The sequence below is a fragment of the Anopheles marshallii genome, chromosome X (assembly GCF_943734725.1).
Source record: "Anopheles marshallii chromosome X, idAnoMarsDA_429_01, whole genome shotgun sequence".
NCBI lineage: Eukaryota > Metazoa > Arthropoda > Insecta > Diptera > Culicidae > Anopheles > Anopheles marshallii.
Window position 1 is genome coordinate 10,370,243 of NC_071325.1, and position 140,393 is coordinate 10,510,635.

General features: G+C 43.3%; 16 protein-coding genes and 1 pseudogene across 18 annotated transcripts in view; 6 read left to right on the forward strand and 11 right to left on the reverse strand.

The window, feature by feature from the left end:
• Nucleotides 1-3,680, reverse strand: part of LOC128709098 (short-chain dehydrogenase/reductase family 16C member 6-like) — an 8,643-nt gene extending 4,963 nt beyond the window's left edge. The window contains exons 1-2 of the mRNA XM_053804085.1: nt 3,622-3,680; nt 1,876-1,956 (exon numbers count right to left, since the gene is read on the reverse strand). Coding sequence (XP_053660060.1) covers nt 1,876-1,956; nt 3,622-3,680 — 140 coding nt within the window. The remainder of the gene's footprint in view (nt 1-1,875; nt 1,957-3,621) is intronic.
• Nucleotides 3,681-9,437: 5,757 nt separating this feature from the next.
• Nucleotides 9,438-14,080, reverse strand: LOC128709667 (calaxin). The gene is made up of 4 exons (XM_053804677.1): nt 13,737-14,080; nt 11,046-11,526; nt 10,845-10,960; nt 9,438-9,456 (listed from the first exon to the last, which is right to left on the reverse strand). The coding sequence occupies exons 1-4, from the start codon at nt 14,078-14,080 to the stop codon at nt 9,438-9,440; spliced, it is 960 nt and encodes a 319-aa protein (XP_053660652.1).
• A 2,563-nt stretch (nt 14,081-16,643) lies between these two features.
• LOC128706827 (general odorant-binding protein 99a-like) lies at nt 16,644-17,140 on the reverse strand. 2 transcript variants are annotated; one of them, XM_053801779.1, is made up of 2 exons: nt 17,099-17,140; nt 16,644-17,021 (listed from the first exon to the last, which is right to left on the reverse strand). In XM_053801779.1, exons 1-2 carry the CDS (start codon nt 17,138-17,140, stop codon nt 16,644-16,646), a joined length of 420 nt encoding a protein of 139 aa, XP_053657754.1. The 2 variants fall into 2 exon arrangements, with proteins under 2 accessions (XP_053657754.1, XP_053657746.1); XM_053801771.1 differs by having other exon boundaries at nt 17,087-17,140.
• Nucleotides 17,141-17,818: 678 nt separating this feature from the next.
• On the reverse strand, nt 17,819-18,422 carry LOC128706816 (uncharacterized; annotated as a pseudogene).
• A 1,975-nt stretch (nt 18,423-20,397) lies between these two features.
• LOC128706805 (head-specific guanylate cyclase) lies at nt 20,398-22,774 on the reverse strand. Its single transcript, XM_053801750.1, has 5 exons — nt 22,607-22,774; nt 22,450-22,523; nt 22,252-22,334; nt 20,860-22,184; nt 20,398-20,775 (listed from the first exon to the last, which is right to left on the reverse strand). The coding sequence occupies exons 1-5, from the start codon at nt 22,772-22,774 to the stop codon at nt 20,398-20,400; spliced, it is 2,028 nt and encodes a 675-aa protein (XP_053657725.1).
• Nucleotides 22,775-25,897: 3,123 nt separating this feature from the next.
• On the reverse strand, nt 25,898-66,024 carry LOC128708592 (TOX high mobility group box family member 3-like). 2 transcript variants are annotated; one of them, XM_053803574.1, is made up of 10 exons: nt 65,941-66,024; nt 44,356-44,600; nt 42,404-42,701; nt 41,847-42,019; nt 41,558-41,693; nt 36,462-36,542; nt 35,976-36,380; nt 30,353-30,607; nt 26,059-26,591; nt 25,898-25,988 (listed from the first exon to the last, which is right to left on the reverse strand). In XM_053803574.1, exons 1-10 carry the CDS (start codon nt 66,022-66,024, stop codon nt 25,898-25,900), a joined length of 2,301 nt encoding a protein of 766 aa, XP_053659549.1. The 2 variants fall into 2 exon arrangements, 1 of the variants encoding a protein (XP_053659549.1); XR_008409892.1 differs by lacking the exons at nt 25,898-25,988; nt 26,059-26,591; nt 35,976-36,380; ... (4 more) ...; nt 44,356-44,600; nt 65,941-66,024 and adding an exon at nt 29,473-29,606 and having other exon boundaries at nt 30,353-30,433.
• A 13,412-nt stretch (nt 66,025-79,436) lies between these two features.
• LOC128712197 (myosin-2) lies at nt 79,437-81,419 on the forward strand. The gene is made up of 7 exons (XM_053807096.1): nt 79,437-79,553; nt 79,634-79,846; nt 80,137-80,256; nt 80,345-80,596; nt 80,658-80,800; nt 80,862-81,282; nt 81,360-81,419. The coding sequence occupies exons 1-7, from the start codon at nt 79,437-79,439 to the stop codon at nt 81,417-81,419; spliced, it is 1,326 nt and encodes a 441-aa protein (XP_053663071.1).
• Nucleotides 81,420-81,907: 488 nt separating this feature from the next.
• LOC128719307 (cytochrome P450 315a1, mitochondrial) lies at nt 81,908-83,900 on the reverse strand. The gene is made up of 8 exons (XM_053812935.1): nt 83,701-83,900; nt 83,397-83,603; nt 83,143-83,327; nt 82,873-83,082; nt 82,675-82,808; nt 82,384-82,599; nt 82,108-82,323; nt 81,908-82,039 (listed from the first exon to the last, which is right to left on the reverse strand). Exons 1-8 carry the CDS (start codon nt 83,898-83,900, stop codon nt 81,908-81,910), a joined length of 1,500 nt encoding a protein of 499 aa, XP_053668910.1.
• Nucleotides 83,901-84,976: 1,076 nt separating this feature from the next.
• On the reverse strand, nt 84,977-87,123 carry LOC128719318 (transmembrane protein 120 homolog). Its single transcript, XM_053812946.1, has 7 exons — nt 87,049-87,123; nt 86,845-86,963; nt 85,936-86,211; nt 85,788-85,863; nt 85,340-85,705; nt 85,119-85,268; nt 84,977-85,036 (listed from the first exon to the last, which is right to left on the reverse strand). The coding sequence occupies exons 1-7, from the start codon at nt 87,121-87,123 to the stop codon at nt 84,977-84,979; spliced, it is 1,122 nt and encodes a 373-aa protein (XP_053668921.1).
• A 688-nt stretch (nt 87,124-87,811) lies between these two features.
• Nucleotides 87,812-89,975, forward strand: LOC128719329 (zinc finger protein 675-like). Its single transcript, XM_053812957.1, has 5 exons — nt 87,812-87,887; nt 88,196-88,347; nt 88,416-89,391; nt 89,461-89,683; nt 89,759-89,975. The coding sequence occupies exons 1-5, from the start codon at nt 87,812-87,814 to the stop codon at nt 89,973-89,975; spliced, it is 1,644 nt and encodes a 547-aa protein (XP_053668932.1).
• Nucleotides 89,976-90,109: 134 nt separating this feature from the next.
• LOC128719341 (prostaglandin reductase 1-like) lies at nt 90,110-91,218 on the reverse strand. Its single transcript, XM_053812968.1, has 2 exons — nt 91,215-91,218; nt 90,110-91,152 (listed from the first exon to the last, which is right to left on the reverse strand). The coding sequence occupies exons 1-2, from the start codon at nt 91,216-91,218 to the stop codon at nt 90,110-90,112; spliced, it is 1,047 nt and encodes a 348-aa protein (XP_053668943.1).
• A 370-nt stretch (nt 91,219-91,588) lies between these two features.
• Nucleotides 91,589-92,649, reverse strand: LOC128707437 (prostaglandin reductase 1-like). The gene is made up of 2 exons (XM_053802426.1): nt 92,544-92,649; nt 91,589-92,472 (listed from the first exon to the last, which is right to left on the reverse strand). Exons 1-2 carry the CDS (start codon nt 92,647-92,649, stop codon nt 91,589-91,591), a joined length of 990 nt encoding a protein of 329 aa, XP_053658401.1.
• An 8,929-nt stretch (nt 92,650-101,578) lies between these two features.
• LOC128706783 (protein Mo25) lies at nt 101,579-108,340 on the forward strand. The gene is made up of 6 exons (XM_053801728.1): nt 101,579-101,707; nt 106,482-106,598; nt 106,662-106,804; nt 106,889-107,222; nt 107,310-107,414; nt 108,158-108,340. Exons 1-6 carry the CDS (start codon nt 101,579-101,581, stop codon nt 108,338-108,340), a joined length of 1,011 nt encoding a protein of 336 aa, XP_053657703.1.
• Nucleotides 108,341-113,553: 5,213 nt separating this feature from the next.
• LOC128719067 (frataxin homolog, mitochondrial) lies at nt 113,554-114,219 on the reverse strand. The gene is made up of 2 exons (XM_053812691.1): nt 113,911-114,219; nt 113,554-113,844 (listed from the first exon to the last, which is right to left on the reverse strand). Exons 1-2 carry the CDS (start codon nt 114,217-114,219, stop codon nt 113,554-113,556), a joined length of 600 nt encoding a protein of 199 aa, XP_053668666.1.
• A 681-nt stretch (nt 114,220-114,900) lies between these two features.
• LOC128719352 (sorting nexin-29) lies at nt 114,901-116,764 on the forward strand. Its single transcript, XM_053812979.1, has 3 exons — nt 114,901-116,147; nt 116,217-116,514; nt 116,603-116,764. The coding sequence occupies exons 1-3, from the start codon at nt 114,901-114,903 to the stop codon at nt 116,762-116,764; spliced, it is 1,707 nt and encodes a 568-aa protein (XP_053668954.1).
• Nucleotides 116,765-125,006: 8,242 nt separating this feature from the next.
• Nucleotides 125,007-133,459, forward strand: LOC128719374 (integrin beta-PS). The gene is made up of 6 exons (XM_053813002.1): nt 125,007-125,475; nt 125,556-125,784; nt 126,274-126,358; nt 131,564-131,998; nt 132,081-133,313; nt 133,394-133,459. The coding sequence occupies exons 1-6, from the start codon at nt 125,007-125,009 to the stop codon at nt 133,457-133,459; spliced, it is 2,517 nt and encodes an 838-aa protein (XP_053668977.1).
• Nucleotides 133,460-139,991: 6,532 nt separating this feature from the next.
• LOC128719385 (myb-related protein A-like) overlaps nt 139,992-140,393 on the forward strand; it is a 1,288-nt gene continuing 886 nt past the window's right edge. The window contains exon 1 of the mRNA XM_053813013.1: nt 139,992-140,393. This exon is cut by the window's right edge and continues 250 nt beyond it. Within this exon, the coding sequence (XP_053668988.1) occupies nt 139,992-140,393 (402 nt within the window).

The window sequence follows — 140,393 nt, forward strand, 5'->3', positions numbered from 1 at the left end:
TTCCGCAACCGGTTAAACCAGTCCAGGGGGCCCGGGCCCCGCCACTAGACGCGCATCCTTTGCGCTAAACTAGGCGAGGGCTAAACTCGGTTCCGAAGGACGCAGCTAGAACTGTGTTGCGCCTGGTGGTGGCCTTTTTTTTATCACCCACTCGAAGACGGTGGCGGACCGCTGTGAACGTTCTGCAGCGTGTGTGCGAAACGGCGAAAGCGTCCTAATCGTTGCATGACCCGAGCATGACCGGCTCCAGCTACACTCGGGTTCTTTACCCTTTGGGAAGGTGTTGCCGAGGCGTACTTGGCAAAACCGGTTTTATCTGTGCTAACGAGCGGGCGTTTAAGAACACACTAACCTCGATCGGAAAATGTTTAGAAAACTGAAATCGAATGGCATATGCCGCTCTCTAACGACTTCTAGGTCATCAGTTTACCCAACCCTATTCACACACCGTCCAATGCTGAATTTAAAGATTCATATAAACACAACCGTTTTCGGCTCTTACTAGCTATGATGTACAGTATTACTCAGGAAAATTTAATCCTCTTCGCATAACCACACAGATCTGATGTCTAATGACATTGTCGGACATCAGATCCTTAAGACATCTCCAATCGATAGAGAACGTGGGATATTCTGCTCCAGTTGCATCGCTTTTGATGGAACTAGTTTGTGAGTGATGTACTGCAAGTGGATGAGATAGAATAGGAGATAATCTGAGACCTCTAGGAACATCTTCTTTCTTTAGGGTCTCCCTTCCGCTTTATATCTCCAAGAGATTATGGGTTTCAGGAATCTTTTGAGAGTCGACTCCTGACTTGAATGACTACTCCCAAAATGCTCATATTAATGACTCTTATCAAAAGATCTCACAAAAGAATTCTTGTGACTTGTGAGAATGACTCTTCTTAAAAGATTCATTAAGCACAAAACTAGGACCTCTATATACATGAGGTTCTTTAGCTCCGGAAGAAGAATAGCCGAAGTCATCGTTGGAATCAACGGAGCTCTTGAGTCTCTTGAGGTGAGTAGAGTCTTGATGACAGAATTGCCGAGTTGGTCGCAATTTCAAGAATTTGTGTTATTGATCTAAGCAGCTCCACTCCCGCATCCGATATGGAGACCTCTCATTATACTCCCAAACCAGGAGAGTATAGGAGGCCTAAAGCAACCAACCAAATAAAAAGAAGAAGAAGAAGATCTGAGCAACTTCTAGCAACAATGTATAAATGTTAACCCAGCAATAACATAACCTGGACATCCGAAACCGACATGCAAAGGTAAGTGTCGAGGAGGTACTGTGCTAGTTGCGCGGAAGCAGACCGGTGCATCTACCCGGTACCGATGCGAGGTGTCACTCGAACCGTCCACCGTGCAACCAGGGGCAATGATCATATAATTGGCACTGGCTCTGCTGTCATTGCGCACAAGCGTACCGCTTGTTGGAGCGTTATGGTCCGCGCGGGGGTGTGGACGATTAATTTATCACATTGATCGCACACTTGTGGACAAGAATCAGGTCCAGGTTGGGGTCACGATACGGTGACCACGCCGGGCTTGTTCCGCACGGTTCTGGAAAGCGCTGTTGTTGCTCCGTGCACCTCCGGCGGAGTGATACCCCGCCCTAAAGCACCGGACAAACTACTGTTGTGTCATGCGCCATTGTTTTTTCTCTCTTTTTTTGCAATGCAAACCTTCTCCATTGCGCTTGTTTGTGCTGCTAGATTCGGATGCTTGTCGGTTTCGTCACCCCAATTAGCACCCTTGTCTAAGCAGGTGGCACGGAAAATGTCAATGCCAATCGCCGGTGCCAAGCTTCCCCGACTGTAACGACGATCGTCGACCGTGTGTTTGCGCGGTGTCTTTGTGTTGACTTACCGGTCGTTGGCGTTGCTGTCTTCGCGTGTGTTTCTTGGCGGGCGCGGTGGAATGCCAGAGCTTGAATTATCGATGAACTGCCTGCCGTTGGTGATGCGGGAAAGGAAACAAAAAGGGGGGGGGAGAAAAATCAATAAATCAAAAAGGGAAAATGCTTGGCAAGATAGCGGCAATACGAAGGTAAGGCAACACACGCTTCGGCACTTTACCGTGCGACGTTCTACATTCTAACAACACGCCGCGACACCTTTGATTCCTCCGGATCTCAACACTGTAACACTTTCGTTCTCTTGTTTTCCCGCGCCTCTTTGTCGTACCGCACGTTTTGCAGCACCGTGTAACGTGGTGTCTTCAAGTGAAGAGGCGAAAGTGCGGTAGGCACAGTGACCCACATGGAGACCTCCAGCCGGGCATTATGAGGCGCGCATAATGGGCAAATAATTATTACTTCCGTCTCTTAAGCGTGTGGGGCCTTGGGGGAGCAGTGTGTCCGACAACCGAAACTGAACGGGACGGAAGTCTTCCGTGCAGCGCCTGCAAACGTTAACACCGGGCACGTGCTCATTAATTGTGTACATGCGTGCCGCAGGTAATTACAGTCCTTGAGGTTCTTAGCTCGCGCTCCTTTTGGGGTTTTGGGTTTTTTTTTTTGCTGAGCACCCTGGCGACGCATTGGCCGATAAGAGTTCCTTTCCACAGGACACTAGCCTAGAATCGCTAAACATCCCCAACATGATCACGCCATGCCGAAGAGTGTGTACGCCGAGTTCCTGTCGATGATCCACAGCTCCCAACCTCCTCATATGTCGCGCGATAGTTGCAGTGGTGATGCTGATCGCGTTACACACCAAAACGGTTAACTGGGGACCGTCTTTTTTTTTTTTACATAATACCAACTCGTGATGCTTATCGCAAGAGTGCATCCGATCGCACCGCAGCCATGCATTCATTCTTGATGCCACCCCTGCGTCCATTCAAGCGTTTCAATTCGTGTTTGGACGTGGAGTTCAAACACGAAACGAGCAACAACAAAAAAAGAAGACTGATTGCAGGTTATGCAAGATCTGCTGACATCTGTTTGGGGGCGGGGGATGAACATTCGGGTTGGCTGAGTTTGGATGTTGTCAGTGTTATTGTTTTAGGTAGAACCGAAGTTCTACATATAGTTTTCACTTATTGCTCAACACGCATAGTATAACTATACTTACTACTAAGAGCTGGTATCTCCAAAAATCAAACTATCACCAGGGCTTACCAGGGACAGTATCTACTACGTAATAGGTAGTGTAGATAGATAGTGTCGGATAGCAACTACTTACAATTGATGTCTCCAAAAACCCACCTATCACTGCTTAACAAGGATAGTATCTACTAAGTACTAGATAGTATAGATAGATAGTGTCGGATAGTAACTACTTAGAGTAGATGTCTCCAAAACCCCACCTATCATTGCTCAACACGGACAGTATCTACTAAGTAATAGATAGTATAGATAGATAGTGTCGGATAGCAACTACTTACAATTGATGTCTCCAAAACTACACCTATCATTGCTCAACACGGACAGTATCTACTAAGTAATAGATAGTATAGATAGATAGTGTCGGATAGCAACTACTTACAGTTGGTGTCTCCAAAACCCCACCTATCATTGCTCAACACGGACAGTATCTACTTAGTACTAGATAGTATCAATGGATAGTGTCGGAAAGTAACTACTTATAGTAGATATCTCCTAAAACTCACCTGTCACTGCGGAACACGGATAGTGCATTGTCGATGTTATCATCCTGCAGCATGTTCATGATGATCCTGTTGCTCTTGTGGCACCTGCCAAACGTGGCGACTAGCAGTAGTTGGTGGTCGTCTTTGTGCCAAGGTTTATAGAGTGTAGTTAATATGTCGGAGCTTTTGATTGATCACTCGCGACAAATACCAGACGTACCGGAATCGGACCGTAGATTATAAGTTCACACTCAAAAGCACATGCACACCAGTTCTTGATAATCACATGCAAAAAACGCAACGTACTGGTGTATATATAGGGAGGTTAGGAGTTGAGAAAAAAAAACCAAAGGCTCGCGAAAATCCGATCCGTCCACACCCGTTGGCGGTTGGAAGGCGACTAACTCGGAAGAGGTTCCGATGGAACCGGCACGCTTCGGAAAGCACTCCGAAAGCGTTCGGAAAGCGCGTCGCGTCACTCTCGTCCTCGGCGTTCCAAACGGATCGCGTCGCCACGCTCCACACCGTCTGCGGTGTTTCTTCCGTTTTTCGGTGGTGCCCTCACCCACTGCAATCACCCGCACTTCCAACGAGAGCAATTTGTCCAAACAAACCGACCCCTTCCTCCTACCGCACAGTCTTACCCGCGCTTGGCGGATGCTTCTCTCTTTCCGACACCCTCGATCGTGCCCAATCGATGCACAGTGGGTCCGGTCTTGGGCAGCTCATACATGCTCTCCCAACCCTTACTTGATGCGTGAATGATTAGATGCTACCGATGGCTTAGATTTGAACAGCGAGATACAATCATTATCTCCCTCGCTCGCTGCCCCAAGACACAGTGCAACTCGCCCAGAGCTGGCCTCGTTTGTTGCACCTAGAACGTGCGAGCTACCGAGATGCCTTTATCTGCCATCCATCAATCAGTCTGCCGAAGTGTAAACGGTCTGGTTTTGCTGGCACGCTCATTTCTGTCCACTTCGCGGCCCGGTGTGCAACCCCGACCGCTGACGCACCGTTTTGATAGTTGTTAGCTTCGTTTACCATTACTAGCTTTACGTAATTTGTCCTCCCACCCATCCGTCCACGGTGTGTGGCGTGGCGCAGCCGTTAATGGTGGAGCAATGAACACATGGTTAGAAAGACAGGTGAGTTCATGATACATTCATGAGCATCGCCGTGTTTGCTATGCGGAGATGCTAGACTGATGGACAGGGTGATAACAACTGCAACTGGTACTTGATGTTATTGACTTGTAGATTGGAGGAAGATGAACTGTTTTACTTTGTATTTAAGGGAGTTTATACTAACTCCTTATGCATACTCTTGAACTCTAATAATATTGAGTAACTGAAGGTACTCCCCATCTCTATTCCCTGCTTGATTTTATTTGCCTCAACGTAGCGCGGGAAGAAGAGTTATGCCATTTTGTATTTGAGGTAGTTCTCGCTATTCTAATCCTTAATGTTCTCTATGCACTACATATGCACCACTTAGTTTTAGCAATATTGAATGTCTAACTAGGGGAACTCTCCACTCTCTTAGCTGAGGTCCAAAAAAATCCTTCTCAGATTGCAAGATCAAGTTTATACGGTTTTTTTTTTTTTTAGATTATGCTACCGGACATGTTGAGCCGCATAGTGGTCAGTGCCACTTGGAATGTAAAAAGCCGGTCCCCGGCCATGAGATATTCCATCCCCACGCTACCCACCGCTCGGAACGATTCGCGCCTGCCAGAAAGAGAGCACAGACTGGCCAGAGGCCTCGATAGCCCAAAAACGTTACACACAGCTAACGCAGCCAACACACATATTAAAATACCCCTCCTCATCCCCCCCCCCCCCCCCCCCACCACCCACCCCTCCTCGGCCTAACCTCTATTGACCTCTAAAACGCGTGTCAACGTTGTGTGGTGGCGGGCACAATTAAGTGAACGCGCGGCACGTAAAATTTCGTCCGTTCCGTGTAGCTGTTGTTCATCGTGTTCTGTTGGTGTTGGGGCATTTTTTGTTTTGTTTTTGTTTGTTTGTTTGGCCCACCTGGCCCATTCAAATGGTGCGGAGCGGTTCAGGGTAAATTGAATCTGTATCTCGGCACCGCATAAATGGCAACGCGCGAAGCAATCGGAACCGCTCACGTGACCGGGCTGATTTGCAATCGGTTTTGACAGTTGTTCACTTTCGGGTGTGATGCCCGCGCGGGCTAGGAAGATGGAAAGGAAACAATTAGCCAAGAAAAACATGGAAATGAAATCGTCTCGCAACTGGCACCCTTCGATTCTTGATGAAACCAACAAAAAAACACGTATGAACTTAAATGCTCATTTAACCGTTGCACGCTTTCAAATTGTACAGGCAGTCCCTGAGATACGCGGTTCCTCGTATAGAAGAGAATTTGGTTTTAGAAAATGGCCTTCTGAGTTAGTTTATAGCACACAACCTAAGCAAAATGGTTAGAAATAGATGGAAAATATCTTACTTTTTAAAACAAAACATTTGTTTTTAATTTATTTCAATGCATTTTAATTTTTTTTTTTCAAAGTCGCCTGATTTGCTGCATAAATTAAGCGCAGAGAAGAAAGTCAGGTATCGAACAATGAAGTATTAACGATTTCGCTCCCGAAATTCGACTTACGATTTTTCCCGGGTTATAGCGGTCCGCTATAATAGCGTGTCTCGGGGACTGCCTGTACACGATTTCCATTTTCCCCAAACATCCCTCAAAAAGTTTTTTTTACAGTTATTCAAACACACACATTGAAATTATGTGTGTTTTCGGTGTCAGTTAAACTGTGTAGCACTATAAAGGCATATCGCTTTGCTTTATTTTGTGTTCCGGGTACTGCCGTTACGAGCGTTACGGTGGATGGTCTAGACCAGGGGTGTCCAAGCCCTTCAGCCCGCTGTTCGCATTAGTTGAAACTACGATAACGCGGGTGTCACTAACACATTATCTTGCGGGTACTGTACACAGATGTCATGTTCGACATGTTTTTTTTTTAATTTCTAGTATTTAATATTACTACATATAATATTACAGTCATTAATATTTGAACAGTTTAAAAATATTACAACTTTTCTTAACATAACATGGGCAATTTCTTAAAATGGTTACAATAGCGAAAGCGTCGTGGTCCGCACTGGAGGCTCTCGAGGGCCGCATACAACCCACGGGCCGTAGTTTGGAGAACCCTGGTCTCTAGGCTGTAGACCAGCGATGTCAAACTCGTTTGACCACGCATGTCAAATTTCTTTCCCAAGTTTGGTTTGGTTCCCAAAGTTGGTTTTTGATAACGTTATTTGAACTTAAACAGTTAATACATAATTTTAAAATAGCATCAACATTACTCTCACATGTGTAATTACTTGTTTGTAAGCCAGAAATGGCAGGCATGACCTTAAAAGTTCGTAACGCCAAAAGAGAGAGGGAGAGTCCTGAGAACTACACAGTTTCAATCATTCAAATGATCATTCGTTAATCGTGATCATAGTCTATTAGAATGTATTAGAATTGAATGTTAGGATTCTAACGAAGGAACATCTAATTTTTCTTTACACATGGTACAATTCAACACTGTTGTGCATTATGGCAGAAAATTTTGTAACTATTTTATTACGACCTTGTAGTGACATGTTCAGCACATTCAAGTCATGGGTAATATCTGCCAAAAACACAAGTTCTGCCATCCAAATTTTATTTTGCAGTTCTTTAAAGTTCCATGAATGACTTTATTTCGTCACGCAACTCCTTTCTTTATGCGACGCCTTCTGATGAAGGAAACAATTGAAAATCTTGTTTTCTCTTCCATCAACTTGACAAGTTCTTAAAACTTTATTAGATAATTGTTTGTCAATATTTTTGGCTAAATCAGAAATACATTGGGCACTGTATTTCTGGATAAATCAACAGCTTGCTTCAATATTTGCTTCTTATCTGGACAAACGTCTTCGGTAGCAATTAGAATATTAATTTGCACAAATTCTGTCAACTGGAACCATCATGCCATCGGTCAACTGGAACGAACCACTGTATTTTTTCACTAGACACAATTTTCTTAGTGTTGTCTGAAACGTCGTCGCGTACCGCAATGTTTGACATCTCTGCGCCAGACCATGAAACGGCCTCTAGGGGATACATCATCATCAAAACCTGTAGTGTGTGGCCATGCATACAATTAGGGCACGTGCCCTAAAACATGTGTTTGCCTTCTTGCGCAGTGTTCAATTTGCCGTTAATAAGTACGATAGGTCAGGAAGATGGCAAAGCTAAGTAGAATAGGTAACGAAAGGTGGGTAGGATGACGTCATGTAGTCAATTACCTTGATGTTTGCCTGAAACACGAACACACGAACATAACCCTGCGGGTGTTGAGGAACGAATGTCTTCTTTTTTTTCTAAGGCGACCTTAAGTCATTTTCTGTCATATTCGTAGAATTCTGAAAGAAATCCATAGTAACTTCGCAGAATACCATACTTATCTATATTTCCAACTTTTTCCTCTATTCTCCAAAGAAAACAGGACCTTCTAGAATTATGCTAAGGGCTCTCAGTATAATCTTTTTATTAAAACTTCTCATTTGAACAGTGTTTTCTGGGTGGTATATGACTACCAAAATTGTTGTAAGTTGAGCTTCACTTTCAATTTTCCAAACTAGAATGTAGGTGTTTTTGTGCTTTAGACATCCTCTGTACTAATATTTTGATGTATTGCAGATGTTGGCATAGCTCATGGAGGGGATTTCGATAGATGGTTTGGTCTAATAAAGATCTCAACCCAGAACCGGACATGATGCTAGCGGAGTACCTCATCGACTATGCTATTTGGGAGATACGTCACCATCTACTAGAGAAGCACAACGCTTGTAAAACAATCTCATCAGAGTTATACTACGCATCAACTACTCAATATACTGAACTAGTAACACATTCTGCTAAATGGCTGCTAAAAGCTACTTACAAACTAGATAAATAGGTTGTTCTATGTTTAACACTCTGCAAAACAATTGCGGCTCACTTATAATCCAGGTCTCTGGCGAATGCTAGTGCTAGGAAGGATATACCCGTCGGACTTGCATAGGTATCTGTATTTTGGCGTTCCACTCATTACGTACGCTTAGTGTAGCATCTTTTGCGTCAAACAAACCAACGCAGATGTCAATCGGTTCGCGCTCGTTGATATATTTACATCGACGGTTATCGAAGATATCCACAAATTACCTGTCGTCTAAACTAGGTCTGACCAATCTCGATTGGACCAATCTGTCATAAAAGCCTGCTTACTTTGGTTGTTTTGGGAAGTGCATTAGCGTTACATTTTTTTTTTCTGGTGACAAAAGACGGTGAGTGCGAATTGGGTCGCATCTGCCGGATGCGGAACTGACCCTACCTACGTGACCTTCGATTCCGAACGCTTCGGCGATGCGGATTTTGTAGACGTGCTGAGCAGTGGTGCCAAGGTCGGTCGGACGCTTGGAGAAACCGCTCAAACCACAACGCTGTACGGCTTCCGGGACCGTTTTGACCTGTTGCTATTCGGGCCAAGGCAGGCATCCCACGGAATGGTGCGGGCAAAAGCAGGTTTCCTGGTATCTAAAATCGAGAGCTGGCATCTGTCACCCTGGAAAGTGGCAAAACATGACACGGTAATGATAGTGCCGGTGGGGAGCGATTGCACACGCAGAACCCCGCGGGAGTACCGGTGCAGCTAGGGTGCTTTACCTTCGTTTTGCTGTTGGTTGTTTTCCATTCGACACGCGACTTGTAGGTCGGCGACATCATCCGGTTTCGATGGACGAGGACTTCCTGCTTACAGCACATCGTACAGGCCGGTCGGTGACTTAGTTTGAATCTTCTTGTCTGCGGTTGTTTTGCGTCGATAAAACGAAGAATAGCACATCACAAAATGAGAACCGGAGTGTTGATGGACGCAATTCTAAGGAGTTTTGTTTGTGAGCAGGTGCGTGTCTAGAGAAGGATGTAATAGTGCTGACAGAAAACACTGACAGCTATGAAAGAAGGCAGCGGACAGTGGCAACATATAGAGTGTGACATTGCGCACACTAGCAGCTGGTGGTGCTGTAGTAGTCAGCGGTAGTATAACTTCACTAACTCTTCAAACAGCTTCATATTTACACGCAGATGGTGTGTAAAGGTTAATAATAAAAAGGTGTGATATGTGCGCGTAGGTAGGTTTCGCATCCCATTCTTCTAGGTGTGATCCTGACGGTCGCTGGACATTGACCAGGATCAAATTCTAGTGCGTTGTACAGGTATGACTGACTGAAAAGATGTGACAGATGACTATGTACACAGAGATATGATAAATCGCGTATTTGTAAGCAGAAAGAGAATGATATAGACTAAAACTGTTCTTCCGACTGACTCAAGCTATATTTACAGCAGGCACTCTGGGAGACCAATCATCATGCAAGAACAGGGACTTCTCTCGGTCGTATTCATGCCATTACCATGCCAAAAGTGATCAGATGCCTTGCTATATTCTAACCTAAATAAAAACCTGAGAACCTTCGCAACTTCTTGTATATACACCGAATAAGCAACAAGTCGTACGTTGCAGGTACGTACCCGACATCAAAGACTATAACCAATTCAAATAAAAAAAACACAAAACAAAAATTCCAACAGCAACCCGTTGTGCTGCTCGTTTTCCACGGCCAACTATCGGGCGTAAGAACTGTCTTTTCACGCGTTTTATAGCCTCAATATAGCGTCGTGAAGACGGTTAATGACAACGCCCCAACCGTGAAGGTGGTGGAGAAATGAGCAAAGGTAAAGCTAACGACTAGCGAAGCAAGACGAAACAAACATTCACATGCGAAGGAGAGGAGTTTTGGACAAAAAAAAAAAAAAATTAAACCAACAACAACCAAAAGCTGGTCGATACGTTGCACACATGGCGAGAGCGCGGGCGAGGCAAAACAAAGGGTAGCGGGCGGGGCTAAAGGCAAAGATTGTTATGGTTTGTTTGCTCGTGGAGCTTTGCTTTTACCTCGATCCCAGTGGACGGGTTACCCTTGTGTATGTTTGTTTGTGTGTGTGTGTGCTTTTTTTTCTGAACCGAATAAAAATTCGCTTTATGTGTTTGTGGGTAAAGGATTTGCCGCTGCTGTATGAATGCCTGAGTTTTCCCTTGTGGAGTAACACGGGCACAGGGAAATGGTTGGAGCTAATGGTTGAAGAAGAAAAAATGTATCATGAAATAGAGAAATGTGGGTAACATTTACGCTTGCAGTGTTGACAGGAAGGACATCGTGGCACGGTCGGACGGGAGGCATTGCCCGAACGCTTCCAGCAGCAGCGGTTCCTCGGCGATCGCTTCCTGGTAATCCTGGAACGAGATCTACCCCACAGACATCGAATTACTCCTCACGCATTGCGCATCGCACATCTCCCATCTCGAATGACCGCACCGACAACGTCCTTACCTTGCCATCCTTATCCATGTCCAGCTTGCGTAACGCAATCTCGACCAGATCCTTAACGCCCTCGTCCGGATCTTCGTCCTGCGGCTGCTTGATGAGACAGTTGCGCAACAGTGCGAACATTTCGTCCTTCGTGATGAACCCGTCACTGTTCAGGTCGTACACGCGAAAGCAGAAGGCGGTTTTTTCCGCCTGCGAACCCTTCAGAAAGGTGGACAACCCCATCAGCCAGCCCTCGAGTCGTATCGGCAAACCCTCGTAGCCCTTCTCCCACGCGCAAAAGATGCGCTCCATCAGCGTCTCCTCCGTCACGATGTCGAAGGTGCTGTGGAGCAGCTCGCGAAACACCGACCGGTCAATGCCGTCCATCGAGGAGCCAGCCTTCGCTATCACGCCCGGATTGCTGGCGGCGAGTGCCTTCGAGTTCATGCTAGCGTTCGCTACCAGCTTGCGGTAGATTTTACACAGCGCCTCTACCTCCACCCTGCAGAGGAACGGAAGATGTTTGGTGATGTGTTTGGTTCATGTTTAGATAGGCAATCTAATAACTCCTCCTCAATATAGATGAAGATGCAGTGAACGTTTACGTATATATAGACCACAGCAACACACCCAGATAGTGAGTTTATATACCTATATCCCGGACTTAGACACTTCGCTTCCAATAAACATTCCAATAATTACGTGAAGGCAAACTATAGAAAGACTAGTCGAAAGTAAGTTCAGAGAAGGCCCTCAAGGAGTCTAAAACCTACTGAGCCATCTTAAAATATCGTGATCCTGCGAGAAGTTCCTGACTTCTTTATCTTATATGCAATCACATCACTATGAAAAGACTTCCGAGGTTCTAATTTTGTCTAGAATTGGTCGAGAGACTTAGACTCTTCGCTTCCAATAGGCTTTTCAATAATTACGTGAAGGCAAACTATAGAAAGACTAGTCGAAAATAAGTTCAGAGATTGGCCCTCAAGGAGTCCAAAACATACGGAGCCATCTTAAAATATCGTGGTTCTGTGAGAAATTCCTGACTTCTTTATCTCATATGCAATCACATCACTATGAAAAGACTTCCGAGGTTCTAATTTTGTCTAGAATTTTTCGAGATACTTAGACACTTCGCTTTCAATAAACATTCCAATAATTACGTGAAGGCAAACTATAGAAAGACTAGTCAAAAGTAAGTTCAGAGATTGGTTAAGGCCCTCAAGGAGTCTTAAACATAATGAGCCATCTTAAAGTATCATGGTCCTGGAAGAAGTTCCTATAGCTTACTCCTATAGCTTATATGCATCACATCACTATGGAAGGACTTCCGAGGTTCTAATTTTGTCTAGAATTTTTCGAGAGATTTAGACACTTCGCTTCCAATAAACTTTCCAATAATTACGCGGAGGCAGACTGTAGTACTAGTCTAGTCAAAAGTAAGTTCAGAGATTGCTTAAGGCCCTCAAAGGTCTTAAACATAATGAGCCATCTTAAAATACCATGGTTTTGGAAGAAGTTCCTATAGCTTACTCCTATAGCTTATATGCATCACATCACTATGGAAGGACTTCAGAGGTTCTAATTTTGTCTAGAATTTTTCGAGATACAGATGGACTATTCAAAGAAAATTAATGTGGTTCTCATAGAGTTCAAACACAATGAGTCATCTTGCTGTATCCTGCATCCAACGAGGAGTTCCTGGTCCGATATTCAAGATAGAGTTCCCTCGGATCAAGATGAACTCTACTCTCGAGAAAGTCCAGCGTCTTAATGCAGATCAGATCGCGAAGATCGTCAATAGACATTAAAGTCACACAGGGCGCCAAAACCAGGTGCACATCTTAGACCTCCATAAACCACCCTCGGTGTTCTAGCTAGCGTGCACTAATGGAGCAAATTAACTCCCAACGACATCCACCACTGTACCATCATCGGACGTGATTGTTCTCCATTGGTTATAGACGCTGCTATATGGAGCAGACAGGATTGCAAAACCCAATCTCCGAAAAAAAAAACACACGGGCAAACTGTCCCCAAAACGGCCAGGTGTATTGCATGTCGGAGAGTACCGAATCACGTACCACGATAAACAGGATATCGATGTTGTATCGAATCATAAATGATAAACAAATCAATAACGAGAAAATTTATGCATTCGTTGCCCGAACCGTGCCCCAAACCCATCGCCCACTGGGGCGATCTATACAGGGGACGTACCACTCGAAATGGGAACCGTGTACTAACATACGTTTTGACGACCCGGCGATGAAAACAGCAACCCTGGTTCATGCTAAACATACGTTCGGACTTGGCTAGTAAATCATGCCATGCCATTTTAATGTTCGCTACGTTGGAGTTGGGTAGATAATGGAATTTGTTCGACATGACGACTCTACGCGGGAGGTGTGGAACCTCGAGTGGAACAGTTGTTTTTATTTTTGCTGAACCAATTAAAGATTCAGCCGAATCCAATCAATACCTGGAGTGACGATTCCATGACTAAGTCATAAGTGAAAGCACACAGAGGAAGACGAGGCTTTCCCACATCTTCTCTTCTAGACACTAGAAGTCTCAAAAGTCTTCTGGCGTTATTCTGTGATAATTCACACTTGGCCCTTGCCTAACACACCTTACCAAAGCCAATGAATACAGACGATTGGGTTGCGATTGGGTACACCAACGTGAAGTAACTAGTAAAAACTCACTTACTTGGAAAAGTGCGTCCGGCGCTTGTACATCTCCAGCATCTTGGGGTTTAGCTTGCCATTCAGCTCGTCCATCCTCGCCAGGATCCGTCGATTATCGCGCGAGATCGCTGTACGTGCCGTGCCCGTGCTGCTCTGGTCCTTCGAGTGCGAATCGGCCCGCGGCTGATGTGCACTGTTGGGACCGTTCCCGGCCGGATCTCTCGACTGGGCCGAGGCTCGCCTACCACTGGCCAGAAAGATGGAAACGCTTTTCATTATCATTGCCCCTCCCTTGGTGTTGTTGTTGAACGTGGCCGCCAACGTTCTCCCGGCACCGCCACCGTCCTTCGGCTGCTTTCTGCTCATCGTTTCCAGGCGTCCTTTCTTCGGGTCGTCGTTATTATTTTCCAGCCGGTTTCGTTCGTTCGGCACTTACTCGGGTCGTGGACTGCGTTAGCAACGTCCCGCCGATGGTTTACGCTGCGGATGTGTGTGTGTTTAGTTTTTGTTTATGGCCGACGGTCGGAGTTCAAGTCTTGGGTTTTGAAGCTGATTGTCCTTTTCAGTATCACACGGCCAATGGTGGTACGGCGTGGAAGTTTTGTACCATAAAATTGAAGCAGCTGACCGACAAGTCACTCTCCCACAGCTGGAAAAATGTGTTTAAATTAATTTAACTTCCTTTTGAATGGTTTACATAAAACAACATCGATTCTTAATTTAACGTCGATTCTACATCCTTAAATTACCCATAAATTCCGCTTGAATGACTTCAATTCCTCTTCATTCTTCATCGGCACAACTACCACAAGAGGTGTAAAAAGGCCTGCCTTTCTGGCTTTCTGAGACTTTATTTACCCGTAGCTGGGTACGGAGAGGATTGATCCGGATGGGATTTTGGTCCGATCCGTTCATGTGCCACTCCAAATGGAATGACCGAGCAGGTCCGGGCCACTCCAAATGAATGACTTCAATTAGCCATAAATAATTAACTCTGATTATGGCAAATACACGGATCAGTCACAGGTAGATTTGAACCCAGACCGGACGTTGTTATTATCACGTACTCTTCCGATTGTGCTATTTAGCTGTCCGGTAGAACCTCAGCTACATCGTATACCTATCAATTCGCAAACCTGATTATCCGACCCGAGACAGACAGCAATCAATATAACCATAAAGAAATAATATTTTAAGCAAATTGAAGCATTTCTCAAAGCCACCATGACAATTCTTTGCTGTTAGGAATAAATTTCCAAAAGCCCTGCATTATTAATGATTAATTTCCCACCGAACAGATTGCATGTTTGCGAAATGTTTCTCAGGTTCGCTGTTCTTTCGTTCTCGCTTAAAAAAAATGAAACAAAAACACACACAACATTTTGGTCATTGCAGACGAGGAAGGTCGGGCGGAAGAAACTCACGCGGATGGTTATAATTGCCAACGAACACAGTGAAACGAACTCGTATAGGAATGATTTTTTTGTTTTGTTTTTGAGGGCCACCGACAAAAAAAATGGTGTCAATCAATACCAAACGTCAAACGGTGTTGAAAGCATCCTCGTACCTCACCAAGCCACCGTTGTTATAGATCCGGGGCTCTATTGATAAGACCCCGAACGGCCTCACCTGCTCCGACAGCTGGAGGTGGTACATAGCAGCCCCTCCCCCTCCCCCCTCGTGTGCACGTCAAACTTTTTAACAACTTTAAACGTTTGCCTCCCTCTGCTCTCTCTCCGATCATTTTCGCTTATCAACGGGCAGGTGATCGACATTGCCCCCAAAACAAACGATTCCTTCCGCTTCCAAACTCCCCAAAAAAAAACTGGCACATCGCAAAGATACAGTTAAACAATCGGCCAAGAAACACACAGGCAAATGTTTGCAATCCTTGAACGAACTTTCGGAAGCCTAATTTGCATATCCTCCGAAGGGGGCAGGAGGCCAGAACCGACATTATCACCGAGACGGAGCGGCAGAGACCCAAGCGGCACCAACGTACACCAGCCGTGCCCGAACCAACCAGATCCGGTCGCGCTGTATAATTGTCGCTACACCCGCCCAGTTGTCATCAGCATGCCGCGAGACGGTCGCGTTGGCTTTTCAAAACACGGCCCAAAACCAAAAGGGCAGCAAGTCATCGTTGGCGTTACGGGGCAAAGGACGTACGGACACGGTGTTCGTAAGGCCACGAATTACGCGAACTGGAAACACCGAAAACTCACAGCGGGGCAGGGCCAATTTTTGAAGAAGTCGCCACGCGAAAGGGGGCTCCGGCGGACGGGCAGGGTTTTTTTTGGGGGGGGGGGGTGCCCCCACAGCACGGCAAGTTTTACACACTAGCCCGCGGTCGACGGGCGCACGGACGGACTTATGGCACCGAAACTTTGCAACGAATTCGTGTTGGCCATTGCCTGCTACTGGCAAACTCACCGTGACCATCCGACAGGGGTCGATTGATTTTTTTTTGTATTGTTTTGTTGATTATTTGGGGGGGTTGCTTTGAGGGGTTTGCTGTTGTGCTAGAGGACATACTGTTTATTGGTGTTGCCATGGCGACACACCGCTATAGGGCGCTGCTTGACAGGCGAACCCATGACGCAGCAGATACCGCAGCTGATGGCAGGGGTTTTCAGCTGCATCAGTCGCGAGGAGTCAACGGCAACACGCTGAAGATAGCCTGCTGTACCGCACCCGCAAATCAAACTCTGCCCAACGAATGTGGCAGAGTCGCGACGCGTTATTTGGTTTGAAGGTGTTGGGAAGAGGCCGGAAAGAGCCTCTTGCCAGCGGGTTGATAGTAGAAGAGCGGCACCGGCGTATTGCTACATTGCTTGAAAAGATCACTTTATTCCATTCCGAATCACCATTTCCACCGAACAAAAAAACAACAACAGCCGGTGCGTGCGTTAGGGCAGCGTTACAGGCCCTAGTCCTTCTTCACGCTCGCCTTGATCAGCGACAGGTTGTTCTTCTGGAAGCACTGGAAGCCACGGTACGCCCAGTGGCACACGTTGCCGTCGGTGTTGGTGCCGGCACACTTGACGATCTCGGCACGCACCTCGTCCACGTCGCGACCGTGCGCGAGCTGCACGACCAGGTTGTCCACGACCGGGCCGTTCGTGTCGTCGAACAGCTGCATCTTGTTGAAGATGCACTTGATGTAGCACTGCGTGGTGTCATCCTCCGGGAAGTTCCACGATTTGTACTTCTCCACCAGCTCGTCCGAGACGCCGAGCGACTTCACGCACTCGGCACGGTACTTCAGCAGATCGTCACGCGTCTGCACCACGAACTCAGCACTCACCTGCGGGTGGGCACGCTTCCTGGTTATCAAACTGGGAAAGTAACGAAGATCCACCGGCGGACCACCACGCTACTTACCATGGCACCGAGCGCCAGCACTGCAACCACAAACTTCAGCATCCTTGCTTTTGCTGGTAGGGCGAAGAAACGGTAACGCTACGTAGTGATGCCTGCACAACCTAACCTTCCGGGCAAGAACGCGGACTGATGGTTACGCTCGGTCAGCCCGGCGGCTTTTATAATGCCGGCACGCCTGCCCCGAAACGCTGCAAAGATCATCCGGACAATCAGCTGCGCGCGCGGGGATTGATTTGCTCCACTTATTTACTTGATAGCCCAACGACGCTTTGACGACGCTGCTCTGCCGGGGCTGTACATTGACCCTCATTGGTGGTCGCTTTATCCACCGGGCGCGCACAGCTCTGATTGCCTGCCGAGGGGAAACATTTCATTTGATTATGTCCCGCAGTCCCGTGGTTCGTTTCAATTGATGATCCCAACCAGTGCCCCCCGGGGTCGTCACTGCGTCCGGCGTACAGGAAGCCAAGCCAGAACCGGGCACGGCTGATCAGCTGATCTGCCCCGATCCATGCCAGTGCGCAACGCGTCTGATAACGAACCTGTTGACACCCGCCGGCAACCGAAGCCACCGCCTGTTTGGCGGTGGCGATAACAAGCATCGGGAAGGCGAATGGAAGTGTACTGTCAACATGACCCCGGACCCCGGAGGGCAGATTATTTATTAACGCTGCAATTAATACACCGGACCGGTGATACAAGCGACGCGATCGGAACGTGTCAGAATAAGTCGTACTCCGTGCTCTGGATGCAGGCGAAGAACGCGTACGCCCGCAGACACCCGTCGTCGGTGGCGTTTGGCTCCCGCAGGCATCGGTTCGTCTCGCTACGAATGTCTTCCGGGTCCTCCACGATCGCATTGCTGTACTGCATCTGGGCGTGGACGTTCTCCTCGTGCAGTGTGTCGCGCTGCGCTATTTCCAGCAGCTCCGACTTGTGCAGGATGCATCGCACGATGCACCACCGGCTGTCGTCATCGTCCGTATGCAGCGATACCTGCCGCATGTAGTCGATCAGTGAGCTACCCCGCACTGCGTACTGCTTCACACACTCCTCCTTATACCTGGACGCGTCCGCGAATGTTCGCACAATGTACGCACCTTGCGTCTGAAATGATTGAAAGCGGGTTAGACGAAACGAAGTCATTCCCCCAAAAAAAAAACCCAGCACGGGTGAAAGACATACCATCGCAAACAACGACACGGATATCAATAGCGTTTTCATCGTCCGCACTTGCGCTGCTTCGGTACGGTAAAGGCGTTAAAGTACGCTCGTGGTAAGTCACTTCAGCCCACTGTCGGTGACTTATCAGGATTGACTCCATTTTATATCCGCGTGTGAATATCGGTTAAATGTCGAACTGGCCGGTCAGGCCCATCCTGCGCTGGAGAAACTGAAATGAGCTCAAGGTCTTCCAATGCTGTACGGCGGAGAAGTTACTACCGGGCCCGACATAATCGACACAATCGTTTCCGGCTTGTTGGTAGAATTATCGTTACGGAGCGCTGTACGGTGCGCGTCTTTGCGTTCGATTGCGTGTACAGTAATGTCCAGCAGGCAATCAAATTGCTGCTCTGGTTAAGTTGACTGGAACTGGAAGTGATGCTGGAGTATGTCTTGCACCAATCGGGGTAGTTGAAGTTGAACTTCAAATGTTCCTGGAACTTCAGATGTCAGATGTCCAGGGCTACATATGTCTTGAGGTAATATCCAGCAGGCAATGGTTAATTACTCTGGTAAAGTTGACTGCATTCGGATGCTGGAATGAGTATGTCTAGTACCAATCGAGGCAGTTGAAGTTGAGCAATCCTGGAACTTCATGACTCATCTCAGCTCATAGAGATGTTCCAGTCCAGCTCCACATGTATTGATGTCTTGATGTCTACATGTCTAACGATCAGGACGTTCATTACCGAAAAAGTCATTTCAACTACCTGTATCAGTAAGGTTGTCTCCTCTATGTCTCAAAGTCCTGACTTCACCTTTAGTCCCAGCTTACTTGTTCCAGAATCCTACAGCCCACATTTGTGTACAGCAAGCTGAAAGACGTTCTTCCGTGCTAGCGACCATCAAGCAACGATCGTGACGCTTATCAACTTAACGCAATCCTCACAATTGACCGTTCGTCGTTTAGCAAGCCATCTGGCGAATAAATTCAATTAAACTTTGGCAACAGCATGCAAAACATCAGCCGTACGCGGGTCGCAATTTCGCTTTATCGGCACGGTGGCGCTCACATTACGCGGACTTCGGATCGTTCACGCGAAGGAACGCTGGTGGCGTACGATAAGTGGCAGCCCTCTATCGCATCGTCCGACGCCACGCTGAAGGTCAGGTCAAGCGAGATCCCGCGCGGAAAGCAATCAGAATCCGGAGCCATTACCATATTTTCCAGGAACACGAACCTCCCGCGGTAATGCCATGAGGGGGCGGGGAGGGAAGAAAAACAGAGCTTATCAACTGCGGATGAAGGGGCTTGATAGTTTGAAGTGTATGACTTGCGGGTAACGACCCCGATGGAGTTACAGTAAACTGGAACTCTTGCAGTTGGATTCAGATATCAACGTAGCCTACCTGCACTACACAATCTAACCGCTAAAGATAAGCTGGAATTCTTGGATATCACCTAAACTAACTGAGCACTAAGCAGCTGGTCTTCAAATAGTGTTTCTTTGTTCGGAACTTGCACCGATTATTGAAATGGCGTGCTACTCATTACCCACTGTTAGTTTATTACAGACCATAGTAAGCGACAATAAGGGAAAAAACAAACAGGTATTAGTGAGATTGAGGCTCACAACAGACTGCAATCACATCTACTTGAACGCATCGGTTTCAGATAGGTAACGAACACGGCACGAAAACACAAAACGTACACCAGCTTACATCAAATACTGCTAGCTTTTGAAACCCACCGAATATCTTTATTTGGCATATCTGAGTAAGGCGCTCTAAAGAGGTCGTGGCTCTTAGTGTGTTAACACCTTAAAGGAGGTGATAGATGTGTGAGTGTGGATGCGTTCGCTAGTCGTGGGAAAGGGGTATTCGCTTTATTTGATTCGTTATTGGTTGAGTGATGTCTAAGAGTAGTGGTTAGAGGGAAATGGTTACAACAGTGTTGCAATACTGGACTGCTGGTAGTATCGCTACCGGGTTTTAACATCTACTAAACATTAATACATTCTGCGCAATGCGTAGGCGTTACTCTATCATCAAAGGGTGTGTGTTTTTCTCTCTCTCGCTCTCTCTTTCTCTCTCTTGCGTCATCTTCCATTCCACGCTGTCAACACCTCACCTTCCTACTGGGCAACTTCGAGTGTGATGGTTTCAGCCGTCTCCTGCGTCTGTCGCATCGCCTCCTCGATGTGTTCCTGCAGCGGACGGTCGTTGCTGAGCGTCGGATGCTTATAGCCCTCGAGGAAGTAGCACGTCAAACCCTTCGAGTCGGTGAACTCCTTCGGCATGCAGGACGCATCGCGCGCATTTAGCTGAAAGCCAAAGTCCGGATGCTTGACCAACCATTCGCGCGTCGTCGGGCTGATGTTGATCCGGCACGCCTCGCTGCCGGACTCGAACTTGTTCGCAATCGTGACGTTGTGCCCGAACAGACAGTACCGTGGCATCTTGCGGCCTACCACACCGGCCAGCACCGTGCCGGTGTGGATGCCGATGCGCATCTGCAAAACGATATGAATATTTTAACCTCGGGGGGCAAGACCTTCTTCTTTTTTTCTTGACGACGATGGAGACCGGACACTCACCTTGATGTGTTGACCGTCGTGCGTGTTGTAGAGCGTGCAGGTTTCGATCATTCGCAGCGCCATCCAGGCGACCTTGTGGGCGTCGTAGATGCTGGCCCGGTGGAGTCCGCTCGCCACACAGTACGCATCGCCGATCGTTTCCACCTTGTACACGTCGAAGAACCCGCACAGCTCGTCGAAGTGTTTGTACAGATTCTCCAGCATGTTGATGACCATGAACGGTGTCGCCCGGGAGCAGATGCTCGTAAAGCCGACGATGTCGCTGAACAGCATCGTTACCTCCGGGTACGTCTTGGCGTCGATCTGCGCCCCGAGCCACAGCCGCTCGGCAATCTCCGCCGGGAAGATCAGCTGCAGCAGGCTGACGTTCTTCTTCCGCTCCTTGATGACGGCCGCGTTCGCCTCCTCGATCGAGCTCTTCAGCTTGTCCATACGGCGCCGCAACCCGTCCTGGGCGCGGGCCTGCTCCCCCACCAGTATAACCTCGCGCGTCGCATCGTGCAGCGGAATGTCCGAGATGAACAACCCGTTGCAGGTGAGTCCCTCGAGCCCATCGAGAAACGGTGAACCGACGAAGAGCAGCGCATTGGACTCCGGGCAGAACACCATCTGGCCCTTGATCTCGAGCCCCTTGGCGAAGAAGTCGGGTCGGCCGGGCGGTGCCCGGAGCGAGATCATGAACGGGGTGTTGGTGCGGCGAACGATTTCGCGAAAGTGCAGCTGCAGGCCGCGCGGCCGCTTGAAGCGGAACACGGTGCTGGCGCACAGCCCGGCGGTACTCGCCCCGACATGTCCCTTGAACAGCCGGCTGAAGGCCGACCCCATCTGCACCAACCGCAGCTGCTCGTCCATGATGAAGTGCCACGGGAACGCATCGCAGAAGAACTGGTTGCTCACCTTCAGATCGCGCGCATCACCCGACACGACGTCCGCCGGACCGCGCCGGTCCACCGCCTCCACCACCGGCTCGTCGACGCGCAGCAGATAGCGATAGCGCGGTGTGTCGCCCGGCAGCGGTTCCAGCTCAATCTCCGGCTCGCAGCTGAACAGGAGCCGGCTGAGGGCGCGCAGACACCCGAGCAACAGCCACGCCAGCACCGGCCGCTCGGAGGTGAAGATGAGCTCGCCCTCGCCGGCGCACACAAACCCCGTGTCGGAGATGTCCTCCTCCTGCAGCTTCAGCACATCGTACACGCCGTCCAGCGAGCCGAGAAACTCCTGCAGGTCCGACCCGAGACACTTGAACGCTCGCTCGATCACGCCCACGCACGCCGTCTGGATGAGCTCCTCGCCCAGGTGCACCAGTATCTCCGACACGGCCGACTCTGGGGAGGAGAGGTGTTGGTATAAGGCATTGGGAAGACACGCGAACCCGCCCGGCTACACACTCACCATCGATCTGCGTCAAGTTGTCCTGAATGTCCGCGAGGTAGTCGTAGTGCGGGTAGATCGACAGCTCGGAACGTTCGCTTTTCCTTGTGCGTGGCGAGCGGCGTAGAGATAAGAGATGAAGAGGGCCATCAGCACCCACAGCAAAAAGAAAGCAAGAGGAAAAAAAAGAAAAACACCCCACACAAAACGCACACTTACAGCTTTGACAGACCAGGCCACCTGTTGCTGTACTTGCCGATCAGGGACATCAGCGCCTCGTGGACATTGTCAATCTGTAATAAAGCAGGGTTTGCAGAAAGCGTTACTGTCAGCGTTCCAAGCGGAGGCTGCTGCCGTGTGCAGGGGGTAACCTTACCGAAGGAGCCGTCAGCAGCTGTATGGCGGCGTTCAGGTGCGTGAGCGTAAGCGCATCGCCCGGTATCTCGCTGAGGTCCTCGTCCAGGTTCCAGTTGTGCGACTCCGCGATGGAGGGTTGGCGCTGGAACTGTTCGCCCGAAATGTGCTTCGCAAATGGGCACGCCATGGTGACGCTGACGTAAGACCAGCGGTGGGGCGATAGAGAGGGGGGGGGGGAGATACTTTGTAAGAATTGGGCAAACCTTGGTGATGGGGTCTCTATCCACACTCGCCAAACTGCAGTAAGGGTTTCGTGTGTGTGTGGGAGCGAGTGTATATAGGTGTGTACTGTAGTGGTGTGCATCACACAGTAATTCTGTGAGGGAAAATATTGATTTTCTGAGATATCCCTGACAGCTTCACACAGTGACACAGTGACTGTATTCGATGCCTTTCTATTTGTTTTCATTTCTGTATGATGTTGCGAGGATGTTCGGGCTTGGACTTCCCTTGAGTGAGTTGTCTTAAAGCAAGCTCTTAAGGAGGGATAGTAAATTGTGCGATAAATTGCATACAGAGCAGTATCGAGCACGTAGACGAAATCCTTGGGTGTCTTTTCTTCCTGTCTGCCTTTTAACTTTGGAGCAATACGCGTGCGCTTGTACGAGAATTTATCGTTCATCCGCTGGAACCTCCGCAAAACTAACCATGATTTGATGGGTTTTAAAGCCTGCTCCCTACCGTGCGAGGGCAGAAGGACTTTGGGGGTTCGTTATCTACAACGCACGACCCACTCGACACTCCGTTCGGACAGATGCGGACGCTCTTACTTTTCTTCCCGTTTTGTATGTATGATTGATGTCATTGTTGCATGTTGATTGGGCAGCAAATGTTCACCACTGCAGTCAGCACACACTCACCAGCTTACCTGCTTTATCAGCTTCGCGCGCTTCACCGAACACCAGCTTGTACCAAGCACTTGGTCACATCTGGACCGACTCGCTCGCACCGTACACTGTTTATGTTTCGCGCGTCCACGGCCAACGCTTCGGGTGTACGCGACGGTGTTATGCAACGTTTCTAGCGCGCCTGCCCAACCGCTAGACGAACCGTTTCCGAAGCGCCAGCTCGCGTTTATCGGCAGGCACACAGAGGCAAGGACATTCTGGACATGCTGTTTCTCTCTCTCTCTCACACACACTATTCCAGGTGCGCGCCTCTTTTTTGTTTGGCAAACGGCACTCTCGCCCACACTCAGCTCGTTCGCTGGCCTTCCTGCTGGTGGCGATTAATAATTCAATTACGTTCCAATGTGACGAGTGCACGACTGTTGGAACGATTAGACAACCAATGGAAGAATGGAGTTGGCCCATTAGGTGTGTCAATTTTGGAATTAGTTTCTTGTTATTACCCAAAAGTCAAGCACCTCTTTCGATCCGAACCGTCGAAAAACGCCCCCAGACATTGGCAAATCGAGAAATAAAGATGGAAAAAAGATAAGTTTTGTTACAGAATTAAAGCTGAAAGACGTGCGAGGTTTTCAAACAATTTTTGTTTTATGGGGATTTTTGTAGAAATAAACGATTTCGAAAAATATACCAGCGACTAGGCGTCTCCATTGTCGAAGCAATATTTTATTATGATTATTATATTATGTTTTGCAAATAATGTTTAACAAACACTCTGTATGCAATTCGTTTACATTCAATCATTATTAGTAAACGTTCCAATTTCTCAATATTTTTTTCCAATAAACCATAAGAATGTAAAATTTATCAGCAAAGAACAATAAAATGCAATACTACTACTGTACGATACTTTAATTTCTTTCCAAAAAAACACACACACAGGTGTAGCAATCAGTATTAGAAATTGAATGTTCTTGTTTTATAATAATACAATATAATCATATTATTCACAAATAAAAAGTAATAGTAAACAACAAACTGACAGCAGAAATGTGAATGTGTAGGTTTTTGTTTATTGTTGTGCTCTCTTTCCCTCTGTATGTATGCCAATGAGCGTACATGCTGTTCTAATCAATGGAAATTACAAAATCGCGTTTATCATTCACATTATTAGATAATTTACAAGTGTGTCACTTCGTGAACAAACGATACACATTCCGCTGATGTACTTTCTACGGCGTCGTTGGGTTTTTAATTTTCAATTTGGCTCTTAAAATGTTCATCCCACCGCGTGAGTTCGCTAAATTGCATCATCCATATTACACGCGCATCGCTCGGGCTAAGCACATATTGTTCCTGCCACAAATACAGGTTCTGGCGATAGATACTAGCAATGTATGTCAACTCTTGAATCCGCGTGTGCGTATTCCTGGCCGAATCGGCATGAACTAAATTGTGTACGCGATTCCATATCCTGTTCTTGCGATACCGTAAAGTTGTTTGTTAACGTTGCTAATGTGTTTTGTATTTCACTATCAATCTAACCGTTTTTTTTCTTATTCGCTTGCGCGATTCAATAAGTTGGGCACGCCATTTATTATTTATCGCCAGACCCTGTAAGGCTAGCACTTGGCAAAATTCGACAAGAGGAAGTGTTACAACGAAACATCTCAATACATCTGCCCTTGCTATGCAATAAAACCGTACCAGAAATGTAGATTAAATAATCAAACATTCACCACGATTGGTGCCGTACTATAATTCATAATTCAATTTGAAAGGTGTTAAACCGTTTTAGTACTATTTCGTATTTTACTCCATAAGGGGCCTTTTTCACAATTATTATGACGCATAATGACTAAACATAATTTTGCTTATTTTTTACGGTTTTCCAAACATTTTTCAACATGTTTGTGGAGGATTTTGTAAAACAAAAAGTATTGAATGCGTGTCTCGAGAGTTTTTTTTTCTTTTTTATTTGATTTTTTTTCTGTTTTTCTATTCTTCTTCATCTGGTGCAATTTGTTTTCAGTATATGGCACCACTCCTTCAACAATGAAGTGGGATCGTCCGGAAGATTTTAGCATAAGGTAGCACAAGATTAGCTTAGTCCCGTGATGGAGACAGGGTGATGTATGGGACAGTGTGCCGCCCGGTCATTTACACAATAGACCACAATAATTATGTTTCTTCGTCTTCGCCACTATTATTATCTAGTTAACACACCGTCCGGGTTTGCGTTAGGATTAATCTCAGTGAAGACCTGTTGATCAACTCTGGCGGTCCCAAATTAACGAAGATTAATCCCAACTTGACCCGAGAAACGGTGTAAAAGTTTAATGGTATGTGCTAGCATGCACAGGGGGGAAGAGGGGGTCTGCTCTCTTTAGGTCTGCAGGCGTCTACTTGACGGTCGGCAGTGACTGCTGCTGCTGCTGTTGCGAAGGGCCATTTCCTTGAAGGCAATCCTTTTGAAAGGTTGCAAAAACAGCACTGCAATGTAAAAATAAACGGTCTAGTGGTTAGAAGGCATCGCTATGCGTAAGCACTACAGTTTACTAACCGACAGTGGGCCACGACACACTCCTGACTGCAGTACTCATCCTCCCAGTCCGGGTTTTCGATCGCCAGATTGTTGCAACCCTGTCTAATGCACCGCTGTTCGGTAGTCTCCTGTTTCAATGGCTCTTGTTTGGACGAACAGGACCGCTGCGCCACCACTGGTAATGTCGACTGTAGCTGTTCATGATGCTGCTGCTGCTGTGTCCCCATGAGATCGTCCACAACCGAGGTCTGTGTGGACATGGTACCGCCCTGCATCTGCATGTGTTGTATCTGTTGCTGGTGCATCAACGACTCCTGCTGCTGCTGATGGTGCATTTGCTGCTCGTGATGCGGCTGATGCATCTGTTGCTGTTGTTGCTGATGGTGCAGCTGTTGCTCTTGATGCGACGGATGATCCTGCTTGATGTGCTGCTGTAGCTGATGTTCCTGCTTTATCTGCTGCTTAAACTGTTGCTCCTGTAGCAGTTGTTGCTGCTGGAACTGTTGCTGTTGCTGATGCTGCTGCATCTGCTGTAACTGCTGGTGTGGCATCTGAAACGAAACCGGGACAAAACGAAGCCATCAAGCAACGAGGCATTTTATACGTAAATGTCGATGCCAAAATAGCGCTGCACGGGTGCGGTTATATGAGGGTGTACAAGTGTTGTGGAGTTTGGGTAACGAGTGAGTGATTAAAAGGAATAGTAACGCACGTTACGTTACGTTACACAAGCTAAATGAAGGCAGACTGCTGGAGAAACAATGTTTTACACCATGTAACACTTAGAAGTTTTGTTCACACTAAAAACAAAACCAAAACATAACGCACCAAAACACTGCCCTGTGGAAAGAAATTCGTTATACTTGCAATTCTACAGCGTTGAAACTTTAACCGCTTTGCAATACACATTGCAAAATCAACGTGTAACAGAGTATGGTGGAAAGACAGGGAAAAAAACAATCGAATTAAATAACCAAACAGGAACAGTTGTACACTATCCCATGAAACGCTATTAAACAAACGCATGTATGTATTGTACACTATGTATTTCTTCAACATTAATCATGAAACAGATATAAAATTTTGCACTGAATCCGCACTAGAAAACAAATAGGATCGTACCGTTCACTAAATAAAAAAAGTAAATAGATTCGTTTCGCTCTAGGGATGAATCCGTCGCCTAGCTGGGGGATGGGAACGAGGTTTGCACCCCCTTCCGATCACTCCCCGCTTTCCTCCTCCCCCTCCCTACACATTCATTCTCCGGGTGGCTCTAGCTATTCATTATTCTGTTCTGTGTCCCGGGTATTTCTTTTTTTAGTTCTGGTGCCTAATTCGTTTCTACATTTCCTTTCGTTTGTGAAATTGTTTAGCTGACATTTCAAATTAACACACCTCCTTTCATGGGAAATCACACGTCTTTTGTTTGATTTTTCTTTTTTTCCACTTCTTGTTTTGTTGTTATTTTAACGCTTGTTTCTTTTTTTTTGTTTGCAGAGGGTCAAGAAGTAAGGAAATCAATAAAATGAATTTAGAAGGAGGGGGAGTCGTCTTGAGTTTTCTGCGCTTTTTTTATTCCTCTGTTATTGTTTGTTTAAAGGAAGAATTGTTTTGCACAGTACTGTGAAGTTAATAATTCTTTTTTTTTGTCTTACTTATCTGGAGTATACCATTTAAAATGTGTATATTTTAGTATTCACTTGTGTGTGTTTGTGTTGGTGTGTATCCGTGTGTGTTTGTTTGGTTCAATGAAATAAACTGTACGGCGTGCTATGCAGTTATAATAGCTATTAAAACAAAACCCACTAGGAGAACCAATTTCGTACGAATTAGAGAATGATGCAACGTTTTATAAATCGCATGATCGTATGTGAGTAATTTTGTGTAATTTGGGGTTTGTTTGTTGTTTTTGTTACACCGAAAATATTAACCGTTTCATGTGTATATGAGTGTGTGCGTGCGTGTGTATGTGTGTGTAGTTATTATTATATACATGGACAATTCTGGTTTCAGCTTAACCAAAGGAACATCATATGGAGGAGGGTGGACGGTAGAAAATGGGATTAAAGTTTCCATCGCTTCATACCACACACTTCCTTGTCCGTGTAAACCCTTTGCCGTCCTCCCCCACAAGCTGGTTCCTATTTCCATCATTTTCAATCGAACCTAGTATCTATTCGTACTGTTTACAATGCCTTTTACAAAGTCTTAACTATTTCATCGATTGGTTACAATGTAGTCATTGTTTTATATATATATATATAATAATTTGTGTATGTGTGTGAACATTTGCTCAGTATGATTACACCAAAATATGCTTTCTTGTCTTTCTGGTTTAGTCCTCACTCTTCCTCGTCCAGCTCGTGGTTATTTTTTAGCTAGAGATACTTAACTATGTTACCAGCGCACTTCTTCTATCAACTCTATCTCTCTCTCTCCCTCTCTCTCTCTCTCCTTCGCTCCGTTTCTAAAGCACGAAATGCAAACACACACACATACACATGCAATGCATACACGCGCATCGCCAAAAGTGCGCTGCCCTTATAGCGACTCTGTGCAACACAGTGTCGTTACTTTTGAAGCGAAACAGCGTAACATAGAGTTCGGAGCACACTTCGTTATCTTCATCCAACTGATTTGCTCAAGATGGTTATTTTTTTGTCTAACTTCTTACCTAACACTACACGCACTCTGCTTAGGACAACGGTTGAAGCTGGTCGTAAGTCACTAAGTTTTTTTTCTCTATTGACACGCTACAGCCAATAGCAAAGATTACTAGGATTGGCTTCGTAGCGAAGCTTTTGCCGAATGTTCACATCCCCGATCGAGATCTGACTTCGTCGGCATGTCAATCGAGAGATGCATCCTTTTTACGATATACCTAATGTGGCTCTGTCTAAGTATATTTACATTTTGTTTGTTTGTCAAATTAACAAGCAGCGCAAAAGTCTGCCTACTATCTAATTCTTGTTTATTATTATCATTATTTATATATATGTATATGTATATAGATATATATATACATACATATATATATATATGCTTATGCTCGGTGTCAAATTAAAGTACACTTAATGTTATGTATATTTTTTTTGCCTATTCATTTCTTCTCTCCTACCACAAACTCGATCAAATATGCCCAACTTAGAAAAGGTTTATCATTTATAGAAAAAAACATTAAACTAAACAAACTACAAAAGAACATATGTGTACGACAATAGTTCCAATGTACATTCATTATACATTTTGTGAATTTGTATGTGCTTTGCTGTATAGTTAATTTTAGTTTGGCTGTAATGCAATATTATCATTTATGTTATATTAGCGTGTATAAATGTATAACTCTTCCTAACCGTCGTTAGTTAAACTTCCGTTTCGCTTGTTTGTTTCCTTCCTGCCCTGCCTCCCTGTCATACATTTTTATTTCCTAGCAGGTTCCTCATTTGGATGCGATTTTAACGGGAATATGTCGCAACTCTATGGGACGCTGTTCGGCTCCGAATATCAACGTGGGCAGCATCTGTGCCATATGTGCCCTAAAATATGTTGAAGCTTAATGGAAAGTGCTGCAATGGTAAGCAAAAGAATACTGGTTGCGTTATTTATCACCACACACAGAGAAAGAACGGCTATTGACAGGAGTTTATTTTTGTTGCTAGCCGAGGCAATGGTAAGTAAAGAAGGAATTGATGGGTTTGAGAAGTAAAACAAAGCTTTAAATTGGCAAATAATTGGCAAGCTAAATCGACAAAGCAGAATAATCAAATTGAAAATAAAACCAGACGATCAAACGAAGCGGAAACTGAGAAGAAAGAATACAAACAGATAGAAAAATGGTAGTCTGCAATGAAATCTTAGTAGCTTGTTTATTTTGGAAGCATTGCTTTGCGTTCCCAGGAAAACTCTGGTGACATTCGAAACGAGAATTAATGGGTGAGGCTACATGGATGGCAGTGAAAAGATAGGGCAAGTGTTGGTGTATGTCGATAGATGATTTGAATGTCACAGCAAATGCATTATTGCATCATAGATAACAATCAAATAGACAAACAAAAAGATTCTAATTAAAAAGGGGGACCAACGCGACTCCATTGTTTAAAACGCGATATCCTCGTGTGCTTTATACACTATTTTCGAAACGTTGGTATAATAATGTTTACTAAAAATTAGACAAAAACAAACGGAAACATTAAAACAACCAAAACACCAAAATGAAGTAGATGATAAGCGAAAAATACCAAACCAAGGCCAGTATTTTGCTGGATGGAATGATGATGTAACACTAGACGCTACAGCCAGACCAGAAACTAACCTGCTGGTTCATGTAGTGTTGCTGGCCGGCCATCGGCAGGTTCATCATCGATGGATGCTGCTGTTGGGCCATGCTCATGTGCGGCTGTTGCTGCTGTTGATGCGATAGCATCTGCTGCTGCTGCTGCTGTTGTTGCTGTTGCGAATTCATCTGTATCATGGGTCCGTGAATGTGCGATGCGGTGTTTTGGTGTTGCTGCTGCTGCTGCTGTCCGGGATGTAGATTCTGATGCGTATGCGACATTTGCATCATAGCCTGGTCGGGTAACGTAACGAAAGAAGATGATTACTACACTGATAAAACTCAAAACTTCTTATCGATGACACGATCTCGTCAGTGACGCAGGGTTTATCGTTGTTTGCGTGGTTTCAGTTGATTGGTAAATCGATTGAATACATTTTCAAATGCTGTTTTGTGTGCAAAATGCAAATAAAACGCCGTCAAACATAGTTTGAATATAAACTATATTTAATATTGCTGAGTCAAGGCGGGGATGTTCACATTCACTGCGATTTCAACTTCACGACACGGGGATACTAGGGTCGAATTCCGATGAGCACGGATAATCGGCATTTCACTGTACAGCAGCAGCCTGACATGTATGGTGCCGGACGCTTTGTGGTTCTACTATCAGCCGTGTTGAGGCTATTGCTTGTAATGAAGTACTATTTTTTCACACTTTACGAAAATGTACAATATTCAAGACAGCCATTATACATAAAGAGTATAAAGAGTAAGAGTATTATATCTGGGTTCTAGAAATCCCACCCAATGCTACCAAATGTGGTGTTGGCTAATTTTGAGAAGACGGAGAGGGATTGAAAATCAAAAAATCTCTTAAATTCTTACAAAAATTCGCAAAAGATTAAGAAATTCGAAATACGCGTATTTATCCCGGGTTATAGTGATCCGCTATAATAGCGTATCTCGGGGACTGCCTGTACTCGGATTTATATTTTGAATTTGTTGTTCATGTAACCAAACAATATTTTTTAACCTTTTTCATTAAATAATTTTTCTATACCAAGGGCTGCCCGGTGACATTATGGTAGCGGTGCCGGTCTTCACACGAACGGACCGGAACAATCCCCCGTACGCAGAGCCCCGGACTATCCAGCTCCGGGCAAATAAAGTCATAAAAAGCCAGAAATGGCAGGCATAGACCTCTTGAGGTTGTTGTGCCGATAAAGAAGAAGAAGGTGCCAAGGACCCCGGCGTTTTTATTCATTTATAACTTCGCATCTATGAATCGCAGCTATAAAAAATTTCTTACGTGCAATTCACGTTTCTTTTTCTATAAAAAAAAACATACGTGGAAGTTTTTAAAGATGGTTTTATCTGTAAATTCGATTTATATTTTCTGGGATCATTTGATCCGTCCCAATCCCGGTATCGTGGAGATTAACACGATTTGATGCTTTTGAATGATTTTTTGATGCTATGGATGAAATTTGGGATCATTTCTCATCACTAGTGTAAGCGTCACTGATGATTCAGCGATCACACTACCACTGAAAAGAGACCGGTTTGAAATGGTTGCTTGTTGGATTTGCTCTCTCATGCACGCATATGTGGCTAGAAAAGAGAAGGCTAAACAGATGGGAAGAGGGATTCCTAATAACGAAAATTCGAGTATGGGCACATGTCGTCAAACTTCGTAATCCAATAAGTATGTAACCTTATTAATATTTCGACACAAAGCTCCATAACATTACATTTCGGCTGTTTTGTTTGCTACAGAGAGACACCTAAACTAATGCATATTAACATGTATTCTGTCAATGTTAACACACATTGGTGGCTAGTTGGAACCGCTTCGGGAAAGTATTTTGCCGAATGCACACTCACCCGTAACGGCAAAATAGTGAAAGAAAATTGCACTACCCGTCCCGATTTTTCACAACATTCGCACGAAACTTTACCGGCTTCACGGACGCTAAACGATACGCGTATAGAGGGAAGCAAAAAAAACTCTAAAAAACGCGGACACGCGAAGAACGGCGATACAGGAAAACGCGCAACGCGTTCTTAGCGAGACGGCCACGACATTTCTGACGGGGTACGGTTTACGGCTCGTATTCGACAGAGCGCACCAACACCACTCTCGGCTGTATTTGGTATGTGTAGGAAGGGAATACTATTATCTCACGTACACTACCGAACGCAGCCCATTTCACAATACTGTTACACGACCGAGCAATGTGTGCATGAACGCACACACTACGATACGTCGTTATATATTTCATCCGTAGCACACTTGCTTTCCCCCTCTCATTCTATCACTCTATCTCTGTTTCGCTTTTCTCACACTCCCTCTCTTTCTGAACCACGCGCCCATCGAAGGTCTTTTCTATATGGGATGGTAATTTTATATCATGTGCTCGAAAATTAAATGGAAACTCCATTTAAAGACAAACATACACACAAACAAGCATTATATAGGCACGCGACGCAAGGCAAGTGCGAAGAAGGGTAGCAGGCGGGAGGGAGGGGAAGGGGAATGTAGTTGTATTGGGAAGGTGAAGGCATCCACAAACAACATTTTCAATTTTACTTCCATTTTCAACCTTCAAGCATGCCTCTTCCTTCTACCCATACATTCATCGTCCGCTAGCTCTTCACACGCTCTCTCTATCCTCTCTATCTCGCTTGCGCGCTTGTAGCCATCAAGTGTTTGGCATTGCATTCGAGCTTATATCCATCAACCGCTTCGCCCCTTGCGCTGTTTGCGATATAATGCCATTCCGGGATCTCTTCCATGCCATCAAAGAATGTATTTTGATTTATTTAATCTGCTGTTTTATTACTATTTGAATTCATTCGGTAATTCTAAAATATTACGTTTTTGATGCCATGTGGCAACATGAGTGCTGACTGGCAAAGTGGTGAGTACCAAGGCGTGGAGGTAACACTGTTGTACTTTCGAAAGACATCCATTGTGTTCACATTGGAGATGTTTTGTTTGTTCGGTACGGTAATGCGCTGTTCCCCAATCGCACTGGATGTAAAGAGGTTATTTTTTTTCCTGCCAAACATAAGTATCTCTTAATACCAAAGGCGGGAATAGGGAAACAAAAAAAACAAGTATAGCAATGAACAGATTCTTATCTGCTGTTTGAATTTTAGACAACTTTCCCCACCGTTAAGCCGCAACGGCAGCAGTAAAATGAGATAACAGAAATGGAAATGTGTTCCGGTTAAATACGAGAGTTGAACCATGAACACCACATTTAGCCGATCGTTGTTGACAAAATAGTAAAGCAAGCAGATGGAACTGCTTCATAATGAATAGTCCCAAATGTAAGAGTTAGCATTTTAAAGGCATTTTTAGTGGACGAATGAAGATGGAAATGTATTCATCCGGTTCATCAATTGTTGGCTGCCAGCGTTTGACGCTAAAAAAACGAACAAAATCAAACAGCTGAGTGAAAGATAACAAATCCTGCTATCCAGTGCCAACCACGAAGAGCTTTGTCGTCGATATCTGTCCCAAAAGGATGGGGCATTTAATTTCCACTCTGTTGTTGTGCTATACATACTATTTAAGACAATTATTCTGCGAAATATCAGCAAACAAAACTACATCGCGATCACTAAACGGCCCATTAATGCAAAGTTACTGAACCGTTAAGTGAGCAGGAAAGGAAATATCGTAATCCCATTTCGGGTGGATATTATTTATTCCTTCGATTGCGAAAAAACAACTATATTCTGCATGTTTGCATAAGGAATCCTCCAAACCAAAATGGTAGAAAAATATAAATAGATATGGTCCCGTCATCATCATCATCGGCATCATTACGTTCATATCTGTTATTCAAATATTGACATACAGTGATGCGCAATAGTATGGCAGCGGTAGCGAGAGCAATATGCGGGTGGGGTAGGAGTGTGGGTACTGACATTACACACAAACGCAAAAAGGAACACGCGCGAAGGATGTCCTACGACTGCCAAATGTATAGGGACGAAGGATCAGGACAAAGAAGCTGGAAGAAGGTTGCCGTATTACAGGTGTGGACGATGGTACAGCATCCTACCCCCACCCGCTAAACTTCTCCTCTCACGAGCAGCCATGCATATATGAATGCATAAAATAATGTTTCATCTTCTATTCTCTTTAATGACGAGGTTCATTAAATTATTTACGATAAAAATGAGCGATTTTGCAAATGGATTCACTTTCGTATCAACTATTCTAGCACACTAGCAAGGGCATGGAAGAGCAATAGAGCGAGGGATAGATATAAAATAACAAACAGCTACAGTGTGGGCTAGAGTAAAGAGGATGAACTACAGTTCTATTTTGATCGTGAATTCATACGTCATTCTCGCGTGACATTTGTTCTGTTCGGGGCGTTGGGTTTCTTAGCACAATTAAAAAAACAAAATAGCAACGCAAGCTAACCGAATAACACATGATCGTATTAGCCGAAAAGCCATATACCCAAAAAGTTTCATCATTTTCCTAAATTAATCATAAATTGAAGATTATTTTTGTTCAGCAGTAAAAGGACCAAACATTCTGGATGGCAAATGAACTTAAAGGATAAGGTCGCATTATATATCGCATCGCCAAATTAGATTTGCATGCAGAACGATAAAACACTAAACAACTTTATGGGGCGTGTAGGAAATATGAAAGTTTGGCTAACAGCGATGTCGCCATCATTAATTCATTTACATCTTTCTAATCCATTTCTTTACCATTTGAATTTTAATGCAGCCATTAAACTTTATCGTTCACCAAACAAAACATCGCGCGGTCGCGGATACATGCTGCAGGGGAAAACTATTTCGTTTTTTTTCCCCTGCTTTAATGGTCACTCTGCCATAACGAACGGTTCCGTACAGTTTCTGCATTCGATCATTAATCATCTGCCAGTGGTGCCGTGACTCGGGGATACCTTCGGTCATTGTGTAACAACAAAAGTATGCGCAAATCTAACCAAACAGATACGCAATACATTGCCAACAGAAGCAGCCTTGATGCTTCTTTCGGCGTCAACTGACGTTTGCGGGCATACTCACTTACTTCAATCAGAGATAAGTTAGAAAACAAATTGAATATGGTAGTGCGTTGAGACAATTTGTAACAGTTTTGCTAAATCACATACGAAAGCTGAGTGGCAAAGTCTATTTTTGATCATGCTCGTACGTAGTACACGATTCATACATTAGATGGCGCTAGCTTCCATTCAGAATACTAGTATCGCTTTGGAATACTAATCGAAACTGGTCGGAAACCCCCGAAACAACTCGGTAAAGTTCGTTCGGGAGTTTTAAAATGAATTCTACAGTTTTAAGGCACTGTTTACAAGTGTTTAAAAATAGCCAACATAAAAAAGAACTCGGTTCCAACACACAGCTAACAATACCGAATATACCCGGAAGGATGAGCGTGGATGACTCCAGTAAGTGGAAAATCAATACACTCTACATACTTAATACATCGAATAAAAAAAAAGAAGCGCACTAGCGCCAGAGAAAACAAACTAGAGCAAAGGTTCTGGCAATAGTTTCTACCAGCGCATTCGCAGATGTTGAAAACACATGTTAACGCATGTACCGGCGTAATCGTAAGCCGCCGAAGGAAGTTTTACAGCAGAAGAGATGAGCGTACCTGCTGGGATGGCTTATACGACGATGCGTACGACGGTGCATAGTTTGAGTGTTGTTGCTGCTGCTGCTGTTGCTGTTGTTGTTGCTGCTGTTGCGCCTGTTGCAGTCCCTGCATGTGCTGAAGGTGACCGGGAGCTTGCGCAACGGCGGGTCCATTTTGAGGCGAGTGCTTCGAGTGGTTCACCAGATGATTGTTCTGTTGCTGCTGCTGCTGCTGATGCGGATGCTGCTGATGGGGATGCTGCTGCGTGTGCTGTTGCGGCTGTAGTTGATGCTGTTGCTGGGGTGGCGGCTGCGGCTGCTGATGGTGATGCTGCTGCGGTTGCTGATTCTGTTGCAGCGTTGCTTGTGGCGGTGGGGAATAGATTGATTGTTGTGGTGATTGTTGCTGTTCCCCTTCAGTACCCTGTACGGTAGCAGACGAAATCGGTAGGTGAGTGAGTGCTGTCACGTGCAAGAAGGCGGCGGAGAATGAGAGATACTTTACCTTTGACACTAAACTCGCTCGATACGCGGCGAGTGCTTTCAAGTAGTCCTTCTTAGCAGCTTCCGTTTTCTTCTTATACACCTGAGAACGAATGGCAAAACATAGGAACGTGTGAACGAATAAAACCACATTACAGTACAGCAATCGTTCGTAAAACAACGTACAATAACATTTTTCCAAAATATAATTGAGATCTTTACATGTCGCATTGTGGAAATGTGTAGCACCAGCAAATCGCGGTAAAAATGCGCCCCGAAAGGACACATCATGAAAGAAAATTCAAAACAACGCAAGAAAGACACACTCAGATGGCAAAATATGACCCAAAACGGAGAGAGCGGGGAATGGAAATGGAAGGAATGGCAACGACATGAAACTGAAACTTGCGCACACAAAATGATGAGGAAGTAAAAGAGTGATTCTCATCTTGAAAATTAAATTGAAAAACTTTGCAAATGTTTCCACTCCTCTGCAGCCATCCCAGCGAAACCAAACCCAATATACCCTGCTGCTCGATGATAGCATTCCTTCCCGCTTCCCCGCTTTCGTTCGTTCTTACTCTCTCCTTTTATCTCTTTCTCTCTCTCTCTCTCGGATTATATATATATGCCTTTCTCTCTGTCAATGTCTCTTGTTCTTGTTGGCTTAGTTTTGAGCTGCATACATAATGCTCCTATAAAGCTCCAGTATGCTCCACCGACCAAGTTGGATGAGCGAGATGCAGCTGAAAGGATGAAATGAAATACCTGGCAAAAGCGGGAGGGAACGCAGCATGGGAATGTACACTGTGACACTGTGTGTACACAGTACGCGCGGCAAAAGAGGGCCAATAGCCCTCGGTTTCTCGGTGCAAACAGAGCGAAGTAGAATGATGCTACTACTACGATTTGTGTGTCTGTATGTATGTCTCGGTGGCCTCTGTGCTTTGGCTGTGCTTCCCCTGTCCCGGTTACCCTTCCCCCCCCCCCCTCCCCTCTCCACGTCTTTTCCGGCAAGGATAAGAACAGATATCTGCTACTACTAACCACCCACAGGTCCACCCGATAACATCCATCCCACCGTTGACAGGGTAACTTGGGGGTAAGGGTGGGTTAAAAAAGGAAGGGAAAGGCAGAGAGAGAGAGAGAGAGCGAGAGACATGTGTAATGGGTAGCCCGTGCCGCGCGCATGTCCCCATTCTACTGCCGGAGTTGGAGAAACAGAAGAAGCAAACCCAGCACGCACCACACACCACCCCTACACGCCCTCCCCCCCCTTCCCTACACCGACTGTCGAGGTGTTTCGTTTCGTTTTCGCTTGCGAACATGATGTAAGACTTTTTCCGACCAGCACACGAGGAGCCGGTTGTTTAAACGAAAATTTCACAATATAAAGCTCATCATAAAGAACCAACATACACACACACCCACAAACACACAACTACGCAAGGACATTGGGAGTTGGGAGTTGGGTTTTGGGGGGGGGGAAGGATGAACGAACGGAGGAGGAGGGAGAAATTCGTTATGTTATATAGAGCGATACGACATACGAGAAGAGCAAATAAAATTGCATACACCCTGCTATTACTGTGCAAGACAACATCGGGGGTGACCAGAAAATGGAACGGCAAGGAGTGCATTTTCGGGATATTTGTTATCTTTTTGTGTGCCGCGCTGTACGTGTGTGCGTTTTAAACGTTACTTTTCTATTTGGTTTGTTGTTGTTGCTTTGTTTTTTTTTGCACCAACACCAACAAAAAAAAAACCCATTCGTTCTCCTTGCAATGGGGTTCCATTATTCATCTCGATTCAACAAGAGAACAAGCCCAGAACAAGGCCAATTTAACTAAAGCCAAACGGATGTTTGCTAGCTTCGGTCTGATATAATTGAAGTTCGAGCAATGAAGCATCAGTTTTATATCCTTTTGAGCTGGTGCGAGGCTATTCAGTTTGGGTTATATTTGTTATTGTTGCTATTGTTGATGTTATTGTTTAATTCCGAAACAAACAATCGCGGGGGGGAGGGGGGTGGTGAGGCAAAGTACATCCCCGCGCTGGGTAATCGGATTCCAATTGTAGCGCTGGCAATTCAAGACATTCTGGCATCTTGCGGGCGAAAGCGAGACAGAACGATCACTTTTCGGGGCCAAAGGATGTTTTACGGCGGGAGGTGATTAGAAGAAGGGGATTCTGCTTGGTATGCTTCCTTCCTGCTCGTATCGCCTAATGAGACGCTCTTGTGAAGCAGATTATTGCAAAATTCAATTGAATTTCATTTCTTTGGAAAAAGGATTCGCTCACTGGGAGTGTGAAGATGGCGATGTATCTTCAATCTTTCTCCCACCCATCCTCCCCTCCCCCTCCCTCCCTCCATTATCTTCCAATTTAGGAAGATATTCTTGAACGACTGGCGAACGCCGGCATAGATCAATATTGGTTTGAAGACATCTACTCACTAGCAGAAGTATGTGTGTGAGAGAAAGAAAGACAGAGATAGAGGAGACAGATTGACTGATGTAAAACGAGATAGAGTATGTTAGTGTTCGGGTCCGCTATTGCAAACTATTATTGCCCAAACAATGAGCAAGTTCGATGCGCCTCCATTTGGGGACCTTACGTTTGGTACACGGTTGCGTAAACATTGTTGCAGTAATATACCTTCGCCGGAGCTGGAACTTCGCTTTTGCGTACTTCACGAGACCCCCCCCCTACGAATGGAGTAAAATATAAAGCATGAAAGTATGCTCCCGGAACAGGAAAAAAACAAAAGGAATTTATTATAAAAATGGAGCACGACTACTTGACTAAAGGAGCGAACGAATAGCGCGTAGAGAATAGAATGAAACTGATGAACATTATACTTCTCTTTTTCACTCTTGTTGTACCCGTAACAAACAAATCTGCAACAACTCAAATCGAATTTTTAAGTGCAAACATGTGAACAAACAAATACAAACAGAACTACATGGAAAGCACAATGTAGCTCGTTGCTATAATCGTATAAGTATTCATCTCGGTCCGATGCAGCAAAGAGTCGCGTAGTAGACGTTTATCCAATATCTCAAACACTTTAAATTATTCATAAAGTAACCGAGGTACGCTATTATAGCAGACCGCTATAATCCGGTGAGAGATCCGCATTTGTCGAATCTTGGTACAATATCGTATATGCTTGACTGCTATTAGATAGCCAAGCTAAACGCACAGTTGCGTTTGTTTTATATTCGCTCTACATTGTAACTCAAAATTGGTCAAAGTTTGGTGCAATTTACTCTTTAAACTTTGATAAATCATCATTCATAAGTTTGTTTTGATCTGAGCCTGACGCTGTTCAAACTACACGTACCAAATCGCGTCAGATCGCATCAGACCAGCAATCGCAGACTGTGCCATAGTTTGCCGACTATTTAAAACTGTGTGTTGTTCGGCTGTGAATGTTTTTTTGGCAATGTCACGACTCATTGAATTTATAGCAACAAACACATTCCAATGAATAAAGTCCTTTAAGTAACCCAAGCAGCATGTTTCGAAGCTGGATTGTTTATAGGAAGCAATTTATCGGAAAATTAATCGCAGACTGTGCCATAATCTGCCGACTTTTTAAAACTGCGTGTGTAGTTCGGCTGTGAATGTTTTTTTGGCAATGTCATGACTCATTGAATTTATAGCAACACTCACATTCCAACGAATAAAGTCCTCTAAGTAACCCCAAGCAGCATGTTTCGAAGCCGGATTGTTTATAGGAAGCAATTAATCGGAAAATCAAAGAAACGATACATAAAACCATGTTTTATAAACGCTTGTTTGGCGCTGGCGGTAACTAACAGAAGACGGATGGCGCACATAAGGAAATGCAAACAACAGTCAGTCGCATAACAATAGAACCAAACAACAAGATAAGGTGGTAAGCATTCTGCGCGCGTAAACAATATTCTCGTAGAATGCGCTATAAAGCTCTTATCGCAATTATTATTATGGCAAAGGTTAAGGAGACTGAGTGAAATGAACGGAAATGAATAATACAGTGTATTTACAGCGTTTGAATACAGTCCCCGGCCTATGGAGATTCTCGGACACCCAGATTTTGCAAATTTGACTGCTGAGTTAGTGTATAGCAGCATGGGATTTGACAGCTCAGTAGTTTATAGCAGCGGATATCATATTTGCACGAACAGACGAGCCTCTGCTATAATAGTGTCTTCGGGACTTTCTGGGCAATATTTCATCATTTCTAGAGCTCTATTCGTCGATGATGCTATAAATAATGAATATATCTATATTTTTATCACCATTGCCCGTGTTTACTTTCACTGCATACGAATAATCTACACCAAGCTGATATCCTAACATTAAAAACCGTTTGTTACACAAAAATAAACAATTTAAACTATTCAAAAACTGCAGCACGAACTTCAAAGCAGAAAGATGCTATGCACAGACCGAGCAGGATAAAGCAACAGCTCAAATTGGAAACTTCGCTTCATCGTAAAACACACGCTGCCATAAAACCCTCATCACAAACGCCACATGGAGATTACAGGAGTGGATAATTTGGTGCGGTGAGTTGTTTTCTTGCTTTATTGCTTTCCGTTTTGCTTCTTTTCTTCATAGATAATTTTGATGGTTTTCAAAGAAAAGCAACAACAACAAAAAAAAACCGGGAAATGAGCAATAAGACGCACGAAACAGTGCCGGAGTAAAAAGAAAGTATACGTAAATTCGAACGGTTGATTGAGAGACCGGTACGGTACACACGGAAGCTGCAGAGAGCTGGCAGCGAACGGGCCGGGGCGAGTCGATGGACAGGCAAACAACAAACAAAACAACAATAGGACACATAAACGTAATAGGCTGCGATGTATGGCGGAGCGAGGGAAGGGGAGGGGAAATGTAGGGGAGGTTGATTAGAAATTTAAAAGCATATTTTTGTAGAGAGGTTCGCGTCTTGGTGGTGTACGGAAGGAAGGCGGTTTCGGCGAGGGATGGAAGTTGCGGCACACTTTCACCGCACGCGAGGTTAACTGTTGCTTACACCACTAACGCTACACATATTGCTGGTTGCGATTGAATTTGGAGCTGCAGTTTTGCCGGCTGTGCAAGCACGCGGGGCTTACTTACATTTTTATGCTCCGTCGCTAGCACGTCCCACATGGAGGCAACGATTTTGGAAACTTCCCCGAACGAGGCGTTCGGATTTTGGCCTTTTATAGCTGCCTGCGTGTCGCGGAAAAACAGTGCATAGGCAGAGACGGGTCTGAAAACAAAAACAACGGGAACAGATGTACCGGTTAGTGGCTGTGCAAAGTGGAGCAGAAGATGCAAAACAACACACAAAATGTTGCCCCACAGCTAGAAATGGGGGAGAAAAAAAAACGAAACAAATTGCACTAAACCAAATAAAACTTACTTCTGTGGCTCGTTCGGATCCCTTTTTTTCTTCTTCTTCGTGACCTTGGGCTTCTTGGCGGCGGCTGCGGCGGCGGCGGCGGCTGCTGCCGCCGATGCCTTTATCCCGGCCGCACCGGCCAGCGCATCCTCACCGTACGACGGTTCGGACGAGGGACGCTTCAGGGAGTTTGCCTGGACCGAGGGAAAGGGACACAGATGAGAATATAAGCGAAAAAAAAAAAAATACACACACATAAAAAGCCGACCCGAGTCCGGGAAAGGTCGGAAAATTCGCAAACACCGGAGCGTTGAAACCGATAAAGGTAGAGAAGGATGTAAAAAAAAAAGAACACAATGCGCGCAAGAAAGAACAGAAAAAAAGAGCGATCAAAAATCGGTGCCCAAAAAGGGGGCAGAAAGGGGGTGTGAATCCTTTTTTCCACCCCCTCCCTCCCTGCTTCTCTCATTCTCCGCCCCACTACCCCCGGGGGTGTCCCAGACGCGCACACACACACACACCCTCGGGTGGGCAATTATTTATCAAGCGGTCCCTAGCCCCACTCCCTCTCTCCCCACCTGCCACCTTCCATCCGCTCTTACCGGAATCGTGTCGTCGCTGTCGTCGCTGGTGGTGCCGTTTTCCGTCCCCTGCCCAACACCGTTCTGGGGTGGCGAGCGCCCAATGAAGCTGAGCGCATTTCCGCCAACGAGCTGCTGCTGCTGCTGGGGTGATAGCTGTTGCTGCTGCTGCGCGGGTGGTACCATCGAGGGGGACTGCTGGGGCGGCTGCATCACGTGCAGCGTGGGATTGTTGTTCGGACTAGCGTTCAGCTGATGGTAGGTTGGCTGGTTCGGTGACTGTAGCGTGTACGGGCTGTGTTTTTTTGTTGGAGAAAGTGAAACGAAACGTGTGAAAAGGTGAACCGTTCGGGGTGGGACGAAATGAAACAACAACAAACGAGCCACAACAACAACAAAAAAATGCCGCCCGCAGGGCGCATCGGCGATCAGCTGGGCGTTCGCGCGTACTACTATAACCTCCATACGCTAACGTAACAGGTATAGGAGCTTCTTCTCCGCGCGCGACACACGACGCGCGCTGGTGGTAAAAAAAATGCCGCTGTTCTGCCCCGTGCTTTTTTTTCCGGCCCGGTTTCATTTGTTCGGGTCGGTTATTTCTTTTTTTTTTTTTTGAGGGTTCAAACCGGCACGTTTTGTGTGTTTTGTTTTGCTTTGGAACAACACACCACAGGCACCACCACGGGGGATGATGATGCCTTCATGTAGGCGCGTTCTTTGACGGCTCGATAGCTGTAAAATGTATGTACATCGGGAGTCAAGGTCAAATGCGGAGTGATTTTTTTTTTGCACCAACGTCAGGTGAAAGTGTGTTTTTGTTTGTTTGTTTTGTTTTACGAAGGGACCAAAACAACTGAATCACTGTACGATTGGTTTGCTGTATATGGTGTCAAGAATTTCTGAATACAAATTGTGATTTTACTGTGATAACAATGAAACTGCTGGAGGTGGAAATTTCTCTCAGCCAAATTGAGCTACAGCAGAACGCTTGACAGATAACATCTAGCTCGTCTAAAATAAATCGGAGTCTAGAATAGTATCAACTGCGATTTGACAGATAGACGACAAAATTGGGGCATTTCTGGGTTTAAGAAGACAGAATTCTCCAACTCTTTCCGCGATTTACGTAATGTTGCATCTGCATTCGGCAGAAGCGAAAATTCGTGGTGCACGTAATTCTTTACTCTCCTCGCGAACCTTGCGTTTTCGAAATTTTGCCTAAATGTTTAACATGACGGGTATGAAACGAATTACAAGAAGTTGTTACAACCTTTTCATCCTCCTAGCTATTATATCTAGCAGAGTTCTCACAGAGCACAGATCTTTTGGAGTCGTCAGAGATCTCAGAAATCTCAAATATCTCAGAATTCTCAGAAATCTCAAAGACCTAAAAGATTTCAGAATACTCAGAGATCTTAGAACACCTAAACAATCTCAGAATCCTCAGAGATTTGAGAATCCTCTCAGAATCCTGAATCTCTGAAGATCTCAGAATCCTCATTTCTGAGAGATGTCAGAAACCTCAGAATTCTCAGAATCATGAGAAATCGCAAAGCCCTCAAAGATCCTAAAATCCTCAAAGATCTAAGATTCCTCAGAGATCTCAAAATCGTCAGAGACCTCAGAGTTCTCAGACGTCTCAGTGCCCTCAGACATCTCAGACTGCTCAGAGCCCTCAAAGATGTGAGATTCACGTCACTACGCGGCATCTTTTTAGCCCTAAAACCTTGGAAGTCTTGGGGTAACTTTTGTAACAAACCTTGACTTCTTGTCCGTAGCTCGAGAGCCAGGCCTGTTCAAAGCAGAACATGTCTTATAGGTCGTCAAGCCTAGAGATACACTTCATCTAAATCTTACAAAAACTCTTTCAAAGTTGAATAACTATGCACAAGTTCCTCGCATTCTATTGTTCTAAAGAAAATGTGGATGATGCATCTCCTCTGGCTTACCTGTGATGGTTCATATCCTGGTGCCATTGGCCGTAGCCTGACTGCTGCTGATCTTGCATCATTCCCACCATATGGCCGGACTGTTGTTGCGAACTGCTATGCATCTGATACTGTTGCTGTTGTTGGTGCGGTTGCGGATGATGCTGCTGTTGTTGCTGGGGTTGCTGCTGTTGCGACTGCTGCAGGTGACTGTTCATCGACTGTATATCGAACTCGTCATCGCCGAACGAAGGTGTATGAAACGTCTGAAACGAAGCATTAGGCGACAAAGACAAAAGGTTAATGAGGTGTGCATTAGATGTTTATGCAAATCGGTATTAGTCCGCTGGGTGTTGCATGAGCGGAACCGGAGGTAAACAGCCATGCAGTAAACATGTCATCCCCGGGACGGACATTCCATTACGCCCTTTTTTTTTTGTTTTACCGAAGGTAACAACGCACATAAACAACAGATTTGGCGTACGGCAAAAAAAAAATACAGAAGACTTTTCCGTCCGGTGCATTCCTATCTCCTGGTGTTGCATGTTCTACCACCGCTCGCTCACCGTGAGTGCCACCTGTTGACGCAGGAAGCGTGTATCGGCGCCTGGCACGGTTCCAGCCGCGGTGTAACTGGCGTGGCGATAAATTACTTATTTATTTGTGTGTCTGCGTCCACGCGGCGTTGAGTGGACCTTCTGGCGGTGAACGCACATCATAACTCATCCTTACCAACTAGATTGGAGCGCGAGGCTTATGCAAATGTCATACGCTAAGCACGCACTTTTATTGCAACGCTCAATTGAAGGTTTCCAGCAAATTCTTGGATAGACCGTAGTCTGCAAAATTGCAAATCTTAATACCTCTCCCAGCGGCAATCGAATTTTAATCTCGTGCTAATTTTAATTGAATATAGCTATCAAACGGGTCAGCTACTCCAATGCCCTTTTACAGTCTTCCACACAACTTCCAGCGGCAGGTACCGCAGGAGCACACAGTGCTTAGTTGTTTACCGCGAAAGGATACCGTGGGAATGGAAGGTACAAAATCCCGCTTCAGCACTGACGCATGCACTTTTCCTTGAGACGATGTCCTCCATTAAGAGTTGAACAGAATAAAATGCGACTGTAGTTTTTAATGATACACTTTGCGTCCACAGTCCCCCCCCCCCCCCATCCCCCTCCTCCCCTTCACCGATTGCACACCGGGCGCTCCTTTTCTCACCCGTCAATCGTTGTTTCGATTTTACGAGCAAAACTATACGAGCGACAAAACTTTTTACGACCACAATCGACTTAGCCGGTCGGTTTCCTTTTTGCCACCTTCACCATCGCCCAGCGCGACTGACCTTCTGTACGTACACCGTGCGCGCACCCTCCATGACATGTCTTGAATTCACCGTGCAGGAATTATGCTCGGGATGGGATGGAAGAAAGGCAGAGAAGGTCACCCATTTTTCCGGCGCTGGGCTAACCCGTTCGCCTCACAACCTGTGCACCTCGCAGGAAAGCGAGACGATGATAGAGCGCTGTTAAAGTAGCGTTTTAACTACGCAAATAAATACACCGGCACCTTCCTGTCTGTCATTACCCAGCCAGTGTAGGAGTCACCACGGAGCTAGAATGCGACGGATATCACCAGTTGTACACTCCGGTTTCCAGCGTTTTGTTATTACAGGAACGTACTTTAGCTGGTTTTACGACCCAAACAGAGGAGATGCAGTTTTGTTCGTGCAGCAAAATCTGGATGCACTCGCCGATCAATTCTGGACGAGCGACACTGTCCGGGGCGGAAGTGTTGGAAGTCTTCTTCCAAATTACCGGAGGATAACACGTCTTTCCCACAGGGGAAGGTTCTCGAAATTTAATTGAGATCTAAGATCATTGTTTCAGAGTTCGTACCGTGTAAATCAAACAGCAAAGCGATTGGAACTGCCATTCGCAGCAAATGTTTGTCAAAGTGTGCGACAGTAATCTCAGGATAGTAGCAGTTTTATCGGCACATTTGTATGCAGTTCTTGGTCACGAATTCGATTCAGAACGCGAAAACGTAACGAATCAGCGTCCCGGTCTCGCTAATGGGTGAAATAATGCAGGGTTTTTCAGAATACAGAACAGAGGATGCGTCTTCGACAGTTCGACGGTATCAGCCAAGTACGATCCGACCAGTATAAACGCGCACTGAGTACGATTTTGATAACCAAATGGTGTTAGTTTTGATCCGAAGAAATGTTAGCTGCATTTATTGAATTAATTATGCTTTACTTATTGAAAACTACAGTACATGTAACATACTAACAACCATCGTCTGGCTGTGAAAATGCATCCTAGGACACGTTTATACTCCTCGGATCGTACTTCACTTGTGTCGTCGTAGTGGTGTTGTGGTAAAGTGTGGTGCCATTGTGATATCATGTGCTTGCATTGAAGTCTGTCTGCTGAGGTTGTGGTGTTTCCTAAGGTCGTTGAAATGTCATGTGTTCGCGTTGTTCTGTCATCTAAAAAAACCCTGTAACGACGGAACAGATCAGTACATCCGATGTGCAAGTGTTGTCCAAAGACACCGAACGTAACGCACAAACCCACGACCCAAGCAGCACAACCGAGTTGCGTGGGTTTTTCGGTGGCTATTTAAAGTGTGTTGCGGGTGTCGCATACCATCGCAACGGGGCCGAAGTGGGTCATATCGCCCGCAAACCGCGTGTGTCGCGCCTTCCCGTGTCCCGAGGAGTGTTCGTTTCGGACCAGCCAGCCTCAGAACGTGGCACTGCTGGCACTTGTTTAAATGTTCGGAAAAGAAGCGCCCCATTTGCTGGTTGCTTTGCCATCGCACGCCGAAGATAAATGCGCTTCATTTGCTTCGCCCCAAACAGGACAGAACACAACAAAATCTAAGCACTATTGCTATCGGTAGGAGAAAACAATATAAACAAATAGATTAAAATTCGATCCGTAACGCAAGGGTAACACGCGCGCATTAGTTGCGTTTGTTCTATTCTCAACGACACTAACAGCGTTCCGCCTGGGCAGTGATAAGCTCGCCGCTTTTTCCCAGCTTTCTAATTGCACACAGATGATGGTATTTATTCCTCGCCTCCGTCCCGATCCCGAAAGATAAATAATTCAGCATCGTATTAGCAAAACAATCCGCTGCAGATAGTAAGAAACTAAACATACGTCCCACTTTTGCACCAAACGGCGTTTCGCGCATACTGCGTTCGACCCTGCTCAGTTTCCGTGTTTTACCGCGGAATGCGCGTGTTATAAGGAAACATGATTGCAAAATGCAAAATGGCGTTGATAAGCCATGCGGTGGCGAGGGATGATAAAGTACGGGGCGGCCTTACCGCGGCCCGGGCGTAATAATGTTACGTCTATAGTAAGGTTAAAACAATAAACAGTTGCGTTTCACGATGCTCGTAGCAAACAAAAGCCCAATACGCGGTAAGCAAAACATATGCATAGCTTAACATTCTTGGAATAGTATAATTTTATAGTGAACCTTTAAGAGCTGATGCGTATAGTTGTAGTTATTATTCACAAGTATCGTCAGTATACTTCTACGTTATACTTATACGACGAGAAATTCATCGTTTAGTAGTACTACATAATACTAGATAGTACTAACAACTAACGTACAGTAACGTTTAGTACAATATAGTACTAAAAACGAAAAGTTCATCAGCCGCACAGCCCAGTCAGACTGCGCACTGTTAATTTACCCATTCGAGCAGTTTTCTTCGTCAATCTGTATCATTTGCTCATGTGTTGGAAAGACGGTGTGGTGGCATCCCAAAATGCATCAAATAAAACAGTGTTTCTTTGATGTTAAACATGCTTTTAAAATGTTTAAAACGTTTAACAACATTTACTCTACCAGTGGGACATTCTCGGTGAAAGATTGTCCCTTGGTTTACCGTATAATTAAAAGGGAAATGAAGGTAAAAGCAGCATTCCTAAAAGATCCAATGTAAACATGTCAAAACTGCTCGTAAGGGTAAATTACTAGGTTCAGTAAGGGTTATTTAAGGGTAATGTAACAAAATTTGGCTGGCTGGGAGGTTCATCGTTTGACAAATGTTGTGAGAGGCCACAATCACTAAGATTTGGTGTTATGTCAAACGAGCTTTGAAGAGTTTCCATGAAAATGACATTCAAAAATAAATTAATCTATAACGGAATTCGTTTAGACCAGACCGGAAAAGATTGTTTATATTTCTAGAATGTAGAAAACATATGCTAACGTTGTCAAACAATCAAAATACTCTGAACAATGCTTATTTTGAGATTTACCGAGCTGACATACCCGAAGTACTCGGGCATGAATTGACTGACTTTAGGAACTAAGAGAATTTAAGGCGAAACCGTGTTGGTGAGTGCTATGATTTGCTACGGTTTTATGTTTCTCACCACAAGACCTATCAACAGGAACTCGTTTAACAGAGTTTCTCTTTTTCAACAGTAATTTATCTTTTGTTAGGTCCACTATGTGGGCTTGTAGAATCAATTTCTATATAGTTAGTTGAATCATACTTTAATTGGAATCTGTTTGTCTTTGTTCTGAAATATCATCTCGAAGGATTTACAGTTTTATTTTGCGCGAAGCTTTTAAGCTCCTGTCACTCTTTGCTCGGACGAGAGATATATGACAGCGCGCTGTGTGTTTTAGTACAAGATAGCTCTGGACCTTTGTTTAAACAAAGAGTTATATCTCACACGACCTTATCGGAACTTTTTCGTCTGTTAATCGGAGCAAACCTTGTTTAAGAATTTGATTTGAATGAAAACAATAACATGTACTAAAACATAAAATGCTTGAAGCATTTCATTCACTAATCAGTAAGTTTTGTACTAAACTCGGAAGAGGTCTTATGTCATGGAAAGAGAGATTTTTCAAGATGTTGTACGTTACAGCAAATCATTAAACTGTCATCATCATTCCCATTTCTCATTGTTCACTCGCTAGTTAATTAAATGTACTAAAATGCAAACACCGAGTGAACACCAAAGATTTTAAAACAGCATAATGAACTCTCCCGTACAGCAGCGGTGCTAATCACAACTCCTTTCTACTGCATTGTAATTATAATGCAACCCATTTTAACAGTGGGTCAGCTTGTTAAAACTGCTAGCTATCACCACTTGCACAACCCGGTACAGACAAAACGGTTAATCAAGCAAACGTACAGACGAAGAAAACTCGTCGGAACAAATAACTACCTCACCGTGTTATGCACAAACAAGTAAACGAACTCATTCGGGGTTTCTCCCCTCCCGTCTGCCCCTCTGCCACCCACAGGGAAAAAGCTGGTAATGTGAAAACATTTTTATGATTTCCCGGCCAGTATATTATGATTGTATCTTTATTTCTCCTCACTTTACCAAATTCTGTGTGCTTCATTTTACACTCTTTCCCTGTTTTGTGTGTGTGCGTGTGGGGTTTTTTTTTCATGTCGAACGTGAATTCAAATAAATATTTATGCAACCCCTTTGCTAACCTAGCCTTGGACCAGGTTTGGTGGTGGCAGAACCACCGAACAGGGAAGGGTACGCGATACGTATGTGTTTGTTACACGAATTGCCAGAAAACAATAGTAGCCCATTGTGTCACGTCATTAGTTGCAACAAGCAAACAAACAATCCCGGTTCCAAAGTCCAACCATTTTCTACCAGTTTCCGCAAAGTTTTCTCTTCACATGAGAGAGAGAGAGACCGTGGCAGATATGTGCAAACAGCAATGTTAATGAAGGGACTTTAAGAGAAAAAGACACGTGTGTGTGTGTGTGGGAGGGAGTGGGAGAGGGAAATAGTCGGAAACAAAGTGGGTAGTATGCGCACAAATATGCTGCATGTGCAGCATGAATAAATGCAATTCCTCCCACTCTACATCCCCCCTCCACCCACCCATCCACACACATACATACAGACAAACCTGAAGAAAAAGGGTGATACGGCGAAACTGGTGGAAAACTTACTAGTACAGTGAAGAAGGCGGAACGAGGAGTGGGGTTGAGGGGGAGAGGGGGGTGGTGGAGAGGGTGAGAATATCATTTTCCACTCGGTTCCCTTTCCACCGCCAAGCGTATGGTTTGGCCTTCTCTATCAGCCGCCACAGCAGCAGCACTACAACAACAAGCCCCGCAAAGCTCTCCGAATGAGGTCAATCATGTTTCGAGGAACCGATATGTATGTGAATAACAAGAAACACAACCTAATGCCGTAACGGCGAAGAAGCTGGTGAATGTACGTTTTGCGTTGCGTGGCCCAGTGCCGAGACATTCGCTGGTTTTCGAACCGCACGGTGTACTTTGGACAACATTTAGTACAGCAAAACTCGAACGATAAGTTCATCGACGAAACGCGTTTGACACTGTACTAAAAATGCTAATAGTGTACTAATGGGGCGATTTGACAGATAGTCATCAATTCAAACATCGGAATCGAGCATGCACGAGTTCGGTATGCTTTTGGGCAGTCAGTTATCTGTCACAGAGGCGATTTGTTTACTTTTTGTTTTGTTTTTAATATACAATCGGTTGTATCGTTTTATAAAAAAAAACTTTACTTTTTGTAAAATAAAATATGTTTTTCGTTCGACGATCGAAGCTTTCAAGAAATAAAACGATGTTTATTGATGCGTTTCGTAGCGTTATTGCACTAGCGAACGGCATCTATCCATCAATCACCCTACCAGAGTTCGGTTTGACAGATAGCTGAAAGAATCATTTGGTAGAATCGGTCAGGTCTAATAACCCCATAATGGAGCTGCTTTCAGCTGCAACAAGACAATAAGGGTGCGAGCAAGCGGTATCACCGTGGATCGAATCGCATCTGGATCGGCTCCGTCTCGACGCACGAATTGATTATCCGTGGTAAAAATAAGTCTAGCAAGCCATCCTACAACGGGCGGGCATGACCCAGCAGGTCGTTAAACCAAGAAGAAAAGGCACACACAGGTTTTATAGCTCCATCCTATACGGGCCAAATGGGTCAGAGCCAAAGGTTTACGTTACACGATGTTCCATCCCCAGTGCACACCGCACCAATGGGAAGGAAAAAAAAATCCTTATCGCAAATGATATTCTTTCAACTTTGCAGCCGTAATGTGAATAAGCAACGCATGTATAATAAGTGGAACCGTACCAAACAAACAAACAAACAAACAAACGAAAAAAAAAACACAACAAACAAACATGCTTGTTGACCGTTGTAGAATGCCGGTGTATTATTCTAAAATGTTACCGGTTTTGATAGCATGCTTAATGGCGACCAACGACTGTGAGTAACGGACTAAGCATGCGAAGGGAACAAGTAATAGAACGGATAACCGATGATAAGACGGTGGATTCGTTCGATAAGACGGAAAGGAAAAACATACGACCGAAGTGTTATGAAGGAAATTCTACATGGAAAGTGCTTATCTTTGTTTGGGAGAAGCAAATAAACACTGGCAAGATAAGGGCATCGCACATGCTTAGACGTAAATGCAGGCGTGCGAGGCTAGTGCTGCTGGGCAGGAAGCCTATTTAGGTATCAGCATAAACGGAACACAGCACTTGATTCGGCGCGTTTTTTTTCGATTTCTTCGCCGGTTCAAGCAAGGAAATTTTCATATCAGTAAAGAAATATTTTAAAACAATTTGCTAGCCGTTCTAATCAATTGATTCCGCTAACACAAAACGCGCGAAAGAAACCATCAATAGAAAGCGACCAAGCCTTAGTTGCCCAGATGTAATAACAGCAGCAAAGGGAGGGGGGGCGAGAATTGGTTCGCGTCCCATCTTCATCGGGTTCTTGCGTATCGGTTCACATCTTTTGGTGCTGACTCGTTACTAATGCAGCTATTTTCGATTGGGCGTTGGGTGGCCCATGAAACAAAATCATACAGTTACAGTGGTTTTTATTAGATGACGCCTATCATAACAAGGCGCAGCACATAACATTGTGTTCACACGAGAGACAGAGTTGACACTTGATTAACTTCCGAAATTATTAGAACGAAACGAGGAAACGAGAATCAGCCGCCCTATAAATAGAGAACAGAAATAGATACCGCTCCCTTCTCCCCAATTTAAACATATCACCAGTTAAACATATAACAAAAATAATAATTTTCCATTCAAATTCCTCCTTCAACGGCTCAGCTGTCAAACTACGCAGCGAAGGATGACAGCTACGTTGGCCCAACCCTATTTTGTACTAAAAACTTTAGCTTAGTGTCATTTTGCTCCCATATGAGCACAGTGTAACTAAAATCATACCACAACACCAGTACGATGGTAGAAGTGACATTTAGATCAATAAATGCAGTAAATATTTCTTGGGATAAAAACAAACATCGACCGGAAACATACACTAAGCCAGTTTTTTTTTTATTTGACGTTTCCAAGCTTATTCGCTTACAGCTCCCCTTACAAATGGCACGCAAATAAAGCCTAAGAAAAAAGGATTAGATTGTTTTCCTAATGAAAGTAGCTGACCGTAGCTCGACAAATGTAAAAACATACCTTTTTGATGGCTGATCTGAACCAGATTAGGACAAGTTTCCCGTGTGTCCCGTGTTTTAACACGGGAATTTCGTTATGTCAAATTGCTATGTCTTTTACAAATATGTACAGAATGATAGAACCCGGTACCTGATGTATTTGACTGATACAGGCTAAAAGATTAGGCTTTCTAACTTAAGGTATGATCTACTCCATTGTTTGGTTGTCGAAATCCTTCTCAGAGCGCGTTTATACTGGTAGGATCGTACTTGGCTGATACCGTAGCAGGGGTTTTGTGGTAAAGTGTGGTGCCATTGTGATATCATGTGCTTGCATTGAAGTATCCGTGCTGCGGTTGTGGTGTCTTCTAACACCATTGTATTGTCATGTGCTGCGCTTGTTGTGATAGGCGCTTGCGTCGTTCTGTCATCTAAAAAAACCCTGTAATGATTTCAGCGGAGAACGCTTACACACGAACATTCGCTGATGAAAGGAACTGATACAAGCGAATTGATGAGATTCTGTTGCTGTTTTTTTCCATTATTGGCCATTGGTTTTTTTTCCATTATTCCATTATCCGACTATCGAAAAGAAGCTACGTAAATTTCCACAACTGAAGATTCTGGGAAATTGGACCAAGTCTGTTAAAGGTTGGATAATTGACATCAACACGTGTACGCGTTTTGTTTTTCTTACATCCATTTGTATTATGTTGGGCATGTTTTTTTTGGTGTTGATTGTTTAGATGTGCTTGTTATTTTTGGAATATTAATTTGCTTAGCTTTTATCTCCATCACAAGCATACCGATGGATAGGATTTTGGAAGTGTTTCCGTTTGATAAGATATCCTCACACCAAAGCTGCGCGAGATTAGATTGCTGTAATTTAAATTTTTAATGACGCTTTCGTCACTGTGTCGAGACGATCGATCTGAGCTGGCGAAGAAGGAATCAGGTGCACAACGAGGAGAAGATGTGTTGTAGTGTGGGTGCGAGAAAGAGAGATGTGCTGGATGCGTTATCACATTACGGTGTACAGTGTGAAGATCCCAACAGATGTAGTGGAGGTCTGCTGATAATGTGTGCTTACAACACCAATTCGCTGCTTCATAATTGAAACTACAAACACTACTACAAACGCAGTTTGAAAAGACCCGTGCGCAAACGGTAAAGTCGGGGTGTCTCTGGGACGGGATTTGATCGCAGGTACAGATTTTGTTCGTGCCCTGCATTATCCGGTTTAAACTATTCGTCCCGCCCAAGAAGACGATAGTTCGGCGGTACTACCCTCCACCAGAAGCACCTACGTTAGACATATCCACTATCGCTATTTACAGACTGTTCAGCGAACCTTGCACCAGGTGTTCGCGCCCGTTCCACGTTGGGTAAAGTTCTTTGAAGCGTGCAAATAAACAAATAAATGAGCTATCGCACAGGAAGCTGGAGGCGATAAAAAGGTATTGCATTATGTCGTCGACCCCGCTTCCTGTTAATCCGTAGCAAAGATCTTACCCATTTCGTTTACCTTGCGGAAAAATAAGAACGAAAAACCCACCAACGTACTCGCAAGAAGTCGTCCCGTCTGCATCGTTGCATGCCTATTTCTCAAATGAACTGGCCATATGCCACATCAAATATGTTCGGCAAAAGCTTCGTTTTTAGGACACTGTTGCATTGAATTTTGGACAGCACAAAAACTCATGGTAGAGGATCATCAGTAAGGCAAGATGGGTCTCAGACTTACCAGCCTGGATGTAAGAAACAACAACATTGATTAAAGCGTTGACTCAATGTTCTACTGTGGGTTTAAGGTACTCTCTCAGACAGACCTGATGCCTGATAGCCACGTCACGCCATGAGCAAGAGGTGTTAGAATTAGCATTTAGAATAGATTTTACTCAATTGCTAGTAAGCTTAACTACCGTATCTACCCCAATGGAGTGATGTCAGTCTCTTCGCAGTTCCCATCAATTCGCCTGATCTGATTTGTGTTCTTCTGCAACTCTCTGATCACACTTGCCCTCTCTTCTTCGCCTCTCCCAATGTCTACATCTCACACAGGTCTGATTGTTTGCACTACTGATAAACTAATCTAGCTTAACATGGTTTCGTTTAGTACGGAAATAAAATCTTCGCCTGCTTTAGCTCCAATTCTCCAACAAAACTCGGTCTCTTCGTACCCCACATCGACTTCGACTCCCAATCGCAGTAAGCTGGACGCGATAGGTTTTCCGCGCGATAAGAACTACCATCGCTACAAGGTGGAAGAAATCGTTGCACTTTCATTCGTGCAGGCGAATAGAAATGCATTGTCAGATGTACGCTGCCGTCCCTATCTCGCACTGACCCACATAGGGATGCTGTGTGGCGTGTGCAAGCGAACGCATAATAGAAAGCGACTAGACCTACGATAAGTGGGACAGCTTACAAATGGACACATGAACGGATGACCCGGAATGAGGAGTTGCCTATTTTGCCACACTGCGCGCGATAAAGCGCGATCGTCCAAATAAGAAGCAAACAAACGACGGTGCGTACCTGCTGACAGTTCGCCTATGTACACCTCCAGAGTTAGACGAGTTCCAATTTTTAATATTTCCGTGGAAGGAAATGTTGGGTGGTAATAAAATAAATCATTACCAGGCAATCAATTGGATTATTGGAAACCTCGTTGTCAGCCGATCATCTTACAGCTTAAAAGCTTTTCGCACCTTGGACAAAAGCACGTTGCGCGTGTGTATAATTCGCAACCCGCTACAGGAAAAGTGTCTAACGCTGTGTACGCTGGGTCGTTTTCCCCCCACCCGGCTATTAACTTCGTGAAACATGTCCTGTCAAAAAATGGACGGTTTTATACGACTAGTTTTGCACAAGTTGATCGTTTACGATCGTTTCTCCAGCGCAACTTCGCGCCTCACATTAGCAGCTCAGACTCGTAAAACGTAAAATAGCGCGCAAATCAATGTGATTGGTTGGTGTTGTGCGGTCGATACTGTCAACGATTGAGTAAGCAGCAATTGATATTTATCGTGATTTAATTATTTTAACATTTCATGACAACGTCCAGGGGTCGGGCTTAGTGTGACCTCACAACGTGACTTCAGCAAAACTGGCGTGTAAATTTTAAACAAACATCACAGCAGTGATTACGACTCACTGGCTGTGGATTTTACGGTGTTTTACCATAAAGGTATCTGCCAAGTTCAATCCCAATGCGACAATGCGTTCATCGAAGGATGAATGTTTTCGTGTTCCCCTTTCCAAATCTGCATGCAAGTTTGCTCACCCACCCGAATGTGAGAGTGTGTGCGTCATGACAACATAGTGTTGTCTGTGTTTGTGAAAAAATTAAAAAAATGTTTATGTTTATGGTCATTTATTGTATCGTTGGCAAATGTCATCCAACGGTAAATTGGAAATGAACGTTTTTGTTAAATGGGATAAAAGAGGCGGAATGAACCTCACGGAATGAGTTCATCTTCCTTAGTACTATGAGTTCATTACATGACAAAGAGTTCATCTTCCTTAGTACTACGAGTTCATTATTCTACTAAGGTCAATATTTAACAGAGTTTATTGTTCTTAGTACTACTAGTTCATTATTTAATTGAAATTATTCATGAAACTAATCCTTAACAATTTTTGGTACTTTAACATTTATGTACTAAACTTTCTCGCTGCTAGTAGACATGACACAGTTAATAATAATATTACAGAATAATTCATTATTGAATGCAAAGTTCAAGTAATGAAGGCAATCACAATTTATCATCACCTTCGATTGTTCTTGAGTCTATTCTTTAGACAAAAAATAGTATTTAAAACACTGCATGTAACCCTGCTACTTACAAACCCATGTTTGCCAGGCTTACGTACGGTTACACTCTGATTTTTTTTGTGTTGTTTCGCACTCCGGAAGCAGGAATAGTGCGTGCATTGTGCGTGCACATCGTAACCCACAAACCGAATCACCTTCCACAAAGCACAACCGCCCAACCCCATGCAACCCACTGTAATGGTCGCATGGTTAAAACAATCGTACAACGCCTAACCTCAAAACCGTAACGTGCATAAAGCCGCTGTTAGGCAATCAGGAATCACACACAAACGCACAACAGTAGACAATAACGCACAACACAAAACAAGGTAGTGGAGGGAAAAAAAAGATTACCTATTTTTCGCGGGAGAATTATGCACCGCGAGTGTTGTTCAACGCGCTTGCTGTACGTAACAGCGCAACCGTTGATATAATTTCCTTTTAACCCTTTTTGCATCCCTTTGCTGTGGAAGGAAAGGATACCATTATGCAACCTGTTGCCAGGCTTAAAATCATACCCAGATTTTAATATCATTATTCGTCTATTTTTTGCTGCAACTTGTCATATCTGTTTAGAAAGATGTTGGAATTTACCGGTCTAAACTTTCTTTAAAATTTAATGAATTTGTTTAAAATATTTAAAATGAACATTACTCACTAAACCTTAAGCGTATCGTGTATCATGGGCTTAATCGCGATCAAGCGTTCATTAGCTGTCAACGGATGAATGGGTACTATATTCTACCATTTGATAACATTACCTGGACTAGATAGGATTAAATGTCTAAGCAGATGTGTGAGAAGTCAGCATGACTTCCACTGCACTATCGATCTTGCCTGTGATATTGGGCAAGATCGATAGTCCAGTCGCTTAACATCGCTTAATATCGACGCTCAACAGTCATAACGAACTGAATTCACTAGATATTTACATTGTTGTATTTTCATTGCGCAGTTGCACAACAACGTTTTTTTGTTTTGTTATAAAACGACAAACAGAAACCTTGTTAATTCAACCCTTTATCTCCCTTTCAGCCTCTGCCTTCACTTAAACGCGCTATGAGTGAACTATTCTATGCACGAAGATTACGTTCTTTGGCATTTGCATGAACGTTGTTTTCTTTGGCATTCTAATCATCCCACACCTAATCTCGTCGCCCCCTCCCGCCAACGCAAAACCCACCCACCCACGGTACCTTCCCGGTCTACGGTGGGAGGGAGAAAGCAAACAGCTTGCACAACACACAGCGGGCGAGCAGCCAACCAGCAGCGAACGAAGCGTGAGCGAAAAGGGCAACAAATTGCACTAAACAACGCGGAAGCGAAGAAAATCCAAACCAAAGCGGAAACGCGAACGGTTTTTGGAAGGAAATGCTTCGCAGCAAGCAAATTAAACTGCTCCGCTTCCGAGTTGCAATTTTTAAATAGAAATTAATGCACCAGCAGCAGCGGAAACACCGGTGACGGTGGAAGAACGCGACTGTGAGTGCATGTGTGCAAGCCACTACATGTTATAGCATTGCAAATACATTGACAATAATGTAATAATACATTTCAAAAACTTGTTAATAACGAGCACTTCAATCACAAACGGACACAAAACGAAGCAAACACACGCGGCACAGTTCGCCTGACGTCGCTGACATGCCAAATGGGGACAGATTGCAATGTTTGTGTGTACGCGCTTGTTTTGGGTTCACGCACTCACATGTCGGGTGAGTTTTTCAAACAAACAAACAAAACACGCATTTAATTGTTGATAAACTCGTTGTTTCGCTGTTGATTTGTACATTGTTTTCGTTCTGTGGTCTTTTAAATTTGGTTTCGGTTGCACATTAAAAAGGTGCATAACAATATATTCACTTTAAATAGATTGGGTTGTGATGGGGCGTGGGAGTAGAGTGTGTGCGGGGTGGAGGGGGAGGGGGAAATGTGTTGTAATGTGTTGGAAAAGGAAATACAGCTATAAACTATTCGCCGTTCGGTAAGGCAAAAGTCAAAGAGAGAGAGAGAGAGAGAGAGAGAGAGAGAAAGAGCAATAGTGAGGAAGGGGTAACATTACTTCTCCACTAACTAAAAAAAAACACGGTAAGAAATGGAGTAGCATGATTGTTGCGTCAGTCAACAACAGTTTCGGGGATTGAATAGGGGTTGATGGGTTACATGAAGCGGTGGAAAGGGGAGGGGAGAGATATGGGGTTGAAGTCGGAAACTATAACTGGGTCCAAAAACGGTCCACCTCACTCCCAATACCCGCTCCACGGTTTGCGTTCCACCCCTTGCATCAACAACCTCTGTCGTCATATTCATCACAAACTCTTTCCAGCGCTCAATTGAAGCTCATAAAGTTTTGCTCATGCTAATCACATTGACCTTCAGCTTCTTTTGAGATCATTCTAGCATCGTCGCATAGGACTTCCTTCCCCTGCATCTCCATTACCCCACCTTCTCTCCTTCCTCCTCTCTAGCTCTCCCTCTCTCTCTCTCTTCCTTCGCCTCTCCCTCTCTTTCTCCATCTAATTTTTCGACCATTCCAAACTGAAATATCATTCCAACGCTTTTTGATGCAATCATGTTATTTTAACACTACAAATCAAGCGTTACAAGCGCATTTTTTTCATTAAAGGATATTTCATAAATAATTTCACATTTTACGTTAATTTGTTAACAATTTTTGGGGTTAGCTTCGAAATTAAACAACGATGTGTTAAAAACTAAGGTTCACACAGTGGAACAGTGGAATTATTTTACTCCGAAAAAATTTATGCAAATAACATTCTAGTGCTAAAACCCAATTAACAAATCGACGAACGTTGCATGAACAATCATTACCATAAAGATGAATTTTAAGTTTTATAGCATTGCGCACTCTTTTATAGCACTAGTCACTTATAGCATAAAGGGAAGGAACTGTAGAAGGAGGAATAATAAAACAAATTTACACAGTGGATGGGAGGGAGTTGGTGGATGAACAGTATTCATCATGAATGGTAACGAAATTAATTCTTGGTACATTTCTATTCCCATTTCCCAATTGCTCCGAACGCTGGTATACGCCAGCCCAAAAATCGTTATCTGATGTTTTTGTTGGTTTTTTTTTCCTGTATTCCTCTCTCCATTCCTCCACCACTATATCAACCTATCCCCCCCTCCCCACCAGTGACTTAACATTCCCTTCTCCTAGTTTGTGTTGCTGTTGTTGTTCGACCTTTTTTTTTGGCTCTCCTCTTACACTTTTCCACCACCAGCTCTTCCGGCATCTTCTTCTCTTACACATTTCTTGCTTTATTTCTTCGCGAGATTTCAAACGCTTCTTCCATCTACACATTTCTTTAATTGAGTTTCTATTTCGAAACTCTGTTTTTATTTCTCTTGCTCTCGCTCTCTTTCCTATCTCCTGCGTTTCCCCGTAACGTTCCTTAGCGTACCCTTTGATTCCATTGCTCACATACACACATATACATACTCCAGCATAAACTCCTTTTCATATCCAGCAACCTTGCTAGCATCCCTTCCTTCCTGGCATTGCACTTCTTCCCATCGCACTCGCACCATCTTGTGTGTGGCTCTCTTTCACTCTGCATCGTTCATTTCTGATACAATTCATTTCGCATCTCTCATGTCGTTTTTTCCCACCGCCCGGTGGGGGTGGGTGGGCTTTTTGGCAAGAGTGTAATGAAGGGAATTTATTATCGTATGTGTGTGTGTGTGTTCGTTGTTGTTGAAAACATTACATTATGTATTTATGCGACTTTACAAAACAAGGGACAAAGGAATGCTAAATTCAAATCAAACACAGCGAATGACGAAAACCATCGACATGTGGTGTTGTGATCATTTGACCATCTTATTTTTTGTAAAGTAAATGTGAAGCAAACGTTACAATTTATAGAACGGGAAGAAAAAAAGAATGAACGAAGCTGCGGCAGGCTAGCAAGCGAATGCATAAACTCCGTGAAGGTGGATAGGGGTCGCGGATAATATGATCAGCAAAGTGCGGACTAGTGGGTGGCAAAAAGGGACGAAAGTCGCAAGAAAAAGCAATAAAAATATAGCGATCGTGGTGAATGCAATAAAAAAAAAATCGATAAAAAAAAACCGAACAACGAGTGTAAAGGAATAGAGACAAGCGAACCCTGCAAAGTTGACAACAGTAAAGGAAGGAGGAAGCGAAATAAACGATACGGCATGTAATGTACGCGTGAGAGATGGGATGCGCCGGGGTGTTACAGATGCAATTCCAAACAGACGTTGATTGTGAACCCTGCGCCATCTCCATCCGATCGTGCCGTGCTCTCTCTGTCACTCTCTCTCTCTATCTCTCTCTTGCTCTTTCGAACCATTTGCCATCCATCTTTCAGTCTGTTCGTTGCACGACAGTCTGTCCCAGGTTGTTTGCTATTCCCGGCCTTTCCTTCCCTCCACCACCAACGCCAATTTTCCCATTCCCCTCATTTCACGACACACATATACATAACCTGTTTAACAACATTTTCTACCACCTTTCTCTCCGGTGCACTACACACGCACCGCATCCACACAGCCGTGTTTGTATAGGCTGCCAGCATTACATTCTCCTGCTCCAGCCACACTGAATTCATTCTAATTTTATTTCCTTCCCTCGCTGTTCACTCGCCCTAGCGGCTGGCGCAAACGCCGCAAAACACTGAGCAGAAGGCATCGAGCGAAAGATAAAACACAAGGAAAACATTAAACAGAAACAAAAACAACAAATTGAGAGAAAAAAAACGCAACATACATTTATTCGGGAGCAAACATCGATAGAACGAGATAACGGAGAGGAGAAAAAGGAGATTGTGGTGAAGCAAACAACAACAAACACAACCACCCGAAAGAATAGTGAAGAGAAGAGGGAAAACATTTAAAATCTTAAAACATTGGAAAGACAGCGTCGAGTGTGTGTGTGTGTGTGTGTGTGTGAGGCGATGAAACGCAAAAAAAACAACGGAATAACAGCCGCGTCTGATTTGGAGCGAATAAAAGCATGTTGCAGGGAAGGAAAACACCAGCCAAATGAGAACACGCGCGAGAAGAAAAACCCAAGGGAGGGGGAAAGATAAACCAACAAAACAAATAAGAAGAAGAAGCAGAAGAAGAAGAAGAAGGAGGAAAAAAGTGCACTAATATAAACGAAACAATAAAAACGGCAAAACAAAGGCACAAAAAAAAACCGCACGGACACAATGAAGAAAACAAAGCGAGAAAAGCAAAGATCTTGGCGATTTTTTTCTTCTTCTGGTTTGCTAGTGTGCATAACAATTTGTTTTGCGATTTTTTTTTTCTTCGGTGCTGGCCACTGGGTTATGTTCCGTGTAACGCTATGCGTGCCCTTGGTTGTGTGCGTAAGGGTTTATGTGATGGTAAGGACGAGTAGAGGGAGGGGCAGGACCCATATCTCGCCAGGAGTGCAGTTTTTGTTTTGGCGCATTTCCTTGCCGCGACAGCGTGGGAAGCGGAATGCGGGATCAATCAGTTCAATTTCATGGAAATGTTGTGCAAAATCTTCTCTTTAAGTGCGTCCAGATGCATAAATGCGCACAAGGCTAACAATGTATACCTTGGAAAGTTTACAAACGTTGGACAAAGATTGTTTTACAAGTTGTGCAACAAAATTCTTCAATGTTTGGACAGTGATAAACACACGCGAGCAAACTTGGTTTCATACAGGGTTTTACAGATGTCGGAACAATGCAAGCGCCTATCACAACAAGCGCAGCACATGACAATACAATGGTGTTAGAAGACACCACAACCGCAGCACACACACTTCAATGCAAGCACATGATATCACAATGGCACCACACTTTACCACAAAACCCCTGCTACGGTATCAGCCAAGTAGGATCCGACCAGTATAAACGCGCTCTGAGAAGGATTTCGACAACCAAACAATGGAGAAGATCATACCTTAAGTTCGAAAGTTTAAGCTTTCAGCCTGTATCAGTCAAATAATTCAGGTACCTGGCTGTACATATTCGTAAAGGACATAGCATTTTGACATAAAGAATAACATAAGGGATCAGTTTTACGGAACCACATTTTGAGAAAAATCGATGAAAGTTAAGAAATTTAACATCAAATTCAATTCATTTCAAAAACTATATAAATCTGGTTGAAATAATTATTTTTATGTTTTTTTCATTACAAATGTTTATTTACATTTTAAGTTTAAGTTTACATTCACACGGGAAACGTTCAGTTCTATTATTCTATTGAGATGAATAGTGAATCTGAGACATCTCGGGAATCTGAATAAATCTCTTAGTGAAATGGATGATTCTGAAGATTCACAATTCCTACATGAATCCTCAAACAAGTATATCTAAGTATTCATGAAACTCCAAGGCATTATTGTGTTTATACAGACGAAATAACTAGTTTTGCGTTCAATGAATCTGCTAAGAACAGTCAGCCATATTAATCTATAAAGAGGAGTCATTTAAATCAGGAATCGACACTCAAAAGATTCATGAATCCTCAGACAACTCATGCTCCTTGGAGGTCTAAAGCGGAATGGTACTTGGTCCCATTTGTACGGAACGGACAAACACATAGGTGGGGACCAAAGATCTGCAAAGATAAGTTGATTTTATAATCTGAGCGCTTCTTTTTAATGAGTAAGTGAATTGACTGGTTTTGTCAAGTGTAAAACAAGTTGTTTGTGGATCGGATTTTCCCCAAGCGCCCCTGCTGACGATAATACTTTCAAAATCATTTAATAATTTACTGCTGAATAAAATGCAAATATTCCCTAAGAGCATGTTAATAGAGTAACACGCTTAAATCCCGTAAAGAGTTGCTAAGGAGTAGTTAAATTTAGTTAAATTTCTGCAAAGAATAGAAAAGAAATAGAGAGGAACAATTCTAGAATAAAATTCGAAATAGAAGAATTAAATAATTATAAAAGTTAAGAGAAGTTAGAAAATAAGCATGGTGGAGCGCGAGAGAAAAAAACAATAAAATGGTATCATTCCCCAAAGGAGTCATGAGCACATTAGAAAGGAAAAAGAAAACATCACAAGATATAAGGAGCACAGTATCGGACAAAAAATACCATGGCTCTTGTTGTTGTTTGTAAGTAAAGAGAACTTAAGTCATATTGAAATAATTGTTAGTAAATTTAATCTATTTTTCTAACCTTCTGTTTTCATCCATCATTCACACGTGTGGAAAATTTTTGGAATGATTTTTGAAGATCAATTTTTTTTTAGAATAAACAACATTAATTTTTTTTTAACAAATGTTGTCTGTCACTGTAGAAGTAACAATTACTCAAGAAGAGGAATCACATGCTGTATTGCTCTTCATTGCATCGTTTCTTTGGTTCACTGTGGACAAATTCAAACTGTTTTCTTGCTTTGAAAGATTGGATTTGTTAGCTTAGTAATTGTTACGCGACGAGAAAGTCAACCGATACGATGAACATGAAAGAAGGGAAAGAATTGATTAGTGATTCACTCTTTCAAAAGAGTGACTAGTTGTGATTCACTCTTCAAAAAATAAAATAGTGAAGCACATCTCTAGTGAAGACATCTTGTGAAATTCATGACTCTGTGACATACAGCTACAGATTCATTCAGATTGATGAATCTGATTCAAATTCACCTCACAAGCTCACGGTAGAAATAACTCAAATACAGCTAGCATTTGATTACGAAGATCTGATGATAGTGAATCTATGCGGAATCAAGAATCTTTTAGGGATTTGTCAATCTTTTAGTACTCCTGAATATTTGAATATTAAATAATTCATTGACTCATGACTTCATTTCAAAACTGCAAGCCGTTGGGAACTAGATTTGCCATAATGAACGCTGTCATACATAATGAACCAATGTTATTATGGTGTCAGAACTAGGTATTCATCTTGGTGTAATGATCGGCGAATCGTAACGAATAGCATAAGAACAACTTCTACTGCGAAAATAGTGGCTCCTCGACACTTTCAACAAGCGTGATTAGCGTGCGATTGGAAATTCACAGCCTGGCAAGGCAAATTAGTCAATCAATTGAAGATAATGGATGATATTTTCAGTCATCTTCTTCTAAATATACTAGTAGAATAAACAGTACATTCATATTCGTTTTAATATTAAAGGTTTCTAGTTTAGAATTCTGAAGTCCTGAACCAGAGCCCAGAGATCCAGAAAATATCTTCTTGAGAACTGTGAGTTACGCACCATAAACATCGTTATAGTAAACTATGCACTGTGCAGATTCGTTCTTGCAAAGCATGCGTATGTTAGTTAACTTCTACCCATCGAACCACCCAGCAGGTAAAGGTTCTTTCACCTTCGACATATCGCGTTACCTACTGATGCAGTAGGCAAATCGTTCGAGTACAACGAACGTCAAACATGAAACATGTACAGAATTGATGCCCTGTTGCGTTCCAATCCACATCTAATAGTTAAAGAACTTTTGAAATCCCCCCCCCCCCCCCCCCCCCCTCCACACTCACCCCTTTCCCTCCCCTCACCATCCTTAATGTGTCGTATTCTTCGACCGGTTTTGTGCTATAAGGCTAAGAAGTTTGGTCCGCAATCGAACGTCCGCAGCGAGCCAGACCAAATTCAACGATAAGTGCGCGATGGCCTCGCTCATCGCTTTATGGCCTGGTTTTTTTTGCTTTACCTTGGTACAGTCCACTTGTTTTTACTGCAACTTTTCGTTACATTCTACACCCTTGGCATAAACGATTCTTGTTCTCGGTGGCAAGTCGTCTTATGCAGGTAAGCAAAAGGTAGTATGATAATCATCTTTCGCGACTTTCAAACGTGCCTCCGATGCATTCTTCATTTAAACCAGATATTCTTATCTTGGAAGTATGTTCTTTTTTTTATTGAGAGTATAGTTAATACGGTGAGATTAAGATTAAATATTGTTCATGCATATCTATGCGCACTGAAGGGTATCTCAGACATTCGCCAACATTTTATATCTGTACTTTAGAGATTTAAAAATGGAGATCTAAAGCCATTAAGATCTTATTTTTCTTATTAGAAGAATAGTCGACAATTGCGAGGGTCTGAGGCTGTATCTGAGGTACTTTGGAGTTTCCGAGATATTCTCTGAGGATGCTGTGATGTCTCCTCAGGATTCTGCAGTAAATCCACCAAGATAACTGGGTACTTAAATTCAGATCCAGGTTCCAGAGGAATCAGAGCCCAATATCGCTCGGTGGTGTGGTGCCCAATATTCGAAAGCACTCAAGGATATTACTGTCCAAAAGGGGGGGAAAAACAAGAGGGATAACAAGTCCGCTTACAAACGGGCATACTAACCTTGTACACATACTGGTCGAACATGTTGATATCGAACTCGCTGGTGCCAGCACCGATCGGTGCCGTGTTGTAGCTAGTTTCCATTGCTTTCCACGCCACTTTTCACCACCCGTTTATCGCTGCCTGTTTTCCAATTCCTTCCTCCTGTTCGCCACTCTTTCTCTCTTCTGCCCTTTCCTTATCAGCACCACACTGCACAAACACACCCGCTCACATGCGAATGACTCAATGGAAACTGGGCCCCAAAGGAAACAATGCGCAACAACACACAACAGCACACTAAGTCACACAGAGAGACACACGCACGCGCTCCCAACACACAATGGATGCAATTCGCGCGCACTGTTGTAGAGTTTTCGGTATGTTCGATACCGTTCCGTTTGACGTTTATGAGTTTTCCGCTCTGGGTGTGATCCTGTCGCTGCTTTTACGCACGGACGTGTCGCAGATGCGAAGCGACGTTTTTTTATGGTGTTGCACCCGTGTGTTTTTGCGTGATACACTTGCTGTAATTAACAATTGACAGGTATGATTATTGTCGTAATACGTTTTATTTGTCAAACTGTTTACCCTAACGAGATAAAAAAAAAAGATCCTCCCTACAGCAATCCTACACATTTCGAATCATGGATTCGCGGTTAAAAACATTTTTTCTTATCCCTTAAAAATCATCTCAACCGGTTTTATTTGTGTATTTTCTTTTTAAATCCTCCTCTACATCTTCTCAGCTTACCATCCACTTCCTTTTGCTCTTTACTTCTTTAGCTTTTATTGTACCGTCTTTGCTGTTAGCTTTTTGGACTGTAACCAATTTTTCTATTGCTCTCCGGCATTAATGTTTACTATTTATTCCTTTCCTATCCCTTGCCTTTTTTTCCTTGTTGTTTTCTCCCTTTCCTTTTCCTTGCTTTCTATTATTTTTTTTTCTCTCTCTCTCTCTCTCTCATACGGCACACACTCGATCGCATTACCCCATTTCGCTCCGACACATAAACAAACTCAATCTCACAGCTCATTATTTCCTCCCCGTTTCTTCCCAGTTTTCCCCATCTCCAAACCCCAACCCCCGCCCTTTTCCCCCACGAACGAAAGGAATTCTATGCTTCATCATTCTTCTTTTCCTCCTTTCTCCAATCCCCTCGCATCTCTTTCTAACCCCTCCCCAGCCCCACCTAGCGCTCTGGCCCCTTCCCCCTCTTTCACATCATCACAATTTTTCCATTATTCATTTTCATCTGTTTCATCGCGCGTTTGGCTCGTTTTTTCATCTTCCTTTCTCGCTCGCTTCCGCACACGACACATTGTTGCTTGGTGGAGAGTGTGTGGTTTTTTTTTTGTTTCAGCGATTGTTACAACGGGCCAAAAAAACGGGGTGCTGATGGTTGGTGTTGTTATTGTTGCTGGCGATGTTCTTTTTTTCTTGTTTCATTCAACTAGTGTTTTTCATTTTTCCTTTTTCGTTGTGCATCTTTTTAGGCTGGTTGCATGTTTTGATTGTGGTTGATTGTGTTTTGCCTTGTTGCTGTCCCGCTCGCACACGCTGCTTTGTGAACCTCCGTTTTTTACCTATTTTGGCACTCTCATTCACTCTCTCGCTCTCTCTCGCACATTGTCGATTAGTACTTGATAGTTGGAAATTAAAAAAAAAACTTGTGCCCGACTGATAAGCAATAGAAAATACGTTGCAACACCAAATCAGAACTTCTAAACGAAGGAATTCAACTCAAACCGATTCTAAGAAACGTTTCAAATCGAGAAGAAGGACACCGAAAACACATGTGCTGTTGCAATGTTTGTTTGATCAGAGTGTTTTCTTACATTGCTCCCACACAAATAGGGGCGAAAGAACAAAAAAAATACACGCAATTTGCTAGACTAACGTCGTTAGGAAGGGAAAACAATGCTAGCGAAACATTTGCGAACCGAGCTAGAACGATCTGAACACGATCGGAAGATGTGGAGGCTATGGATCGATTTTGAAGCACAAAGAACCAATCAAACAAGTCAACGACTCGGCAGATGAACGATGTTAATTGGGTACGAATGCCAGCAGTGTGCCATAAATCTAACGGACCATCACTAGCTTAGTGTGTTCTATCAGACACACGAGACAAACATTTTGTCACGCTAGTGGCGCGATCAGTTGCACGAAACAGTACCTGCAATACGCAATCGGACGGATGATTGAGAGCGAGAGGGCGAAGATGCAAAACGTACCGTCTAGGTGTGCGTGTTGCATCTGTCCTAACGTGAGGTTTTTTTTTTCTTTTTGATGTTTGATTGTAGCATTGGCAAAATCCTGCTGCATGGACCTTCACGGTGATAACGCGGATGCGTTATATTGGATACCGGTAAAACGCACTGGATGTTTGATGTTGTTTGCTATTTTTATAGAGACTTTAAGCCAAGGGCGCAGGATAATCACGATTGTGTCGTGCACTAAGCGTCGCCATACAAGTGAGTGTGTTTGTTGACCGTATCAGGGACGCACCAATGACTACATCAGCACTAAACACCACTACATCACACTAAGTAGTAACTTCCCGCGGGTAGCGATATTCTAATCGATTAAAATTATTCTGTCCGATCAACCGATCATCGTCTAATAGCGGTAGCGTTGTTTCACACAATCGTACTTTGATGTGAATGCTGCGATGAGATTTAACATCTGTCATGCTTTTAAGGATGTTGTTTTTAAATCAGTTTCAAGAAAAAAGGATCTTTTCCTCACATGCATAATCATATTCTTGTACGCATTTTTTGTTTCTTCTATCTCTACTTCTAATCCTCTGTTATGTCATCTGTTTCGCTCGAAAACAAAGCTTCTTTGGCATGAATACTGTCGCAGATGAGCGTTAACATCGAAAGCAATTAAAACACTATTCAAATTTTTCGATGTTTTGATCCATCGCACAACATTCTCCATTAACTTTACATACAAAAACAGCGATATTACTTCTCTCACATCTAAGTGCAGCTATTTTCTAAAGCATTTACCACACGCAATAAGGGTTTGAAAACATGTAAACTGTCATTATGTTTCGCTGTTCGCAAACAAACAAATTGCCTTTACGCACCATTAAATGTAACGCTTCTCTTTCATGTTTGTGTTGCTTTAGAAAGTGAAATTTTAGTTTCCAGCGTAAAAAAAAGTTACAAAATTAAAACTCACAGCAATGAAATACCAAATAATTAAATTAAAACACAAAACGAAAGCTGTTTCTGACCGATCGCCACCTTGTAAATTGTTCGACCGCACTCTGGTCCGCGCCACCGTCTTGCTCTAAGGCGAACAGCGCTCAAGTTTTCGTTCGCCTGCTCACGTACCACTTGCTTAGTATACACACGCACCAGTTTTGTAGTAGACAGCCGAATGCTCCTATGGATGCTGACCGAATGAAGGAAGGAAGCAAAAAGTTTCGATTTCTTCGTACAACCCCGAGTCAAAGTCGAACTGGGCGAACGCATCTGGGCCCCCTCGAGTTGTGTGCGTGTAGGTATGTGTGTGTGTGTGTGTATGTTTGCGAGGAGAATTTGATTGTAAAAGGTAGTTGTCGGTGTGCGGAAGGGGTAGCGCAAGCGAACGGGAGCGGTACACACATACAAACACCGTACCGTAGTGTGTTTGGGAAGCAGCTACTACTAAGCAAAGTCGGGTTCCTTCGCATGCTTGCGATGAACGTATAGTGCATCTTGCTCGCGCATTCACATCGCTGCGCGAAACCGTCGTGAAGTAATCGGTTTCGATCCGATTTCGTCTCTTTCGCGCATTAAAAACACGAGAGCTCACTCACACTCGCTCACGCACACCCGGAACGGTGTCGCCCGTCTCGCTCGCGCGTCCAGCCGCTAGGGGCCATACCCTTTGATTTGTTATCGTCGCAACTGTTTCAACGGTTTTCTCAACCAACACAACCGCAACGAACGATACACGCGATTTTCCACATACACTTGACGCGCTCGGTTGTCGAAGTGCTTGTGTATGGGTACGTCTTGTACCTTTCTTATGAGCTTCGCGAATGCGGGAAAAGCAACAAACTCAAGATGTGTGTTTTACTAATTAGTTTAACAATTACAGCTTTTGGTAAAACAAAATTACATTAATTGTCGTAGAAATATTAAACATTTTTTGAAAAATACTATTTCATTGTAATAATTTACTTTTAAATAAAAAAATCCTAAATTTCAATCATTTGCAATGAAAATTGAAGAGCAAAATAATTATAGAATAACAAACCGAGTTATAAGGAAAAATAGTAATTATTCAAGACAATTAAAAGAATATTTACTCAGTTGGTCTGTTACTACTGTTCAACAAAACATATCTAAACAAGTACAAACCGTAAAGGCAACAATGCCACAAGCATAAGAAAAAGGAAGGTAAGAAAGAGAAAGAAGGCAAACATATTGATCGAACAAAATCGGTCAAACCGGTATTCGTTCGGAGCACTCAGTTAGGGAGAAGAGAAAAAAACAAACAAACAAACACACGATCATACGGTTTTGCTTCAGCATAGTGAGTTTTTGAAGGATTTCTGTCAGCCTCAAAGCACCAGAGAAACGTAGTTGACGGTAGTTCAAAGTCTCCTATATACGTTACTCGCGCGTGTACAGATGCGAAGTACAAACATGCCCACACACACTCACACACTTGCATTCATTTACTATGTTGTGTGCAAGCTGGTGCGTAATGCTACACTTTCAGGCCTTAGTGTGAAGTAGAAATAGAAAGCACACGTGATTATGCAAACAAAAGTACAATTATCAAACGCACGGTTCCCAAATGCATGCACAAGTAACACACGCACACACCTGTACTGCTGGCGCGTGTGTGTGTGTGTTTTGGGAAATGAGTGTGTGTGTTTGAAGTGTGGTGGTATTTGGATGCCAGTACATAAGAAATTTCAACAAATTGTTGTTTATTCAATGGATTGGTAGCACACTTCTTGGTATTGCACCAACCATAAACCCACACACTTGCATCGACGTGAAACGTACTGGCGAGAGGGAGAGCAATAGAAATACAATGAGAGAAAAAGTTCGTTTTTGATACGAGGCCAAGACAACTCACAGCATTAAGGAAATGTAGAAAAATCGTAACATAACCTAGAAATCAGCTATAACATGACACGAAATTTGCTCCCGCTATATTTCACATTCATAATGAACCGCTTGTTGTTATTATTCGGGTTTTCTGGCTTTGCATTGTAAGCTGAAGCTATTTTCTTGTACTTTTATGGCCCTATTGGGGTTTTTTTACACCACTGTGTTCTATCAGCGTTTGAAGTGTTCTCCCAGGAGTAGAGGAAGGGAAAATGTAATTTTGATAATTAACAGCAAAATTCAAATATTTCGGTTGCTATTTTACAACAGTTTGAAAGGATATTAAAGGTAAGAGAAAGGAAAAGGAAGGGAATGGAAAGGAAGGCAATAATCTGGACCGTAGGTATGATCGGTATTTGTTCGTTTTGTTGCTATATTAAGATAACTTCCAAAGTTGTATTTCTTTAAGCAGGGATTTTCAACTGCTTGCGATACTTTAAAATTAAAAAAAAAAACACCCCAGAACCTCCATGTGCAAAACCCTTGTTTATTCGTTAACCCAGCAATCGAACGGGCTGGTTGCCCTTTTATTTTATTGCAATACAAGCAAAAACCTGAATTGAATTACTCTGGTTTTTTATGATTTTTTGTCTCTTTTGTATTTGTTTTTTTTCTGTCTTTTTCCCCGTATTTTTGTTTGCTTCTCTCAATTACTATGGAATGTTTATGTGAACGATGCCTTAGGTTAGTGGTTGTTTAAGGAAACGAACAACGTACCATCTATTACAGGGGTGCGCAACCATTTGAGATATGGAGTAATTTCTATACCATGGGTACTAATGTTATAAAACGATCACGGGCGTAATAATCCACAAAAAAGTATGTGTCCTTAAGGGACCGAGCGCTGTGGGAAATACAAATTAGCAGAAGAACTTTATAAGTACTGTCTGTTTCGAAGTTCAGAGGGTTTACCATGGCACCTCTGTCCATGTGGGTGACATAAGAGGACTTTACCCGGTTGTACGGTGTTATTCTCAGAGGCGTACAATTAAGTCTCTCTAACCCGCACACTGACGGGACTGCTTTCGTAGAGAAACACGCAGCTTTGGGAAGTAAAAACACTCGGGTTGGTACAAACATGGCATATTCTTTACGTATGGCAAAAGTCGTCAACCATGCTCTGTAAACGCAGTCATCGCAAGCTGTCGTTGACAAACACCGAAACAGCGCTACCTTTGAGAGGCATTAGTGTGCAATTGGTGTTGCGACTTTGAGAACCAAAAAAAGGGTTGGAAAATGAAGGGACTATCAAAAATGTTCAACTTAGAGAAGCTTGCTATCTTTGCGAGGTATTGCATTAGGGAGATATCGCTGTTTATAAGTTCTATGACTACCAAAAACACTATTCCTCGATTGCGTTGACATTTCTTAGTTTACTCCAACCGTTTACACTGCATGCTCGAAGAGCTTAAACTAAGTTTACATCACATTTTTCGGCGTTCATTCATATTTTTAACAGTTATTATTAACCAATTTTGTGTAACAATGGTACTAACGAACTAAATAAATAAAATAAATTTTAATCTCCAAATCCGTGCCATTATGCGCTGGGATGAACAATCCCTGACCTAAACTAAACCTTTCAAGCTCTGTACTTACTCCCTCCACAGTGCCTTGTTTTCAAATATCCTCTTCCTTCATATCGTGCTATTTCGCTCGTTCCTTCGCATTTAGCGCTTCTCTTTCGATCGTTCGAGCTGTCACATTATGTAGCATACACATCTGTCTATTTTCATCTATGATACACCGATACGAACAATATACACAACACTCATATGTGCCTGTGTTTGTGTTCGTGGGCATGTGCGTTTGTGTGGATTTGTCAGCGAAGCATGTGTGGGAGGGGAAAGGGAGGGTTACAAGATAGATTCACACACAGCCACAAGGCAAGCAGCCCAGCATTCCGCCGCCTACTGTCCGCGACCCTAGTCAGTCGTTACCCGTGTGCGCTTCCTGATTGTACTGCTTTTAAATGCACACAAATGCCGTATTACTTCGCATTTCAAGCTTTCTTTACTATAAAAAAAACCATATTCGTTAACTGTTACACGACAACCCGCCCATCTCCTCCCCTTCCCCTCCTACCCTTACGTTTCTTTTGATAATGTTTTGTTGTTTTATTCCATCCCGCTCGTGCTACTCCCGTTCATGCATCTCGCCTACTAAATCCAGGTCTATCTTGACTGGAGAGCTGTGCTTTAATGTTGCTCAGCTAGTCATGACAGGCTCGAACGAGGAGTATTTTTCAGCTTGCTTGACTGTCAGTCGGTCTCCGCTGAGAACAGCGATGCTTATCGCCGCTCAAAGCCATCGGCCGGGATCAGTTCGTTCATATTTCTTATTAAAAGTTTAATGAAACAAATTGAACTCCTCCCACGTGTAATCAAACTTTGTGTTTTGTGTGTGCGTATGTGTGTATGTGTATATACATCGTCACCAGCAACACACACAAGCTGTTTAGAAAGTGGATTAAATGCTCGTTTTATGCAGGAATATTGTGCTGTCTCGCTCTCATTTCTGTGGATGGGCCGGGGAGGGTTGGGAGAGTTCAAGTGAGAAGGTATGGGAAAATTGAATGAGTGGGTATCATAGGGTGAGGGGGAGGGTACGGAAGGGAAGAAGGTGGGAGAAGCAAGAAGCATATACATGCGTACTGCTTGTTCGAACATGCTGCCATACACAGGCATACATGCTTCAAACACGCGTCCTCCTGCCCCCCCCCCCCCCCCCCCCCGGCACCCCTTCTTCTTCAACGTTCTCAAGCTTCAATGCGATATGTATGCGTGTGTGAGCGAAACTCTTCACTTAGTAACGAAATAAATTAATTCATGTACGAAACGCGCAACACAAACAATTGTTCCATCTCGCTTGCCCCAGCACACAGCACCATACACATCCCTTCCTTATCATTCGTTATCGTCTCATCGTAGAGCCTTCCCAACGAACTTCGGGAGCTCCACCAGCTTCAGGCACTCCGCGAGCTCCACAAGCCCCATTCGATATCGACACTCACGAGTGGGAGTGAGAGAGAGAGAAGGAGCAGAGGAGAGGAAGAAAACCATGCGTAAGAACGTGATGGTGGACGGTGGTACGGGTGGCAGAGCTCTCGACCTAACAACTTGAAGGGAACTAACTCAAACCGAAAGTGAAATATCAAATAATCAACTTGAAAAACGGGAAAAGATAACACAATACGTAATGAACGGATTATTTCTACACATGTACAAGGGGGCGAACTGCGTTATAGGGTGAGCGGGAGGGGGGAAGGGGCAGGGAAGGGGCTTTTCTGTTTTATTTGGGATAGCAGGCACGGGGCAAGGGAGAATGGGGATGGGGCAATGGGGGCCGGGAGGAGGGAATATGTTTGCCTAACGCCAGATGAACACGATGAACACCGGCTATTAGCGCGCGAACAGTTCTTCCCAGTGCGTGTGCATTCATCTAAAATAACGAAAAGTAATCTTAACGCAATAAAACGGAGGCGCTATTGTGGTTGGAGATGTTGATTATATATATATATATATATATATATATATATATATATGTATATGCTATTTAGCCTAGGTTAAAGTCACGCACCACCAAGGGTTAAAGTCGAACCTTTTGTTTACCAGATAGTTTGAAATTCAATAGGAGATGTCTAAGAATCCTTCCAATCAAAGACTTCTGGGCTGTATTTCTTGGAAGCGGTGAGTTACTGCGTAGTATCACTATTCGGAACATACTTGCTTAAATAACAGAAACAGTTGTTTCCATAAACTCGATAAATATATCAAGATATTCAAATAGAAAACTTCAACCTTGCAAAGTTTTAGTAGAAGTTTTAGACGAATAACTTATCTAGCAAGACATCAACATTAATTGTGATATTTTTCACTCTTAACAGAATTACTATTAAAAATACGTTATTGCAACTTTAATCATAACATAATTCATTGCGTTTTTAAGCTTAAAACACTATAATATTAAACAAAAGGTATTTTAAATGAGATATTCGAAGCAACGGAAGTATGAATTATATAAAACGCTTAACATTATGCAAAAGGCGTTAAAAGAACTTAGTTAATTGTTTGTATAATTTGATGGATGGTGTTATTTTTTATTTTCCACTAATAGGAAGGTACATAAGTACAAACTATGTTAAGGCGATTTGTAAAGAATATCCATGCCTTATTCGGAAAGTAAACCCTGCGCAAAGCTTTCCTCCATCGAGCCACCACCGTGCAGGCAAAACGTTCGGCTTTAATATTTATGCTTTTATTCAAACAATACAAGGTAAAACAGAGAACGAGAGAGCGAGAGAGACAGCGAAAGAGAGGGAAAAAGCACGATAAAAAAAAACATTCACTCCGTAATGTGAATGATAAACTCGTTTCCTATCAATTCTTGTGAAATTCAACGTATCAAATCATTTCAACGACAGTTTTCCCCTCCTGCAATCGTGCTTCGGGTCCCCTACCCCCTGGTCCTGGACCCGGTACCACCCCTTTCCAATACCTGCACTTACCGCCGCTGGTCCCGCATTTCCCCGTCTCCTCCAGGACACTCTTGAGATTTATGTTATTTTTAATGCTCTGTTTTCCTGTTTTATGTATCTTTGTTTTCAAGAATTTATGTCAGCTCTTCCTCCCCGTCCCCGTCCGTACCCTACACACGCGCCCATGCCACGCGCGCCTAACCTGCCCTGCACAATCCAATTCCATCCCATTCATTCCACGCGCGCTAGCGTAGTGCTGTCGTTTCATTCGCTCCACTTTCGATTGAGCGTACGATTCTCCCGCTCTCGCGCTCGCTCTCGTTCACCGCTTTGGCCTTCTCGCTCATCCGTACTTTAGATCGTCGATAGCAACATCTACCCACACACGCAAACACACAGTGCCCTACAATATAGCACACATCTATCCTAGTCGGGCGAACAAGGTATATATAGTGCGCTTCGAGGCCATCGTGTTGTTGGTGTTGGTATGTGATATACACACGGACACATTCAACTACACCTATTCGCATGCAGTGCGGTGGTGTTAGAAAGGAAAGAGAGAGCGCGCGCGTGAGAGAGAGAGCGAGCAAGAGTGAGTGAGTGAGCGAGTGTGCGCGCGCGTTTGGTCCGCTCGTGCTCTGCTACTAAGCGACTTCGATTTCAACAGACCCTCAACACACACTGTTGATCATCGGTGTGTTGCACCCAAAACCCACTCGCCCCGCCAAAAAAAAACCCCTTTTGTAACATAATATTCTCACACCGGCACAACGCTCTATGTACGGACGGCGTGTAGTTACACACCAATACATAATTTAATAACAAACCCCCAAAAAACGAACAAGAAGAAATAAAAGATCGTGAAGTAATCATAAATTCCTGAAAAATTGAATTATTTGTTATGTGTGCGAAATAATTCAATCTGCTTTCTCTAATGAAAAGGGACTTCAGCATTAAAGGGAAAAATCGTTCCAAACTACAACGCTCGGATGTTGGGGAGGGGTTTTTTTTCGGCAGGAGACTTGCAGGAGTTCCAGCTGAACTTGCTGCGGCGTGATTTACATCCAATGCAGCTCAAGGAATAAAAACAGCGGGTCCGAGGCGTTTTGAAGGCAAGCGTAAATATTGCAATGCGAATGGAAATTGTGAAGCCGCCCTGATGTCCCATTGGTGTCCCTCGTGCGTGGCGTAGTTCCGGTTCCGGTATCCGAGGTAATATCTGGTGAAGTCGTAGTACTGCTAGAACAGGTCTGCAGGGTGGGAACGAGACGCAGCATCCAGCAATATGCAATGACGTAGTAAATGTATCTTTCGATGTCAGTTACTTTAAACCCTCGCAGTACGTTTGACATTTGCAGCAACACTTTAATGCGTAGGCACGCTCTGTACGCTGTGCGTTAATTAGATTATTGAAGCATTCTTCATCACACAGCGCCCATGAACAACGGCGCCTGCCGTACAAAACCTTGCAGAAATGGTAACGGACGGACGAGTCTGCAAAGTTTAGTACGCTTAAGTCAAGGCAATTAATGCTCTGAAGTGTCGGTGGAAATTTGGACTAACTTCTGCCTGTCAGTAATCTAACTTTTTGCGGAGTGGCTCGGTTCGCGCTGGGACATCTTAAACGTATTGGGCGCGAAACTTCAAGAAGAAGAAGAAGAAGAAGAAAACAACTACAAATACATAACCTCAAACAGAACGATACTCCCAGTTGTCACGGTATTATGCACTTGATAAGCATTTTAAGAAATCATTTCCAATTAAATGACTGTGCGGGTTGTTGGCAACTTCTGCAAGCGTGCGGCAAAGGTTTTGCTGGAAGTAGTTCGCCGAGATCTACTAACCTCAACCGTGCCGTTGGGCGGTAACTTTGGTGGGTTTCGGGGCGACTTTGATGGTGAAATTTATCCATTCTAGTTGCTTTTTATTACCCACTTAAGATGATGGCGCATGCAGTTCGGCTATGGTACGATCTGCTTCAAGGCGCAACAGCTACGAAATGTGTATGTTTTATTGTTTCGGTTATAAACAAATATAACAGTCATGACCTATATTACAAATAGAGGTTCAAACAGTTGTATGCTGTGCTGTATCGATCGACAGGCCCGAGTAAAAGCTTATTCCAAACGTTCTAATACGCCTCGTTACGCTGGTTGGGAACGGTTTTATAGTGATTAAATTAGCACCAACCGGATTCATTTCCGCCTAACGACTGCAGCTGGCAGTGTCTTCTCGTCACAGTCGCAGCCGTGCATTTTATTTATGTCACAGCGAACCCATTTTACTAAACAATCTCAACGATTCAATCTCAATTTCCGCCCTGACTGCAATCCAGTTAGCGGCGCAAGGAAACAATTTCCATTAGTTAGATTTGTTTGGTTTTTTTTATGGCATTCGGTGTGAGCAGCCCGCTTTGATTTAAGTGCATAACCTATATCATTGTCCTGCGGTTACACACGTTTTGCCTAATAGCTGCATTCGAACAATGTTTGCAAAAGGATTCCAGTTGTTATAGCACCCGCTATTCTCAACTGCACTCTCACATTTGCCATAAAATTACGCATTTTACACTGGTGTAGGTGAGGCGATGCCCGAAATACACTATATTATAGCGGAGCGCTATAATGCGAGAAAAGGTTCTCATATCTCGAATTTCAATCTGATTCCGATTCCGAATGAATCTTGGAATTGAATGAATGAATCATAATCGCTCTATTTCAAAGATGAATCCTCACAGATTCCGTCCCAGCTCGGAGGATTCATGCATCTTTTGAGAGTTGAATCCTGATTTCAATGATGCCTCACTAAAAATTAATATGACTTTTCTCAACTGATTAATTAAGCACAAAACTAGTAACCTGATTCCTATTCATGATTCTGGCTGAATCGTAATCTCTCTATTACAAAATGGCATGAATCCTCAAAGATTCCGTCACTGCTGGGAGGATTCATGCATCTTACGAGAGTCAAATCCTGAGTTGAATGGTTCCTCGCTAACGACTCTTCTGAACTGAATCATTAAGCATAAAACTATTAACCTGATTCCGATTCATGGTTCTGAATGAATCTTTGTATTGGATGAATGAATCAGAATCCCTCATTACAAAGACCTCAAAACCTTCAAAACTGCCGCCACTGCTCGGAGGACTCATGCATCTTATGAGCGTCGAATTCTGATTTAAAAAAAACTCCTCCCTAAAGACTCATGAATGACTTCAACTGTCAACTGATTATTTAAGCACAACACTAGTAACATAGCCTTTATCTGCAAACAAACAAATGTTTGATATGACATTTAAAAAAATAATAATTTACACGTTTTTGCCTAGATTTTGTACTATAAACTACGTTCGTTGTCAAATTTTCCGAACACAGCGTACAGGAACCGGCATCAACTTGCATACGATCGGATTTTACCTGGCCCAAACTGTGTATTGGACGACACTATCTTCGGAATTTGATCATTAATCTGAATATACTCAGTAGAATTTTACTTCATAGCGAAGTTTCCGCTGCTTTGTGTATTGTTCACATATTACCAAACAGAATAGAATACCTGTTTGTTTACAATCAGATTTGAATGTTGAATGAGTGGATGATTGCATGTTATACCAATAAATAATGAGATTTTTTTACTGCCTTACTTTTAAGGCATATCATTGCAATTTGTTAAACGATTCGGAACCGCGTATTTTATTGCAGCAAAACAACGTTTTCAAATGATGTATCCCGATTTGTACTAGAAGCACGTGTAGCCTGCGAACGAAACGTGCAGCAGGTTCTTTTATAGCAAGCATGACACTTGCGCAGTGATAGCCCCTCGCTGTGCTGTCTAGTTTGCGAATCGATAATACCGAATCAGTTAACCCGCGTATTAACGAACGGCGTATGGTATACGGACGCCAAAACAAAAAGAATGGCAGATGCCTCCCACGACACGAGCGTGGAGTCGCCAACAATGTGCGACTGTTTGCAGCAACCGCTAGCGGAATGCCGTGCCCAGCTGGCCACACTCGAACAGTGCAACGAAATGGTAAGTTGTGACAGGTTCTTTATCATCTGCCCCTCTGGAAGCGGTAGCCGAGTTCTGACCCTTGTGGAGGTACCTTACAGCTCCAGAAAAAGCTCGACGGGTATGTGAAGGACAATGAGAATCTAGTCATCAAGTATGCGTTCGTCGAAAAGAAGGTACTGGATCTGAAGGTGCTGGTGGAGGAGAAGGATACGAAACTAAGACGACACGACCAGGAAGTGGGTGGCCTCCAGAAACAGATTGCTTCCTTGAAAGCGGACAAGGCCAAGCTCCAGAAGAACATCGAATCGAAGGTAATGCTACTCTCGCGAGTTGGTAGTGTGTCAATACAAATTTTGAACGGTTAGCATTGTTACTTCCACAGTGCTTTTGCGTGTAAGGCTATGTGTTTGGCTAGGGTTTTGTGCTAGTTGCTCGAAATCGAACATCTTCGATGTATTCTCTTCCTCTACGATTAGGATACGCTTGTGCGCGTAGTTGCTTCCCGAGGTTTTATGTATTGTTTACGTGTCCAGGAGTTACACTTTGTGTTTGACTTTTTGTTTCTTTTACGCGTGTCACACTGTGCGGTCCGATTGGCAAGCTGCGGGACATTGAGTGTCTCGGCAAAGAACTCGAAGGTAGTCGCCATTACGCGTCCCAGACCGAGATGCGCTACAAGTACAGCAGCTGTCGCTTACGGCGAGAGGCCGACGATCGAATGGTATTTTGCTTTGGGCGATGTCACCATTCGGATGTTTGCTTTTGAATACTACAACCACCTACTGTTGTACCGTTGTTTTGTTTCCAAGAGACTTGAGGCGGAAGTGCTAAATTTGCGTCAACAGTTATTGCAGCATGTCATCGCGGAGGAAACGCACCAGGCGAGCGAGCAGGTGGCGGAAATGGAGCGGAAGGTGATGGAGCTGCAGGCGCGGGAAATTATGCTGAAGCATGCGAGCGATGAGCAGGCGGCCAGGATTATCGCGCTACAACGCACGAACACCGAACTGCAGGATGCGCTGGAACGGCAGGATAAAAAATATAACCTGTCCGTGGTGGCGGTGAGTTTATACTTGAACATTAAAAACGCAAACTAAATGGCGTACTTTACTCCATTCGCAGCTGAAGGAAGGCGACACGGAACGGGAACACCTGAGACAGCAACTGGATCAGCTGGAGAAACATTTGAACCAACAGGCATCTGTGATAGAAGAATTGCAATCCAAAGTGAATGCTGCTGATGCAGCCGCAGAGGAATCTACACGGTGTGATATTGTTACACTAACGCATGAACCACAGATCTCAACATTTCCTAACTCCCTACAGCATCGAGCGGCTCGTCAACGATCAGCGCACCGAACTCGAGCAGCTAACCGGCACACTCGACGAGTATCGGAAAGATTTGGAGGAATTGCAGGTGCGGGAACTGGAGCTGCTAGCGCTGAACAAAGATCTCAGCGAGGTGAACTGTTTGCTGCAGCAGGAAATTGCAACGCAGGAGTCGAAAACAATCGCCATCACGCTCGAGTACGGCAAATTCGTGACCATGTGCCAGGAGTACGATGCACAGATTATCAGTCTCGCGAACTCGCTCGCAGTCGAACGGCAACACCGGACGGAGGAACGGTTGCTAATGGCAAAGCACATAGCCGACCGGACCCGAAAGCTCGAACATGCTGAACGATCACTCCAGCAAACGCTGAACGAACTCGAAGCGAACCGAAAAAAATACTTCGCCCTTATGAAGGTAAGTTGCTTTTGGTTGAACTTTCAACCCTTTTGTTGGATAGTTTATAAACCATAAAATCTCTTTCTACCCCGAAGGACTTTAAACGTGAGATGAAAAATGCCCACCATAGCACAGAGCCTGGTAGCGGACAGTAGCCAACGGTAATTATCAACAGTTTGCTACCAAGGTGAACCGTTGCTCTTGTACCTTCCGCTTTGTGAGATGTTATTTACTTTGCGATAAAGCGCTTCCGACGTGTCGCAATTCAGTGTACGAAGCAGTTAAATGCTGTAACAGCAACAGCGAAAGCATACATACAAAAGCGGATAATACAGTTGAGGTAAACTTCATGTTATGGTTTGGAAGACTTTAAACTGTATCTTACATTATTGAATTAATAATAAAAGATAAAAAATAAACAACTTTGTGAACAGCAGCGTTCATCAAATAGGATCCTGTGAGGTATATCTGTTGAGGGGGTATTGGTCGAAAGCTACGCGATATCTTAGTTACTTCTTCGGCTGGTTAACGCCTTGTCCATTTACCTAATAATTGCTTGTTGCCCGACAAATATAAAGCTAAATTAAAAGCAGATCTTCGTTCTAAAAATCGTAATAGAATGGCGTAGAATGACACGCACTAGCTAGGCGTTAGTTTGAATGGCTTTAAAAGACACTTTCACGGGCATGTTTGGTACCGTAATCATCTTGAGAATCGGTTTAATCGATTCCTGTTGATCCTTCTCTGCCAGGCCAACTTCAAAATTCGTTAACATCTACATGGTAAAAATGGTTACATTAAGTAGATAGATAAGGTGGTCATATCGGGCGCAGCAGTACTTACCATGGATATTAAATAATGCATTTGTAGCTGGGCGATCTTTTGCCCGATGCACGACCGCGCTCCGATTGCAAACGGCAACGAAGCGGATGCCGTATTGCCTACTTTGTTACTAGGTGTGGCTGTGTTTCGTTGCCATCGGTACGGATTGAACTGGTTCGGTTGAATAAAGAATCGTTCGTCCCTGCCAGCACTGTACAGTGATAATAACACAAGCGTCTATAAAAGTAAAAACAATTAATATATGTAATCGCGAAATTTCCGTGTCTTACAACTCACATCTTTGGGTAGTAGATACTCTCCAAAACTACATTCATCCTCCAGGAATCGGCCAATAAATGGAGCGACCGGATAAAGACGCAACGTTTCCCGTACGACACCCTTTACCGCCGTACATTCCAGTGTGTTCGACTCGCGTATATTTTCTCGCACCGATTCCTGAACGGTGGGATTGTTTGCCAGCAAATAAAGCGCCCAAACGGTAGCAAATGAAGTCTACGAAAGCCCAGAGAAAAAAGTTAGTTTATGATTAGAAAATATAAAATTTAAGAATAGTTCAGAATTGCGTACCGTATCTCCGGCGGCAATTATGAAGTCTATAAAGATCCGCATCATCAATGGTTTATCAAGCTTTTGTACCATCAGATCTAGCAATCCGTCGTTTGATTGGGAGTTGGCTATACCGAATTCTATTATATCAGTTGCTGAAAGGTCGAAAGCATATTTTAAAAGTAGTTCGCATTGCGATACATTGTTTGACAGACTTACCGAGGCGTATCGTTTCAGGTACCACCTTCTCAAACTGTTGCCATGGTTGTACGTTCAAACGGTCTGCGATTGCCGGTGGAATGTTCATCAGTTCGGAGCTAAACCGGAAGATGTCATACACTACGGATGAGAACTGTGCTACCAGTTGCCGAAACTCCGGCGACTGTTGACATTTCGGAAAGGATGCTCCAAGCATCACGCTTAGCACCACTGTGGGATGCAATAGATAGCCATTAATCTAAAATCAGTTCATAGCTAATATTAAATTACCTTCGACAGACCACTGGTACAGGAATGCCTCTATACCATCAAAGACGAATGTATCATCACAGTTCTGCTTGATGTGTTCGACCGTAGCAGCACAAGTCCCGCGGATCGGTAGCTCCATCCAATTGAAATCTTTCAACATGGGTTTGTTGAAAATCTGTCTCGCCTGCAACCATTCCCTACCGTCCCTAATGGGAAGCGAAGCAAATGGGAATGTTATTGGTTATCAGCAAATGCTAAATGCGCCTCTAACTAACATGAAAAACAACCCACGTTGGTAGTCGTGCTTCTTATTGAAATACGTCCACGATTCCGGCAACGGATGGCGTGGGTATGGTCCCTCGAGCTGGAATGTTTTGCGCATTAGTTGTGGATCGCGCACAAATACTGCATTTTGGGTGCCAATCTGCAATCGCACCAGGTCACCGTACAGCTCGTGATACTTGGAAATGCGTAGATGCAACCTGTAACAGTGGATAACAAGATAATTAAGACGGATTAAGCGATAATCATGAAACAATGTTTGAATATACTTTCGAACCGTGTTCTTAAGTAACTTACTCAGCTGGTTTTCCGAGGTGCATGATATCGTTTAGCATACCGAGCAGCGGCAATCGCCGAGGGCCCGGTATTTTTATAAACGGCAACGCATTTCCGCTAGCAAACCCAACTCGATTGCTTCTGGCCATCAATTGCTTCTTGCTGGACAATTCCAACAGCGATAAGTGTCGGATGTTGTGACTGCGGAGACGACACAACATTGAAACTGTACAAGAAGCGAACCACAAAAAAAACAACAACCACTCTCACGTACACACGCACCGAAGGTTTAATTAACACACAATGGCCAGGGCAAGGTTTGGGTCCAAATTGCAGCAGTTTGGTTCCCCGTTGTACCGGGGGCTTTTGATTTGACGTTTGTGTGCGTCGAAATTGTCAAACTACAGTTGCCCCTTTGTAAGACGTGTGCGCATAGCCACTTGAGCTGGATTTGAATTAACACTGTCACTGGCAACAGAAAAAAACGCTGTTCCTGGCCATCCGGCTATCTGATAGTCCGTAACTTTGAATACGGTGGTTTGGTTTCCCTGATCGAACCTCCATTTTTGTCCTCCGTTTTGGCATCGTGAGCCAGAACATCGCATCTGCGTTTCTAACATGTTGAATGCTACCAATCTGACGATGAACATACGAATCTTCACCTTGTTGGCAATCCCGAATTCGCAATACAGGCGAACTTATTCCATCGTCTAACGGCAAACTATTTGATTAGGTTTCGATTCTACCGGAGATCTCCTATATTTTGCCATGATCAATTTTCCAACTGCTCGTACTCAATGGAATGTGCCACGACGTTACACGAAGCAGTCGTTGAAGCATTTGTATGTTGCTCAAGTTGTTGCATCTTGTTAAACTATTTTAATAACACTTTTACGCTAACGTATCGTGATAGTAGGGCTCCTAGTTTGGCTGCTCAATGAAAAATAAAATATAGGGAATACGGTTAAAGAATTCTGGTTGGAGTAATTGTTTCTGAAGTGAATTATGTGGCTTTTCACCTAACGATTTACCCAACATATTCTACAAGACGTTCGGGAGTCTAAAATTCAATGCAATTCACATTCGGTTCAGTTTTCTGTCCAAATTTCTTGAAATTATCATAAATTGATTCCATATTGAGCCATCTTTTTACAAAAAGACAACATATGAGACAGTGCGTGTTTCACAAGCGCTGACGCGATTTATTTCATATTCTCTGATAAATAAACGTAAAGGAAATGTACAACATAGTTGTTCTCTTTGATTGATGACAAATAGTTCATAACAGAAATGCGGTTTACTTCGATTTTGGTGAATCTACATTAGTGCCATCACCCGCATCGCTGTTTGATGGTTGCTGGAATGTATAGAATGCATAATATAACACAATTAACATGCAGCTTTATGTGAGAACGCATCGACTTGCAAGCAACACTTACCCGTACCGTTTTTTGTCTTTTAGAAGCGATCAGACTCATCAATCGATATCGATTCTCGGTGTGTTCGGTTTGCTTTTGCAGTATAACAAGCAGCGTCGTTAGACTGTTACCGACAAACAGAATGAGGAACAAAATGCTCAAAACAGGTATCTGTAACGAGAAACATAGGAAACCGATTAAGGTAAATGCGGAATGCTTGACAGATCAACCCTATAACACACCTGCCAGGTCGCGTCCGGATGCTCGGTAAGCTGGTACAGCGTAAAGGCATTGTAGAACTGAAACAGATAGCCTACAAACAGGAATGGAAAGAGAAATTTGAGCCCGCGCCACATCCACGAATGGAAACCCTCGATGGTGATGTCCATGTTGTGCCGTTCACCGAGCGCTTTGAGTCGATACAGCACACCCTTTTGGTAGCGGAACTGCATATACTGGACCAGACTGATGTACACGTTAAAGTACATAAACTGGTTCCGGAAGAGTTGCCATGGTTCGCCTTGGGGCCACACGAGCAGCACACCGGCACAGACGGTAGAAATGAAATGGTGCAGGCGCCACCAGCCCTTTATACGCGAGCCATTTACCTAAAGTAAAATAGAACAAAAAGGGATAACGTAAATACACCAAATTAGCTTGCTTTTAACATGTATCAATGATAAAATTTACCTTCAAGATCGATTCTCGTATGGTAAGGGTACAATAATACCAGACCAACAGAAACAGAAACACAAGTTCCAAAGCACTGTTAAATACGAAGAAATATATGTTATATGTGCAATTTTATCGTGTGCTCTATACACGCATCTCTACTCACCGATAATTGTACAGGATATTTAAAAACGAGAGCAGCAATCCAATGACGTTCAAGATCAGCTTGAACTTTTCATACTCATCCTTATAACGAATTTTATCGTTCCGGTTCAGTATCGATACGTTCACGTCACCTAGAATAATCTTTAAGTATCGACTATTCTGTTGCGGCAAGCCTTGTTCGATCTCGTGTATCTGTGCTTTTCGCTTCATGATACTTTTATCGAGCTGCGTCAACTTTTCCTTATTCGTATGCGTTAGCCTCTCCTTGGTCAAGTACCTGTATGTATGTATAAAGAAGAGTGGAAACGAATTAAAAACTGCTTTATTATTAGGCTACTGTTGTAAGCCCCAAATTTCAAACCTAATAGACTTTCGATCATTATACAGCTCAGTTTTTTTTTTCCTCATTAGCTAATAACTACGCACAAAGCAAACCGGTTCCGGCGTTAAGGACTGTCCTTGTACAGGGACGTATGTAAAAAATAATAACGTGCATCTCGATTGCCTTTGCATGCCATTGCACGTAATTAGCGTTCGAACTCCACACACACATACACAAAAACATTGTTAACGCGGGAAAGGTTTTAAAGGTTACCCAATCTTCGGCCAAGGGTGCTTTGTGGTATAGCCCATTATTGATACCGAAAATCTTTACGATATCATACAGTGCATTGCTACCCTTTGACGCCGGTACGAAACCAAAGCCAAAATTCCGCGATGATAAGCAAAATTCCATTTTTAATCGATACCATAGTCGGTTAGAGTCCAAAGTTTATCTTATCGCCCACCTGTTGTTTTGTGCATACTTATTAGACGTCTTGCTAAAGATGTACTCGATTGGTTTATAGATCGAGGCACGTAAAAAAGGCTTCCTCGAGCGAGCAACCGCTATGAAACAACAGCAGCTTACGTTTTAAGATGTTTGGATATTTGCCGCATCCGGTAGCGCTGGTGTTGAATTTGTTTTGTGCATTTTTCCTGCATTTCTTCCAGCCGTTCGTGCAGCTCCTGGTATGATTGATTAGCTGCCTGTAAGCCAGAATAAAGGAATGCAAGCATTAAATAACAACCCACACACTGTCAAACAAAGCATGGGCCATCGGTGCTGTCTTACCTCCAGGCTCCGAAATTCGTCCGAAAGTTCGGACCAATCTCGCTCCAGCTCTTCGACGTCCACCAACCCCGACATTTTCACTCGCTGATGCGGTACACCTGGTACGCCTAATGGTGTTGGATTGGTTTTCGCACGCGGTGATTGCAGAACGAACGAAAAAACCACTTGTTATCCGCCTAATAAAACAAAAAACACCAACCTCTGCCGAGTGGATACGGCAGACTAAACTCGCAAGTGCTATGCAATCTCACAGAACGATTATGGCTACGCACGCTCTACGTACAGAAATGACTGTGTGCGAAGGTTGCATTTTACAAACAGTGACGAGTACTGGCATCTTTTTGGCTGCTTGGATGTTGATGTTCGATGTACGTAAAATGTCAAGTGGAGAGTGGCGGATCGAGCTTGTACCTTTCATTCGCTTTATGATGCGTATAGTGAGTTTTGAGGGAATATTTGAATAGACTGAGATCTTCTGTAGTGAGCAAAGTTTATCAAAATAAAGTTAAATAATATTTTTCGCCAATTTTCATTCGTTTTTTATCGCGAGAATAGCTCAACATAAAGCGAAGAATGTAACAGTGTAGTATAAACAAATTTAATTCCTCAAAACTGTGAAGAAACGGAGAGATCATGTCATAAACAAATAGTTGACAGTTCGACACTCAAAGTGATGCGCTGTTTGGTAATAGCAGTTGCGTGAAAAATAATTTAAATCGTGAATATCGGCATTTTTTCGGAAATATTAACAATAAAACGCACTATGTCGCTAGGATTATATCTTACCAAGTTATGGAGCTTAAACTACAGCCACGAAATGTTCAAGGAACGGTTGAACGGTGCTTTTTTCCAACATAATGTGATCAAAGGGTTATACTCCTTTGAAAACAGCTGATACTTCGGTGTTAAGCATGCAAAAGATATTGTAAATTGCATTAATATAACCATTACAAAGGATTAACGCTTAATTTATATCGATTTTCCGTTTCAGATCAACCGCACGGCAGTTATCGTTTTGAACGAAGGACATGCGCACACTTATTTTTGATGAAAATATGAGAGGGAGCATGGAAAACAAAAGTATGATGGTACTGTCTCATGCCGTGGTGCTGGTGCAATTGTTAGGACACTTTATTCCACACACCAGGTGTCGGTAACATGGACAGCAGGAATGCCATTAACGACCCTAATCAATGTAGACTTTGTATGCGGGTATGTGACGACAGTTTTCTAGAATATATCTTTACCGATAAGGAATATAGCATTGCTCACCAAATATTTGAATGCACCTCGATACGCGTGAGTATGATAGTTTCAATTGGAGTTGAAAACATTTTCTACTAACCACTCGTATGTCTGGTTTACAGGTAACCAAACAAGATAATCTTACCAAAATATGTAAGAACTGTGCCTCGCTTCTATTCCTGACAACAGAGTTTCGCAACGCATGCTTCAAAACCAATCGCTTACTGATGGAAGACTTCGTTATTCTAGAGCTGGGTGACTGGGCCGCCGACAGAAATCAACTCCTCCTTCGGGAGTGTGAAAATTTCATAGTAAGGCACAAGCAGCAAGTTGACTATCTGTACGCCAGCATTGTAACCAACAGTGAACAATATCTGGAAGGATCGCTAGCAATTGAAACGGAACTGTTCGGAGAGAATGGACAGCAAGAGCGGATGGATAAGAAAATTGGAACGGAAAAAGCAACGCTTCAGGACGCAAAGCCCGTCCCAGCTCGATTAGAACAGTGCGAACCGGATCCGGAGATACTGATGGAGATTACAAAGTTCCTTGAAGAGCAAACACCCACCCATCAAGAAAATCGACACGATCGTACACAGCACGTGCAAGATCATGCAAAACAAGCGATGGAACTCCATCGGTGCAGCCTTTGTTGCATCGTAAGTGATACTGTTGTTGGGCTAACGAACCAGCAGCAAAATATAGTTAGAGTGCTAAATGTCGAACATTCCAAGCATAGTAAGCTTCGATCGTGTAACGAATGTTGTCTGCTGCTGGATGTGATAGATAGCTTTCAAAAAATTATATATAACGCTCAAGAATTATCCCTGCACGAGCGGAGTTCTTGCGAAGCATTGCAATTTGAAAGTATGGTGGAGTTGGAAAAATGTTTAGTGGAAAAACTAAAACATAAGCAGGAGGTATTCATAAGATGGCAAAACAAAGTGCCTACGTTACAAGCTAGCGGATTAATAGTAAATGAAACTGAACCAATCGTTCCCATAAAAAAATCCTCCAAACGCACGAAGGTCACTTGCCATATTTGCGGTAAGCAGTACGACAACTGGAAACTAAAACCGCATCTCAACGAACATGCAAGTATGTAATGAGTAACTTAAAAGTCGTTGAATATAGCTGCAATACCTAATTTTCTATCCATTGGTCTAGATATTCGTCCCTATGCTTGTGATCAGGAGGGTTGTAGCAGCACTTTTACCGGGTTGGTTTTGCTAAACCGTCATAAAAAGTTGTGGCACACCGATTATTTCTACGCTGTGTGTAGTATTTGTGGCAAAAAGTGTAAAACTCAGGGCATTTACAAAACTCACTTATCGTACCACGAAGAACCGAAACTGCCCTGTACAGTTTGCGGAAAGCTGATGCGTAACAAGTAAGCATACATAAGGCGTTGCAGGAATATCAATGAAGAATTTTTCAACTTATTTTTGTATTTTTTCCTTTACAGACGTGCGATATGGAAGCACATGAAAACGCATAGTAACGAACGGAAACATGTATGCGGTGTGTGCAATAAGAAGTTCACAATTGCGTATACGCTACGAGTGCATATGCGAATTCATACGAACGACAAACCGTATCCTTGTGCGAAGTGTGAGAAACGGTTCCAATATAAATGTTTGCTGAAAAACCACTACCAGAGATACCATAGCGAAGGCGACTAAGAGTACCGTATGGCAGAACTTCTTCCTGTCAATATTTCATCTTTATGACCTATCCTTTTTCGATAGAGCTCTATAACTTCTTACACAATAAGAACTGTGCCTCGCTTCTATTCCTGACTGTATTACTAAAGGGATTACACTTTCACCACGGCCTTGCCTGTGTTACCGCCACGCAACATATCGATAAAAGCATCTGGCATCTTATCAAAACCCTCTGTGACGGTTTCTTGATACGTAAGACGACCCTCCCGTATCCAACGCAGGTTCGCTTCGATGCCTTCCAGCCAACGGTCGTTCCAGCGCCAAACAAGGAACCCTTCCATACGTAGCTGTTTAAAGACAAACTGTCGCTGCGGATCGGTAACTTTAGCAACGGCGTTGTTATAATTCGAGATAGCACCACACACTGCAATTCGCCCGTACACGTTCATCTGCTTCAGGACCGTCTCTGTTATGTCCCCGCCGACATTGTCGAAATAACAGTCAATTCCCTTCGGAGCAGCGGCCTTCAGCTCGGCGTATACGTTTGCCCGCTTGTAATTGATTACTCCATCGAAACCTAGATCTTTTTGCAGCCATTCGCATTTTGCGTCCGATCCGGCAATCCCGATGACGCGACAGCCGATAATCTTCGCGATCTGTCCCACCACACTTCCCACTGCTCCGGCCGCACCGCTTACCACAACCGTTTCTCCCGCTTTCGGTTGGCAAAGTTCCTGCAATCCAAAGTATGCGGTATTTCCGGGCATACCGAGTATACCTAGGCCAAGGCTGGTGGGATACTGACCAAAATCTGGCAATACATATGGTTTATCCTTTTCCACCCGCGCTGGATCACAGACGGTATGTGTTCGCCAACCGAACTGTCCGAAGACGCTAGCCCCAACGGGAAACTGTTCATTGGCACTCTTCGTCACCCGTGCTATCTGGCCACCGATCATTAGTGAACCTTCCGGGTAGGCGAGCATGTACGGGCGCATATACGGATCAACCGAAAGATATTCGGCCTGGGCCAGAAACTCGCCTTTTTGCAACGTTGCTGGAATAGGTTCTGTCTCCAGACGGAAATTACAGTGTGACGGTTCACCTTTGAACGTTTTCGCGTAAATCCATTTTCTGGCAAATGCTGTATCACCACCGGAATACCAACGACGGGCAATATGTTTCCAAAGCACTGCTGTAAAAGCAAAAACGCAAGTTTGGAATATATTCTTTTAAATTTCATTACACATTTCTTACTCATTTCGATGAGGTTCCTACAAATGCGAGATTTCGCCGATAAACAAGACAAACACAATCGTATTAGAATGACAATTCTAATCTGTCAAGGGAGGCAGAAAAATAGCGAGAATTTGAAGATGATAACGAGCACCATTTCTGTTCATTTTCTTAAACGAAAACGACCTCCGAAGACTTCTCCGGCCATTATCTTATCGTTACTGATAAGGATGTTACCTAATTAACCTATTCTTGGTTCAAAACCCACACCCGATTTAAGCAATTTATTGCATAATATTTGAACGAAGTATATTTCAACCAATCATTGTGATTTAATATGGATAACTTAATGGAGCTTTGCGAATGTTTATTGAAAGGTACCACACATACGGAAATCAAACTTTAACAACTGCTTTACCAATATTTTTACCCTGCATCATGTCAATAAACGCGCTGGGCATATTATCAAACCCTTCAGTGAATGTTTCTCGCACTTTGATCTTTCCCTCTCGAATCCACTGCATGTTTTGCTTGACGCCCTCGAACCACCGATCCGTCCATCGGTGAACGCTAAACCCTTCCTGCATCAGCTGTTTCCACACAAAATCCCGCTGTGAATCGATCACCTTAGCCGGTTTCTGATTGTACATCGATATTGTTCCGCATACAGAAATTCGCCCGAAAGTTTTCATTTGTCCCTTTACTACTTCGGACGTGTGACCACCAACATTGTCGAAGTAACAGTCAACTCCATCTGGAGCGAGCTGCTTTAAAGCTTCCCCGATGTTCTCCGCCTTGTAGTTAATCGTTCCATCAAAACCGAGTTCCAACAGCCACTCGCACTTTTCACGCGAACCGGCAATTCCAATCACCCGACAGCCTTTAATCTTCGCTATCTGGCCAACCATACTACCGACCGCACCTGCCGCACCGCTAACCACAACCGTTTCGCCTGGCTGTGGCTTGCAGATCTCCAGAAAGCCAAAGTAGGCAGTATTACCAACGGTCCCCAGTGCTCCCATACCGAGTGAGATGGGAAGATCGCCTAAATCCGGCAACACGTACGGTTTGCGCGTTTCGAACATGGCCGGATTACAGACGGAGATCGTGCGCCAACCAACTTGCGCAAACGCATACGATCCAACCGGGAATTCTGCATTCTTGCTCTCAATCACCTGTCCAACTTGGCCCCCAATCATTGTGCTTCCGACGGGGCAGTTCAGCGTGTAAATTCGCATATAGGGATCCACGCTAAGGTACATGGCCCGTATCATGAATTCTAAAATATGTAAAAAAAAAAAAACAGTTACGGTCATGAGCATTTAAAGCCGTCAAATTACTGTACCAAACCTCCATCCTGCAGCTCCGGTACTGGTTCTTCTACCAATTGGAAGTTCTCTAGCGTTGGATCATTGGCGAACGGCTTCGCATAGATCCATTTCTTCGCTGTGTGCATGATGCCGGCACCTGGTTTTGTTTATAATCACAGTTTATTCACGACTTGCGTCTATACAGCAACAATGTCTTTTGCTCTATTGGTTTCAATCTCCCGAACCTTTCACGGATAGTGTAGCGGTTTACTCCAGCCCATCGAAACTCAAATTGTGTGCCAATTTGACAACTTTGATTACCGGCAGCTGTTGCACTGCACTGTGCAGTGCAGTCGTCGTTCGCTGAACATTCCACCAAAATTAGTTAATTGCACATGTAAAATCACACAATTAATTGTTTGTTGGTTATTAATAATGATAAGCGCTTATTCTGTAACCACCGGAATGTTACTGCGATCGTAAAATCGTAAATTTGTGAAATAGTTCATGAAATGCAGCGAAACATTTCCGTTTCGATCGGACAAGGAGAAGTAAGGGAATAATAATATAAATAATAAGCTATATAAACCAAATTGTTTTTACGCCCACTTGTTTGCAAATGTAACCAAATTTCACAATGCTATCGCAGTTGTCATAGGAGTATAATATATTTTTCTTTTTGATTATAATCTCTGATGCCTATCGAAAACGATATACGTTCGGGATAGCGTTTTGAAACATTTCATCGCTCCGAAACTTTCACGATTATACGATCGTACCCACATGACAAACACCGAAAAAACCGAAGCGGAAAGGACAAAAAATCAGCAAGGTAATTGTGTACTTTTGCATGTTTTATACAACATTTTACGATTTATTTATTAATTAAAATTTTGCTTTATTTCCAGGCCTACGCATAACACCGTATGTGTAAACATATTAAGTGCAAGTTGAAAATATTTTAATTATTGAAACATCATTTTTTGTCCTCTGGTATACCTCTGGCTACCGCGTTTCACACCAACACATGCACAAAAAAGCTCTTCGTTAAGCGGGCTTCACAGGGGCTTCAAAAGGTCCCTGTGAAGCCGCTGTGAAGCCCGCTTAACGAATATTCTGACCGCTGGGTAGATTGCGGTAACGCAACTTTAGATTTAAATTTCCTTTGGCGCTGCAGTGCAGAACCTCCACTGTTTGATGTAGTTGATTTGTTGTAAAAATAACGTTTGCACGGCCATTACTAAAAGGAGCATTGATTGAATTTAACAAAACGAATGTTTTAACGAAAGGTTGGAAAGTCACACAAAGGGTACATGATATTTTTAATTCAAAACTTTGCTGTTATTCCTATACCTGTTAACCGGCTACCCCGGAAGATGGGGCGTTTTTGTTCACCAGCAACACCAATGTCACATTTTTTTTCGTTAGTGCCAAGCTCCCACTGTGTTCAAACGAGAAAGATTTGCAGTTGCCAACAGACATTTTTTCAGCGTCAGGACAGATACCAAGAAGAAAAAGAGCTTCCAACATTATTTTGTTCAAGAATCTATATAAATAGTTCTAAAAGTCAACAAAAATAATAATTTTCCATTCAAATTCCTCCTCCAACAGCACAACTATCAAACTACGCAGCGGAGGATGACAGCTACGTTAGCCAAGACCTTTTTTTATTTAACGGTACCTATCGACCGTACTCAGGACAGACTATCCAGCTGCGGGTCGGGGACTGTCTGTATAAACGATTTTACTCCCGGATTCGACTTACGTGGAAATTCGAGATACGCGGATTGTTCCGGGTTATAGCGGTCCGCTATAATAGCGTATCCCGGGGAATGTCTGTACTTCAACGTTAGATAGTTGACTTCCTTCTCTGCACTTAATGTATTCAGCAAATCAGGCAACTTATGAATAAAATAAATTAAAATAAACTAAAAACAAATGTTTCATATGGCAAAGGAAGCTACTTTAGACCAATTTTACACCTTTTTGCTTAGATGTTGTGCTATAAACTAACTCAGCTGTCAAATTTACAAAACCCGCGTATCTCGGGGACTGCCTGCATATTATCATTTTGCTCCAAGAAGAATAAAAGAGCACAGTATGACACTCACAACTGCCTGTTTTACAAACGCACTGCGAGGCACTCGGCTGTCACACCAAATGTGACATTGGTGTTGCAGGTGTTGTTCGTTGTTCTGAGCTGACGTACTTTGGCACGAAAGGTACTGGTGGTGTGTGCGTGTGTGTGTGTTTCGATCTAGTCGTCCTTTAAACATTATTTTCGACGGTCGTGTGCGGATGCAAGAAGCAATAGCCAGTGCAGTGTTGTGAATGTGTAGCCCTGGTCCGGTCCGGCGGTGTGTTATGTGTTATGTCGTGCTGCATATTCTAAATGGTGAATAATATACGCAACTAAGTGAAACATTGTAATTTTACTGTACACCGTTGTGTCGTATGTGTGTGTGTGTGTGTGTGGTAACTATAATTTAACGTGTGCTTTGTGAAAAAATGTGTCTTGTAGTGACACAATCATAAAATGATTGAAAAAGTAGAGCATACGGCGAATGAGTGAGCACCAGAGAATCAGAGCTTTTAAAAAGAGATGATAGGGAGAAACCCCTCCCCCCGGAATAGAATTTCCATTTACGTTTGTGTGTTGTGTGCGTTTTTGCTGTGTGCAGCCGCGTAATATAGTGTGTACATGCACGTATGTGTGCAGTTGGATGTCCACGACGTTGGCTAATATGTGGCGAAAGTGTGTCTTTTGCGGTTGTGTACGCTACAATATGATTAACAACTTTGAGCATAGCGTAAACACAGCTTTTGGGACCGGGTATTGGATTTAGGTTAACATTTTTTGTCCGGTGTTAATAGGGGATACCACCACTACGTCACAGCAGGCATCCAAAAACAGTTGTCGGCCTGGTTAAACCATGAACAACGCGAAGACGAAATCATGACTGAAATTAAGCATATCCGACAAGTTCAATGTAGCACGTACTTAGTATTTGGTACCATTGCAACGTTAAGACAAGTGTTTTGAGTTATCGAAAAGTTTTTCTTTCAATAATCAACCACTTTGGGGCCCAAGTTTTGTATGGTGTCTAAGAAGCGAGAGAGAGAGAGAGAGAGCGAGATGGTATGAGTGAGAGAGCGAAAGCGAATTTGTGAGCAAAGATGGCCATAATAAATAAACGAAGAAGAAGAAGCAAAACCAACACATGTCAACTCAAACAAAAAAAAAGCATCACAATCAAATCGCATTCGCACTGACCAAAACGGGGTTCCTTTTCGCTCGGATGCGATACTTCAATTGTCTCCATCTCTGCATCTCGCTCTGTTTGGCAACCGCTGGCCCTCCGGTCACACCTGCCACTCGTGTCATCTAGTGCACTGCTCCAACAATCAACTACATTGGACCCATCCTTGAACAAGGCCATGAATGAAGCCGTTATTGGGAAGATTGGCCAGCGAAGACGGACGCTCCCGTATCTCTCAATCCCTTTCACGCTCCCACCCTCCCTCCTGACCCTTCCGGCATTCCCATGTACTAAAGTGTACCCGTGATTGCACCCATACCAACACTTTCGATGACAATTTCTCCCGATCCTGCCGGTTGTGCTTCCCTGTCACGCCTTTCCACCCCGCAAAAGCATCTGTCCCGTTCCCCGTTCCGTCGCACGATCGAGCGAGTCGAATTGCGTCAATCGTTCTACATGGAACAGCTGATTTGCATAAGCCACAAACAACAGGTCATATGATCAAAATGTTGCTCTGTTGCTTTGCTCGCGACAGTAGTGGTTTATAACTATAGTAATAATATAAGTTACATGGGGAATAACAACAGTCGTTAGACATCAATGGTACAGATTATCTGCAAACTATAATTGGAATAGTTATGTGATCTTTTGCACACAACAAAGGACCAAACATGCCTAGCGACAAAAACGCCACAGGTTTCAGCTTTGCGAGTTATGGGTATATTGTTTAAAATAGTTTTTACGCGGTATTGCACCAAAAAGATGCTATTTGAAATAAGGCGTAGTAACGGAATAAAGAGTAGAGAGAGAGAGAGAGAGAGAGAGAAGATAGAGAAATTAATATATATATATGTATATATAGATAGATAGGTAGAGATAATGAGAGTAATCCTGTGGTGATCCCTTCACCGTGTTGATGCTGGGCGTTACACCACAAGACAGGGTTTCCATAAACGTTTTTTAGTGAAATATCCCTATACTGATATTTCAGACAAATTTGGTGAATTTTAATCAGATTCAGAAATTTCAATGAGCAATACAGCCTGGCCGTTCTTCTTGCATAAAGAAAATCAATTAAATCAATAATTCTGAATCTTTGTTGTGAAGATTCGTGAAGTAATCCTCATAAAATCATGAATCTTCAAAAATTGTGAATCCTCTTTCTACGTTAATCTACAAATTAAATACATGAATAGTTTGTAATAAAAGATTCCTAAGTGCGCACTGGTGGTGTATTTAGGAGCACACGACAAGCGCCCAAAAAAAATCCCATCACGATTCGACAAAAAGTCAAACAAAGGCAGAAACGGCTGTTTAAGATTGTTGTGAGTGTTGGTCGAACCTGACTGTAATTCATGAATCTGAATTAATATTTTAATCATTCATTCTATGATTCTGAATCTTTTTTGCAAAGATTCATGAATCATAACTGCCCCCCCCCCCCCCTCCCTTCGCCATGAAATTATTAATCTTTTGATCCTGATTTGAATGACTCCTCAGTAAAGATTCATACGAATGATTCTTCTCAACTGATTCATTAGGCACAACACTAGAAAACAGTCCTGATTTGCTGCAGCGGAGGCCAACACCAATCCAACCAACGGTGGCCAACGGAGATTGGGAGGTGGAGGGAAGATGTTACTGCAAAGAAGGTGCCTTTATCCATTACCATCATTAAGGCACAATTACCAGCAGCGTTGTAATAGCTATGGCACACATTTTCTAAATACTTTCCCTGGCGTCATCGATGTGTCGATGTGCATTGTGACGCAGCGCCAAGTAATGTACTGTCTGTAAGTGTTGGCACATCACATTCGTGGTGCGATGGTCCCGAAAGGGAGGTGGTGGGAGAGATCTATTGGGGGAATTCGGGAAGCGCCGCTGCGCAGAATGATCAGTTCGCTTGCGCTCCGTTCTTTTAACCTTCAACCAGTGCAACCGCAAACTGCTACCCCAATGGAACGATTCAATCAAGGGTAAGAAGCACTGGTCGGATGGTGTAGTGAGGTTTCGATCAGACGCCGACCACTGCCAGGGCTATGCCCACCCAAAATAAAAGGAAAACAAAAGCAAAAGTACAAGATACGCGAAGAAAACGATCGGTCTCGCGGGTAAGAGAAATCGGGCAGCAGATGCGGCTGACTTCCGGCTGGGCATGGGCGGTGATGCGAATCGTAACGTTGCGGCCCAATCACCACCAAGAGTAGCCCCAATTTTTGCTATCTCTTCGTAGCGATTGTTCACTTCCTTTCGTATGGGTGCAGGATCGATTGATGCAACCGAAACAGGGGCGTCAAACTCGTTGGCGCTGGTGTGGCTTCAAACGAGAGATAAATTATTTGGTTAGTATGGTAATGTGCCGCATGTTTTAACCGAAAATTCTAAAAGAAAGCCCTTATTTTTACAGTTGCTGCCTGCACGTATGACTTATTCCGTAAGCTGCATGAAATTCAACTGACGGTTCATTATTAGTCGCCACACTCTATCAAGCGATAAGTGTGCTGACCGCCTCCCCTTTTGCTTGTTTGTGGTGGATGCAATCGGGAAAAGCGGGTCGCTTTTGGGGGCACACAGCTAACGCTTATCGGTATCACCGCACCTACACGTAAGCCGTTGGAAAATTTGTTTGCCGATCGAGGGGGGGCTATGGAGTGGGGCGCACCGGATGTCGATTATTATCAGCAAAAATAGAAATAAAAGCAACAATTGTACAGAATCAGTGAGTAACGAGGGCAATGAGGTGAAACGCATACGTAAAGATCACGAGCTACTTGCGGACAAAAGTCATCACTTCTCACTACACGCGAGCTGATAAGCTGGTGGCAAAGCGTTCCACCAGTAAGGTGTATTTCTGAACGGTTCGCACCGCTCACGATCAAAACGATCGCTTTATCTTCAAATGAAGTCATGATGCCCGTGTGCGTTTGGCATGTATGCCCGATATCGGGCACTTACCAAATTTCCGGATTGTCAGTGCTTTGGCAGATAAGATAAGATCTCATGACTTTAGGGGTGGTCTGCACGCCCCCGAACGGAAGAAGATGTGTATGAAAATCATCGATGATAGTGTAGCAAATTTCAACCAATTGCCTTTATTCATGCGACGAGGTTCATTTGGAAGCTTTAGCTTCGCGCAACGCTAAGATTCATCCATATAATCTTACACAAGAGTAATAACATTCATATTGCGGAGCAAGAAATAGTACATGAATAGCAGAATAGAGTCTAGTTTTAGGTGAATCTGATTCAGATTCATGAAGCTGAATCTCTGAAATACCTGATTGGGTATCCGTCGCTGCTCTGACAATTCAGATTTTTTTTTGAGTCGTATCCTGATTGAAATGACTCCTCACAAAAGATTCATATGAATGACTCTTCTCAAAGCATTCATTAAGCAGCTCACTGACAGAGTCCCCAACAATTTAGTAAAATCACAATAGTACATTTTGTTGACGATTAGGCCCAAGACACGTATGTTTTAATATTATTGCGAAACGATTCTTTGATAAATAAACCTTACACACTACCACGTCAATAGATTGCAAGAAAAAGGTTGAAGAATCTGTTTCCGTTCAAAGATAACGATTCTTTTTATATGTAATTTATCAACGATTTAATCATTTTTATACGCAATCCAATGTTGACTCATAGAATCCACGGGTCTCTATTCTCAATTGGGCCTTTTTCCAAAAATCCTAAAAGACCCTATTGTCCAAAAATGAACTGTTGTGATGCGAATGAATGCATTGAGGACTTTTTCCGTTTTACTCCCAGTCCATATTAAACCAACCCTTAGTGGACGCAGACCGGGATAAAAATGATTTATTTTTTAATTTTTAAACATCCGCATTATTGATGCATTAAACTGTATTCTTACACATTAAGAAAGCCAAAAAAAAGGGGTGTTAAATCTTCGTAATTTCGGAGAAAAAAAATCATCAAAATGAAAAAAAACAATTTTTTGAAGCCTGTGAATGTGCGAGTTTGGACGATAATATTGCCTAAAGTACAGCTATGATTTAAACAATTAGTACGGTTTTAGAATGGTATTAAATACCGTTTAAAAAAAACAGTTCATGAATTGTAAATTGGTAAAATTGGAGAGAGATGTGACGAAAATTATAAATGTTGTATGAAAAAATGCTACACTTTTTTGACTTGCGGTAAATAATAATAATAAATTAGTACAGTTGTGCGGTTACTTGTAATACAAGTTGTAGAATAGTAAATTGTAAAGCTTGCATCCAAAAATCAAGTTGCTTTATTTGCAACTTACAAAGTTACAGCATTTTTGTTTGTAGATAATGTTTGTGTTAAGAAAAACAAAACGTGCTATCCAAAAGAAAAAGTTAATTCCTTCAAACCAACCAGAGTTGTAGACTTCAATCAGATTCAGAAAAGGAATAAAAACCGTTTTAAATTTATTAAAGTGAAAACATCACATTACAGTTTTATCTCGAGTTACGCGAATAATGCGTGCCAGAGAAATTCGCGTAACTCGAATTCCCTTCATAATATCGTTTATATTTAGTATTCAGTGATCGATTTCACGTTACGCGTTTCATTTTTCACGTTACGAAGCATATTAATAATTGATATTTTTACGGTTCTTTCGACAATACGAGTAAATTTTTACCAAAATTATTGTTTATAATAATGCCCGGGATAAGGCAATAGGCAAGGATGAAATGCCTTGAGAAATTTATGCTCTCCGCAGTCAATATAGTACTATAGGATAATACGGTAAAGAGCCGTTATAATTATATTAAATAAATAAATAAATAAATAATATTGTTTATATTATTAAAATGTAACGTGTTTTAGGGAAAGTTTGAAGTTCGACAAAAAAAAATTAATTCCACGTACAAAATTACACGAATTGTCCAAATTTTGAGATCGAGTATCTCGAATTCGCGTAACACGATCATCGCGTAACTCGGGAAATGACTGTACAGTAAAAAAAAGACATTGTTAAGGGAAAACGCAATTCAAACTAAAATTTCATGATTGGTCGTCTTCATTGTGAAATATCGAAAACAAAAGAAAAAACCATTTTGTTAACGACGCTGTAAAAATTTCATGACATCCAATTTTGTCCCACCATTTCTGTAGGCTGCGCCCACTGTGCCGGCCATCACAAAATGAACTCACGCGTGTTGAGCGAACGAATGGGAACTCCTAGTCTTAAGCGCATAATTAACCACAAGCATAAACAACTAGGGAACGAAAAAAAAAGTCCTTTTTAGCACAAAGTGCAGCTCTCTGGATGGTCACCCGCGGGGGCCATGTTGTGCAACAAGCCGGGCCTGACTGACTTGTTGCGCGGCATCGGTCGCACTGCGGTGCGGTGTCACAGCTTTTGTTAGCAACCGCAACCAGCTGTTGATCGAACCGCTGGAAACCCATCATTCGAAAGCGTGCGTTCGGCTCGGGCAGTGCAACAGACTGGCGGTGCATTCTTGCATTGTGCATCGTGGCGAACGCTTCGGTGCGCGCACCTTCGTTTTACGTGTTCCTGTTGAGGTGTTTTTTTTTTGTTGTTTCTGTTCTCACTACCACACACATACACGCGCTTCCGAAAGCTCGAGTGTGATTTCGACCGAAAATCCTGTTCATCAATAAACCACAACCTTTTTTTTTATATATATCTCTCCGTCCGTTTATCTCCCGTTTCAGCATTCAATTCGTTTCGTTCTCACTATCAAACCATAATAGATCTGGCGTTTAGTGTTGTGTTCGGTTTGGTGTTTCTGTGCCCAGTGTGATTGTGTTTGGACGATTAACGGTTTTACAAGTTAAGCGCACACAGCAAACGATGCCACTGTTCGGCAAGTCGCAGAAAAGCCCGCAGGAGCTGGTGAAGGCCCTCAAGGAGGCGGTCAACTCGCTGGAGCGCGGCGATAAAAAGGCGGAAAAGGCACAGGAGGATGTTAGTAAAAATTTGGTAAGTTTGTTTTTGTGTGTGTGTGTTTTTTTTTCATGTGTTTACTGTGTTGCACATTGTCCAATACTTTCAATATCCACTATTCGAAGGTATTATATATTATATTTGCGCTTAAAGTCTGTAAAACTTAAAGTTATGAACTTATTGTAACTGTTTGCAATGTTTGCTACATTCACTTTGCTGCTGTTTTGTTTTGCTTTCTAAGTTACTAATAATAGTCGAGGGTGTTTAGTTCAATTAATATCTTCGAATGTCTTCGACACTCGGCACATTTCTCCCGGTTTCGGGGCTTTTTTTTTCTGCGTTGAAGCCCGCGCGCGATACATTTGCTTTTCCTTCGCGTTTGCTTTGTTTTTGTCTATGATTCTTCGGTTCCGGACTAGATACTTACTTTTACTCCGTAGACCAGCCCCTGCACGTGCCGGTACGCGCTTACCTTGCGAAGATTTCACCGGTTTCTCTCACCACATCTGGTGGTGAGTCTTTTTCCTCCCAGTTTTTTTCCTCTGTTGTCTTTGGTGTGCCCATTGACAAGATCATCTTTTATCTTGTTTGAATGCAGTTTAGTTTGGAGCCACTCTGGTGATGGAGTTTTCAAACCTTGGTTGCACTTCATCAGGCATCATTTTCATCCTCGACTTCATGATCGTCATGAAACATAATAAAAGATGACTTCACGTGAATAACATGCAAGGTCTGGCAAGCAGAGAATCCCTTTGTACGCAGAAAACCCGTCACACGCTAGTTCTGGAGCCGTATCGAACCACCATCGAACGTCCGAATGAGTCATCGTTACGGCGTCGTACCATCGCCACCGGGCTTTTCTGCATTGCTTTTGCTGATGAACAAAAAAAAAAAGCAGCATTCTTTGGTGCAGAAGAGAAGAGGCAAAAACGCCGTCGCGAACGGGTTTGCATGCTGTATGCGCCATAATATGCGTAACGCATGTGTCTGGCGACGCGTCTAAAGCTGCCACTGCGGAGCTTCATGGCAATGGGACTTAGACATTGCCAAAAAGAAGGGGTTAAAGGGAGGGGTGGGGAACCGTTGAGGGAACAGTAAGAAGGTTGGTTATTTTTACCACACTTACTGCGTGGCTGGTAGATTTAAACCCAACCACGTCTGCGCGATCCCGGCCGCCAGTGCGTGAGTCATAGGCCCGCTGCGTTCCGGAACACTTTCGCGGTGACACCGCTGAATGGAAGTGAAGGATTTCGACCTCGGCTGTCGTCGTAAAGAATGGGCCCCACTGCGAGCCGTTAGACGAGACTGGGGAGTTTATGGGGAGGGGGTAAGTTTTATGAGGCTTTCTTAACGTTCCCTGGCAGCGTTATGCATGCGTGTGCATCACCCTATCCCACTGTTGAACGACCGTTGGAGACTTATGCCCGGAAAGGCATAATTCATGCATGCAATAAAATCGAACACTCCGTGCCGGAAGTGATCGTTTCGGTTGAGAATAGCTCGAGAAAGTCACGTTTTGGCATGATGTCATGCTGCGGTGGGAAGATTTTTACTGAATTCGTAGCTTCTTAAAGAAAACAAGCGTGCGGGTGTTCTGCTGTTCGAGTGGCGCCCCAGCAATCAAAGACGAGGGGTGCTGTAGTACAAAGAAATTCTCCAGAAATACTAGAGATCCAGATATTTAGCGGAATTTATTGATTTCACTGCGAAGTGTATGACGAATGGTGAAATATACAGGAACTAAGCTATTAAGTACTTGATGTGCATTTCGGGGCTTTCAAGGACTGGTTAGTCTAATGGGAGACCATCTCCGGTAAAGATGTGGAAGGCCAAGAATAAACAGTAACACCCAAGCCCCTGTCAGTCGAGAATAGGAAAGTATCCTAGGAATAGAAATATCGTTTCAAATCAGTTCAAATTAGAGTTGCGTGTCACATGAGCTAACCCTGTACAGTTCGCTCAGTTCGATTGAATTGGACGAACGAACTTCGAATTTTGTGAAATTTACGTTACTGTAGCTCGCAAATAGTCCTCGGGTTGAACTATCTATTTATACAGGTCGTATGAATTGTGTCTTAAATGTAAAAGGTATTAAACGAGTTGAATGGCGCCCATTGAACGGCTTGTAACGCTGGTTGAACTGCTTGGTAACGCAAATATAACGGAATGTAACGCAGGTGGAGCGACCTGTAACGGCATGTAGAGTGAGCGACCTATATGAAGGAGATAAGGAATGAGAGATACCTTATTATCTATCAGTTCTTTACACAAAGAACGAAACAGTTCGCTTCAAGTTCGTATAGAACTAATGATTTACCCAACCCTAGTAGAATACTACTTGATTAACTGAGCCTAATGTCCAGAGAATGTGCTGCGTACTGGGCGGCAGATAAACCGACAGACAGAAAGAACGAAAGATCTGTACCGAAGATTCCTTCGTTCGATCATTCAGTTCTTCACGGAAAGAACGACCCAGTTCGCTTCAAGTTTATACTGAACTAACGATTAACCCAACTCTAGTACAAATCTGTTTTTTTATTTGAGCCTGATGTCCAAACAATGTCCTGTGTACTGGGCGACAGATAAACCGGACAGAAAGAACGATCGATCTGTAACATTCGTTCAGTTCTTCAAAGAAAGAACGAATCAGTGCGCTTGAGGTTCCTACAGCACTAATCATTTAGCCTACTCTAATACTAATATGCTTGATTATCTGAGCCTTATGTCCGGTGAATGCCCTGTGTACTGGGCGACAAGTAAACCGGACAGAAAGAACAAAAGATCTGTACCGTTCGTGTAGTTCTTCACAGAAAGAACGACCCAGTTCGCTTCAAGTTTATACTGAACTAACGATTTACCCAACCGAATCACCTTATTTATCTGAGCCTGAGGTCCTGCAAATGTTCTGTGTACTGGGCGACAGATCAACCTGCTTCATTCCATTCCACAACATGATTAATTGCAGTGAACCGATCATTCTGAGCGGCTCTACTCGATTTACGAATAGCTGCAAAATTCGGCAAGCGAGCAATATATCCAATAACAGATCCACAACCACAATTGGGCTACTGTGCAGGCGCTTGTTAGTCATATGTGCATACACTGTTCTGTTGACGTATTGAAGACCAGGGTGTATACAAGTGTTAAGCTGGTGCATGGCCGTACCAGCTTCCGTGTGCGAAACGTAAACACTAGCGGTAATAATACGGGCTAGTTACCACCTCATACAGCACCGCGTATGAATCATGGTGTTGTTGTAGTGCCCGCGCAAGAGATGTAAACAGTGTGTATGCAGCTTCTATTTGCATACCATGCAATATTGTAGTTATCAGCGCTCTGCAGTCGCCGTTGCAGTGCATTATCTGGAAGCGTTTCGCCTATAGTGTCGGATTATTGTACTCATTGTTCTCCCTTTCTCCGACAAAATGCAGAGGATACGCTGCATTTTTTTTTGTTATTGTTGTTGAGTAAACAGTTTCCGTGGTTGATCTGGTGTAATGCAAGCCAATGACACCATCCACGGGGGTGGGGAATGCAGTGTATGTCGTGCGTTATCTTGCAAAAAAAAAAACGCCGATACACACCAGACAGGCATTCGGCCGCGTCAGGGTAATAGGAATCCTTTATCGTAACTTAAGAATCGGCACAACATTCCTTCGCGCTGGAAGTCGTTCGAGCGCTAAAAGGGGGTTATAGGTTCGAGCATAAACTGTGCAGAAGCTGACTAACCAACTGCGTCTTGAACTTAGCCCAAGTACGCGAATGACTGCCGGCATGGCCATAAAGTAAACGCGCTAACCAGCAAGGAAGTATATCGATTCAAATAATGATAACTTCAAAGCACCTCAAAAATTCCAATTCCAATAGATTCCAAGGCACGTTTTACTACAACCTTCACCTTCGCATTCGACATTCACCAACATCTATTTCAACCGCTTGGGCATAATTTGGTGTTGCATAGCGCACTGCATTTTATAACCATAATAACATAATAATTGTATTATAACAATTAAGCTACACAAAGATACAGTTTAGTGGTGTCGGAGAAATCAAGTGCAAATATCAAAAACTTAATGTCTTTCAATGAGTTAACAAAGTGCAGTGATTCGTAGACACAAGATCACTCCTTTATTTTCCTCGGTGGCGCGACAGAACTCCAACCCTGTGAAGATCAAGCCAGACTCTTTGCTAAACACTTTTCACGCGTTTTGGTTGAGCTCTAATAGTTTGTAGCGGTCTTGCGTATACTCCTCCTAACCGCCATAACCTGTGAGAAACATCAACTGAGGGTGAGGTACTTGCTGCACCCGTCAAACTAAAAGCTTCCTACAACCAAGGTACAGGTCCACGCGGCATCTGCATTTTTAACGGATCGATTCATGAACGATCCTTTCCAGTTACAGCCAAGTCTCTCTAACCTGCAAGCTTAAGAAGGGTCCGATATCTTAGAGAGACTTGCAGCTTTGGGAAACAAGAACACTTGGGTGGTAAACTATTTATGCATGGACTTCATATGTTGTATTTACATTATTCCTTGTACATTCCTTTTTTTAAAACCCTGCCGGCTTTTAACGAATTCTACAACCTGTTCGACTTCAACATTCCTGTATCCCAATTCCGTTTACTTCTTCGAGACTACCTTGAATCCTCCTCATCCGCTTCATCGGCTATCGTGTTTTATTTTTTAATCTTAAAATACCCCTTTTTGTTTAACCCTCGAGGCAGACCATAATTGTACTAAATAAATAAATAGTCAGCTTTGAACCGGTAATCACACCTTTCCTTTTCTTCTTTGATTTCCCAATTCCAGGTACTGATCAAAAACATGCTTTACGGCACTTCCGACGCCGAACCGCAAACGGAAATCGTTGTTTCCCAGCTGGCCCACGAGCTGTACAGCACCAATCTGCTGCTGCTTCTCATACAGGTAAAATACAGACGGGTGGAACGAATACTATTGAACACTAACACTATCCTTCCGCTTTTGCAGAACCTGAACCGCATCGACTTCGAGGGTAAAAAGGACGTGGCGCAGATCTTCAACAATGTGCTCAGAAGACAGATTGGTACACGGTCGCCAACGGTGGAATACATCTGCACAAAGCCAGAGATTTTGTTCACTCTTATGGCTGGGTAGGTTGCCAGAACGGTGCACCACTGTTAGCAATTCTTCTACCTCGCATTGATTGTCAACATTACCTTACTTTTTTTTTGCAGATATGAGCATCAGGAGATCGCACTCAACTGTGGTACGATGCTGAGGGAGTGTGCCCGTTATGAGGCGCTCGCCAAAATAATGCTACACTCGGACGAGTTTTTCAACTTCTTTCGCTACGTCGAGGTGTCCACGTTCGACATAGCGTCCGATGCATTTTCCACGTTCAAGGAGCTGCTCACCCGCCACAAGATACTGTGTGCCGAATTCCTGGAGCAGAACTACGACAAGGTGTTTAACCATTACGAACATCTGCTCAACTCGGAAAATTACGTGACGAGGCGACAGAGCCTTAAGCTGCTCGGTGAGCTGTTGCTCGATCGACACAACTTCACGGTAGGAATCGTAACGCAACATTGCTCGCGAGGTTTGCTGTTGTTTTGGCAATTGCTTTATTATTTTTTTATCGAACTAACCTTGCAGGTTATGACCAGGTACATCTCCAATCCGGACAACTTGAAGTTGATGATGAACATGCTCAAGGAAAAATCGCGCAACATACAGTTTGAGGCGTTTCACGTATTCAAGGTATGCGACTGTTATTATTAAATTTTTAATCGTCCGCTCATTGGAATGGACAGAAAGTAAGGTTTAAATCGAAATTATGCTCAGATCAGAGGAGGATGGAACGATATGAGACAGGATAGATTGTAGGGAATGAGAGCTGGAGGTGGTCAAACGATTAGAGGTGTGCTAAAGAACGAAAACCGTACGAATTTACGCTGTGAGAACGAAAGATCTCCCAGGAACACAGTCGCAATGTCTCAGTGCATAACACTAATACGTGCTTCATCCTTTTATCCATAGAGACAAATGCAGCTGCCCAGCTCAAAGTCTCTATAAAAATAATAGACAACAACCTCCTTTATCCATCTTTATTCAATACAACCATACACTGTATTCTTTGCTTGGTTCAGAAGTATTATTGACGGGTATTTCAAAATCATTCAAAATGTCAATGTATTGTATGCTTGCTGTAAAGACGCTTTTTTATTTCTTTTGTTGACAATGAAATGAACGAAAGCATCGCGATGCACACGTTCGATTCATCTGAACGAAAAAACTGGACCGTTCACGTTCATGGAAAAGAATCTAATTGTTCAAGTCTACAAACGATGTGGGTTATCATGCTGCTATTGCAAACTCACTCATAACCCTTTTTAGAAACTAGGACAGCCAGGCAGAGTGGTCTGTGTGTTTGGCAGAGTAATATTTTGCAGATCGTAACTTACACAAGGATACACGCTAAACATATCTATGTTTACTTTCAGGTGTTTGTCGCGAATCCAAACAAACCGAAACCGATCCTGGATATTTTGCTGCGCAACCAGGAAAAGCTTGTTGATTTTCTGACCCGATTCCACACCGACCGCTCGGAAGACGAGCAATTCAACGACGAAAAGGCTTACCTGATCAAACAGATCAAGGAGCTAAAGCCGGCACCGGATCAATAGTCGTATGTCGCTGTTATCACCACCGCCTCAACTATCAACAACACCATCGGTACCGTTGTCATCCTACAGTCGTAGTGCCAGGCCCCACCATTCTCCCGATAATTCCTTTTGCACAGACCGTACCACCGTCATACCAGGATGTGTGCGTGTGATTGTTGTGCATTGTAGTATAAGTGACGATACTTAACACATCCTTCCATCCAGAAGGGATAGGTGTGCTGATTAATTATATCAAGACTAGAGCAAAGGATCCAACGTCCAACCAGATTGGCATAGGAAAAACAACACAAACCATCCATAAACAAACCACACAACGCAAAGGAATAATAGGCAAGAGGGTAACGGAGCGAAACAGTAGGAAAGTTGTCCCGTAATACCAACACCACCATCTGGACCGACCTTCCATGGGTGGGGGTTGACTATCCCGGCTTCGTGGTACATACATATGACAGCAGATCATTACGCCAAATAATAGCGAAACGAACGAAACAGTGCGACACCGTGTCGCGAACGATAGGTCGACAAACATGACGTGTGATATAATTAACATTCTCTACCGCTTCGCGCAGGAAAAGGTTCCGGTAAACGGATTGCAATTAACACCATACTGAGTAAGCGCAGGTGCAGAATGGGTACGATGGTTAGGATGACCTGGTAGAGATGTTGGGATTTTTTTTTGTTTAGTTTGCCTATAATCCATATTACGGTTACAAATGCTTTTGGCATATATTGTGCAATATTTTATTGCAGTATATAAATTAAACATATTACAATTTTACGTTCTGCATCTGCCTATTTGCGTTAATTCCATGGAAACTGTTCTTCTTTAGTTTTTTGTCATTAAGTGTGGATTGTATGTTGAAAAGTTTTATTTTTAAGCATCGTATGGTGATTTTTTGTTTTTTTTTGGGAAAGCTAATGTTTCATATAATGCATGAACTCTTAAACGTTTTTAAGAGTTTTCCCCATACATACTTTTTTTTGAGAGGAAGGAAGAAGGAGGATCGGGGACTATGGTGGTGTTTTCTTTTTTCGTTTTTAGTATATCAAATTATCTGATAGTGTTATATATAAATGTATATTTATATATTGTACATAATTCTATTCCACTTATATCGGTTCAATAACGCGATTACGAAGTACGCGAAAAACTACCCAAGCTTATCATAGGAAGGAAGCCGCATTGTGCGCACGCGTGGTCAAAGATTTCGTCAAGTTTATTATTTGATTTGTGTCCGCACTTGTCGCATCTGAGTAGTGTACGGGATCGATTAGTGGCGTGTTTTTTTTTTCGCATATGTAATTGCTACGTAACCATCACTGCTCACACATTCTCATCGTCGCTAGAGAAAAGTGTCGATTAGCGAAAACCACACAGACAAACATCTAGCATAGACATGGCAGGTATTCCATAGCCATTAATAGCATCCAGATCTATATTAAATCCCGTATTTCCGCGTGTATAGCATCACTTATACGATCATTTAAGGTATGATTGTTTCTTGTATTTCGGAACGAATATTTTGATATTGCATATTGTCAAAGAATAATATATCAAGAATGACTGCTAAGAAAATTAAATCCACAATTCATGCTAAATTCAGTCCAAATAGTAAACGCACCGCCAAGAGAAATCAGTACTGAAGGTACCTCTGAGCACTGATTAATTGAAAAATCATCAACAAGTGTAGATTACACTATTAATCTAGCACCTTCTGGGCAACTGTGCTCAAATTGATTTCGTTATGTTTTTAGTCCAAATTTCCTTTTAACCATTTCAAAATCTGTACACGTGACAATACGTTTAAGGGGTTTAAAAAAAAGCTCATCGCATCGGATTACACATCCCGTAATCGCTTTCCATTGTTTATGACATTCATAATTCCATCATAACACGAGAAGCAGTAAATGTAGAAAGCAATTACAATAGTAAAGCATAGCATAGTTACGCCTTATCCTAAATCCGTTAATATGTTGCGAAAGAATGTTCCATAATAGTATGAGTAAATGACGTAACGAAAGACCGATGGATGCGCAAATGTACAGTCTTTACCCGAGTTACGCGGATGTTTATACATCGCACGTACAGTTTTATATGTGAAATTATTTATTTTTTACCCATGTTGTCATGTGAAATCAAATTTTTCGTTTGCAAATTTCAAACAATCTCAAAAGCTCGTGACTTTTTCCCTGTTAAAAAAATACTTTTGATCAACAATTTGCTGTAATTCGCAAAATAATTGTAGCAATATCAATATTTGAATGTGCTTCGTAACGTGAAAATAAGCATTCGATCCCTCAATACATCCAACAAACGATGTTTTAAAAACAAATATCTCCGAAACGCATAATACGCGTATCTCGGATACTGACTGTATAGTATTTGTATGTCATTTCGTACATAGTAAAGAAAAAGTTATATAAGTGACTGTTAGGAACGACGTACCGTTTGTAATAAGTTTGGCAAAGTTTAGTTTACTTTTTGGATGGCTTCGTTAAAATTGTTGATTAAATTTAGCCGGTCCAACTCCTCAAATGATTCAGTTTAAAAAATAAATGCGGCATTGCACGTACATATGGGAGAAGTCGAACGCAGTGATGGAGGGAACGGGCGAGGAGGGGAGGTAGAGAAAAAGGTGTAGCGTAGTAGTGGGCATAGAAGTATAGCGATAAATAGGGTTTTAAAACGTATGAATTGGACATTTTTAACGTTACGATAATAGAACGTTGATACATTCACCGCTGTAATATTCGTTTAATGCTGCCTGGCATATATCGATTAGTGATGAGAAGTTGGAGGTGGTTGATCCGATCCGATCCAGGCTTGAAAAATCTGATCCAATCCTATAATATGGGATCAAATGATCCGGGATCACTGTTGAATAGCGCTGTTGATCCCTAACGATCCGGGATCATCGTTGCATGGAAATAGTGATCCCTTGTAAGGGGATTGTGATTCCTAGCGATCCGGGATCATCGTTGCATGGAAATAGTGATCCCTTGTATGGGGATTGTGATCCCTAGCGATTCGGGATCATCGATGCATGGTAATAGCTCTCCCCCCAGAGCAGAGCAGAGATCAGGGATCATTCGATGACGGTATCGTGTAAATTTACACGATCCGATCCCAACTTTGGGATCATTTCCCATCGCTAATATCGACAGCAAAGATGTCTTGTAACGCATCCTTCGCATTCTTTTGCGTTACGTTTATCACCGTAAACAAATTAATGTTTGCCTTAAATTTCTCCTTGTTAATAATTCGGTGTTCTATGATGTTTATTTATGCGAAACATAAAGCGTTTGTCGTTTTATCGTTTTGTAATTGGTATAAGATTCAATTTTGATTTCGGTTCAGAAAATGTTTTGTTGAATGAGAAGGAACAATACAGTAGATAGTTGCTACTAGTGCACGTTTCTGCCATACAATCGATATCGTAACAGGATCAATCGCGTAAAATTTCCGACAAAATCTGATTGTGTTAAACGAATAATGCAGCGTTAATTTTTAAGCAGATGATTCAAATGATCCGCAAACTCTGTTGAATTGTATGATTTCTAGGGGGCATTATTACGAAACCATTGCTTGGTACTATTTTAAAGATCATAGCGAACGCGAAATGAAGTGTAATAGTAAAACCAATCACAACTTCCACTACCTACTACCGCTACTCTACGTTCTAACTATCGTTTGATAAAAATAGTACCGGTTATTGTCATATAATTATTATGCTTTAAAATAATATAATTATTATCATTATTTACCTTAAACGTATGCTAGTTACGCTGTACCGTTTACCCTATCCGGAAAATTATCCGGCCCTTGGATTGCATATAGATGAAATCGGTTTATTTATTTAGAATCGAACATTCACGACTCATAAGCCGTAATGGTAAACGATGGAATCGGTTAATCGATTGCATAATTTAACATAAACCTGCAGATGTGTGTGTGTGCGTGTGTACGGATGTGTGTTAGCATTAAAACTATGTGCACGGTATGTAAAGATACGCAAATATCTATTAGCAATTGGTAGGGATGCGGGAAAAAAACATTATACAAGACAGCAATACACGTTTTACTTATGAGTGCAAGCGACTAAGCAAAATGCAAAAACATGTACTGAACATTTATCATTTCGGATCAATTAAACAATTACTCTAGCACGAATAACAAAATGACTTTGTAAGTGAGCTTTTGAGAAAGAATAATAACCCACATCCCCCCCTTAAAAAAACAGCGAATAACGATACACATAAAAATAAAAAAAGAGATGTGCTTTTCCATTCAAAGGGCAAAAACAAAAACGAATACATAGGTACAAGAAACTTCAATTTTAAGCATAAAAATCAATGTAAATGCGAGTAAGAGCACTGCTTCCGTTTGCTGGTGCTGCTGCTAAGATATCCAATTATAATATTAACAATCACACACGCAAGCACACACATACCGTTACCGGCAGCGCGCGTCTGTTTGTATACCGTAAGTGATAAGGATAATAGGAACGACGCATAACAATATGAGAGCAACCACATACCGTGCACCATTTTCACGAAGTTGTTAGGAAGGGGGTTTGTTTCTGTAGCGCTTTTTCTTTTATTTCGGCAAACGAAAAAGAAACCTTGTAGAATCACGTTTCAAACAACAGCAAATAAAAACAATGAAAAATGTTAGCAGGGACAAGAACGTATGTAAAACAGTGCAGAGCAAATGGAATGGAAAATAAAGCAGTACACACGGTAGTGTCTGTTTGAAAGGAATTTTGTAGTTTGGATTGCCGATAGATTATATATTTAATTGTGATTATTTATTGTTTACTCCCAACTACTCGTTGATTTGGTTTAAGTTTTTGGAGAAGCAGATCCAAATACCTTTGTTACTAAAGAGTTCTATATCTTTAAGAAGAATGTCCCAAAGATATTCCTATTCGTCTCGTAGATAACTCAAAGTTGAAGATATTGATCCTGATTCGTTTTGAAGAAGTTTGTTTTATTACCGTTCTAGCTATACATAACCCAACGATATCCTTCTAGGATGGGAATCTGTTTTCACCAAGCTACCGAAACCAACGTAAGGAACGCTTCTTGATTGGGCTGTTAAAAGTGTGTACTACATAGATGTCTACAATCTCCTTGACGGACAGTATGAAAGAATTATCCAAACCTAAGCCCTTAATGTAGCATAATTTCTTTGTCCCATGGTGGTAATTCGTTCATCCATCCTGTCCACTTTTACCTTGATGCCTTTGGCTATGGGGTAATGCGAAAAATTCTAACTTTCTACCGACAATGGCACTAATCTCTTTCTGCAACAGTTCGTGCAGCGTTACACCGTCATGCCGGTACAACCAGTAGCCTTCGTTCACCGTCCGCTTGTCCGGTATAAAGTCATACCGTTTGGGGCCGCTGGTCGGTGAACTGAGCCAAATCTGACGGTTTGGTAACTGCCGATTTATAACATATGTTCCGTACGGTTCACCGAAGCTAACCGTCAGTACGCCATCCTGGAAAGCGAAATGAAGGGAACGTTTAGTTACTACCTGTTTGAATTGTACATTTTCTTTACTTACACCGTACGTTACGTCTGGATTTTTCAGTGTGCTTGTCTCGTCTACAATCTGCTCGAAGTAGTCAACCAATGATTCGAGCGTATCCGAACAGACGGCCACAAACGTGACAGAATCAATCAGTGAGGTGGCAATGAAGTCGTTCGGATTCATCGAGCTGTATGAACGGTAATGATTGAGGCTGGACTGATACTGTGCTACCACAGAGCATACGTTTAATCTGCTGCAATTGGATGGACTCGGAGTAAACCAAGAGTTGCAGCTTGCTAATCGACTTAATCGTGCGATCACTTGCCGGAGCGGAAAACTCATCGTGGTTATATGCTGGAGACTTCACCTTGGGATGCTTAACTTTATTCACCAAACGTTGAAGAATGGCGAAAGAATGGATCAGTGCAACGCCGCAAGACGGCACCGTAACTAGAGATGATTCTGAACCAAAGGTTTGTTGTGACAGTCTTCCGTGTTTTCGTTCCAAAGCGATTATAAAACACCAAGTGCACGTAGAATTTGACAGTGAAGAATACCCGAGGTAAATATAAGACCATATTTCTTTTCTCGTCACCTTGCTTTTATACACCTTAACGACACAACACGCTTGGCAAGAAATCGATCAGTATCTGTCATTGTTCTTGCTTTTTGTTTTCCTCTTCTGATGTCATTCGCTATGGGCAAAACAAATTTATAAACAAAGCTTACTCATCGCGATAGAGGAAAAACGCCAAACAGTCAAAGGAGATATTTTCTTCGGACTTAGGTGAAATCATCAGTAAAGTTTTGTAAGCTCGGAATAGATATCCTAAAAATTGTGTACAACAGTGAACAATAATTGAGTAATAGACTTACTCCCTGTACGTCCGAAATCAATACATAGTCAACAGTGTAAAACAATGTGTTGTCTCTTTTAGGTAATTGCTGCTGCGTTTGGTGGGGCCGAACAACCGATAGCAGCAGCTGAATTGCGCCATAAGTAACGCTTCGTCTTCCCGTGCTATGGTTGGCATGAGCAATTTTGTCCTCAATTCGTCCACGCTGGAGAACATTGTCGGTGTCAGTCGTGGCGCTAGCGCCGATCTGGAACCTTCACGTGACCATGACCGCCAGGCACTTATGGACGAACTGCTAGCAACGATACGACAATGTCAGAAGCAGTACGGTAGTCACGCGAAACTAGCCACCGAGGAAGACACACTCATAATTACGCTCTGTGATGTCTGGGAACGTGTGCTGTCGCACGGGCTCCGTACTACCGCCTGGATCCCGTTCAACATACTTGAATATTTCGGCCCACCCGAGGGAAGACCACCGGTGGAACGGCCATGTTTTTGGGACTTTGCCTCCAACCATCTGACACGCGACGAGCGGGACCGTTTCTGTAATCTGCAGCACGTCGTTACCCGCCGGGGACGTGCCCGAGCATTGTTGCGTGCATTTCTCAACGAACACGCACTCGAGCGGTATGTGCTGATGTGGCTCGGAGATGCAGATCTGCTCGAAACACATTACGAATCATGGGCAATGTTACGGCAGGCCGAAGTACAATCGTTATTACCTAATGTGGCCGCCGGGTTAGGCACGATTCTGTTTGCCATCGTAATCGATCGACCGGAATTAAATCGCATAGTCACCGGTCGGGCAGTGCTCGAACCGAAACCCGAACCGATCATCGCCACCCGAAGGCCTGTCGGTCCGGCGCGTAAAGTGAATGCAGTACAGCGTGAAATACTCGAAGGTTCCGTACCGCGGCAATTGACTCCTCCAAATGCTACATTACGGCAGCTAGAGACTGCGGCAGAAACGCCACCTAACGATAGTAGGAGCACACCAAGGGAAGAGATACCATACACGGTAACAGAGGCACTTTTAGGATTTGCAGACGAACTAACGTTGCGAAACAGCTCCGCTAACTGGTGTTCCGATAAACCTGAACCCGAACCACAGGCGGTAGAAGTTGCGGAAGACAGTATGCTAAACTACTCCTCAGCCAGTGCCACGACCAGTTCCATTTCCACATCAGGCAGTTCGTTTTGTGGTGAAGTCCGAGGCACTGAGGAGGACACAGGATCTAATGTTGTTTGTAGGAATCGTACCCATTCGGCGTCGCAAGTGTACAGCGAACAATATGCGATGATGTCTGATGGACATACAACCAGCCCAGGAGACGAGAAGCTGAAGCGAAGAAATCAAGAGCTTGAAGAACGTTGCCATCTACTAGAGTCACGTGTTGCCGCCCTGAGTCTGTAGGTTTTTGGTTCACAAATGCTAGCAAATATATTTTTTAATACCCAAAACCAACTTCTACCCGACAGGGAAAACCATCGCCTGCGTATGCTGACCAGAGCCAACCGACTTTCAACAGCATTCTTCACCTTCAGTATTCCGAAAGCGATTCAGCGCACCTCCGACAGTGGTCGGTCACGTCGCCCCTACCACGTTTACGAAATCCGGATCACACCGTCTGGTGTTAGCGGTTCGACGGCAGGCAATGAAAGCTGGTGCGTATATCGACGGTACAATGAGTTTTACCGACTGCACCGGCGTTTGCAGAAACAGTATCCGACGGTGAAAACACTCGACTTTCCACCGAAGAAAAAATTTGGCAACATGGTAAGACACGTGTTCAGTTTTTGGTTGTTTGTGGCGTATACGCCCCTTTCTTGCTGATATCGGCTGACCGCTCACTTTATTGCGACAGAATGCCGATCTGGTTGAACAAAGACGACAGCGGCTGCAGGTGTACTTGAACGGGTTGTTCGTGTCCGCCCTTCCGGAGATACTTTCATGCAGTACACGCGTGCAGTTGGAGCAAACATTTCCATTTCTGACTGATCATTCGGCATCGAGTGCAGCCATATGAGCAATAGAATGAGAAATGAAATCAATTTCCCTTCATCATACCGTAACGGCAAGAAGCATGTGATGAACTAAGTAATAAGGAAGGCGAATTGTAGGATTAAACTGTAAAATATTGCGTGTAAGAACAACTGCGATCACTTCTAAAGCTGATCGTGGATAAAAAAAAAACACATACAAAACCACATATGGTTTCTTTAATGTTCACCGTAAAATACTACAAAAAACTCACATCACTCAGCGTTAATTTACCTTAATACGTTGATAAACTAAAGAAACAAAAACGAAAACATATCGTTTTTGTTGATTGTTCCTTTGTTGATCGTTCGAAAACCCATGACGTTTAGTTTAGCTGGAATAGGAAAAATACTAATGGCATATATTAAAACACCATCTTAAGAAGATAAAAGTATTTTATTCCTTTATAGTCTTGCATACAACAGCAAAAGGTGCAAAATTTGCTGTACAAAAACGAGCTATACACGTGGCAGGGTGTAACAAAACAAACGGATAACTTTTCTAATAAACTATCGACCATTTGGTTAGATTGGATGGCTGGTGAAGAAATTGAATCTTCGATCAAGGGGGGAACTAGTGTGATTTACATTGCAGAAGTTTGTATGAACAGAACAATATATTAAATTGTTCCGTGAAATATAGCGAAATATATTTCCTGAAATAAATATCGAGCAAAATAATGCGACACGTTTTCAACCCGTTTAACGCAAAGGTGCGAAAGAAAGAAATAAAGTTGTGTTTTGTATCAGAAAAACACGAAGTATCCAACAAGTAAATAAAAAAGAAATAAATTAATAAGTATTGCAACAATTTCACGATGTAAAATGTTTTCATCGCACAAAATAACTCTAGGGAGATATATTTATTTACGTGCAGTACTCACGAATAAATGGATTTGTATGTGTGTGTGCCATTTCACTGTCAATGAAAGCACGAGAAGGAAAAGGCTGTCATCTCTTTTCGGCCTGCAAGGCCAACGATACTGGTTTTTGCTTCGGTGGGTAAAATTGTACGCGGCACAAAACCCACTAACATTTGTCAAAGTGTTCGGCATGGGAACGGTACCGCTCGGTGCGCTCTAGTTTGGTCGGTTCAGTGGTACGGAAAACGCAACCAGCATAAGCGTCCAGTGCGACAGCACGACGGCAAAACTCATCCTTGTCCCTTGTTGCCAACTGTACCGGGCATAGTGTGGGTGTGAATGTAAGTGGATTTGTTACCGTACAGTGTAGTAAAACAATAGTAAAGAAACAGGTGATAGATAGTGACACAGCACAGCGTTCGATTACGACATATGCAGTAGAGATGAATTTCGCCTACAAGTGTACGCATACAGGCACACGCAGCATAACGCAAAACAACATACGGGCAGGTTGCGCACACATACAGACGTACACGCGTAAGATTTATATTTATCTTTTTCAATGAGCCCGGTCCGGTGAACGAACGGCCAACACCGCAAAGGCGGAAATTGTGCGTAAGCAGAACGTGAGGAGGAACGGTAATGCGTGGGGTGGGAGGATAAAGAGAAGAAGAAAATGGAGGAGAAGGGAAAAAATCATGAGTCACCAAACAGATGAATTTTTGGTGGTCAACATTAGCGCGCGCTGTAATATAAACCAATAACACACAGGCGAACAATTCCAACAATTTTAACGTTACCGTGAAAGGTGATCATTGTGGCACCGTTACTCATCAAGTTTGATGGGGCGGGAATGAATCGGAATCTAGAAGGGTTCCAGCAGGAAAAAGACCTTTGATTGTTACCCTCGTACAAAAGTAATACCAATGTCCAATACCCACTACATTAAAGGTACATGAGGTTTTGATCCGAGAATCAAAACCCCGATTGGCATACTAAATGCTGTAACAACCACCAACGATGTCTGCTGTACGAACATCAGAGCGATTATTTCTTTTAAGTCAAAATCGTTCTGTTCGGCGTCGGGGACAACCGTGGAATTGAGAAGTGCAAGACAATTTTTCCTTTTACACCAATACGAGCTCTTAACGATTCTTGCTGCCGTATATGGTACTCGCGTGTGTTGCGAGTTGGTTCGCCATTTGGAGATCGTCTGCAAACAAACAATCGCGTACCTGTCCAACGAAGATTGAATGCCAGTAGTAGTTGCCCGAACCAGTATTGTATGCTGCTGCAGTTTGCAGGTATCGTAATGCATCGCAGAAGCGATCCAACGCAGTTTGGCCACAGTTAGACCATGCCAGATGCTAACGATTTGGCAAGAAACGGGCTTTATTTGCGACCAGGGTCAGTTAAACAAAACAATATCTACTCCTCGTTGAAGTTCAGCTGAATGGAATGCTCAATGGAATGTTTATAGTCGTCCATTGCTCTGAGATCATGTATGCTCGACTGGATCGATCTCTTTTTCTATGTTTTTAAGCGCGTATTCATTTCCTGTCTTACTTGTAATGACTGCAACAATGACCATATCTTCCCCGATTCATACGAAATCTTCACTCGGAAAGATACATATTCATCACGTGGCATTTTCATTTTTATTTGCAACGGTACAGATGAAAATGAAAGATTTAACAAAGGAAAACAAAGGTCAAAGGTAGTCAATAACATAGGACTTAATAATTGCCATTCGCGCAACTACACGGTACTCGGGAAACGACTGTATTGTACCATTTGCAACGTTGATAAAGTCTTTAACGAGCATTTTATAAAAAAGAGTTTGAAAGAGATGAATCATGAGTAAGTAGTTATACAACGCATGGGACAGCTCTCAAAAGATTTGTGAAACCTCAAGGATGCCATAAAGATTTATAAATCCGCAAATACTAATGAATTCTCAGCGTTGCCTGAGCTTCCAAAGCTAAATGCTTCCTCAATGACAAATGAGGAGCAAAAATCCTTGAAGAAATACTAAATTCTTAAGAATTCACGAATCTGGATCATATATTTGCAACTGAAATGCCACAACAAATTTGGTCAAGATGTCTGTTGACTGAAATTAAACACATGTTTGTATACATAACTTTGCCTCTGTATCGTTAAAGTCATCCGCACAGCATGAAGCATATCCTGGGAAAATCATAAACCAGTGATCTCGCCCATCGAATCGGACCGTCCTGCAGCAAACAACAAACCCAAGGAGGCGTATAAGAATGCAAATTGCACATCAGTACACATACACGCAGCAATACAAGGAAGGTTTGCGAACGACACGCTTTAACCGTCCTTCTAGACCTTTGTCCCTATTCGATCCAAAAAGGGACGTTGTGTTCATTGTGTAACGCCAATTAACCGACCGTAACATTGCAGCAGTCAAAATAGTTGTGCGTCAGTCCGGGGTTGGGTTGTGTGTTTCTCAATATTTCTATCGTTCGTACGGTGGAGAGCTTCAAGAACAAGCGTTGAGCAAAACGAGTGGGTGTATTAAATTCCGTAAACGGCAAAGAGCTTTAAGCGACGGAGTCACAGGTACACAGCGTTTCGAAGGCTACTCAAACATGTGGCCGAGATGCTAGCGACCTTGGGATCCTGGGAATACCCCCGGAAATTTGCAAATTTGCTAACTCGGATCGGTATGAAACCTGGCATTTCTTTTGTTAATGGAATTCGGATGTGCACATGATATAAGTCAGACTGGTATTGGAACTTGAGCGATGAGTAAAACACATGTATTTTGCATAACATCAATTGCAGAAGAAAAAGAGAGCAACAAGGAGGGAGAAAACCAGTTGGTCCCAGATATTCTAGTTTGTCTTTTGAGACGTCTAGACTTACTTTCAGAAGAATCACTTTATAACTCCGCACTGTAAGATCTATCGGGGAGTTGGAGTTTCCTGTCGGTGAAGGAGTATTCTCCGATGTCCGAGCCTACATCTGTGTTCTTTTTCGTAGATTAATATATTTGACCGGAGATAAATATAATTAATATTTAATACTTCTTGTCTCTTGAGACTTCTTGTCCTCCGAGGAAAAGGATCTAACAGGGTAACTTGGAACATATACTCATATGGAGCGCTAATAACAGTTTGGCCTTCTAAATGTAAAGCTAGACTACACTAATACTAGTAGCTAGATAGGCGCATAGTGTCATAGCCCTTACAAACGAACTACCACTATCAAACATTCCAGGATTTGCAATCGTAATATTGTGTGTGTATGTGTTTTTTTTTAATGTAATGCATACATGTGTGCACGGTGCGTACCATTGCTAGTACAGAAAATGGGAAAATCCACCCTTAACCGTAGCAGATGTTATGGCCGTACTTGATTTGCCGTGGCCGTGGGTGCGATCGGTTTCTTGCGGTTCATTTTTATCCCACCCTCGACGCGCAATCGCGCAAACGCCACAGCCTCTCTCATCCAACGCACTGTCCATTTCTTTGTCTCGTTTGCTTGAGTCATTTGTACGATCCACGCATAGCTATATCTGCATACTCCGTGTTGTTGGTATGAATGCTTGACGAAGTGAGAGAGGTAGATCGATACGTCGCAGCTCTGGTCGACCAGGCAAGGGAAGGGTCTTCAAAAAAAAATACTGCAGGAACGCTGTACATCATCCTACTCGATCGCTAGAATCCATCGTCTCGCCCAGATATAAACAGAGACATCAACTACCACACACACATGGCGGTTGTAAAACGGGTCAAGTAGAAAAAAAAACAACAAAACTAGTCTTTCGAAGCATGATCGCGCGGGTCGCGATAGTCATCCATTCGTGTGTGTTGGCGTCTGCCGGGTCGGGACTATTATACGGACGTATGCATGAACCATGCTCTTACAAAAAATAACCACACACACAAAATGTGCGTAACAGATCAAATTGCCAGTGTCAGTTAGTCAGACGGTTGTGTTGGACGGTGCAGCAAAACACTCTCGAAGTTAACGCGACTAGCTTATGTGTCGATCATAAAGTACGTGCGTTTATCCGGTATGGGCGTTAGTGTTAGTGTTAATGTTGCAAAGTTTCATTCGTGTAGTCTTCTTGCTTATAATGCTATCCGAATTGTGTCGTAAATCATGCGAATTGTTGACAGTTTACCATTGTTCTGACGCGTTAATTAGATAGTGGTATGTGTTTCTTTAAAAAATGTGATTTATGAAAATACATTTCATATAAATACGAGGATGCACCTACGCACATGGCGTGCAACAGTGTTATGTGTGTGTTGGTCTTGCATAGTGGTATCAGAGGTTTAATAATAGATTGTTCGGCTCGTTGGATAGTTTTATGCGAAGTTGCAGAGGAAAATACGACAAAAACATTCAAATTGTCGATTATAATGGAAACCGATTTGATTACCTGGCCGCTTTTTTGTTGTTGGGCATGTAGTATGGGTAAAAACGTACCGCTTAAACCCACACAGGCTTAAACGCCTGTTGGGGCTTCATTTAGTGACCGTATGTGTAGCACTGCTCACGACGACGCAGAGCGACGCTTGGTGTTACTTTTATCTCTTTTTCATTCTCTACATCTTGTAGGAGTTAAGTTCGCCCAAAAGAATACTGTAGTTGGCCCGATGCAGTGTAAGTCACAAAACGACAACAAGCACAACAACCTACGATCTCACAACTCCTCTGCACAAAATACCACAGGCAAGCTTCCGGTAAAGTACGGCGGCATCGCCATATGGTGTTTCCGTGCCGAAAAGAACACACTTCAACTGCTTTTAGAACTGATTCTTGTTCACCGATTTAAATGTGTAGCCGTATGGAGACAATCAGTGTAGTCATTTTACTTGTCTTACAAATCATCTGCTCTCGCTCTGTTTTTTAAAGCCAAATTTATGACTCACAAGGCATCTATATGTATGCAGAAAAATGCACAGCTATGCATCATTACCTACAGGTCCAAATGTGATGCATACTGAGCTGTTTATTCCTGGTAAACAAAACAACACAAAAATACCTTCTGTGAAAGATAAGCTCCAGTCAAGTGCTCATCACACGCACACAACGTAAAGTTCACCCTGAAGTAGCAGGTGTAGCTGAAATGCAAAGCGCAGCACGTACTATGACAGAGAGACCTACTTTCGTCTTCTACCAGCATTTAAACCCTTTCGAAAAAAGATATCTGCTGTCGGCTGTCCTGCTGTCGCCCCGTTTTAAACGTTGACGTGCGTTGAAGAATAGTGACCAAATGGGTCAAGGGTAAATATTGGTTGTAACGTGATTCAGTTTAAACGGGTTTAGTGTTTTGCATTACTAGATAAGTCATCCCATAATTCTAATGACCCGACATTGATGACTATCACAATGGTAGCCATCTTCAGGGTGCGTGCAATATGAGTTAATATTTCTTATTTGGAGAACTAATATCAATCTTCCGTTCCGAGTCATCCGCAGCTCGGAGCCCTTTTCGCTTGACAAGCAAACAACGGAAGTACTATCGACTAACCGTGACATCCTCGCTTGGGGCAAAAATAATGGCACGGTGGCGCTTACGTCATCGTTCGGTAGCGCAGCCCGACAGCATTCGTCATCCGCTATTTCGGCGAAGACGTTGGAAGACTTTTGCAACAGTATTGCTCACTAAGGGAGAGGGTTTCCTTGCTGCATGACGCAGACCGTTGCAAGCAGGGAGATTCGTCCCGGCATTGATTTTTGCGTTTATTTCTTTAATCAGTTCTCAATACTTCGGTTTCAGAATGAGTGAAAAAAGCAACACTGAAGATGCAATCTCTGCCCGCATAAGCATGTTATGATTATAATTTCCGTTCTCTTTTCCTTTCCTTCCTTTTTGCATTAAAAAAAGGTTTCGTCGGATCGATTGGGAAATGGTGACGTTCATCAAATGTGGTAGATTAGTCATACACTTCCTGCTTCTTCCCATCGATGGTTCGAAAAAAGGGAAAGTTGTTTGGTGTATGATTTCGCTGTGCGTTGCGTGTGTGTTTTATTATGTTACATCAACATCTAGATTCGTGCTGGGTGCATCTGATTCAGAATCATGAATCTGAATGAGTCTTCGAACTGAATGGAAGTTCCTGAATCTATATTTCTGAATGATTCCTTCTGTTTTGATCTGATTCTGAATGATTCTGAGTGCTTCTGCTCTGAGGATTCATGATTCTTTTCAGAGTCGATTCCTAATCCGACTGACTCCATAGTAAAGGATCATATAAATGACTCTTCTCAAAAGATTTTAATGACTTCTCAGTAAAGATTCATGTGAATGACTCTTCTCAAAAGCTTCATTAAGTACATCACTAATCTAGATGGCCGGAGGGCGATGAAAAGTGTGGTGTTCTGGAGCAATAATAATAGCTCTTGATAATTTCTATATATGATCGGGAAGCAAATTGAACAAACAGGGTCTGTTAATTGTACATGAATGTCGCTTCATAACCACGCTCTTAGTGTCGTGGGACAAAGCATGCTTATCAAAGTCCATCATAGTTCATTATCCAAAGCCTTATCGTTGCACCCCGTGTCGCTCAATGAACATTAAAAGGCGCACACAACGCGGCTTTTCAGTTTCAACCGCGCACTGCAGCACGATAAGATGCGATTATAGCTAATTAATGGGGTGGCGATAATGGAATGCAGTGGTGTGCTCCGATAAGGTTAAACGTGCAGACTCGCCGTTAAGCAGACACGCTCGGGAATCAATTTAAAAATTGAACCCATTCCTAACAGTGAAACAGGCCCCTCAGTGACCTCCTGGGTGACCCATTATGGATGGGTGCGAATGCAGAGCTCTTCTGGCCTTGGTTTTTAATCATACATGCATGCCATAATGTCGCTCCATCGACATTCGCAGGAGACGAAACACTGTTCACGCCGCTGTTGGTCTTTGCGTGCTGGGGAGTTCGCATCAACATCGATAAGAAATCAAAAGGTGTGTCTCACTGTAACAGGCAGTGTGATAAACGACAACTATGAGGGTTTCATAACCGCTCACTTGGTCTAGTGGTGTTGCCTTGTTTGTCACAATAGGTCGCTCTAGACTTGGACGAACTGGAGCATTATAAAGAGTTTGGTAATCTGAAATTTGCTCATTGACACTGTGAATCAAATAGTTGATTAATTATTTTTCCCCTTTCTGTTTTTAGATTAATTTTTGCCAATCAAGCGCCACCTGGATACAAAAACAACACCGAAATCCATCCCAATCAATTCTGTAACGTCATCGAGTCAAAGCGCCGTTAGGAATATATAAAAGGGAACCAAACATAACGTACACCGATCTACAATCAAACCCTGCTACATCTGTCGCAATCAATCGTTCTACTACCTGCCGAGTACGATGTATTGTATACGTCCTCCAGGGGGCGTCATAACGGTTGTACTTGCGGTCGCAGTGATAGCCATCATCGCCGACCATGCGGCAGGGCAGCTGTCCACGTACCAGCTAACGACATGCCCGGGCAAAACGACCTGCAGCCAGTGTATCCAGACGACCAACTGCCGCTGGTGCACGATGCCCAACTTTACCCATCCGCGCTGTCACGGTCAGATCGAAAAGTACTGCCCGGAAGAGTATACCGTCGATCCGAGCAACACGTTCCAGCTGCTACAGGGCCGGGAACTAACGAAACCGTCCCGGCGCTTGTTGGAGGGTCAAAGTGAACGCGAATCGTACTACTCCTCGAGCCACTATCAGTCATCCTCATCGTCCTCGTTTCACCAGTCATCCTCATCGTACGAATCGGAATCCGCTGCAGGAAGTATCGTGCAGATATCACCGCAACGCGTTAGCCTAAAGCTACGATTGAGTAAGTAGTTCAATCGCGAGGCGCCCAAGAACAGTTTGCTTTCTGGACCTTATATGTCTCACCTATAATTTACTTTTTAGATGAGGCATTCCGGTTTAATGTGAACTACGCACAAGCAGAAGATTATCCCGTCGATCTCTACTATCTGATGGATCTCTCCAAATCGATGGAAGACGATAAGACGATCCTGTCCACGCTGGGGGCCGATCTTGCGTCCGAGATGCGGAAAATTACCAGCAACTTCAAGCTCGGTTTCGGTTCGTTCGTTGATAAAGTGCTAATGCCATACGTGTCCACCGTGCCGAAAAAGTAAGTGAACCGTTTCTGTGTGCGCTACCTAACAAACGCTGTGTTCCGTGCTTGCGCGGAACATGTTAACCCTTTTTCAGCGATGTTTTCAAAACGGAAAGTTAGAAACAGCGAAAAAAAAAACGTTTTCGATAGTTTTTACAACGTTCCGGGTGTTTTGTGATGGCGATGCTTTTCATTGCTGGTATCCGTTTGTAGCAAAGGATGTCCTGTTCAGCTACTACTCGGGGATGACATGGGAGCTGTGGCAAGTTGAGCAGCACCGAAGAAAAGTTGCTCATTTTTTATGTGTGCGTCGTGCTTCGACGTGTGGTTGGCTACGTTTTGATTTGTACATCTCCCACCATGCATGGTTGATTCGTCCCGCCGGTCGACCATGACCCCCAGCGTCCTTTACGTACACTATCTTGTTTGCTATGGTGTTTCCAACCCACTTATATCTCTTGCTCTCTTTCCCATCCATAAACACGCGTAAACCGGCAAATACAGACTGGAGCATCCGTGCGATGGATGCAATGCACCGTACGGCTACCTACACCATATGTCGCTTAGTTCGGACTCCAATCTCTTCACCGTAAGTGACGCTCAAACTCTGGTGTGAGGCACACACAGACACATACAATTGCCTCAGCATCCGCACTTTGCGGCGGGGCGACGGGGGCATTTTATCGATTAGGCTACTGTCGTTGTCGTTGTAGTTTGATTAAACACCTTTCAATTTGTTAGCTTAAATTCGTAAATTTGTACATTACACTTACACAAACAGACACACAACAATCACACAAGGTAGTTGCGATATCGCAATTCAACGCATCAAGTTCAAACATGCAGGTCGTAGCGCATGCAAACGTTTCACTTCCTTGCGGATAATATGCCGCTCGTTTAGCGAGTAGGCACGTGCAACACACTATGCCCCTTCATTTTGAGGGGGAGCGTAGGCCATTCAGAACTTTAAATCAATCGAACCCCGTAAAATGTGTTCTTTGCCTAGACACTATTTTTCTTCAGAAAACATATTATGTTTTTTTATCCTTTCGCAACAGCGCGATACACAGGCGGGCTTTATATATTTCGTGGTCGATGTGCGTATAATTGCGCTTTTCGCTTCTTTTGTTTGCATGCGAACCTATCTCTGGAAGTAATATAACAACGAATAAACAAGTAATAGGTCGCTGCTGATTTACCCGTACCAGGAGCACAGAAGAAACGAGCCTACAAATTTAACCAAGAAAAAAGGCAATATTTCCGGTATTACGTCATCGATTTCGAATCCTTTATCGATTTTTTGCATCCTTTATCGCGTATTCTGTAAGAAGAAAGGGTTTATTTGTTTAACGTCACGTTAACGACAGCCATTAAGGGAAGAAACCTTCTTTTTAATCGGCAGAACAACCTCAAATGGTCAACCTAAGGCCTGCCATTTCTGGCTTGCTGTGTGAATTTATTTATCCGTAGTTGGATAGTCAGTCCTACGTAAGGGGGATTGGTCCGGTCCGTTCGTGTGAAGACCGGCGACGTTACCTATCATGTCACCGGGCCGCCCCAAGGAAGGTATCAGGAAACGGAAATGAAAATTTTTCATTTCGTTACATTTCCGGTATTAGCTTTCACGTTCTTGTAGTACAAGAAGATTTTCCGCTGATTCATTTGACTGGTTTTTAATATCCGTTTTCCCCCCACATAGAAACAAGAATGGAGCATCGTCTGAAAGACAGATATACATCATCGCACCTGTAACTTTTTCAACGAAACAAGAATATTACAAGCTTCAATAGCCTGCAGTCAAATTGTACAAAAAAATGAAAACCTTGAAGGATGAAAACAGAGTTCATTCCTCATCATTATGCTCCTCGCTTTAAGAATTAAAGCTTTTTCATAAGACATTGGATGTTTCCAACATATTGTATTTAACGTGCTGATCCCAAGAAAATGCGCAGTCTGTATATAACTCACAAAGTACTTCGTCTGCTTCTATTTTACCCTTTTATTGCTGGCTTTGTGCCCCGTTTGTTTGTTACTTCATCTCTTTTCCCTGGTAACGAGCGACCAATTTTTTTTTGTTTTGCTGTCACAGCCAATTTGCTCGCGATGTACGCATTTTTGTCACACCCCTTTTGGGGTATTGTTTGTGTTTTGTAGTACTTTTTGTTGTTGTTTTTCTTCCGAGCTTAAAAACTATCCGGCAATTTTTTTTCTACCGGAGCAGATCTGCCTTAGTGTGTGTGTTTGTGTGCCGAACGTGCCGTTGTTCATTTATACTCGTTAGCTCATACAACGCAACTTGTGCGTTTGAACTGTGTTGCATTACTCCTGTGCGGCGAGGGTGTTGTGCGACGCAAATGCTTTGTAAAATGTTGTAGTGTTTAGCTATTAGCCTGTTAATTTATTATTACTAGGTGTGTTTTTGTTATTGTTTTGTTTAATGTGTGCGTGTGTTTCATAGTTCATAGTAGTTATATATCATAGTTTGTCATTTAATGTGCTTTGAAGATGTAGATCGTATTGTGTACTGTATGTTTTGTATGTTTCGCGTATTGTTCCATTTGTTTTTTTTGTCTTCCTCTACATTATGTCACTCTATCTAGCGTGTTGCAGTCGAAATAGTTTGCGGGGGCGGGTTTTGTTTTGTCTTCTGTGTGGTGGGTCTGCTGGTGATGAAGGAAAAACAACAATCATCACACATAAATTATATTACACTCTCCATCGCTCTTTATGCTCTATAATTGTTTTTTTTTTTCAAAAACAAACCTGTTTTTGGAAGATCCAAAAACAATTACAACCATTTTTTTTGTAGTACAGAGAGTAGAGAAAGCGACGGAGAGAAGAAAAAGATCACGCGTTGGTTCATATGTGGGTGTATGTGGGTCAAGGCGGTTTTTTGTTGCTGCTTATCATTGTGTCATCACGGGGCTTAATAGGTACAAATTACATCGGCGCTACAAAGGGGAATTACATGGAAGGTTCGGGTAACAATCGTGCTGTGACACTGTCATCCTTTATGTCTGTCCATTTGTACGTTCCATTTCATGGGCTATTGATTTCAATTGGCACTCAGAACAACGTTATGGATTACTTCATAAACCCTTCTAGAACGGATAAAACCACCTGTATTGTTTGTTTATGGCTGTTTGCACGCAGTGTTTGTTGGCTGTCTTTACACTCAATCTATCACCCTACGAATTACAGTCACACCGTGCAACCGAGCGAAACGCAATGCAGCAGTGAGTTCTGTTGTTACCATTGAGCCTTAGCACTCGACTCGGAGTGTCGTTACAAATTACCAGGTGCGGGTGCAACAATGCGAATCGTTCCGTGCATAACTCCACAACCTGTCTCACGCACATCTATCAATCATCTGCGAATGCCGTGGCTGTCCCGTTGAGACACTCGCACACTGGATGCGGTTATTAAAGACATTTATTTTCTTGCCATTATTTGTTTTTATCGTTCTTCTCTTCTCAGTTTGCGCGAGCCGTGTCCCGGTTGCGTTGCGCCTTACGGCTACCATAACCTAATGCCGCTCAGCACGGATGCCAATCTTTTCTCCGTAAGTGTTGCGTCGCTAAAATGAACAGCGCAAAGCTGACACTGTTCGCACTTTTAGTAGTCTAAGTTTGCCTATTAAAACACCCAGTACGTACGCGAACGTACAGCGAGTTAGACGATTAGGGTTAATCGTTTCCGTTGCGTGTTTTTTTTCTCATTCGGTTCGAGTGTCACAACATAAAATTCCTAGTGTGACCTAAGACAGAATTATTCCGCCCGCTAAACCCATTTAAACGGATCGGTACCCCGTTGCAAATCGTGTGTTTAAGTAGATTAGTTTGCAGCCCAGTTTCTCCCAGTTTTCACAAACTGCCCCCCAAACCCCCCCACCCCCAAGCCCAGTTTTCATCTTACCCACTAAAGTGTTTTGCCAGTTTATATCCCGGTGTGTGGTGGTTTGCAGTACTTAATTTTCACCCGTGACCAGCGCTTAATTTGGGTTTATCTCTTTGTACATCAGACACTTCCAACAGTGCAACAGGACGCAAATGGAACAAACGAGGAACGAAAAGGAAATATTTGCTTTACCTCAAAAGTTAAAGTCGTCATAATCATTAAATTAGTAAAGTAGAAATTTACAAACCAAACTTTTATACTCAATTAAATAATGCTTTTAATACTCATTTATGCTAGCATATGCAGAACAAAAGGAGAAACGTCTACCAATTACTTGAAGAGATAAGCATTTTGAGTTCAACAGCTGTTCATCCTCTATGCGCCATTTCCGGTGTTGTTTTGGTGCAGGGTTATCATCGATTGTAAAACCTTTTTGTGTACCTGGTTTACGTTTTGTTTGTTTTGCCTGTTTCGATTCGTCCCATTTCTTTTTTTTTGTGTATCTCCCCTTTTCGATGGGCGCCCTCGTGTGCAAACGCCAAGGAATGCATATTACTATGATAATTTTAAAATAAGTGGCGCACAGTTTTAACTAATGTTGGGTGAATCTGAATCGCTATTCTGAACATTCATGAATCCTCAGTGATTAATCGATCCGCCAAGAATGTTTGCTGATATCAGTTCTCAGATTAAATATTGCAATTATATTAATCCTTTTTTATTATACAAATATTTACTATTATGTTACTATATTAGGGCAACGCAAAGTGGTTTTAAGGAATTTAAAATCTTTGGGGATATATAACCCTACCACAAATTATAATCACGCTTTATGAATCTTTTGTGGGTCGACTCCTGCAAATCAGGAGAGCCTCCCTGTCTAGTGAAACCCTTGGTGAATCTGATTCAGATGCATGAATCGGAATGAATTTTTGAAGTGAATTAAAATGAATGCTCTGAAGATGCATAAATCGTTTGCGAGTCGATTCTTGACTTGAATGACTTTTCAGCTAAAGATTGATATAATTGACTCTTCTCGAATGATTCATTAAGCACAACACTACGCCTGACTCCACGCTGAAGGTTTCACCGTAACCGACTGGCTCTATTGAATGTTTCATGCTGAATCAGATTCATTAAGCGCAAAACTATTGTCAACAAGTATACATGTGTGTTTTTTTCTGTTTTTTAGCTAATTAGAACAATTGTTTATAAAATGGCCACTCGTTTGATACACCTGACGGACGACCTGACGGGATGGGGCAAATGCAATTACTGCATGCAAAGCTAATCTTTTATCCAGAAGGATCGAATGGAATTACGTCGCATGATTTTTTTTTTATAATGTTTAGCCTATCTTGCCGCATTTATGCTTGTGTTGTGTTTCCTCATGATTGTTCGTACTGTTGATGTTCATTTTATGAATCTTTCTACGTTGTTTTCATATCTGTCCTTGTGCATTGCCTGCTTGCTTGTTTGCTTGGTGTTTGCAGAACAGAATATAGTACTGTAAAATATTCCTAACACAATCACGTATCATTAATGTGTAAACCTTGATAATGGGTATTAGTTGGTGTTGTATGAAAATAGCAGTAATTAACGATCCAAGTTTAGTAATATTCTAACAATACAGTCATGCATTCACTAACACGCTCATGCTAAAGCTGTTCCACTTAAAGGCTCCTGTGACTTAACCTTAAAATTTTGCATCACGCAGTAAAACATTGATCCGTTTACCGTTTGTTGCAATGTGATTAGAGCAGTAGAGAGATTAATCAGTGGCAGGGAGAAATTGGGAATGAAACAGATACAGCAAAGGAACATCGCCGATTAATGAACACTTCTTTTTCCCCTTCCCTCCCCTCCCCCCACCAACCGGGTAACATCTGCACTGTAGCATGAGGTCCAACGGGCTAACGTGTCGGGAAACTTGGACGCACCGGAAGGTGGTTTTGATGCGATCATGCAAGCGATCGTGTGCCGGGAACAGATTGGATGGCGGGAAAAGGCACGCCGCTTGCTGCTGTTCTCCACCGACGCCGGGTTTCATTATGCCGGGGACGGTAAGCTCGGTGGTGTGATCACACCGAACGATGGCGAATGCCACCTGGACCATAACGGACGGTACACCCATTCGACCACGCAGGACTATCCGAGCATCTCGCAAATCAACTTGAAGGTAAAGCAGAACGCGATCAACGTGATATTTGCCGTGACGGCGGAGGAACTGTCCGTGTACGAGCAACTGTCCCAGCTGGTGGAAGGTTCGTCCGCGGCCAAACTGTCGAACGATTCGTCCAATATCGTATCGTTGGTACGCGACCAGTACAGTGTAAGTGGCAAAGGAAAATGAAAAACGAACCAAGTTGACGAATGCATCGGTGTAACCCCCTATTATCGCTTTCCATCAACAGAAAATTTCGTCATCCGTCGAGATGAAGGACAACCGGACGGACAATGTGATCGATGTAAAGTATTATTCGCGCTGTCGCAACACGAACGCTGCGCTGCAGCAAACCAGCCGCTGCGAAGGTTTGAAGGTGGGCGACGTAGTGACGTTCGAGGCGCACATTACGCTGCTGCAGTGTCCGAGCGATCCGCGCGACTGGCACCAGGTGCTGCAGATCTATCCGGTCGGCATTAACGAAAGTTTGACGGTCGATATCGAGATGCTGTGCAGCTGCCCGTGCGAACATCCATCCGATCCGGAGTATCGTGAGCGGGCGGATGAGTGCAGCAATGCGGGCACGTACAAGTGCGGTATATGCGAGTGTGACGGCACGAACCATGGGCAGCGGTGTGAATGTTCCGCGCTGGATAGTTTGCTCGAACCGGGCATGGTCGATGCGTGCCGAATGTCTAACGCGAGCGAGGAGTGTAGCGGCCGCGGACAGTGCGTGTGCGGTGTGTGCGTATGCGAACGGCGCCCGAACCCGGACGAGCTGATCGAGGGACGGTACTGCGAGTGCGATAACTTCTCCTGCGACCGGCCCGGTGGGCTGCTCTGCTCCGGCCCCGATCACGGTCGATGCGTCTGCGGGCAGTGCGAATGTCGGGACGGCTGGACTGGACCGGCTTGCGATTGTCGGGCAAGCAACGAAACGTGTATGCCGCCCGGTGGTGGTGAACTCTGTTCCGGCCACGGTAAGTGTGAATGCGGCACATGCCGGTGCACCGTAACCGAGGACGGCCGCTACACTGGTCGATACTGCGAAAAGTGTCCGACATGTGCCGGACGGTGCAATGAGTTTAAGCACTGCGTCCAGTGTCAACAGTACAAGACGGGCCCGCTAGCGACCGCGAATGAGTGCGCAACGAACTGCACCCAGTTCGTACCGATACCGGTGAAAAAGGTGGTGATCGACGAAGAGCGCAACGATAACAAATGTACCTTCTTCGACGAGGACGACTGTCGGTTTGAATTCTCCTACAACGATAGCGACCAGGACAAGGTGGTGGTGACCGCGCAGGAAGAGCGTGACTGTCCGCCAAAGGTCTTTATGCTCGGTATCGCACTGGCTGTCATTGCGGTGGTCGTACTGATCGGCATGGCCGTGCTTCTGCTGTGGAAGGTACTCACCTCCATCCACGACCAACGTGAGTTTGCCCGGTTCGAGAAGGAGCGCATGATGGCCAAATGGGACACGGTAAGGGTAGTAGAGAGAGTGCGGGGAATACTAGTGTGCCTTACTAATGTATGTTTCCGGTTTTAATGGGTTTTTTTCAGGGTGAAAATCCTATCTACAAGCAGGCGACAACAACGTTTAAAAATCCTACGTACGCTGGCAAGTAAGCTGAGGAAAACATTCTGCGAACCACTCGTTCATTAGTGCGACTGATTTGTGTTCCAACGTAAACGCCATTCAACAAGTAGAAACATTCGCGTGGCGTCCTTATTTCATGCAACTCTGACGAATTTTGTCGCAACCCTTCGGATGTAAGGGAGGTGATGTTTAAGCCCACGTACAGGGTATAGCGTGGTATCGAGAATGTATTTTAGTGCTGTTAAGAGCCCCCCACGATTTCCTTAACTAGTTTTCCTTTCTTAATGGTACTTACCGTTGAATGGTTTGCTAAATCTCCTTTCGCTGCCCCAATAAAACACACAAAAACAGCGCCCGAAAAAGCGGCACAATAGCTGCAAAATTCGTTCCGCAAGAGAAATTGACGAGTTCGACATATGCACGCGTGAATATGATAGGTAGATCAAAATGATAGAGCAGAAGAAAGGGATTGGTTTCGATTAGGTGGACGAATTAGCGGTTATATGGTCTCTAGTCCGTACGTACAATATATTAGGGCAATCTGTTTGGCCGGTGAAAGAAATATTGGAGGATTTCGTTCCAATCAACACCAAAACAATCGGGCAAGAACGCTAAAAAATGTTCTTGGTTTTTTGGTTTTTGTTTTACTGGCAGATATTAAGAACGCGAAAGATGTGACGTCATGTTTTGAACTTTCTGTATGCAGGTACATCATACGTCAAGCTTTCTTTCGATAAACTAACGAATCATGTCTTCTTATTTTTAACGATTTAGTGAATTTAATTCAGCAACATTGGCACAAAGTAAAACAAAAAATCATTTTAAAACACCCTCAGAGCGAATAATAATACGCAAGCTAAGCATAAAGCATAAAGCTAAGCAAGCTTATCAATACAGCAAACGATGGTCAGGTCAGGTGCCAATGATGTGTTGAAAATTATGATAGGCGCATCGTTAGTTGGCCTTGAAAAATCTTCGAAAGTCGATCAACATGTTGTCACACAAGCACAAGTAGCGAAAAGGTTGAGAAGAATATTATTCGCCTAGTTAGAACTTTGCATTTTTTTGTTGTTTGACAGAAAAGAAGAGCTCCCAAGTGCACTTATATGAATCGCCAAACTGTTGTTGGTCAAAAACGAGAACAAACATGGAAGCAATTGAAACTTTTACTATTATGAAAAAACCCATCTTGTGCCATCGAGTTTTAATAGATACAAATTTGCCAAACGGAATCATAAAACCGCCAACTGTGTGAGCAGGTTGTGAACGCAGAACAAACGAAGCGAAATGTATTTTATCCATGCGTATTACATGCTTTAGATGTGTTTTTTGTTTTTTAGTAACATGTTTTTCTTTCATTAATATCAATCTTTTAACAAATCCGTTTCAATTGGAAATGATAGACATTTGTATTTAGATAGGGAGTCCGTTTTTGGTTTACTAGAGACAATCGATAGGACGAAAAAATATTCGACATCCAAATACGATAGGAGAGGAAACAAACTAATGTTCTGATGTTAAGGTACTCGAATCGCGTTTCGGCAAAAATTATATTTATCTCCATTACTCAATGGCCGTACGAGCGGTGATTTGTTTTTTTTTAAATAGTTGATTAATTAATTAGTGTTATTCCCGTTTTTGCGATAGGTTCTAACTAAACTAGCCCGACAGCTTATGTCTACATTGCGAACAATCATACACGGCACAAAAGCGGAGTTAAGGGAGGGTAAACGATGAAACAGCAGGAGCACACACAAAACACGCAAATGTGTTCACAAGCGACGGGGGCCCGAAGGTATCACAGTAGGATGAGGTTTTTAATTCCACTAACGATATATGAACTACAAGACTAATTTTGCCATGTACTCTGTTTGCCAAACACAACAACAAAACAAAAAGAAAACGAATGTAAGCGATGAACACAGCACAACACTCGTGAGTCCATCCGTCCCGAAGTAACATTGGAAAATGGATCGAGGTTACAGTTACATTTTTACATGTAGTTCGTCTTCCCGCGTTGATCCACAAGAGCGTTGAGCAAGACAACTCGAATAAGACCTTTTAAAAACAAAAAACATAACGAGCCTTACATTAGTGCCTCTCGTTTTAGTCCTAACCACCGTTATGCTTGATTTTATTGTAAATAACTTATTGTCAGTGTGTATTTCCACTTGTTTGTTTTACTTAAGTTGCGTAAACGATAAAAAACCAACCGTGGCTTGTACTATTAACGAACTTTAGCAAAAAAACAGGAGAAAAGAAAATGAAAAGAAAACATTGAAGCAGTCTTAAAAACAGAATATAACACAACAAGGTATTAGAATAAACAATTGCAGTAACGTGTGTTTAATGAATGAAATGATTACAGTGTTTTCATTACAATGGTAATGGTGCAATGGTAACGATACAACGAACGGTTTCTAATATTAAATCGGCGGTACTATAATACAAATATCTCTATATTTTGGCGCAATATCGTACTTTCTACTTGAAGCAATGGTCCCGTGGTACATCAGACAGAGGCTTTAGATCCAATTTAAGCTATCTAGATGAAGATGAGGAAGGTGAATACTTTACGCCAACACTGGACGGCCGCAAGAAAGCACTCACCGATATCATGATGCACCGTGGAATGTCCGTTCGTGTATGGTAGCTCAATAGCTAGCCGGTTACATTGAATTGTCGCTAGAACCGATTCTCGGCAGCGTTAAGATTATCGCCTTCTTCTTCTTCTTCTTCGCCTAGATTATCGCCTTCGCCTACCGCGTCATCTACGGAAGTAAAGTAAACAACGGAAAATGTACAAACAAGACCTGTCATGTAATCGTGTATCTACACCTTACGCTTTTCTCGTGTACGATTGCCAACGTACCTGTCATGGGCCCGTGGAACTAGGTACGTCGGGAGCTTCCCATGACTTTTTTTATATTTTACTGAAGAACGTCCGTACATCTAGCTTCCCATGACTTGTGGGAGACCAAAATGCATGGTTCTCTTGACAACGTACCGGGGAAGACCGCTAGGTGTAGATGCATGGTAATACGGTAATCGTTAGCTTGACTGTCAAAATCCACACACTCACACACATCCAGATGAATCGATGGAACACAATGATGCGAAATCGAAGGGATTGTTTTCGTGTTAATACATTATTTCTAAAGCAAAATTAGCACAAAAATATCACGGTTCATTTACGTTACACCAAAAGAAGCTATTAATGTACAATTTACCCAAGGACAGGGGATGTAAACATGCAATTTTGACAGCAAAAAAGAAACCTCACATAACCTCACTGTGTGCTACGATGGAATGTTAACTTACCTGCGTTGGACGGCACGTAGCTGGAAAAAGCATCTCCGTTTGTTGCCTGGTCCGAGCCCCCAGCTTACATTCCGGATGTGGTTGATGGCGTCGGTGTGACATTCACGGCAGCGACCTGAAGTCTGTTTTTGCGCCGCGGTAACTTAGCCAGCGTTGTTCCGGAGCCGCTGTCAATGTGCTTATAGATTGTATAGTAACGTGACCGGCAGCTGTGACGTGAACGATTCCCCAAAAGCTTGGCACATTTGCCCCAGTGAATCGCGTCGTTCTTCGCAAGGCTTTCAAGCACAAATTCCAACAGCTTCTTGTCGTCGGCCAGCGTCCAGCTGGTGTAGCAGTTTGCAAACCGGAGAGTGTTCATGTACCGGGCGCGGATTGCATTCTTCGTCCGTCCCGGCAGCCGATTCGGGTTGAAATGTAAAAACGATTCGCCCTGATTATGCGTCCATTTCATAATGATACGGTCCTCCTCGGCCGTAAAGCGGCCCTTCTTTGGCGGACGCAACAGGAGCTTGTGGTAGCGCTCGAAGAGCTGCAGCTCGCTACGGTTCGGCATCGAGGCAGCGACCATGTTCCAAAAGATGATTCCTTGGATAGTACAGTCCTGCGCCAACTGCATCAACTGGTCGTCTTCTTCACGATTCCAGGACATCTTTCACCGGCACGGAATGCTGCACGTAGCGTGTACTGCGTGTGAACTTTGCGAACACTTCTGGAAAGACTGACAGCAGCGCCACCGAGCGTTGATGTCGCCGTGCAACGCATGTTTTGGTGAACTTAGATTGGACGTTTTTTATGTGTGTGCTATTCATTATACCTGTTGATCACAGCAACCGTTTCCGCCACGCACTGGGCGGAGTGATGGCTAATGATGGGGACCGTCATGCATACACGTGCAGACACGTGTGTGTGCACGGCAAGAGCATTCGTTGTCGCATGCTTGTGTGTGCGTCTGCATTTGTGTGTGGTTTAAAGAGACTTTGGCTCGTAATGTGGTCTCACTCGCACAGTCGCGATTCATAACAGGAAGCAGAGACAGCAACATCAAGAAGAGGAACAATAATGCTGCGTATAGGGAATGCGTAACAGTTGGTGCAGAATTTATGCGACAGCGCCAGCAAGATTCAAACGTCTGATGATGATGTCTTAATTAACGTTTTTTTCGCAACTGCCATATTGTTTTCTTTCGCGTTTCTTTAGGATATACAGACAGTCCCTGAGATACGCGGATTCGGAGATACGCGTTTTCTTTTAAATTTGACAGCTGAGTTGGATTATATCACAAAACCTAAGCAAAAAGGTTAAAGCCTTTTTAGACGGAGCGCATTCTTGAGATTTACCATAAATCTCAGATTGACGATAAAGCTCCAGATTGATCAATCTTTCTGTCAAGTGGCCCGATTTGATCAATCTTGCTGTCAAATGAATGCGCTCAATAAGTCGAAAAGAATTTTTGCCTACCAACGCATAATCTTAGAGATTTATCGTAAATCAGAGCGCAATCGTGGTGCAATCCAAACAATCAATCGGCACCTTGTGTTTTGGTGCATAAAAAATCGTGATAACTTATTGGTTTTTCAAAACCAATTAGTGTTTGATTAGTGTTTTTATCCATAGGAAACGTAAATAGTGATGAGTAATGCTCACGCAAGTAAAACTCTTTACACAGTCCGGCGTTCGTTTTACTCCACGTTCAAAGCTCAACTGATTTATTTCACGTATTTACAAGTTTGACAATTCGCTGGCAATGTTGCCAGAAAAACAGAAAGTTGTCATTTACATTTAACAAATAGAACTCGAAATTACTCCAAATTGCATAATTTTATCTCGTTTTTAGCGGTGCTGGTACCGTAGTGGAATGTAACCGAAAGGTACTGCGTCGATATGTCGTGCGGATGTATGTTTGTGACTTGTTTATTCAGTGGCGCTGTTGGGACCAGGTATCTGGCCACAATTATGATCTCTGTCTTCGGCCAGCAGCCAATTTCTCGTGTCTTTTTTGGGACAAAATACAGCCTATATCAAGGAGCGTCCAGACTGTAACCATAACATAACATAACATCGAATGGTCTTCGAGCAGAAATTCGGCGTTTCTGGCAACCAAATTGACAGCAAATTGCGTTTTTTGATGATTTGACAACACTGAACGGACCGCAACAAGTGTGGACGCAAAACCTCTCGCATAGCATAACAAGTTGCTATTTTACTGCTAAAATATATCTTTTCCACACCCAGACCATGAAAAAAAAAGTTTAATTCAGTGCTTATTTGAATCGCCAATGTTTAAAACTTGCTTCCACTGCAAAACAACTCGAATGTGCCAAAGTCGAGCATATGTTATGGTACGGATTCAACATTTCGCTATTCTGTTTTTGTTGCGCATAACAAGTATAACATAACAAAATGCTGTTATGTATAACTGTGATGGTCTACAGTCTGGACGCTCCTTCACACATTGAAACAAACATAATTAAAACGGCCTACTTGATTGTGCACTTTTTGACAGAAAGATTGATCAATCTGGAGATTTATCGTCAATCTGAGATTTATGGTAAATCTCAAGAATGCGCTCCGTCTAAAAAGGCTTTAACCTTTTTGCTTAGGTTTTGTGATATAATCCAACTCAGCTGTCAAATTTAAAAAAAAAACGCGTATCTCCGAATCCGTGTATCTCAGGGACTGTCTGTATATCCTAAAGAAACGCGAAAGAAAACAATATGGCAGTTGCGAAAAAAACGTTAATTAAGACATCATCATCAGACGTTTGAATCTTGCTGGCGCTGTCGCATAAATTCTGCACCAACTGTTACGCATTCCCTATACGCAGCATTATTGTTCCTCTTCTTGATGTTGCTGTCTCTGCTTCCTGTTATGAATCGCGACTGTGCGAGTGAGACCACATTACGAGCCAAAGTCTCTTTAAACCACACACAAATGCAGACGCACACACAAGCATGCGACAACGAATGCTCTTGCCGTGCACACACACGTGTCTGCACGTGTATGCATGACGGTCCCCATCATTAGCCATCACTCCGCCCAGTGCGTGGCGGAAACGGTTGCTGTGATCAACAGGTATAATGAATAGCACACACATAAAAAACGTCCAATCTAAGTTCACCAAAACATGCGTTGCACGGCGACATCAACGCTCGGTGGCGCTGCTGTCAGTCTTTCCAGAAGTGTTCGCAAAGTTCACACGCAGTACACGCTACGTGCAGCATTCCGTGCCGGTGAAAGATGTCCTGGAATCGTGAAGAAGACGACCAGTTGATGCAGTTGGCGCAGGACTGTACTATCCAAGGAATCATCTTTTGGAACATGGTCGCTGCCTCGATGCCGAACCGTAGCGAGCTGCAGCTCTTCGAGCGCTACCACAAGCTCCTGTTGCGTCCGCCAAAGAAGGGCCGCTTTACGGCCGAGGAGGACCGTATCATTATGAAATGGACGCATAATCAGGGCGAATCGTTTTTACATTTCAACCCGAATCGGCTGCCGGGACGGACGAAGAATGCAATCCGCGCCCGGTACATGAACACTCTCCGGTTTGCAAACTGCTACACCAGCTGGACGCTGGCCGACGACAAGAAGCTGTTGGAATTTGTGCTTGAAAGCCTTGCGAAGAACGACGCGATTCACTGG

Excerpts from the sequence above, each read along its gene's own strand:
- LOC128706783 (XM_053801728.1), top strand. The coding sequence starts at position 101,579 with ATGCCACTGTTCGGCAAGTCGCAGAAAAGCCCGCAGGAGCTGGTGAAG. Across the intron at positions 101,708-106,481 it reads AGGATGTTAGTAAAAATTTG|GTACTGATCAAAAACATGCT; the intron begins GTAAGTTTGTTT and ends TCCCAATTCCAG. Across the intron at positions 106,599-106,661 it reads TGCTGCTGCTTCTCATACAG|AACCTGAACCGCATCGACTT; the intron begins GTAAAATACAGA and ends CCGCTTTTGCAG.
- LOC128719352 (XM_053812979.1), top strand. The coding sequence starts at position 114,901 with ATGGTTGGCATGAGCAATTTTGTCCTCAATTCGTCCACGCTGGAGAAC. Across the intron at positions 116,148-116,216 it reads CGTGTTGCCGCCCTGAGTCT|GGAAAACCATCGCCTGCGTA; the intron begins GTAGGTTTTTGG and ends TCTACCCGACAG. Across the intron at positions 116,515-116,602 it reads AGAAAAAATTTGGCAACATG|AATGCCGATCTGGTTGAACA; the intron begins GTAAGACACGTG and ends TTATTGCGACAG.
- LOC128709667 (XM_053804677.1), bottom strand. The coding sequence starts at position 14,080 with ATGAGCAGAAAGCAGCCGAAGGACGGTGGCGGTGCCGGGAGAACGTTG. Across the intron at positions 11,527-13,736 it reads CGCCGGACGCACTTTTCCAA|GGTGGAGGTAGAGGCGCTGT; the intron begins GTAAGTGAGTTT and ends GTTCCTCTGCAG. Across the intron at positions 10,961-11,045 it reads ACATGGATAAGGATGGCAAG|ATCTCGTTCCAGGATTACCA; the intron begins GTAAGGACGTTG and ends TCTGTGGGGTAG.
- LOC128719374 (XM_053813002.1), top strand. The coding sequence starts at position 125,007 with ATGTATTGTATACGTCCTCCAGGGGGCGTCATAACGGTTGTACTTGCG. Across the intron at positions 125,476-125,555 it reads TAGCCTAAAGCTACGATTGA|ATGAGGCATTCCGGTTTAAT; the intron begins GTAAGTAGTTCA and ends TTTACTTTTTAG. Across the intron at positions 131,999-132,080 it reads TGGTACGCGACCAGTACAGT|AAAATTTCGTCATCCGTCGA; the intron begins GTAAGTGGCAAA and ends TTCCATCAACAG.
- LOC128707437 (XM_053802426.1), bottom strand. The coding sequence starts at position 92,649 with ATGCACACAGCGAAGAAATGGATCTATGCGAAGCCGTTCGCCAATGAT. Across the intron at positions 92,473-92,543 it reads ACCGGAGCTGCAGGATGGAG|AATTCATGATACGGGCCATG; the intron begins GTTTGGTACAGT and ends TACATATTTTAG.
- LOC128706827 (XM_053801771.1), bottom strand. The coding sequence starts at position 17,140 with ATGCTGAAGTTTGTGGTTGCAGTGCTGGCGCTCGGTGCCATGGTAAGT. Across the intron at positions 17,022-17,086 it reads GTGCCATGGTAAGTAGCGTG|GTGAGTGCTGAGTTCGTGGT; the intron begins GTGGTCCGCCGG and ends GCCCACCCGCAG.
- LOC128708592 (XM_053803574.1), bottom strand. The coding sequence starts at position 66,024 with ATGGAAACTAGCTACAACACGGCACCGATCGGTGCTGGCACCAGCGAG. Across the intron at positions 26,592-30,352 it reads AACACTACATGAACCAGCAG|ATGCCACACCAGCAGTTACA; the intron begins GTTAGTTTCTGG and ends GTTTCGTTTCAG. Across the intron at positions 25,989-26,058 it reads TGTGTCGTGGCCCACTGTCG|TGCTGTTTTTGCAACCTTTC; the intron begins GTTAGTAAACTG and ends TTTACATTGCAG.
- LOC128719318 (XM_053812946.1), bottom strand. The coding sequence starts at position 87,123 with ATGTCGGGGTTGGTGGACGTCGAAGAGCTGGAGCGAGATTGGTCCGAA. Across the intron at positions 86,212-86,844 it reads ATATCCAAACATCTTAAAAC|GTACTTGACCAAGGAGAGGC; the intron begins GTAAGCTGCTGT and ends ACATACATACAG. Across the intron at positions 85,706-85,787 it reads TACGAGAATCGATCTTGAAG|GTAAATGGCTCGCGTATAAA; the intron begins GTAAATTTTATC and ends ATTTTACTTTAG.
- LOC128712197 (XM_053807096.1), top strand. The coding sequence starts at position 79,437 with ATGGCAGATGCCTCCCACGACACGAGCGTGGAGTCGCCAACAATGTGC. Across the intron at positions 79,554-79,633 it reads TCGAACAGTGCAACGAAATG|CTCCAGAAAAAGCTCGACGG; the intron begins GTAAGTTGTGAC and ends GGTACCTTACAG. Across the intron at positions 81,283-81,359 it reads AATACTTCGCCCTTATGAAG|GACTTTAAACGTGAGATGAA; the intron begins GTAAGTTGCTTT and ends TCTACCCCGAAG.
- LOC128719067 (XM_053812691.1), bottom strand. The coding sequence starts at position 114,219 with ATGAGTTTTCCGCTCCGGCAAGTGATCGCACGATTAAGTCGATTAGCA. Across the intron at positions 113,845-113,910 it reads ATCCAGACGTAACGTACGGT|GATGGCGTACTGACGGTTAG; the intron begins GTAAGTAAAGAA and ends TTCGCTTTCCAG.
- LOC128706805 (XM_053801750.1), bottom strand. The coding sequence starts at position 22,774 with ATGGCGTGCCCATTTGCGAAGCACATTTCGGGCGAACAGTTCCAGCGC. Across the intron at positions 22,185-22,251 it reads CAACTTGACGCAGATCGATG|AGTCGGCCGTGTCGGAGATA; the intron begins GTGAGTGTGTAG and ends TCTCCTCCCCAG. Across the intron at positions 20,776-20,859 it reads ACGACGGTCAACACATCAAG|ATGCGCATCGGCATCCACAC; the intron begins GTGAGTGTCCGG and ends ATCGTTTTGCAG.
- LOC128719329 (XM_053812957.1), top strand. The coding sequence starts at position 87,812 with ATGTCGCTAGGATTATATCTTACCAAGTTATGGAGCTTAAACTACAGC. Across the intron at positions 88,348-88,415 it reads TTGAATGCACCTCGATACGC|GTAACCAAACAAGATAATCT; the intron begins GTGAGTATGATA and ends TCTGGTTTACAG. Across the intron at positions 89,684-89,758 it reads GGAAAGCTGATGCGTAACAA|ACGTGCGATATGGAAGCACA; the intron begins GTAAGCATACAT and ends TTTCCTTTACAG.
- LOC128719307 (XM_053812935.1), bottom strand. The coding sequence starts at position 83,900 with ATGTTGTGTCGTCTCCGCAGTCACAACATCCGACACTTATCGCTGTTG. Across the intron at positions 83,604-83,700 it reads CACCTCGGAAAACCAGCTGA|GTTGCATCTACGCATTTCCA; the intron begins GTAAGTTACTTA and ends CCACTGTTACAG. Across the intron at positions 83,083-83,142 it reads GTACCAGTGGTCTGTCGAAG|TGGTGCTAAGCGTGATGCTT; the intron begins GTAATTTAATAT and ends TGCATCCCACAG.